Source organism: Mus musculus, chromosome 18, assembly GCF_000001635.26.
Source record: "Mus musculus strain C57BL/6J chromosome 18, GRCm38.p6 C57BL/6J".
Lineage (NCBI taxonomy): Eukaryota > Metazoa > Chordata > Mammalia > Rodentia > Muridae > Mus > Mus musculus.
The window spans coordinates 90448855-90593033 of record NC_000084.6 but is presented as its reverse complement, the minus strand read 5'-3'; the positions used below and the strand labels follow the sequence as shown (position 1 = coordinate 90593033).

Sequence of the window (144179 nt, the reverse complement as noted above, 5' to 3'; positions counted from 1 at the left end):
CCTAAACCCCAACGCTAATCCCTAACCTTAACCCTCCTAAACTCTAATCCCTATACCCTTACTCCCCAACCATAACCCTCTAACCCTAAACCTTACCCCTAACCCCCAATCCTAACTCCATAACCTTTAACCTCCAACACCTAACCCTAACCTAACCTTTTAACCCAAACAGCTTGATTACAGTAATTCTTGGCATTTACTTTGACCAGGTGTTTGTATTGTTATGGATCTTTGCAGATTTTAAAACAGACTTTATCACATTGAGGTTCATAAGGCTTTTCTCCAGTATGTGTTATTTTCTACATTCAGTGATAACTGTGAAGGACAAAGGCTGTACATTACTTCCATTAACAGGGTTTCAGTGAATGGAAGTTTGAATACTTCTGTTGCAATAAGAACTATTCAACACATTCACAGGGTTTCTCTTCAGCGTGTTATCTTTTATGCCCTTTGTCTTAGTCTGGGTTTTATTGCTGTGAAAAAGATACTATGACCAAGACAACACTTATAAAGGACAACATTTATTTGAAGGTTCTGTACAGATTCAGAGGTTCAGTCTATTATCATCAAGGTGGAAAGAATAGCAGTGTCCAGCAGACATGGTGCTGGAGGAGCTGAGAGTTTTACATCTTGATTAGAAGGCACCCAGAAAACTCTTCTGCCCTGGGAGGGGCTTACGCATAGGATCTCAAAGCCCACTGCCATAGTGATCCACTTCCTCAAAGAAGGCCACAACTCCTAATAGTGCCACTTGCCATGGGCCAAGCATATTCAAACTTCCATACCTTTGAAGATCACTGTGACCTGTAAAGGCTCTATCACATTGGTTACAGTCATAGTATGTGTTCTTTTATGTCTTTGGAGATGACTGTGTCGTGAATAGGCTTTATCACATCCATTACATTTGTAGGGTTTCTCTCCAGTGTGAATTATTTCATGACTTTGAAGTTGGCCATGAGAGGCAAAGGATTTACTACATTGCTTACATTCATAAGGCTTCTCTCCAGTATGTGTTGCTTTATGTATTTGGAGACTAGTGTTACTCACAAAGGCTTTACCACATTCATTACATATGTAAGGTTTCTCACCAGTATGAATTTTTTCATGTCTTTTAAGAACATTCTGACCTGCAAAGGCTTTACCACATTGATTGCATTCATACGGTTTCTCTCCAGTATGTGTTCTTTTATGTACTTGGAGATAACCAGGATATGCAAAAGCTTTATCACATTGACTGCATTCATAGGGTTTCTCTCCAGTATGTGTTCTTTTATGTACTTGGAGATAACTATGAGATGCAAAGGCTTTACCACATTGATTACATTCATAGGGTTTCTCTCCAGTATGTGTTCTTTTATGTACTTGGAGATAACGATGGGCTGCAAAGGTTTTACCACAGTGATTACATTCATAGGGTTTCTCTCCAGTATGTGTTCTTTTATGTATTTGAAGATGATCATGATATACAAAGGCTTTACCACATTGATTACATTCATGGGGTTTCTCTCCAGTATGTGTACTTTTATGTACTTGGAGATAACGATGAGATGCAAAGGCTTTACCACATAGATTACATTTGTAAGGTTTCTCTCCAGTGTGTGTTGTTTTATGTCTTTGAAGATAACCATAATATACAAAGGCTTTACCACATTGATTACATTTATAGGACTTCTCTCCAGTATGTGTACTTTTATGTATTTGGAGATTACAGTGTTGTGAATAGGCTTTATCACATTGATTGCATTTGTAGGGCTTCTCTCCAGTATGTATTATTTTATGCACTCGAAGATTGCAATGATGTGCAAAGGCTTTACCACATTGATTACATTTGTAGGGTTTCTCTCCAGTATGAATTCTTTCATGACTCTGAAGTTCAGAATGGTATGCAAAGGCTTTGCCACATTGCTTACATTCATAAGGTTTCTCTCCAGTGTGTTTTCTTTTATGTCTTTGGAGATGACTATGTTGTGAATAGGCTTTATCACATTGATCGCATTTGTAGGGTTTCTCTTTAGGATGTGTTCTTTTATGTGTTTGGAGATTACTGTGATGTACCAAGGCTTCATCATATTGAACACCTTCATAGGATTTCTCTCTAGTATGAATTCTTTCATGCCTTTGAGGATAAGTGTGACATGCAAAGGCTTTACCACATTGAGTGTTGAATACAGAGGGTTTCTCTCCAGTATGACTTCTTTCATGCCTGCAAAGATAATTGGCATATGTGAAAGAGGAATCACATCTTAAGGTTTTATCACTTTGTTTGCATTCATGGTTTCCCCTTCATTATGGGTTGTTTTGCATCTTTGGGGTTACCTGTAATGGTAAGAGTGTAATTACATGGCCCACATTTGTAGCATCTGTTTTCTCTATGAGATTTTTCACATATTTGAAGAAAAATGGAAGAGCTCAGAGCTTTACCACACTGAGTACATTCATAATTTTTCTCATATTGTGAAGTACACATTTGCATACTACATTGGCAAAGTAAACCAGGACAAACAGAAAAGAATTTCCACATTTCTAGGACTCATAGGGATTTTCTGCAGTGAGTTATGGATATATTCTCAATGAAGTTGGAAGACCAACTAATTATAAACTTGTATCACACAGAGAAAGTCTACTCAAATGGGGACTACTACATATATTTTAATTGTTCTGGGAAGGAGACAGAGGTACATTGTTTCTTTCAATATCCCTATGTTCACATGGCTTGTATCCATTGTGACACATGATATATTTTTAAAAAGAAGAATAATGAAAGAGTTTCATATTGCATTCACACAGTTTGACTTTTTGTTCATCATAGACATGTGGTATAGGGATTAAGGTTTCTCCCAAACAACATTCTTGACTCTTATAAACTTAAACTTAGCAATGTTACTATATGAGTAATCTGCTTTACTATGTAATATTTGATTATTATTTTTAAAAAAGATTTATTTATTTATTTTATGGATATGAGTACATTGTAGCTGTACAGATGGTTGTGAGCCACCATGTGGTTGCTGGAATTTGAACTCAGGACCTCTGGAAGAGCAGTCAGTGCTCTTAACCACTGAGCCATCTCTCCAGCTCCATAATATTTGATTATTAGAAACATATACTTATAACCTATTTTCTGTCTATCTATCTACCTATCTATCAATATACTGAAATAAGTGAGTGGTATGAAACTAAATATAGATTGGCAGTTCTACAGAGTAGCTGTAATGTGGCTATGATTCAATTGATAATATCTGTTAAGGCATTGTTTCCTTGTCTTCTTTCATAGAGACAAGATTTGCAAACACAAATCAGACACCTGACATTGAGGTACATGGATTTGTGAGAATTTAATAATCATCTGGGCTGGAGAGATGGCTCAGTGGTTAAGAGCGCCGACTGCTCTTCTGAAGGTCATGAGTTCAAATCCCAGCAACCACATGATGGCTCACAACCATCTGTAATGAGATCTGATGCCTCTTCTAGGGTGTCTGACGACAGCTACAGCAAGCAAGCAGGGCCAAAGTGAGAAGAAAAAGTGTCTGAAGACAGTTACAGTATACTTACTTACATATAATAAATAAATATTTAAAAAAATAATCATTAATACACTTAAAGAAGTACTTTTTTACACTGTTGCTTTTCTTAAAACTTCCAGGACATGTTAATATTTCTTCAGAGGCAAATTCATGCCAATTTGCATATGAAAATTACCTTCTATGTCTTCTAGAACTTTGACAATGTTCTTCAATGTTATGGTATTCCCAATTGTAGCCTAAAAAATAGTACCAGAAAATATATGATATATTATTGGAAATTAGGAAAAATTTAAGTTACTATCTTTAGTGAACCTGATTTATTCACCTCATTCTTCTTCACTCTCAATTGAACTTACAGAAAAGCATCAGTAACAAGGAGACAATTGCTCCCTTATTTTAAAAAGTGAAAGAAAATTCATCATCTTACCTATAGCAGTGAGGTTCTTGTAGGTCTCCAGCATCACATCTTTGTAGAGACGCTTCTGTGAAGGATCCAGCAAAGCCCATTCTTCTCGAGTCAAGTTTACATGCACATCATCATAGGTCACTGCATCCTAAAATATTCCATACATGTGTACAATAGAAACCATGATTCCAACATCACTGTAAATACATACTTCACTGATAATATATTTTATATTTGTATGATTCTGGTGCTTTCCCCACTTATTCATTGATCCAGAAGTTCTAGTGTAATTACCAAGTCATCTTAGGAGGAAACTGAATAATAATAAGATTCACTTCTGTCATTTCTTTGCTCTTTAAATAGGATATAGCCTTGCAAGAGAAATGATAATTAAGAGAGAGAGAGAGAGAGAGAGAGAGAGAGAAGCAAACAGTACTGAGCATACATCAGAGCAATTATATGAACAAATACTAACTACAAAAAAAAGAAAAAAAGATGGGCAAGCTGGGTGTACTAGTTCATGCCTTTAATCTCAGCATGCAGGAAGCAAAGGCAGGTGTATTTCATTGAGTTTGTTGCCAGCCTGGTCTATCCAAGACAGGATATGTTAAGAGATATGTTAAGACCCTCTCTCCCCTGTAAAAAATCAAACAAACAAGAAAGACAGAAAGAACTCAGAGGTTTTTACTGAAGTTTCTACAAAGTATTACACATTTACTCCAGTTCTGTATTCATCTTACAGAATCCCAAAGTGCCCCAGTTTAAACTGTAACAGTAACAAGATCTTACTAAAATGGGATGCATCTTTAAATAGTTACAAATGGACAGATGAAAATATTGGCAATGTAAATTTTGAACCTAACTAGGACAGGAGAGATGGTTCAGTAGTGACTAGCTCTTGCTGGTCTTGCAAATAATTGGGCTCAATTGCCAGTTGCTTAACAACTATCCATTACTCCAAATTCAGGAATTATGAAGCCATCTTCTGACTACCGTGGGGACTAGGCATACATGATGTGCATATTCATGCACACAGGCAAAATATTCATATTCATTCAAAAAATCAAAACAAACACAACATGTAGAAAGAATGTTATGCACTTGCAATTCAGTGACTCAGAAAGCTCATGCAGTATTAATATCATGAATACATGTCATCCTGAAAAACAGAATATTTTCTTTGCCAACTTTCAAAATTCACAGTGTGGATGAAGATAAAACACAACAGCATATGCTTGACAGGTATCAAAACCTACATTCCAGGCTCATCAGCCAATAATATAAAAATGAATAAACAAAAAGCCAGACATGTTGGCCCACATTTAATCCCAGCACTCTGGAGCCAGAGTCAGGTGGATCTTTAAGTTTGATGCCTGCATGTTCTACACATCTACTTTCAGGATGGCCAGGGCTACACAGAGAAACTCTGTCTTCAAAAATGAAAACAACAAAATTAATAATATAAAAACACAAGGTTCACAAAGTAGCTTAGCACTAAATAACAATTGCTTCAAGTGCATTTTATGTGATTTAGGGATAGTCTATATGGTGAAGACAAGACAACATGAGAAGGAAGCTGACTGATCAGGTTCAACCATAACACAGTAGAAACACACACACACACACACACACACACACACACACATACACACACACATACACACAAGAACGAAACAGATTGAGTCTATAGACACTCAAATCTCATCCCCAAAAGGAATCCGGAAAGGTTCCTCCTACAAAAGCTTCTACTGAGAGGACTGAGTTGGCCAGAGCCAGGCTGACTCCCTGATAGGCTGTAAACTGACAATTTGAATGACTATGCCTAAGTTTCACTTTCCCAAAACACAAGAAGTCCAAAACAAGTCAATTCCAGGAAAACCACCCCTACAGGCAGCCAATCAGGAGCTGCCCCTGCCACCAGGCCTGAGCCAAGCCTGAACCAAGAATAGTTAATCATCATTGGTTCTGAAAAGTCCCCCAAATTCCTCAGAACCTTGACCAATCCCAAAGACACCCGTACACCTGGAAATTGAGCCAACCAATCAGGACAAAGGCCACCTACTCCTCCCTGGAATTCCTCTAATTGGCTTTAAATTGAGCTTGCAAACTCACATGTCTGTCTACATCCTAGTGAATGGTAGACCCCCTACATGCTAGAATTCTGCAGAATAAAATGTTCTTTGCTTTTGCATACTATTTGAGTCTGGGGGGGGTGTCTTCCTTCAGTGATTCTTGGACCCTAACATTACAAGCTCCCTCAAAGAAAGCCACAAAGGATAGACAAGTGTTCAAAGACATCACCCTTTCTGGGAGCTGTGTGACTCAATCAACAACATTCTGACCCTGGTCACTCTAGGCTCATCCATGATGAAAATGCATTTAGTTTAACTTCAATGATCCTAATCGTCTGCAGCAGGCAATATACTCTTCAAATGTCTAAAGTCTCTTCTAACACTAAAGACAATCTCTTGATTGACACATCTTGTAAAATCAGAAGGCAAGTTATATCATTCAAACACACAATGGCACAGAATGCCCCTTCCCATTCTAATAAATTGGAATGTGAACATAGGGAGGGAAGATTAAACCAAAGCAAGGCAAACACCAGATCCTGCAGCTCTGTCTCAGATACAAGGGGCCTCAGTTTCAAAAGGCTTAGATGGCCCTATCCCTGTAACTTCTCATACATCTCTTGGTTTAGTTACTTGTACTCCCTATATGCAGCTCTCCATGATAGGTGTCTCATAGCTTATGTATCTCAACTTCGTGTGGTCTCAAAATGAAACTCAGGTTTCATTCTCACAGGTTCATGCAATGCACTCTCACAGTTTCCTCCCTCACTGGGGCTCTGACTCTGACAAACAGATGACTACAATAGTGCTGAACTGAAACCACAAAGGAAGAATCCATGATCTTAAACTCTGCATCTTTCTTTTTTCCAGAACTTAGGTGTTCCTGTCAACTTTGGATTCTAAACTGGGATGGACCCTGCCACATTTGGACCACAGTTGTAGCAGGCTTTATAAGTTGTTCTTCCTGGGTCTAGGAATCATTTTGCCTACTCCTTCCATTCAGGAAGCTTAGCAGGAGGGAGTGTTTCCCTTAGAGCACCTTCTTAGGCTTTCAATCCTGAGTTAAGGACCCCCCCTCCCCCGTCTCTCCTTCTATCCCTCTCCCCTCTCTTTTCTTTCAGTTTTTGTGGTTTTATTTAAACACAAAAGTGTGCACTCAAGCCATCTATTCATATTCTTCACCTGGTGTTGGGATTAGTCACTCTGATGGCCAGCTGTGCTGTTCTCTCTACGATGGCTTTTCAGTTCTTAGAGCAAATGTGAGTGATCTCAGCTCAGTAAGATTTGTCACATATCAGCAGCACTTCCAGCTCCTTGACATTGTGGACCAGAAACTTCTGGAAACCACCGGGCAGCATGTGCTTGGTTTTCTTGTTGCTCTGGTAACCAGTGTTGGGCATAAGGACCTGCCCCTTGAATCTTCTTTGAACCATTGCCAATACCTCTGAGTTTCTGCCAGTTTTGCTTAATTTTGACATACCTATCTGACTAGTGCCTGAAGAACTTCTTGGTCCTCTTTTGGACGATCTTGTACTTCACCTGAAGGTGAAGGGCAGCCATGATGTCACAAAACAGATGGCAGGCACCTTGCAGGTAGCTCCGAGGAAGAAGAAAGGGGCCAGGACCTTCTCTTTAGTAGTGATAAATCATCTCTTGGAAATTCATGCTTCTTCACAGTTATGCTGCATATTCTCTCTTGGAGATGGACCGGTTTCTGTCTAATCAGTAACTTGTCACAATTTCCTTTCATAGAGGACACATAAGAGATTTTCTTCTACTTCTGTCATGTTTAATATTCCAAATAGATTTTTAAAACTAGTTGAGTACACATTACCTTTAGCTTCAGAAGATATCATGTATATTTCGAGACATTTAACTATTATAAATTATTTGATGACTTTAAAAAAAAAAAAGAAAGAAAATGCATGCTTCTGTCTCAGCATTTGACAGCCATCTGAAACTTCACCCTGATGTTTTTCTCTACAAGCCACAGACTTTGTATTTATTTCTGCCCCACTTATTGCTTTTTTCCACTGTAGTCTTGAATGAGTTACTAGCAATAATCATCTAACAGATTCAATATCCCATCTAACAATACAGCCAATTATTTTTTAATTCTGCCTTACTCAATTTCTCAAGGCATGAGCAGAATAGGAAAGATTTTGGGTAAAAAAATACCACACAAATGACCTCTAGCTAAACTTTTTTATGGAGTCTATTTTCCACGGAAATCCTATGACTTCTGACTACATTACTCGAAATACTCCGATCTTCCAGGTGCTACAAGAACAGCTAATTAAGCTCTGAGTACAGCTTTCTATGCTGTTTGCCATCTCAAGTCCTGATATTTCTCCACAAGAGAACATTTCCAGGTTCTGTTCAGCAACAAAATTACTTTTTCCGTTTTTCATTTGCTTGTTTTTTGGTTTTTGTTGTTGTTGTTCTAACTTGCTACTCTGCTCTTGTGATTGAATTCTCTAACCAAAGGCATCTCAGCTAATGTACAGGTTCACTTGTTTGGTTCTGTCAGATAACAATCCACCATTTTGGGAGCTTAGAATAGAAACTCAAACTTCAAGAAAATAAGGCAAAAACCATGGACAAACATTGTTTCCTAGCTTGTCCTCTTGCTTGGTCACTGTAACATGCTCAGGCAGCTTTCTTTTCCAGCCTAGGCACAACTGCTTAGGGATACTGCCACCCTCAGTAGAAAAGCCTTCCCATATCAATCATCACTAAACACAATCTCTCACTGACACATAATCCAGCCATTTTGATGAGGGCATGACCTCAAGTGAGGCTCCCTCAGATGACTGTAGGCTCTAAAATGTTGACAACTGAAACTAATTAGGACACAGAGACTATAGTATATAAGAAAGTTTAAAAAACCCTACAAATATGTTAACCATATCAATCACTTAAGTTGCAAAACCCCTAAAATTGATGATTGCAACAATTGGAAAACACAGATTTGCCAAGAAATGAGGAGAGACAAGCCTTCAGGATCAAGAAGAGGCAACTAACACAGTTTCCCAAACTATTAAAAACTCAAGAAACTCATAACATAGTAAATTTTCAGAAGACAAAAATAGGTGAAGGCCTATCATGTTCCAGAGAAACAATATAAATTATAATGAATAAAATCACACAACATAGATGGTACCACAAATAAAAGGAAACTGAAAGACAGACAGACATATAAGTCTTTAAACATGAATTACAAGACTATAATAAAAAAAAAATCAAAGAAATTTCAGGTCAACACTCATCCTGTACACTCTGTTTCTCCTCTTTGCCAATAATAGAAAAATAGGTTAAAAGTAGCAAAAACCCAGTCATTTGAACAAAGAGGCAGCCTAAGGAACGGGAAAAGATTTCTTTTTACCAAATCCACACCTTATAGAGGCCTAATATACAAAATATATAAAGACCTCAAGAAGCTAGGCTTTCCAAAGCAAAAAATTCAATTAAAAGTGAGGTCTAAACAGGTAATTCTCAACAGACAAATCTCAAAAAGCTGAGAAATAGTTAAAGAAATCATCACTATCACCAAGGAAATGCAAATCAAAACTATTTTGAGACTCTATCTTGTACCTGTCAGAATGGCTAAATCAATAATACAAGTGACAGGTCATGCTGGCAAGGATGTGAAGAAAGGGGAACAATCCTCCACTGCTTATGGGTGCATACTAATACTGTCACTATGGAAATCTATTTCCCCAGAATCGTGGTTCCTCAGAACACTGAGAATCCATCTACTTCAAAACTGAACTATATTGCTCTTGAGCATCTATTCAAAAGGTGCTCCATCTTACTACAAGAACATTTGCTCAACTATATTGATAGCATATTTATTCATACTATCCAGAAACTGGAAACAACCTAGAGGTACCTCAACTGAAGAATGGGTAAACAACAACAAAAAAGTGGTACATTTACACAATGGAGTATCTGTCACTCAGCTGTTTTTTAAAAAAAAACTGACATCATGAATCTTCAGGCAAAAGAATGCAACTAAAAAAAAAAAAAATCACCCTAATTGAGGTAATCCACACCCAGAATAACAGATAGGGTATGCTTTCACTTATAAGTGGATATTAACCTATTAGGTAAATAATAATCAAGCTGTACTCCACAAACTCAGAGAGGCTAGGTAAATAGGAAGGTTATGGTGGGGAGCATGGATCTCCTTCTAAGGGGGAAATAGAATAGTTTCTGTGAGTAGACTGGGGTTTGATGGGAAAAGGAGTGCGAAGGACAAGTTGGGAGGGAATAAGGGAGAAAGTACAGTGTAGGGAGAGACAGACAGACAGAGAGAAGTCTGCTTGCCAGGAAGAGTCAAGGTGGGTTAAGGTCTGTTGGCAGATTTCCCAGCTTGCTGAGGCATGGAATGATAAGAGGAGGTACACCTGAGGCTCAAGGGAAGGGGCTGAAAGTTCTATTGACCTTGGTGGAAGGAACAGGGAGGTGCCTCTGGATAAGAACAGATGTTCTGTGTATAATTCAGGAAATTGTTTCTGATAGCTTGTTGCTTTGCTTCCCATGATACTGTGAGGTATTAAAAGGCTATGAAAAATTAACTCAAGGCTGCTGGTTGTTGCTGGCTGCTGCTGGTTGCTGTTGCTGCAGTATTAGCCGGCAATTTTCCTAAATCTAACTCTTGGCTTTGCATCTTCTTTCTGACTTTCCTTTCTTTAATCCTTGCTTCCCCCCTCAGAGACTGTTCAACTCGTGCCGGCAGGTCCAGTACAAAGAAGGAAATTAGATTCAAGGACCTTTCTCCTCTATTCTTGCTTCTCTCTTATCTAATGATAGGGGGTGAAACTGGGGGCAGGAGGGGGAACAGGGAGGGATAAAGGGTGGGAAAAAGAAGAAATCGCAAAGTAGCAAAGACCATCTACATTGGTTAATGTGAAAAGAGAAGCAAGCCTAAGATAAATTTTGCATTCTACATATGCTGTCACGCTTTAGTCTCCTTTAGGTTCAGGTCCCAGGTTGTTCTGAGCAATTTAAATATGGACCAGAGACTGCAAGTCTACCCACGGAGACAGATGGGAAATTTACACAGAAAAGATATTCCCAAGATTATTTCTTAAGTACACCAGTGCCCTAAAACAGCAGGTTAGTGACAGTGTCCTAAGTAGAAGGTCCCAGATGATGAAAAACATAGGAAAAGGAGAAGGTAGAAAGTATAAAAGCTGGGGTGAGGAGGTCTCGCAAAGCTATTTCTTAAGCTAAGTAAGCTTCTTAAGAAGAATACCATCTTTTATACTACTTACATGAGGGAAATGGAAAGAAATGAAGTTAGCAGAAACATATGAAGAAACTATGAAGTTAGTAGAAACATCATACAGTGGAACACACTCAGGAGGAGTCTAATGAAACAGCACTGCGTAAGGCAAATTTGGTGTATCTCAAAAACATTATTCACCAAGTTTATAGTGGCCTTGGGACTGATAACCACAGTCCCATATGGTGGGATCTTGTGTTCTCAGAATCTGAAGCAACTCTTCCCAAAGGCCCTGGCCCCAGACCATTACCAGCTCTCCCAAGTATGCTTCTGGTTTTAGAGAGGGAGCTCTGTTTTATCTCTATTCCTCAGGGCCTTAGGAAAAGATCCCAAGGCCTAGGCCCTGTTACTGGCTTTGTAAGCACATCCCTGGGTTTGTAGTAGAACCAATTCATACTTTTCCTGACTAGCTTATAAATCAATGAGACTCAGATTATGGCTATTTTATTTGGCTTTGACAATTACTGGGAAGTAACCCATAATCTGCTTTTCTAATTGCTGGCCTGGCTATCTCCCAGCCATGTGCCCCAAATACTTGTCAAGTGCTCATGATACCTCTGCTATCATGGTGATTTTTCTCCTCTCTCTTCATGGGCCCTCCCTTCATCCTCTTCCTCTCCACCCCCAATCAGGTAACTCAAAACCCATCTTCCTCTAATCCCTCCAGTAACTGGCTGTAGCCAATTCTATTTAACCAATGCATTTAAATTAAGAACAAGATTTGCACAACAAAAGTTTGTAATGGTGAGAATTCACTTATAGGCGTAGACCTTCCAGTACAGAATTTAGCTTTACAATGCATAGCAACAGAACAAACCTCAACAGGGTTGCAGAAGGAACTATGTCACTCTCTATATGTAGGGACCTCTAGGAAAGCCTTGCTTGTTCAGGCCAGCACTCAACACAACACAACAGTGTTCTTTGTTTTGTTTTGTTTTCCTTTCCTTTTCAAATGGTTGTCGCCTGGTATCATCTTGCCCATGTGGCAGAACTATGCTTTTCTCAAGATGAAAACTGAACTTTTATGGCAAACAGACCATAAAGTTGATTGTGATCTTGTAATGCTCTACCAAGCAGTTTGTTAGAGGCCTGATCTTTTCTTTTCTTTTTTTTTTTTTTTTTTGAGACAGGGTTTCTCTGTTTCACCCTGGCTGTCTTGGAACTCACTCTGTAGACCAGGCTGGCCTCGAACTCAGAAATCCGCCTTCCTTTGCTACCCAAGTGCTGGGATTAAAGGCGTGTGCCACCACTGCCCGGCTTAGGCCTGCTCTTTAATATGGGGATGGGCCTAGTGGCTGGTTGTAAATCAGGGTTGTTTCTTTTGTTATGGTTTGGAGCCATATTTCTGGATAGTAGTCTTTGTGAACAAACATATCCTAACATTCTAATCTCTAACAGGCTTGGTTAGCACACTACTTATCTGTGGGGTGTTTTACAGGCAGTCCTCCCTCACTTAAATTCTACTTGGTGTGCCTTACTATCTCTTAAGCTTTATTAAATCCTTTACATCAACAATTCTACTCTTTTGCATCACAGCTTGTATTAGATTGTTACCCAACACATGAGATGCCTTTTACAACCTCCACAAAATTAACTCCAAGTGGATTGTACACCTTAATGTTAAGTGTTAAAATCAGAACTTGCTGAAACTAGGGCTCTCTGAGTTTGTCATCATGCCAAAGGCGTTTCTACACATATGCTTGAGGTTATTCAGAGGCCACCTCTGGATCCAGCGAGTGGCTAAGACAAGTGACCTCACAGGTGGCAGAATCTGGCCGCCAGTTCCCACCAAGCCCCAGGAAGCCTGCTCCTCCCGATTGTCCGCAGTGACCCTGTGCTCACCATATCACAACTTCGGAGCTTGCCTGAGCGCGCTTCACAGCATCAGCCGCCAGACAGGGAGCACGTCACACAGGACCACTCAAGCCTGATAAGCTATTAAGCGGAACCTGCAGCAAGGCACCCGGAAGAAACCGCCTCATCTTCTGATTGGAAGGTTCTCCTGAAGGCTCTGATTGGCCAGTGAGTCTTGAGTGACATGAGCACCTACCTTAGGGTTAGAGTGTGCTGAAAGGACACAGTGAAGAGGTTCTCAGGCGCCCAGTCCAGGGCCAGACCTTTTCCAGATCCGCAGGGATTTGCATTATAGTAGAACTTGTGTTTGTTCTCTAATTGGCTATCCGTCTCCCCACCCATCCCCCCGGAAGACCTACTACTCCAGCTACCACAGCTCAGCCGCTGCCTGCTCCTCCCTTTTGTGGGTAGTGACTCTGTGCTCACTAGGTCCTGACTTCAGCCTGAGATTTCACAAGTAGGCTCTTTCCCTTCTTCCTCCTGGAATCAGGGTAGATAGCTTGCATAGCCCATTACTCAATTTGCAGTGGAGTTATCAATCTGTCCTACAAGTGAAATGGTGCATAGAACATTAACAATTAAAAAGAGATTTGGGGGAATAATAATTTTGTTTTGTGGCTGTGGGGATTCAGACCTGGGACAAGCGACTGAAGTGCACATTGAACACACCAAGGCCGGCTGGACCTCCAGGTTCTCCCAACACTCCTCAGTCCCCACCTGTTACAGGGCATGGCTGGCATACTCTGCCTTATACACTGAACTTTCCAGTCCAGGGGCTGGGCTTTCCCTCCCTCAGAAGCTCTTCCTATATAATTGAGACATTTTGTGCTCTTTGTCTCTGTGTCTCTCTCCTCCCTCCCTCTCCTTCCTCCTCCACTTTCCCTGTCCCTCCCTCCCCCGCCCCTGCATTTTTCTCTTCCTGCTTGCTTCTCCCCCCCCCCCCCATTCTCTCTCTGGTCTCAAGTGATCAGTGAACCCACTAGAAAGCTGCTCCCAGTAAACTGTCAAATACTCTAATTGGCTTGGATTGAGTCCTTCATGCTGGACTTAGGTAAATTGCAGGTAGTTTTCACTGGTAGGTATGAGAACCTTGGGAGAAAAACAGGAAACAGATGACAAACCCTGTGGCGCACTATTATTACCCAGCACATCTTCCTCAGTGGTAAGTGAACACACATTCTCACACAGAGCTGTATTAGTGAAGGTTCTCTAGATGAACCAACTTCATATAATGTGGCTTTATTAGAATATTACACTGGCAACAGTCCAATTAGTCCAACAATGGCTAGTTAATATTGGTTCAGTCCATGTTTCATGTCTCAGCTGCTCTTCAGTATATACCAGAATTCTAAAGTAGAGTCTAATGCCAATAATAAAAGAACTTGCTAAGTAGAGGTAGAGCAAGCAGAAAAAAATTATATATATAACTATATATATATATATAGTTTTACATATATATTGTTTTATATATATATATTACAATGGGAAGCTGTGGCCTAGATCTTATCACCTCAAAAGAGCCAGATTAAAGAAGGGTTTTTCCATTTCAAAAGTTATAATTAAGAAAAATCTCCTACAGTACCCACCTCTTTGAATTTTAGTTAATTTCAGATATAGTCAAGAATAGCCAGGCTGGTGAGATGGCTCAGTGGGTAAGAGCACCCGACTGCTCTTCCGAAGGTCCAGAGTTCAAATCCCAGCAACCACATGGTGGCTCACAACCATCTGTAACAAGATCTGACGCCCTCTTCTGGAGTGTCTGAGGACAGCTACAGTGTACTTACATATAATAAATAAATAAATCTTTAAAAAAAAAAAAAAAAAAAAAAAGAATAGCCATCACAAATGCCAAGACAAAAGAACTGAGATTTTTTTTTTTCCTGTGGCAGGCAAGGAAAGTATGGGAGTCCTTTCCATGGCAATACTTTTCTTCAATAAAGGAAGACATTGAGATTTTACTTACAGAGTCTAGATAACATATAGGTTTGCTTACTCCTAAGCATGCTAAATTAAATTCTGAACATGGTCACAATGTCAAAGCAGAGATATATAAGGACATTCTTAATTCAAAGTCAACAGAAACATATGTAAATTATAAAAATGATAGACAGAAATGTCTCTGGAATGTTCACCTTATACTACAAGGTCTTAGCTGAGAATCAAGTAAGTATGCTCAAACATATGAATAAAACTTGCTGAGCCCATTTCTGTTGGTTGTATGTATAGATTTCAAGACTGACCACATTGCATTGGATAGCCAAATAGGGACCTCATGTTTGCCTGAGGCTAATTCTCCCACTTATAGGAGAGTTCCACTCTTTAATGAACAAGAAAATGTTGAGAACACAAAGATCTTTGTATACATACATCACTAGGAAAAACCATGGATGTTAAACACATAGGGTCCTCTTCTCAATAAAGGAGATAAAATATCTGCATTCTACCCAAAAGGCTGAGAGTGAATTTTACTAATGACCATGTGATCTCTGCTGAGGCAGACCTCACCTACCTTTTGCTATGGTGGCAGACATAACTCAAATTCTCCAGAATGATTATCCCAGACTGTTATCCATTCTTAGGGGAGATGTCACATGCACTTTATGGCCAGCTGACCTATATGCTATTGGTCAGAGATCACGTTAAATTCTAGATCTTTCAGATATTGAACCCACCCTCATAGTCACATATACTTTGTAAAAGAGTTTCTTTTTTTTTTTGAAACACATCTTTTTTTTTTTTAAAGATTTATTTATTTATTATATGTAAGTACATTGTAGCTGTCTTCAGACACTCCAGAAGAGGGAGTCAGATCTCGTTACGGATGGTTGTGAGCCACCATGTGGTTGCTGGGATTTGAACTCTGGACCTTCAGAAGAGCAGTCGGGTGCTCTAACCCACTGAGCCACCTCACCAGCCCTGTAAAAGAGTTTCTATGTAGTCACATATAAAGGTTTATTATACACCTGGAACTGGACCGATTGGACTGATTGTTGCCTGGAAATCTTTTCCAAAATTGTACTGTATTTTAAATATGCTGGAAATGAACTGCCTAGTATTAGATTCCCCCAGTCTGATCCTTCAAGTCAATCTGCACAGGGCTTTCATACTCATATTTTAGTGTGGTTTTCTTCCCTGTCCATGCAGGGATCCCCTCAGCACAAGTCTGACTCCCAAGTGACCTAGAATGCCTTGGATAAGAAACATTATCAGGAATAGAAAATTTAGAAGTGGAAAATATCTCAGAAGCTAAGAGCACTGAAATTTCTTTCAGAGCTCCCAAGTTTCATTCTCAGCACATAGGGCAGCTCACTACTATCTGTAATTCAAGTTCCAGGGGTTCTGACACCATATTCTGGTCTCTCTGGCCAACAGGCATGAATGGGGTACAAAGACACACATGCAGGTAAAACACTCATACACATAAAAAAGAACAATTAAAATTCCGCTGTGTGTGTGTAACAAACCTAAATAACATAGATCAAAAGGAACACTGGGGAACTGGGACAATACACTACCTCTTAAAGTCATATCAGATGTTTGCCACCAGTGTTCACACAATCATTTTCAAAAATAAATATTGACAAGCATGGTAGTACATGCTATTAATCCTAGCAGTTTGGAAGCAAATTCATATCTGTGAGTTTGCTATGCTGGTCTACATAGTCACTTCTATAGCATAATCCATTTCAAATAGAGCTAAAAATTTGAAGAAGAAGAAGAAGAAGAAGAAGAAGAAGAAGAAGAAGAAGAAGAAGAAGAAGAAGAAGAAGAAGAAGAAGAAGAAGAGGTGAATCAGCCTTGATTAAATGCAGGGGAGCCTAAAGACTGAACCACCAACCAAAGAGTGAGCACAGGCTGAACCTAAGTCCCCTAACCATATGTAGTAGATGTGCAGGATCCTCCCAACAACTGGAACAGAAGCTGCCCCTGAATCTGTTGCCTGACTGCCCGTGTATCCCATTCCCCTAACTGGACTATCTTGCCTGGCCTCAGTGAGAGAGAATGTTCCTAGTCCTGCAGAGACTTGATGAGTCAGAGGTGGGAGGGTAATGGGGGATATTGGTGGGATAATACCCAGAGGAGGGTTCCTGTTCTCAAAGGAGAAGGAAGAAATGGAGGAGGATATGCATGAGGGGGTACTGCGAGGAGAGGGCAGGCTGATTTTGGGATGTAAAGTGAATAAATAAATAAATTTTAGAAATAAAATAAAAGCAGGAGAGCCTTCTTATATTCAAGTTCAAAGCTGAGGTACATAGCAAATGATAAAAAAAATGGAATTTTAGTTCCATTTAGTAATTAGTTAACTACTAGCCAGTTTTCAGAACATACTATGAACAATGGAAACAATTTACTATGTGTTCATCTTAAGATTATAGAGGAAGAACAAGTCAAAACTACAATTTGACCTTTAACTTGGGACATAATTAGAGAAAACACCATAGAGAACAATACAGAAATTAATCAAATTTAACATCAGGTTTAATTATGAAAAAGAAGGAAAAAAAATGGAGTCAGCTGGCCCTTAACAAATATATTTTTGATCTGTTTCTTTGTTTGCCACAGGGTCTTATTTAAAACCCCAGCTGACCTTGATTCACAAAGTACACTGCAATTTATAATAGACATTGAATCAATAATAAATAACAGTATTTATTTAATCCTGTGCCTTTGAACTGTCATGGCAGTCTTCTATTCTATAGAAGAAGGATCTAAGAATTTATTTGATATGGGTTTGGTTAGAAGTAAAGGAAAATGTTCTCAACAGGGTTGCTTCTTCATGGAATCTTGGAATTCTCTCAATCTTGGGATCACTTCTAATCTCAAAGACAGGGGTCTGATGTTAGCTGCTCTAGAGCTAAAGTTAGAAAAAATTTCCTCCATGGATTTTATAGTTGGAAGGGGAGATTTTCTGCATTCTGATCTTCAGCAGAACACTTCTGTATAGTTATCTTTCTATTGCTATCATAAAATACACCATGGCCCAGACAAATAATTTAAAGCGTCAAATTAAGCTTATAGTTCCAAAGGGTAAGAGTCAATGATGGCAGTATAAACACATGGCAGCAGGAAGAGCTTAGAGCTCACATTTGAACCTCAGATAAGAGGTAACAAACACAATTGGCATGGTCAGAAGCTTTTCAAGCCTCAAAATACACTCATGTGACACACTTCTTTCAAAATGGTTATGCGTGTGCTCCTTCCCAAACTGCTCCACCAACTGAAAAATAAGTATTTAAACATATGACCCTATGGGAGCCATTCTCATTTAACCACCATATCTTTCTTCACTTCTTAGTGAAAAATACTTTTTATCCTACTAAACTCTATCATATCCTTAAATGAGACTGCTATGTTTTCAACATACAATGCCATAGGGAAAACAAAACAAAACAATTCTATTCTACAAAGAATCAGAGCATAGCAAAAAATGAACAGACCAAGGCAAGACCAAAGCCCAGCAGAGAAAGCATCACATCTTGTAGATCTTTGCTCAGCTACTTGAGATTATGATGAAATTGCCAGGAATCCAAAAGACTTAGGTATGCCTACTCTTCAAGCTCTGTCAGCTGCAGCACACATAGTTTCTTTTAGGTTAATCCCACTACCTGCCTGCAGCTTTTCTCAGAGCTGGTCCGAGTATCCCAAATTTCTTGTATATGATATCTATTTTATTTTGTTGAAAGTGGGTTGGCAGGGCTAGAGATCATTCAGTTAAGAGCTCTGTTAGAACCAGTTTCCTTCCTAGAACTCACATGACAGCTCATAACAGTCTGTAACTACAATTCCATAGAAACCACATATGTAAATAGTTGGGTATAAGCTGGTACCTGGCATTGACTTGGGTGATTACATAAATGATATAAAAATGTAGTTCTGTCCTACAAGGGAACATAAAAAAGTAGTTTGAGTTGCTGTCCTCTAACAGTAATCAATAACATATGAAGTAAGCAATAAAAGGTATAACCTAGCTGATAGTTCTAGAGAAATACTACATTATGGTAGGAAATATTTGGGAACAGTGTTGGGAATCTAGCTTGATAATAAGCCTGATATCAGGAATCAGAGATCAAATAGAAACTTACAATAGATTTTAAACCTTGATTACTTGACAATAATCTATTCCTCAAAGGAGGCTCTATTTCCTAAAGATTGCACAACTGTATAACAGCATTGCCAGCTTGGGATCCAGTGTTCAAACACATGAACTTGGGAGTATACTTCATTTAAAACATAAAAATTGATTCTGTAGCCAAATATCAATGACTATGACCTATTAAAACAGATTAGATTAGTACAAAGCGTATCCCCTTCTCCACATCTTTGCCAGCTGGTAAACTAACACAGCCACTATGGAAATCAATATTGTGGATGCCTCAGAAAACCAAAAAAAGCTTAGTCTATCTCAAGACCCAGCTATACCACTCTTGGGCATATATACTCAAAAGGTACTCCATCCTACCACAAGAACATTTGCTCAATTATGTTCATAGTAACTTTATTCATTGTAGTCAGAAGTTGTAAACAACCTAAATATCCCTCAACAGAAGAATGGATAAAGAGAATGTCATATATTTACACAATGGAGTATTACTCAGCTGTTAAAGAAAACGACATTGTGAAATTTACAGAAAAAAACATGCAACTAGAAAAAAAACACCCTAAGTGAGGTAACCAAGACCCAGAAACACAAATATGGTATGTATTCACTTTTAAATGGATATTAGTTATTAGGCAAATAATAGTCAAGCTATAATCCACAGACCCAGAAAGGATAGGTAAAGAGGAGGGCTACGAATCTCCATGGAAAGGGAAAATTGAATAGATTCTGAGTGGAGTCGGGGTGATTGGGGGCAAGAGTGGAAGGCATCAGTTGGGAAAGGTAGACAGAGTGCAGTGTAGAGAGAAATAGCTAGTATTAGGGGGCACTGAGGAGAAATCAAGTGCACTGATAACTTCCTGGTATCTATGAGGGTGACTATTGTGGATTGGCTTAGAGCTGTTTGTATTTTGATGCTAATTTTGCTTCCCGAAGAGGGATTGTCTCAGACAAGGAATGAATCATGTACTCAAGTAACTTTATGTGAACCTTCTCTCCATTTTAACTTGTAAAATAAAGGCTAGAGCTGGTGGAAGGGAAGCAGTGGAAGGGAAGGTGGAGCTGAAAAGTTTTAGAAAGAGAGAGAGAGAAGAGAAGGGGAGCAGAGAAAAGGAAGGAGAGGGGAAGACAAAAGGAGGTGGAAGGAAAATGGAGCAGAAGCACGTGGCCTAAAGAAACCGTAAGTTGCAAGGAACTTCATAGATAGGGAATATAGTAGAGTAGTGGTAGATCTGCCCAATCTAGGTGCATAGACTGTATTCATATTAATTGAGTTGTGTTTTTCTTGAATGAGCTTATTTGGGTTGGAGATTCATGGCAACAAGTTGACAACATATCGACTACAACTCAACTAACTTGAGATAAAAGTTAGCCCCTTAGTGAGGACTCCTAGTGAAGGTGAATACAGAGAGTCTGAACTGGCCATCCTTTATAGCCAGCCAGGGTTTCAGTGGTGGGACTGACTTACAGTCAGTTCAGTTGTTGGCAGAGGAGATCCCATGGAGATCCCTAAACAACCCAGGCTGTTGCTAGGACATAAAGTTGCTCTATGTAAACCGATAGCCTGGCAGACTTGCTGAAGACAACTTCCACATGACTCACTGAATGTAGAGAGGTAAAGCAGGTGTAAATTTGGAGACTTCACTCCTATGTTTTAGTGTCTTTGTGGTAAGATGGTACTCTACAGGCTACAGAAAGAGAAACCTTGTCATCAACCCAGCTAAAAACTTTCCATTTAAAATCTGTTCTGCCTACAAGATATGCTGGGGCATGGTGGCACCTAACTTTTTGCAGTGGTAAACCAATGTTTGGATTGATTTGAAGCCCACACCATGAGAGAAAACCCATGCATTACACCACTTTGATAGCCAGAAATCTCACAGAGTCTTAAATGACAAGCATAGGGTGTACATGGGTCTGTGTCAGCTCCTCTGCTGATATAGTATGGCTGTGTTAGCAAGTTATTTTTGTGGGGTCCCTAACAGTGGGAGCAGGTGTAGCTCTGACTCTCTCACTTGCTCTTGGGATTCTTTTCCTCCTATTGAGTTGCTTTGTTCAGACTCAATATGAGGTCTATTGCTTTGTCTTTTTGTATCTTGTTTGGTCTCCTTTGGCTGTCCTCTCTTGGAGGCCAACTCTTTTCTAAAGAGGAAGGGGAGTGGATCTATAGAAGAGGGAAAATAGGCAAGACTTAGGGAGAAAGGAGGGAGGAGAAACACTGGACAGAATATATTGTATGAGAGAAGAATCTATTTCAATTAAAAAACATTAATTCAATTTTTCTTAAATGAAAATGCAAAGAAGAAAAGCAATAATTAGCAAAAAGAAGTGAGATAGTGAAGACAGGGAAAGCATAATTTTGACAGATACAATTCTCATTCTGTGTGTGCAGAAGGTGAGCATCACACAGGAGTTTATGACGAGCTCGTTCTTGACCCTGTATAGATCTGTGAAATCAGAAGTTTTGCTCTCAGCAACGTGAAATATATATCATGCAGGAAACCAACCCTGATCATTTTCTGTTAGTTTTCACTAGTTTGGATTGTGGAATTACAGGGCTTCCTGCTTATTTAATTCCAAAAGAGTACTCTTGCTTCTCTTTAAGGAAAACTAATGCTTAAATAAATATTCAAATAATAGAAATACACACATGATGTTAAACATTTTATTAAATACACACACACACACACACACACACACACAAACTGGCATATAAAAATATTAAATATTTAAGCACAGTCTCCAAAGGAAAAATAAAAGTGTTACTATATGTACAGGCTAGTTTTGTGTCAACTTGACATAGGCTGGAGTTATCACAGAGAAAGGAGCTTCAGTTGGGGAAATGCCTCCACGAGATCCAGCTGCAAGGCATTTTTCTCAATTAGTGATCAAGTGGGGAGGTCCCCTTGTGGGTGGTGCCATCTCTGGGATGGTAGTGTTGGTTCTATAAGAGAGCAGGCTGAGCAAGCCAGGAGAAGCAAGCCAGTAAAGAACATCCCTCCATGGCCTCTACATCAGCTCCTGTTTCCTGACCTGCTTGAGTTCCAGTCCTGACTTCCTTGGTGATGAACAGCAATGTGGAAGTATAAGTTGAATAAACCCTTTTCTCCCCAACTGCTTCTTGGTCATGATGTTTGTGCAGGAATAGAAACCCTGACTGAGGGCTGGAGAGATGGCTCAGTGGTTAAGAGCACCGACTACCTTTCCAAAGGTCCTGAGTTCAAATCCCAGCAACCACATGGTGGCTCCCAACCATCTGTAATGAGATCTGACGTCTTCTTTTGGTGCATCTGAAGACAGCTACAGTATACTTAGATATAATAATAAATAAATCTTCAAAAAAAAAAAGAAACCCCAACTGAGACACTATCTAAGGTGGATTATTTGATTAGAAGAAAGCAAAGAAATGAGTCATTTGTCTAAGACTATTATATTTTTGTTGAACTATCATTTATTGTCATTCTTTAAATTCAAAGAAAACAAGTCTGTCTGTTTCTTAACTCCCATTTTTTACTTTTGTAAGGGTCCATGATTCACTGAAGAATGATACTCCAGCCTCAAAAGTATGTAAATGCAGAGTGTTTTATTCTGCAAATGTCCAGCATGCTAGGATCTCCCATTACCAAGATAGAGAGACCCCGAAGTGATCTAGCAGGCCATATTTAAAAGACATAATCCTACCATGTGGATTATGGCACAAGATGTGGAAGTTGCTCTATCTACTTACCCACCATCTCTTTCTACTCACTTTTAAAACAATAAAATTTGTCACACAAAACCTAAATGTAGAATGCAAGTTTCAAATTTTCTAGAAACTAGAACTTTAGTTTTCCAATCTGTTTTCCTCTTACAAGCCAAAAGCAATACCTATGTGTGAACACTGGATAGTGATACTATAAGCTTTCCATTGCCAGGGCTACAGAGTCCATTCCCAATCCCCTAGAGAATTCACACTCAGGAAAGGTAAGAGGCCAAGGGCCTCTACCTAGGTCACCACATGGACCAACAGAATGACAGTTTTGCCCATAGGCCACCTTAGTCCAAGCAGTTCAGACTCTCATAGCTAAGCAGACCTGCTCCTCCTGAACTCATCATGGCATGGCTTGTGGTCTCCCTTAAAGCTTCCTACAACTGCATCAGAGGAGAATCCTGTAATGAAATTATAAGCTACTACCCACCCACTGCTCCTGACTGATAGGCCTGCCCAGAGTCCCTCATTAGTTCAGACAACTCAACTGGACCTTAGGACAGTAGCAGCTCTTCTACTGGGGGAATCAGAGATCAAATGACTCAGATACCTGAGGCCTTCCCAGTTCTACCCTTCCACCCTAGGGACAGACAGAGTCCTAGTCTGGAAAATTTGTATTTTAGTAGAATTTTCTAGTCTTCCAGAGCACTTCCTGTTACTCTCCCAAGGCACAGGGTCTTTTGTGTGTGAATTCCATTACAGACTCAATATCTAGCACAGCCATCTCTATATCATAGCTGGGAAATCCTGTAGCCAAACTTCAGTCAAATCAAATGGTAACAACAATCAAAGCAAAAAGTGGCTATAAATTTGAAAGCAAGAAGTGGTCAATGGGAAGTTAGTGAAAAAAAAAAAAAGAATTGAAAAGGAAAGGACATGGCTGCTCCTAGGTATGGTGGAGTAGAATGTTTATTATAGATAAAAGGGAGAGCATAGCCAGGGACAGGGACATCCAGGAGAGTCCAGAGTGGGCATGACCCTGAGCCATGTAAGGAGAGAGATGAGAGGAGAGGAGAGAACCAGACCAAGAGGCTAGGATGGTAAGTGACAGATAAAAAAAGATCAGGTAACCAAAATGGTTGGATTACAGAAGGAAGAGCAGCTGGGAGAAGGACAGCCCAACCCCTGGGCTAGAGGGTAGGGTATGCCAGGCATACCCTGTAACAGGTAGGGACTGAGGAATGCTGGGGAAACCTAATAGACATCTCTGCTTTGATTTGTTAAATAGGCACCTCAGCTATTTGTCCCAGAGTTTTAGACTTAACAGTAGGGGAAAAATGAGAAGGTTGAAATTATTTAATTATAATCTCAAAAATTATTTTTAAAAGTCAAAACAGGCTTTATTGTCCAATATTCTTCAGGGACTAGACATATTAGAACACTCCAAGAATTATTCATATCTTTCTCTCAGACAGGAAAAAATATAATTCTTCTTACATGCAGACACACCGGTTTGTCCAGATCTTCTGTGTTGGGTGAATTAGTATAACTACAGAAATTTGGTTTCTAGAAATAAGTTCAGTTCCTCATCAAACTTCTCAACACAGATTATGAAAGCCAGAAGAGCCTGGGCAGATATCATACAGACCCTAAGATAACACACATGCCATACCCAGAAAAACTCTCAATTATCATAGATGGAGAAACCAAGGTATTCCATGACAAAACCAAATTTACACACTATCTTTCTATAAATACAGCCATACAAAGGATAATAAATGGAAAGCTTCAACACAAGAAGGGAAACTACTACTCAAAAAAAGATAGCCACACTAACATAATTCTACCTCTAACAACAAAAATAACAGGAAGCAACAATCACTTTTTCTTTTTCTTTTTTTTTTTTTGAGACAGGATTTCTCTGTGTAGCCCTGGCTGTCCTGGAACTCACTCTGTAGACCAGGCTGGCCTTGAACTAAGAAATCCACCTGCCTCTGCCTCCCAAGTGCTGGGATTAAAGGCATGCACCACCACACCCATCTACAACAATCACTTTTTCTTAATATCTATTAACACTAATGGATTCAATTCCTCAATAAAAAGGCATAGACTAACAGACTAGATGTGTAAATAGGACTCAGTACTTTTTAGGATAAGATTTTTTAGAATTATATGTTTTAGGATTTAGATGTGTAAATAGGACTCAGCATTACGGGAAACACATATCAGTGACAAAGATAGACACTACCTCTGAGTAAAAGGCAGAAACAACATTTTCCAAGCAAATAGTCCCAAGAAACAAGTTGGAGTAGCCATTCTAATATTGAATAAAATTGACTTTCAAACAAAAGTTATTTAAAAAGATAAGGAAGGACACTACATACTCATCAAAGGAAAATTTTACCAAGATAAATGTTCAATTCTTGCTCCAAATGCAAGGGTACCCACAATCATAAAAGAAACTTTACTAAAGCTCAAAGTACACATTACACCTCATACAATAATAGTGGGAGACATCAACACCCCAATGAACAGATCATGGAAACACAAACTAAACAGAGACACAGTGAAATTAACAGAGTTATGAACCAAATGGATTTATCAGATATCTTTAGAATGTTTCATCTTAAAACAAAAGAATATATCTTCTTTTCAGCACCTCATAGTACCTTCTTCAAAGCTGACCATATAATCGGTCACAAAACAGGGCTCAACAGATACAAGAAGACTGAAGTAACTCCATGCATCCTGTCAGATCTAAGGCTGGTCTTCAATAACAACAACAACAAAAAAAACCCAACAGAAAGCCCACATACACATAGAAGCTGAACAATGTTGTACTCAATGATAACTTGGTCAAGGAAGAAATAAAGAAAAAAAAATTAAAGACATTTTAGAATTTAATAAAAATGAAGGCACAACATACCCAAACTTATGGGACACAATGAAAGCAGTGCCAAGAGGAAAACTCATACCTCTGAGTGCCTCCAAAAAGAGACTGGAGAAAGCATTCACTAGCAGCTTAACAGCTCATCTGAAAGCTCTAGAATAAAAAGAAGCAAATACACCCAAGAGGAGTACACAGCAGGAAATAATCAAACTTAGGGCTGAAATTAACCAAGTAGAAACAAAAAGAACTATACAAAGAGTTCTTCTTTGAAGGTCTAGTACTAATACTCTTCAAATTATTTCACAAAATAGAAACAGAAGGAACACTATCCAATTCATTCTATTAAGCCACAATTACTCTGATACCTAAACCACACAAAGACTCAACAACAAAAAAAGAGAACTTCAGACCAACTTCCCATATTAATATTGATGCAAAAATACTCAATAAAATTCTCCCAAACTTAATCCAAGAACACATCAAAATGATCATCCATCATGATCAAGTAGGCTTCAACCAGGGGATGCAGGGATGGTTCAACATATGGAAATCTATCAACATAATCAACTATATAAACAAACTCAAAGAAAAATACCACATGATCATCTCATTAGATGCTAAGAAAACATTTGACAAAATTCAACACCTCTTCATGGTAAAAGACTTAGAAAGATCAGGAATTCAAGGCCCACGCCTAAACACAGTAAAAGCAATATACAGCAAACCAGTAGCCAACATCAAACTAAATGGAGAGAAACTTGAAGCAATCCCAATAAAATCAGGGACTAGACAAGGCTGCCCACTCTCTCCCTACTTAGCCAGAGCAATTAGATAACAAAAGGAGGTCAAGGGGATACAAATTGGAAAGGAAGAAGGCAAAATATCACTATTTGCAGATGATGTATACACAAGTGCTCCCCCCCCCCCCAAATTCCACCAGAGAACTCCTAATCCTGATAAACAACTTTAGCAAAGTAGCTGGATATTAAATTAACTCAAATCAGTGGCCTTCCTCTACTCAAAAGATAAACAGGCTGAGAAAGAGGTTAGGGAAACAACACCCTTCACAATAGTCACAAATAAAATAAAATATCTTGGTGTGACTCTAACTAAGCAAGTGAAAGATCTGTATGATAAGAACTTCAAGTCTCTGAATAAAAAAATTGAAGAAGATCTCAGAAGATGAAAAGATCTCCCATGCTCATGGAATGGCAGCATTAATATGGTAAAAATGGCCATCTTGCTGAAAGCAACCTACAGATTTGATGCAATCCCCATCAAAATTCCAACCCAGTTCTTCATAGAGTTTGAAAGAGCAAATTACAAATTCATCTGGAATAACAAAAAAATCTAGGATAGCAAAAACTATTCTCAACAATAAAAGAACTTCTGGTGGAATGACCATCCTTGATCTCAAGCTATACTACAGAGTAATAGTGATAAAAACTGAACGGTATTGGTATAGTGACAGGCAGATAGATCAGTGGAATAGAATTGAAGTCCCAGAAAAAGGAGCTAGAACCATCCAGTGTAAAAAAGACAGCATTTTCAACAAATGGTGCTGGTTTAACTGGCAGTCAACATGTAGAAGAATGCAAATTGATCCAATCTTATTTCCCTATACAAAGCTCAAATCCAAGTGGATCAAGGACCTCCGCATAAAACCAGCTACACTGAATTTAACAGAAGACAAAGTGGGAAAATGTCTCAAACACATGGGCACAGGGGAAAAGTTCCTGAACAAAACACCAATTGCTAATGCTCTAAGATCAAGAATCAACAAATAGGACCTCATAAAATTGCAAAGCTTCTGTAAGGCAAAGGACACTGTCAATAGGACAAAATGGTAACCAACAGACTGGGAAAAGATCTTTACCAACCCTACATCTGATAGAGGGTTAATATCCAATATGTACAGAGAACTTAAGAAGTTCAACTCCAGAGAACCAAATAATCCTATTAAAAATGGGGCACAGAGCTAAACAGGGAATTCTCAACTGAGGGAACTCAAAGGGCTGAGAAGCACCTAAAGAAATGTTCATCATCATTGGTCACCAGGGAAATGCAAATCAAAACCACCAGGAGATTCTACCTCACAGCAGTCAGAATGGCTAAGATGAAAAACTTAGGTGAAAGCAGATGCTGGCAGAGATAAGGAGAAAGAGGAACACTCCTCCAGTGCTGGTGGAATTGCAAGCTGGTACAACCACTCTGGAAATCAGTCTGATGGTTCCTCAGAAAATTGGACAAAGTACTACCTGAGGACCCAGCTATAACACTCCTGGGCATATACCCAGAAGATGCTTCAACATGTAATAAGGACACATGCTCCACTATGCTCATCTCATCTATATTTAAAATAACCAGAAGCTGAAGAGAACCCATATGTGGTACATTTACACAATGGAATACTACCCAGCTATTAAAAACAATGTCTTCATGAAATTCACAGGCAAATGGATGGAACTTCACAATATTATCCTGAGTGAGATAACTCAGTCACAAAAGAACAAACAAGGTATGTACTCACTGATAAGTAGATATTAGCCCAAAAGTTTGGAATATCCAAGATTCAACTCACAGACATATGAAGCCTAAGAAGAAGGAAGACCAAAATGTGGATGATTCAATGTTTTTTTTTTTTTTTTTTTTTTTTTTTTTTTTTTTTTTTTAGAAGGGTTAGCAAAATACTCACACAAGGAAATATGGAGACAAAGTGTGGAGCGGAGACTAAAGGAAAAGTCATCCATAGACTACCCCACCTGGGGATCCATTCTATATACAGCTACCAAACCCAGAAGTTATTGAGGATGCTGGGAAGTGCTTGCTGAAAGGAGCCTGATTATAGCTATCTCTTGAGAGGCTCTGCCAGAGCCTGACAAAGACAGAGGTGGAAACTGGAAGCCAACCATTGGACTGAGCTTGGGGGTCCCCAATGGAGGAGTTGGAGAAGGGACTGATGACCTGCTTCTTGATGCCACCACTGAGCAAGATTGCAGACTGGAAACTGAGAAATTACTGGCGGAATTGAGCGAGTTGGGATACAAGGAATCTGCTAAGAAAGCCCAGATTTGCCAGACAGAAGTAATCTATTTGGGTTATACTCTCAGGGGAGGGAAACGGTGGCTGACAGAAGCTCGGAAAAAGACTGACTCAAATCCCCATTCCAACAACCTTGAAGCAGGTGAGGGAATTTCTGGGCACAGCTGGGTTTTGTAGGCTCTGGATCCCAGGCTTTGCCACCCTGACAGCCCCACTCTACCCCCTTACTAAAGAGACTTGGACTTTCTCATAGACCCCCATACACCAGGAGGCCTTTAAAGAGATTAAAAAGGCCTTGCTTAGTGCACCAGTCCTAGTCCTGCCGGACCTGACTAAGCCTTTCACTCTCTATGTAGACGAAAGAGCAGGAATAGTGAGAGGGGTCCTGACCCAAGCTCTAGGGCCATAAAAACGACCTGTGGCCTATTGGTAAAAAAAATTAGACCCAGTGGCCAGTGGATGGCCATCTTGCTTAAAAGTTATTGCTGCTGTGGCACTACTTCTCAAAGATGCTGACAAACTGACTCTAGGTCAACGAACTATAGTAGTAGCTCCCCCCATGCCTTAGAAAGCATCATTAGACAACCACCTGATTTCTGGATGACTAATGCTCACATGACCCATTATCAGAGCCTCTTACTGACTGAGAGAGTGCAGTTTGCACCCTCTGCTATCCTGAATCCTGCCACCTTCCTGCCGGAAGCTGACGACTCCCCACCAGTGCACCAGTGTATGGACATCCTGGCAGAAGAAACCGGAACTAGGAAAGACCTCACTGACCAGCCATGGTCAGGCTGCCCCAACTGGTACATGGATGGTAGCAGCTTTTTGGTTAAAGGTAAGCGAAAAGCGGGGGTAACAGTAGTCAACAGAAAACAAGCTATCTGGGCCAGCAGCTTGCCTGAAGGGACGTCAACACAGAGAGCTGAGCTAATTGCACTCATCCAAGCCTTGTAGCTGGCAGAAGGGAAGAACATCAATATCTACACTGACAGCAGGTATGCTTTCGCCACTGCTCACATACATGGGACAATCTATAGACAAAGGGGGCTACTCACATCTGCTGGGAAAGATATTAAAAATAAAGAAGAAATCTTGAGCCTATTAGAAGCCCCCAAAAAAACTGGCCATCATACATTGCCCCGGTCACCAGAAAGGCCATGATGCCATAGCAAAGGGAAATCAGATGGCTGACCTGGCTGCCAAACAGGCAGCCAAGGATCCTCATAGTTAGAGAAAAAAATAAGAACTTAAGGACCATTATGAACTCAAAGATGCAGGCTTTGACTACACTCCAGAAGATCAGGAACTAATAGACAAAATACCTGAGATATGTGGGTATACTCCCCAGGGAGTGACTAAGACCCAAGATGGTCGCTCAGTCCTGCCCACCAAAGAAGGACAACAGTATGTAGCCAATCTACACCGGCTAATGCACTTGAGAACTAAGAAGCTCAAAGAAATTGTTAAGAGCTCAAACTACTGTTATAAGATTGCCCAATGTTGCCCAGGAGATTGTTAATAAATGCCAAGCCTGTGCCCTCACCGATGCTGGGCACCACAAGAATGCCCCCGGAAGGCGGCTAAGAGGTGACTGGCCAGGGGCATACTGGGAAATAGATTTTACTGAACTTAAACCAGCCAAGTATGGTAATAAATATCTATTAGTTTTTATAGACAGTTTTTCAGGGTGGGTCGAAGCCTTCTCCACTAAGAAGGAGACCGCCAATGTCGTGGCAAAGAAGATATTAGAAGAAATTTTCCCAAGATTTGGCATCCCTAAGGTACTTTCGTCAGACAATGGCCCCTTTTTTGTTGCCCAGGTAAGCCAAGGGTTAGCCAGACAATTGGGAATGGATTGGAAGTTACGTTGTGCTTATAGACCCCAGAGTTCAGGACAGGTAGAACAGATGGATAGAACATTAAAAGAAACCTTGACTAAATTGGCTTTAGAGACCGGCGGAAAAGATTGGACAGCTCTCCTTCCCTTCGCTTGCCCAGGGAAATTTAAACTTACACCCTTTGAACTCCTCCATGGGGGACCGTCCCCTTTAACAGAAGCAGGGGGAGTGTTTGACCCTGATGTTCCTTTTTCCCAACCCCTGCTAGCTCACTTGAAGGCCCTAAAACTGGTCAGAAAAGATGCCTGGGAATTGCTGAAAAAAACATATGAACCAGGAACCACTGTGGTGCCACATAAATTTCAAATAGGGGATCCTGTCCTGGTCTGGCGCCACCGTTCCGGCAACCTAGAACCCAGATGGAAAGGACCCTACCTGGTGCTTCTGCCAAGCCCTGCTGCCCCTCTGGCTCCCCCTCCCAGCCCCTCCCCACTGGCCCGGCCCTGCTCACACTCACCAGGCACAGCACAGGAACCTCCTCCCTCCCTCCTACTACTGATGAGAGACTCTTTAGTCTCATTAGAGGGGCTTCTGAGGCTCTCAATGTTACAAATCCTATAGCTGTAACCTCATGTTGGCTTTGTTTGGCAGCTGGGCCAGAGGTTTAATTTTCCTAGTTCTAAGATTAGAACTATGTACTAGAAGGAGTGGGAATGTGAGACCCCGATTTAGAGCGTTTCTCCCTGGGAGATAAAGCCCCTAAAACATTCCCCCAAGACTGTTTTCCCTGATCTCTGGGGATACAGCCAGAAAGCTCTTTGTTTTCTATAGCCAGCAAAAAGCCTTTTTGTTTCTATACCTTACAACCAGAGATGCGATAATTGTAATTTTACCAAAGACACTCGGCAGAGAAGAGCTGTGGCCCAACTCCTCCCAACTCTCCTCCCAACTCCTCCCAATTCCTCAGCTAGCTATTAAAAGCCCCCTACTATTATTGCTTAGGGAGCGGTGGAAGGTGTTTGTCCTCAGCTAGCTGATAATAAAGCCTCTTGCAGTTTGCATCAGGTGTGGTTTACTCTCAAGTCATTGGGGTGCAGGCCAGCTCATCCTGGGACTTGAGCAGAGGCCCAGCTTCGGGTGTGTGTGTGTGTGTGTGTGTGTGTCTTACACTACCATATGAGAAGTAGCTGCAATTTACCCGAACCTAAAGCCACAAAACAAAAATCTCTCTTTAATTGTTAATATTATGAGCACTCTTCCACTTGTGGGACAGATCAATAACTCCACTGCAAGTTGAGTAATGGGCTATGAAAGCTATCTACTTTGATTCCAGGAGAAAGAAAGGGAAGTGCATACTGAGTGTTGTGAGGAGAGCTCAGGGAATCTCTGAAGTCAGGACCCAGTAAGCAGAGAGTCACTGCCCATAAAGGGGAGAAGCAGGTGGCTGAGCAGTTGGAACTGTATTGATGGATCCTCTCAGTCTGGGTGGGAAGACGGGTAGGCTATTAGAGGCCAGGCACAAGTGCTACTGAAATCTCTTCAGTACTAGAAAAGGTCTGGCTCTGGACTGGAAGCCTGGTCTGAGAATCCCTACACTGTGTTTCTTCTGTATTTGCTAACCGTAAGGGAGGAGCTTGTTGGGAGCCATTAAGACAACACAATTGTCCTGATCTCTGAATTGAGCCTCTTCCCCCGAGAAGAAAAGGGGGTCAAAAGCGGGCCACAACACACCGTTTAGAGAACAACCACAGAATGTTCCAGCCCTAAGTCATTGCGGATGTCCTGACCACACCCTGATACCTCCAAGTTCCTGCTTCCCTGTGTAACTGCCTAAAGAAAGTGCAATTCTATTGCCTCACCCCTCCCACTGATAAGTACCTATACTTCCCCTTGTGCTTGTGCAGTTCTACTGCCCCATCCTTCCTGCTGAAAGGCACTTCCCCTTTTGCTTGTGCATTTAAGCCTTGGGCCTGGCTAATACATTGGGGCCTTGATGCAACTCAGAACGTTTTCGTGTCGTTATTCGCACAAGGTTCTCGTCTCTCTCTACCCCCCAATTTGGTTCTTAGGAGAAGGTTCCCTTGAGACCCTTGAATAACTGGACCTGCTGGACGGGTCAAGTGGCACCAGACGTGGGGTACGAGGTACGACTACCCTCCGGACAACGAATTTAAGGGGTACCACTCAGACAGTGAGACAGTTCCCCGCCACTTCTCTTGAGTGTTGCGGACGTCGAGAGGTAAGCCTAGGCATTCAGTTGTTGTCCCATTAACCATGGGGAATGTTCTGTTCAAAGAGACAGTTTTTAGTCAAGAGATGAAGGGGTCTCTTTAGGAGAGAGGGATAAGAGTTAAAGAAAAAGGATTTAATAAATTTTTTTGTGTACTAGAGATGTCCATGGCTGGTATTGAATGGTCCTGAAATACACCATTTAACTTGGAATAAAGTAGGCAAAGATATTAATGCTTTAATAAAACAAGGAGATGTCCCTGAGTCCTTTTTTTAGCAATTGGAGAATCATCAGAGATCTCCTTAAACAGGCAGAAGAGGGTGGAGAAGGTGCTCGCCTCCTAGCCCTTACTGAAGATTTTTAAGAAAACTCCAGATTGCTGTCTTGCAAAAGTGAAACTGAGCCCCCGGCAAATCATAAAGGAGAAAACAAAAAAAACAAAAAACAAACAAACAAAAAAAAAAACAAAAAACTTGCTATAGATGCAATCAACCTGGACATTTTGCTAGAGAATGCCCTACACAAAGACAGAGCACCCTAGTAACTGTGGTCCAGAGAAACGGCCAGAGGGCCCCATTGTGAGGCCCATCTCCCCTGATGACAACTGCAGACAACCCCCTAGCCCCCACGAGAGATTGTGCAGAGTTCCAGCAGAGAGCACAGCGAGCTTGGGAGTGTGGCCTTCTTCACCCCAGGGCCCCTCACAGCCTCGGCCCACGCCAGGTGAGCCCGAGGGGCCCGGGAGCAGCCTTGGTCCCTACCCTTCGGACGCCAGGAGCCCTCGCCCTCGAGGCAGCCACCAGCTAGGCCTGAAGGCCAAGGCTGAGCCTTCAGGGCTTCTGAGGCCTAAGGCGGCAGGTCTGAGCAAAAACACTCTGCCATCGCTGGCACGGGACAGAAGGCCCGCCCATGGCCGAAGACGCAGACCTGGATGAACCTAGGCCTCGATGGGCCTGGACGAAGGTGAGCGGGCCCCTCTCTTCCACTGATTTACTGTGGTCTATACCCTGCTTTCAGATGCTAGGCAGCTTCCTTTCGAGTCAGTTCAGCTTCTCTGGGGTAGGAAGTTGTGTGTTAGGCCCAGGCATGCTCCCGCCGTGGCCCTTGCTAGAGATTTGCAATAACACGTTTAGAATAAATAATAGAGATTATTGTGTCTTGGTTCAGCTTTTTCCAAATTTTAGTATTCATGAATCAGATGACATACTGAAGTTTTGGGATTGAGGTGCCTTATTGCCATCCCGCCACAAAAGAGAGCCTATCTCGGCGGTGACTGTTACAGTCCTTGGCCTGGGTGCTGCTGGGACTGGGACCAGAATCACAGCCCTTGTGTCATCTCAACAGAATGCGCGCAATTACCATCTGCTCAATGAGGCTATTAGCCAAGATATAGAGAATATAAAAAGGGGCCTAGATGATCTTACTGATTCCTTAGTCTCCCTTTCAGAAGTTGCCTTTCAAAATAGAAGGGGATTAGATTTGCTCTTTCTACAACAAGGAGACTTATGCACTGCACTTAAGGAAAAATGCTGCGTATATGTTGATAAAACTGGATTAGTTTAAGATAGTATTGCCAAGGTTACTGCCAGCTTAGAAAAAAGAAAAAGAGAGAGAGAACAACAAGAGTCATGGTATACAATAGACTAAAATAGGAACTATGGCAAGGGCACGAAGCCCTTGACCCTGGCTTCTAAGATTAAGCGGATCTTAGGTGGAGCTCATTATAGGACACAGCCCCCGTTATAAGAAAAACTTCAAGTTGTAGATTCTGATACTTTAGGTAAAATTAAAAGTTATGGTTAAATTATGGTTAAAGTATAAAAAGAGACTTCATAAAGGTCAAAATATAGCTCAATTCTTACTGTTACCTTATTTACAACTCCCCAATCCTACATTGTGTCAAAAAATTCACAGATTAGGTTTTATTGGAAATTAAGAAATCATTTCCTAAAACATATAATTCATTTTGTCGATGGTGTTTTTGTTGGTTGCAGAAAATAGAGAGCGTTTTTGCAGATGGCTATAAAATATTTGACTAAGTGTGGACTGATGATGGCTTCAAGAAAGATTCAGCATGGTAAACTTTTAGGCTATTTGAGACATTTAGTGTATAGAGATTGTGTGTTTTCTCAAAAATTTGCCCTCAGATTAAATAAATTAGAAGTTTTGGATGCTTGCCAGAAGCTGTTAGAACATTTTGGATTTTAATCTTGGTTTGACAAGATACCTCTTACAAGCAGGAAAGGAAAAGAAAGAATAGAGGAAAATGGACTTTAGAACTCTCCCAGGGACAGAGAGAAATCGGGGAATGCCCTGTTTTATCCTCTCTGGCCCCTACAGGAGAAGTTCTCTACCCTCTTTATATTGTCTATGTTTGGTGCACCAATCACGTGTCAATTCATGTATGTTTTTTGTTTCGTTGTCTGAATGATTGTTTCATTGTCTGAATGACTGACTGTCTTATGTTTCATGTTAAAAAGAAAAGAAAAAAAATAAATGGTTAAAACTTTACCTGCTGATTCACTCTCAGTTTGCACAACGGAGGCTGAGAGAGGCCCCTCACTTTAGCCAAAAATCAAGCACAGCAGGAGAGGTCCTGCTGAAAAACTGTTTTTAAAGAAAAGGAATCTGCAACCTCTTAGTTCTAAGGCAAATAAGCTGATAGTTGTTTTTTTTTTTCCTAAAAAATTCTCTGCAATTTTGTGATTATTGTGTTTAGCAAATGACAAAGTGTGTTTTTATCTTATAAGTATAGCTATAAAAAGTAAGATTCTTTGATTGATCTAAATTTATAAGATTCGTGTAGCTACTTCATTTGGTTTTTGATTGGTCTTAAAGATATAAATAAGATCTGTATATCTTGGTCATAGAGAATTGGCTTGTAAGTTATTTGGGTATGATTAAAAAGGTGTAACACTGGTTACAAGGTTAGCTTAAAAGTAGTAACTCAGGGCTAGAGTCATTTTCAAACAAAAGCACCTGGCATAAACCAGCCCAGAAAACTAGTCCTCTAAAGATACTTCTAAATTGAGATAAATTTTATGTAATTCTTATCCTAGAAAGTAGACTTAATAGAGATAAGATTTTAAAATAATGTCTCTTTAATGGAACATTAAAATTTGCACTGTCATGCATTCATGAATTGGCAGCCAAACTTCTTAATGTGATAGTGATGTTTCTAGTATTGATTTTAAGGAGAATAAATTGTTTAAAATTGGGTCTTGCTTTCCAAAAGTTATAGATATATTCTAATATTGCAAAGAAAACTTAAAAATTATGGTTAAAATTGGCAATGTTCCATTGACTGCAGCTTACAGTTTGATTTCAAATTTAAGATCTTTAATTCACCTGTATATTGTAATTAAGATAATTATGAGTAAATCTTATGAGAGTGCTAATACAGCTCACTTCATACAAAACTGGGACAGAGTTATCTAGATATGTTTGTCTTTGTACATAGATTAGACCCTCAGACAATCAGTTTGGCTATAGTTGCTGCCTGGCAGGAAACTGCAATATGGGCAATTTTTTCACAGCACAAAAGTTGTGAACAACGCTTTAACTGTAGGTCATATTAAGAAAGAGTATCAAAAATTAGAGACATAAACAGTTAAATTGTTCCTCTAAAATCGGGCCTTATTGCAGGAGGGCCAAGATGCTCAGATTAAAAAATATTTTACGTTTAAGTTAATGCAGGGCTCAAGACAGCCCCAGGGAAGCTTGTGGCCTTCTTTCATTTTGCAAGCAGTGCCTGAGAAAGCTTTTCCCTGTGTTCAAGGGAATTTCTTTTTAGCTTTGTTGCAGATCTATTCAGATGTTTAAAATAATGCTTAAATTCAAAGAGTTTTGCTTTCAGTAAACTGGTGATCACTAGATAATTTTACCTGTAGGTATGGCTAACATAGCTTTACAATATGTAAGAAATTTTTATTGTCTGCTTCAATACAAGAAGCAAAAAGTTTAAATCTTTCAGTATATATTGTTTTCTAAATGAAAAGTATTCTATTAGCTAATGCCTCTAAAGGGAAGTTTAAAGTTCTGGGGAGTAGTTATTGCTCCATAAGATTCAGAGACAATATATTTTTAATATTTAGGATTTTAGTTACAGAAAATCTAAGAAAGAAAAATTTATTTGCTTCAAAATTTTTATTTTCAAAACCTCCAAGAGATGTTTTGTCAACAATTTAATGTTACACGTTACTGAGATATTTTATAATTCTCAAAGACAAGATATTGTAAAACTTTAAAAACTATACCTTCTTTAAAAACAAAGAAAGGGGGAATTATATCCCTGTGCACATTATTTAAGTCACATTTTTATTTAAAAAAAAAACTAGATATAATAATGTCTAGGGCAGATAAAAAGGATCCACTTATTGGCACATGCCATGATCCTGTTCAGATACTTAATATGGGGAAAAGGGGGAATGTTTCTGTTTTTTCCACAGAATGCTACAAGAGCATGCTAGCTTCCAATGTGACAGGCTGACCTGTGACCTGTCAGTGCCCTGACAGTGGTGACCAAAAAGCTGTGTTGAATGCACAGAGGAGGAGAAAATCAGAGATCAGCCACTTACAAACAGATAAAGAAACTTCGTATCTCCGCCATGGGCTACAACAAGGAGTGCCAACCTGGTGCCAACTTAAAATAAAAACAACTAAAAAAGCTGACTCGTGAGGCAAAAAGACTGGTACAGAGAATGTACAAGATGCTTTCATCTGAGACACTGTTTTTGGCCATTCAGGCCAGCTCCTTATAGCTATAAAAGTTTGTGTACCTTACCTATATGCTTATTGTTAAATAATTTTAAGAGTCAAGATCACCAATCTTGGCAAGTCTTTTTCATATTCATTGTAATTCTTGTCAATCAATTTATCGTGTAGATCTTAATTGAGATAAGGAATCTGCTGTTATGATTTTGTTAAAGAGACCTACTTATGTTTTGCTGCCTATTAGAGTTAGGAAATGATCCTTGGTTTAATAATCTGAGAATACAAACTTTAAAAATGTATCTACCATAGCTTTAGATCAGCAGCTACATACTGCTCATTTTGTTAATGATAAGCATAGGAATATTTCCATAGCTTTTTCAGAGCAACATATTATATAGATAAAAATTTGGAGGCAAAAGATGTCTTAGAAGTAGTAGTCTTAGTAATAGGACAGGATATAACATACATTAAGGCTAGAAAGGCGGAAATTTCAAATATTAGTAAAAGTCATTTAGACACTTAGAACATTGATGAATTGGCTAGAGATTCGAAAAACAACCTAAGTGCATTGAACCCCCTGAATTGGGTTCAATATATAATCCTACTTGTTATTCTTATTGGCATTGCTTTATTAGTAATCGTTGTGTTTACCATGGGCTTGGAATTCAGGGAGAGTGTTGCCTATTCAGTGACATTCAGAATTGCCTCTGGCATTACACTATCACTTTGAATAAAAGCTAGGTCACTGCTCTACACAGGAATTTACCACCACCTAGGAAGAAGGAAGCTTAAGACCTAAAGAGGAACCAGAGTAGATACTTAGAACTATAGATAGCTGAGTTACACCCATACACGTATTTACAATGGCCTAGGGGGAAGGTGGACTACCAAAACTGGTTTTCAACCTCCCCCTGGCTTTCGACCTTGTTGCCCTCCCTTTTGGGGCCCCTATTGGGACTCCTACTATTGATTTCCTTCGGTCCTTGGGCATTTCAGAAATTGACCCGATTTGTTAAATCTCAAATTGATTAATCTCTTTCAAGCCCGTTTGTTTCAGTTCATTACCATCGGCTAGACGCTGGCGATAACAAGCGGGTTACTGGAGAAGAGACAGACGTGGATGCTGCTTCATCACCCTCTTCTCGGGGAGAGAGACTCAATTTCCATAAAATGCTTAAGTAAGATCATTCCCCTCCCCCCTAAATTCGGCCATCAGTCTCATGCCACAAATCATTTACAGATTGCCGTAGTCTGTGCTTCCGACATAGTAATATACGTTCTCGCCACATTGGAAACTAAACAGTCGTCCCAGGTTAGACACATCGTAAAATTGGAACTTGAAGCCATCGCCCATGAGAGTTGTAAGGCTAAGGCACTGCACAGAGATTAGTCTGGCAGCTGTTAGACAGTCTCTGAGAGGCATGTCTAATTGCATGAAGGTTGAGTGCCCTAGGGTCCTTCCCCCAAGAAAAACGGCTCGGGAGCAGGTCAGGGTTACTCTGGGTAAAAGTTGCCTGAGAGTCAATCCTGTACATGGCCCCTAACATTACACACTGGGGATCAGACCTCTACCTCTACCCACGGAGCTTGCTTTGTTCCTAAATCCCTTGGCTAGCCCAGGTTATACCCAACAGACTGGAACCGTTAATTCAAGCCTCATAGATGACCTGTTCTTGTGTCCTTCGTGGTTTTAGAGAACCACCCAGTGAGCAAACAGACATTTAGGCAGTCGTTAAAAACGTGGCTACAAATTTATTATACAATATGCCTTTATAAAAATATTAAAATGGGGGAGATGTTGGGAGCCATTAAGACAACACAATTGTCCTGATCCCTGAATTGAGCCTCTTCCCCCGAGAAGAAAAGGGGGTCAAAAGCGGGCCACAACACACCGTTTAGAGAACAACCACAGAATGTTCCAGCCCTAAGTCATTGCGGATGTCCTGACCACACCCTGATACCTCCAAGTTCCTGCTTCCCTGTGTAACTGCCTAAAGAAAGTGCAATTCTATTGCCCCACCCCTCCCACTGATAAGTACCTATACTTCCCCTTGTGCTTGTGCAGTTCTACTGCCCCATCCTTCCTGCTGAAAGGTACTTCCCCTTTTGCTTGTGCATTTAAGCCTTGGGCCTGGCTAATACATTGGGGCCTTGATGCAACTCAGAACGTTTTCGTGTCGTTATTCGCACAAGGTTCTCGTCTCTCTCTACCCCCCAATTTGGTTCTTAGGAGAAGGTTCCCTTGAGACCCTTGAATAACTGGACCTGCTGGACGGGTCAACTTAAGACTCACTGGCCAATCAGAGTGTTGAGGCAGACCTGCCAGTCAAAAGAGGAGGCAGGTTCTTCCAGGTGCTTTGAGGTAGATTGCTTTTAGTACTTGGACAGGCTTGAAAGGTTGTGCTCTGGGCCCTGCTGTTGGGTGCTGGGAGGCAAGCTCAGGCAAGTTCTGAAGGTGTGACATTGTGAGCGCAGGGGCCTGAGCAGCAGAAGCTGATGTGGGCCTTTCCCGGGGCTGGGTGGTAAATGGCGGCCAGATGCCTCGTGAGGTCCCTTGTGGACCTAGTGGAAGCCACTGAATAATTTTCCTATGGGGACTGCATCTGTGCAGAGCATTTGAAAGAGTGACTTGTGGCTAGAAACATCCTTAGCATAATGCCAAACTCGAAGAGCCCTAGTTTCTACAAGTTCTTTTTTTAAGCACTTAATGTTAAGGTGTACAATCCATTTGGAATTAATTTTGTGGAGGTTGTAAAAGTCATCTCATGTGCTGGGTAGCAATCTAATAGCAAGCTGTGATGCAAAAGAGTAGAATTAATGATATAAAGGAATTACTAATGTTTAGGATATAGTATAGTAAGTCAAACCACGTATAATTTAGCTGAGGGAGGACTGCCTGTAAAACACCCCACAGATAAGTAGTGTGCTAACCAAGTCTGTTAGGAACATCCAGTAATATGGCTCCAAACTATAACAAAGGAAACAACCCTGATTTACAACCAGCCACTAGGCCCATCCCCATATTAAAGAGCAGGCCTCTAACAAGCTGTTTGTCTTTTTCTATCTTGTTTAGTCCTGTTTGGCTGTCCTCTCTTGGAAGTGTGCTCCTTTCTGAAAAGGAAACGAGGGGGTGGGGGTTGGATCCTGGGGAGAGAAGGGTAGGAGAGGTGGGGTGTAGCTGGTAGGAGTATAGGGAGGGGATATATTATATGAGAGAAGAATCTGTCTTCAATTAAAAAATTAATTCAATATTACTTAAATGAAAGTGCAAAGAAGGGAAGCAATAATGAACAAAGAAAAGTGAAATAGTGAAGAAAGGGACAGTATGATTGTGATAGATACAGTTCTCACTCTGTTTTGGTAGACAGTGACCATCACACAGGATCTATCCCCCACCTCTCCTATCCTCTCCCCAAGATCTAATCCCCCCCCATCCCCTGCCCCGTTTTTTTTCTTCAGAAAGGAGCAGACCTCCAAGAGAGGATAGCCAAATAGAACAAAAAAAGATAGAAGCATCAGAGAAGAATATGCAAAGAATATGCAAGCTACCTCCCACTGGTGCTCTTCCTGATTGCTAGCCTGCCCAGAGCTGAAAGTTCTGCCCAGAGTCCCTCGTGTATTTTGACTACTCGGCTGGGCCTCATGACAGTAGTAGCTCCCCTATTGGAGGATTAGTGACTCAGCACAGGCCTTCCCAGCTCTGCTCTTCTACCCTAGGGGCAGACAGTGCCTCAATATGGTAAGTTTAATGACCATAAATATGGTGCCATATTTATTACCATAACTACATTTATTACCATAAATATGGTAGTATTGTATTTTATTAGAATCTTTTACTCTCCCAGGTATGGAGAGCTCTTGGTATGGATTCTAGGAAATTGGCAAGAATATTTGACATTGGGCTAGGAAAAGGAAGTAAGCTCAAGAAAAATACAGCTGAGGAATGTGTTCCTTATATCTTGATCATTGTGATTAGTCCCTGAATATAGTGACCACGGGAACATTGTTTATGTACTGCTTGTTCCTTGACTACTTTGTTTATTTCTTAGAACTGACCCTATTCTTTGTATGTACCTAGGCAGAGTCAAGGTGGGTCAGTGTCTGTTGGCAGATTTCCCAGCCTGCTGAGGCATGGAATGATAAGAGGAGGTACTGTTGTGCCTAGTCCACAGGAAACCCAGATGAGCCCAAGAATTTCGAAGTTCACTGCAACTCGAAAAAGAGTCTTTTTATTGTTTCAAGTTAGATCGCCTGCCTTGCACTCACCACATGAATGCTGGCAAGCGCTTCTGAGTCCAGAAAACACTGGGTTTATATACAGTATAGTTAGGAATAGTGAATGTTCATAGAAAAGGTGAGCAGAGGGCTGTAATCTTTGGTGGAATAGTACTGAAGCGGGAGGGCATGTTTTTTTTTTTTTTTTTTGGTTTTTCGAGACAGGGTTTCTCTGTATAGCCCTGGCTGTCCTGGAACTTACTTTGTAAACCAGGCTGGCCTCAAACTCAGAAATTCGCCTGCCTTTGCCTCCGAAGTGCTGGGATTAAAGGCGTGCGCCGCCACCACCACCTGGGGAGGGCATGTTAATGGGTTCAGGGACTAATTTTATGGTTAGTTGTAACTGTGACCTGACCTCTGATCTTCCTTGAGCTTGTTATTTCTCTAAGGTCTCAAGGACAGGCATCTGGAGAGTTCTGCTGCTTATCAGGAGGAGGGTTGATTTTTGGAGATACAAAGGGAGGATGTCTCTTGCTCTCTCCTCAGGATGTCCTCATTAAGGGGGAGTTTTATGGGTAGTGCCATTGTAACACTAGGGGAGGAGAGGCAGCCCCATGCTTGCTTCAGGAGGATGTAGCACAGAAACCAGCTGTCTATGTATTGTGCTTGTGCGTGCTGGAGGGGGGCTTCTGGTGTGTGTGTGGGAATGCAGAGGTAAACTGTACACAACACAAGTCTCTCTAGTATCAGTAATTTGGGGGTTACTACAGTACACTTGGGGCTCAAGGCGAGGGACTGAAAGTTCTATTAACCTTGGTGGAAGGAATAGGGAAGTGTCTCTGGATAAGAACAGATTTCAGGAAATTGTTTCTGTTAGTTTATGACTTTGCTTTCATGGTATTGTGGGGTATAAAAAGGCTATGAAAAATAAACTGCAGGCTGCAGCAGCAGCAGTATTAACCAGCAGTCCTCCCAAATCTAACTTTTGGCTTTGCATCTTTTTTTGTCCTTTTCTAGCTTTAATCCTCACTCCCACACCAGAGATTGTTTGGCTCATGCCATTGGGTCCAGTACAAGGAAAGAAATTAGATTCAAGGATCTCTTTCCCCTTCATCCTTGTTTCTCTCTTATCTGGTGTTAGGGGGTGAAACGGGGTGTTAGGGAGATTAAGGGTGGGGGAAAAGAAGAAACCACAAAGTAGCAAAGACCAGCTACACTGGTTAATGCTAAAAGAGGAGCCAGCCTAGGATGGATTTTGTATTTCACGTATGCTGTCACCCTTCAGTTTCTTTTAGGTTCAGGTTCTAGGATATGCTTTGAACAATTTAAATACGGACTCTCCAGAGACTGCAAGTCTAGCCAATGAGACAGATGGAAAATTTACACAGCAAAGATATTCCCAAGATTATTTCTTAAGTGCCCTAAAACAGCAGGTTAATGACAGTGTCCTAAGTGAAAGGTCCCAGATGATGAAAAACATAGGAAAAGGAGAAGATAGAAAATATAAAAGCTGAGGTAGGAAGAAGAATACCATCTTTTATACTACTTACATGGGGGAAATCAAAGGAAATGGGAAAGTCAACAGAAACATGAAGAAACTGTGATGTCAGTAGAAACATCATACAATGGGACATACTTAGGAGGAGTCTAATCAAACAGTGCTGCATAAGTGGAACTCAGTGTATCTCAAAAACATTACTGACCAAGCCTATAGTGTTCTTGGGACTGATAACCACAGTGGGAAGTTGTGTTCTCAGAATCTGAAGCAACTCTTTCCAAAGACCCTGGTCCCAGATCATTACTTTGACCCCCTAGCCTGTATTGGAGAAGCATACCTCCACCAGACAGGTGGAAGGGACTTTGGATAAGCAGACCTTGAATAATTGCCAAGATAGGCAGGATATACAGACCTTGAAGGAAATGCCTTATTGGCCTGGATAGAGACATCTGCCTTGACTGCAGTTGCAAGTTCCCATGGGAACTCAGCTGATTTGGCTGCCACGCTGACATCACTCTTCAACGTAATCCAGCTGGAGCAGGGGATGGGTTTTGTGGTTTTTCCTTTTGTATACGCTGTGCTGAATATTAAACTTTGAGCCTTGATCAGAATCTTGACTTCATGCTTTTTTCGCCCCTGCCCTTTTCATTTCCAGCCCTCAATTCAGGTGAACCCTGTTCATCCTCTAGCCTCTGGATGGCTACATATTACCAGCTCTCCCAAGCATATTTCTGGAATTAGAAAGGAGCTCAGTTTTATCTCTATACTTCGGGGCCTTAGGAAAAGATCCCAAGGCCTAGGCCTTGTTATTGGCTTTGCAAGCACATTCTTGGGTTTGTAGTAGAACCAATTCATGCTTTTCCTGACTATTTTATAAATCATCCTTGTCGTCTGTAGCTTTTAAGGTCTACATTCAGTTTGCCGGGCGCACGCCTTTAATCCCAGCACTTGGGAGGCCAAGACAGGCAGATTTCTGAGTTCAAGGCCAGCCTGGTCTACAGAGTGAGTTCCAGGACAGCCAGGGATACACAGGGATACACAGAGAAACCCTGTCTCGAAACCCCCCCCCCCCCAAAAAAAAAGTAAATCCTTTATATCATCAATTCTACTCTTTTACATCATAGCTTGATATTAGATTGCTATCCAACACATGAGACTTTTACAACCTCCACAAAATTAACTCCAAATGGATTGTACACCTTAACATTAAGTGCTTTAAAGCAGAACTTGTAGAAACTAGGGCTCTCCGAGTTTGGCATTATGCCAAGGATGTTTCTACCCACAAGCCACTCTTCCAAATGCTCTCCCACAGTGAAGTTATTCGGAAGCTACCGCTGGGTCCAGCGAGTAGCTAGGTAGGACCTCACGGGATCTCATAGGGCCACTGGTTCCCACTCAGCCCCAGAAAAGGCCCACCACACTAGCTCCTGCTGCTCAGCCCCCTGCTCCTCCCTTTGTGAGCAGTGACCCTGTGTTCTTCGGGTACTGACTTCGGCCTGAGCTCTCACAACACTCAGTAGGCTCTTTCCCTCCTTCCTCCCGGAATTAGGGTAGGTAACTTGCATAGCCCATTACTCAACTTGCAGTGGAATTATCAATCTGTCCCACAAGTGGAAGGGTGCCCAGAACATTAACAATTAGAGATTTTGGGGAACAAGATTTTTGTTTTGTGGCTGTGGGGATCAGACCTGGGACAAGTGGCTGAAGTGCACATTGCACAAACCAAAGGTGGCCAGACCTCCAGGTTCTCCCAGCACTCCTTAGTCCCCACCTGTTACAGGGCATGGCTGGCATATCCCACCTTGTACCCTGCACTTTCCAGCCCAGGCACTGGGCTTTCACCTCTCTCAGAAGCTCTTCCTATATAATTGAGATATTTTGTGCTCTTTTGTCTGTTTCTCTATGTGTCTCCCTCTCCTCCTCCCTTTCCTCCCCCACTTTCCTTCTCCCCCCCTCCCCTCTGCATTTTTCTCTCCCTGCTTGCTTTGCTTGCTCTCTTTTTCTCCTCCCACCCCCTGCCCCCCCAACTCCCTTCCCATAGCAACTTCTCTGACTTCCTTGGGACTAGTGAACCCTCTGGTTTCTAGGAATCAGTGAACCCACTAGAGAGCTGCCCCAATGAACTGGCAAATACTTTAATTTGGCTTGGGCTTAGGTAAACTGCAACAAGTTTTCACCTAGTAGGTATGAGAACCCTGGGAGACAAACAGGAAGCAGATGACAAACTGCTGTGGAGCACTATTGTTAACCAGCACATCTTCCTCAATGGGAAGATAAACACACATTCACACACTGAGCTGTCTTAGTAAAGGTTCCTAGATGAACAGATAGGATGAATCTATGTATGTAGAAAGTGGATTTATTAGAATATTTCACAGGGTCTGGTCCAACTAGTCCAACAGTGGCTAATTTAGCCTGTGTAGGAGTAGGAAAACCTACTTATCTAGACTCCCTCAGTAAAATCCCAATGCTTCCTTTCTTGAAGAAAATCATTGCTTTGGAAATGACTACTATTCTCTCTTTGCCTCCCACGGCGGTTGGGGTGGTGGTGGTGGAGAATCTTTCTCAGATCTTCTGTCATGTCTTATGTGATGGGTATTCCTAGTAGTCAAACTGACTACATTCGTAATTAACTAAAACTGAAAGAAATTGGGTACGGGGGCAGGGGTATTTTCTTATAGTTTTTTATGTGTGAAAACCCTTCTTTAATCTGGAGTTTTTGAGGTGATAAGATCCACCTTTACTCTAGGCCACAGCTTCTGGTGGCAGCCTACATAAAGGACATTGAAGATGGTAGCTTGTTCTTTTTGTCTACTTCCAAAGTAGAACTTGGCTTGCTCTCTTTTTCTTTCTTTCTTCCTTCCTTCCTTTCTTTCTTTTCTTTCATCTTCTCCTCCTCCTCCTCCTTCTCTCGCCCCGCCACCCCCCCCCCCCCAACCCCGGCATTAAAGAGTCTATTTCTTTGAAATTCTGGTATATACTGAAGACCAACTGAGACATCCAGCTTTAATTTTTCATGGGTAGACAGCTACTGTTAGACTAGTTGCATTGTGAGACATTCTAATAAGTCTACTTTCAACATATATACAGGGATTCATTCTATCAATTCTTTTCATCAAGAGAATATTTAGTAATATAACTGTGTGTGGGTTTCTGCCCCCCCCCCCCCCTTCCACCAAGGAAGATGTGCCAGCTAACAATAGTGCTCCATAGTGTTTGTCACCTGTTTCCTGCTTTTCTCCCAGGCTTGTCTCATACCTACCGGATGAGAAGTAGCTGCAGTTTACTTGAACCTAAAGCCACAAAATTCTTGTTTCCTAAAATCCCTCTTTAATTGCTAATATTCTGATTACCCTTCTACTTGTGGGACAGATTAATAACTCCAATGCAAGCTGAGTAAGGGATGCAAGCTATCTACCTTGATTCTAGGCGGAAGAAAGGGGAGTGCCTACTGAGTGTTGTGAGGAGATCTCAGGCAGTCTCTTAAGTTTCTACCTATTGAGCGTAGGGCCACTGTGCACAAAGGGAAGGGGGAACAGGCAGCTGGAGTGTTGGGTTCTCCCCTGGGCTGAGTGGGAAGACAGATAGGTAGATTATTGGAGGATAGGCACAAGTACTACTGAATTGCAAATCTCTGTAGGTATAGAAAGGGTTTGGCTCTGGACTGGAAGTATGGGCCAGGAAACACTATGCTGTGTCCCTTCAACACACTCCCACCCTAAAGGAGATGCTGAGTCACTCAAGACTCACTGGTCAATCAGAGTCTCCAGGCTGACCTGCTCGTCAGAGGAGGCTGGATCTTCCCGGTTCAATGCTTAGTAATTGAGCAGGCTTGAATGGTTCGATGGTAAGTGCTCTGAGCACCGCTGCTGGGTGTTGTGAGGGGAGCCCCAGCAGTCTTTGAGACATGGTGAGTGGGTGCAGGCTGCTAAGCAGAGGAAGCTTGAGTAGTGGGTTCTCCCAGGGACTGGGTGGGAAGACAGGTGGGCAGGCTATTTGGAGGATAGGCACAAGTAGTACTGAAATACAAATCTCTGCAGATCTGTGGACCTGGACTGGAAGCCTGGGCCAGGAACCAATATGCTGTGGTTTTCCTATTCTTAAGGGAGTTGCTAGAGTCACTTAAGACTCACTGGCCAGTCAGGGCCTCCAGGTAGACTTGCCAGTCAGACTAGGCAAGGTGTTCTTCCTGGTATGGTCAGAGGTGCCCTGAACTCTGATGGTGGGTGATGTGAGGGGAGTTCAGGAAAGCTCTGAAATCAGTAAGTGGTTAGCACAGGGTCACTGTCCACATTTTCGAAAAGCAGCTGGCTGAGCATGGGAAGCTGGTGTGTTGAGTCCTCCCTGGGGCTGGGTGGGAACCTGTGGTAAGCTGTGGCCACCTGCGAGGTCCCTTGTGGTTCTAACCACTCTCTGGAACAGGCGGTGGTCTCTGAATAACTTCACTTATGGGGACTGTGTCTGGGCATTTGGAGCAGCGGTTTGTGCGTAGAAGCATCCTTGGCAGGATACCAAATTTGGTGGGCCCTAGTTTCTCTAGTGTCTTCTACAAGTTCTAAGTTTGATATTTCAGTGTAAGATCCATTTGGAGTTAATCTGTGGAGGTTGTAAAAGGCAGTCCATGTGTTGGGTACTCCAGTATTAAGCTGTGATGTAAAAGAGTATAATCGAGGGCTGGTGAGATGGCTCAGTGGGTAAGAGCACCCGACTGCTCTTCCAAAGGTCCGAAGTTCAAATCCCAGCAACCACATGGTGGCTCACAACCACCCATAATGAGATCTGATGCCCTCTTCTGGTGTGTCTGAAGACAGCTACAGTGTACTTACATATAATAAATAAATAAATAAATAAATAAATAAATAAATAAATCTTAAAAAAAAAGTATAATCGATAATGTAAAGGATTTACCAATGTTTAGGAGGAGATTGCCTCACCAAGAATTTAGCTGAGGGAGAACTGCCTCTAAAACATCCCACAGATAAGTAGTATGCTAAGCAGGCCTGCTAGAGATTAGGATGCTAGGATACAGGACTGTTCAGAAATTTGGCTCTAAACCATGACAAAAGAGATGCCCCGTATTTACAACCAGTCCAATTTAGATTACATATTTCCTTCCACTTGGAGCAAACTATTTTCCTTCTATTCCACAAAGACAAGAAAGTATCACTTCAGCAAGTTTTCTTCTAAAGCAATCCAAATATCATGTTATATACACACAGCAAATGCCTGCACTTCAGTGTGTTAATCTGTCCTCAACCTACTTCCTCAGTTCACCTGTCCAAAGTATTCTCCCAGAGACAGAACAAGACTATCTTAGGGTTGTCATTACTGTAATGAAACAATACAACCATGTTAACTTAAAAAAAAAAAAAAAGCAGCATTTAATCGGGCTTGCTTACAGCTTCAGGAGACATCCTCATTGAGGAGCACAGAGGCCGGCAGGTAGACATAGTGTTGGAGAAGTACCTGAGAGTAACATCCTGATCCACAGCAGCTTTTGAAACCTCAGACCCTACCTCCAGTGATATACCTGCATCTAACTGCCTAAACTGCATAGAAGTTTAAATAAGATATTCACATATATTAATCAATATCTGGTTACACTTTGCATGTGATCATTTCATTTAAAAAGCATAAAGGCCAGAGACTTTCTGTATTTAATTTTAATATTAAAATATTTCCTGTCACTATATAAAATGCTAGAATTCAAAAATTTCACAGAACTTAAACATGTCAGGACTTCACATGACAATGGATTGTTCTCTTCTCCCTGAGGTCAATGATAGAATTCTAAATGAAGTGAGAAATCAGTTAAGTTTAAACTGTAAATGTCAGTTAGAGCTGTGGGTGTGTGCCAGTCATGAATTCATCTAACCTTCATAATCTAGAGATAGGTGGTATTATCCTCAAGCTATAGGTAATTCAGAAGTGGGAGAGGTTAGTTGTATAAAAGATGTTGCCAAAATAATTAAAAAGCAAATGCAAACAGTGCCTTCCACCTGGACCCCAAAGGCTTTAAATTCCCTGTTCATTAATAATGAAAGTGAGAGGTTAGAAGAGTATGGTGTCCAGGATCATAATTTATTAATACAAAACTCAAATCCACCACACTTTAAATTTTGTAGAAAAGCTGAGGTATCCTTTTAAAAATAATATTTAAAAAACATATTAGGTCTTATAAAATTAAAATTAACCAAGTGATGTTGGGGTTCTGGGTATAAGGAATTAATCTACAATTCACTTCCAAGCCTGCTTAAAATCTAAAATTGTGTTTCTGTAATTATAAATAAACTATGTCTTAATAAAAGGAAAGTACTGTGTGGAATATTATTAGTTGTAGCTTCTGATTTTGTTTAGAGATTAGTCATGTGGCAAATTTCTGAAAAACACATATTAAAGGTAGCAATTATGCAATGATGTTTTTAATTACTTTATTTTAGAAAAACAAAGGTTTCCAACTGGTGTCATAAAGCAGAGTATCACAATTAAACAAGTTAGTAGTAATAAAGTCTTTCAAAAACTTTTATAGCTTAGCCCAAACTAGAACATTATTTATTATTATTATTCTCATTCTTGGGACTTAGACTCATTCAGAAAAAATATATATTTGTAAAAATAAAATTGCAAACTCAGTCCTGTTATTTAAGTCTTAATATCTCACACTTGTTTTAACAATTTCTACATAAGAATAGCTGAGTGATCCCCCCCCCCGTTCATTTCCTCATGAAACACTGATAAAAAATGTATATATTTTTTTGTATATATTTGTCTGTAGCCCTGGCTGACCTCGAACTCACAGAGATTCACTTGTCTCTGTGTCCCCAATGCTGGAAATGATTCTTTTCTTAAAATTTAGAGCTACCTACCAAGCCAAAACATTAGAAACATCATGGGCAATAAAACTGAATAAACAGAAACAACATAAATGATCGCTTCAGCTCTTCAAGAGACCTTTCCATCACCTTTACTCATTTGGCATTTTTTACATTATTTCTAAACCAGGTTTCAGAAGTCCTTTGAGTAAAAACCTCTAGATCTAATAAACGTCAAACAATTTCCAGACAAAAGAAACTATAAAAATATTGATAAACACAACAAAGAGAGATTTCAGAACAGAGGTGCTGAGGATGTTGGGCTAAGCATGCATCCTCTGAAATACTCTTAAATATTGTTTAAAGACCTATGAGCTATGTTTTTGAATTTCAGAAATCAGAACTTGACACATTAAAAAAAAAAGGTAGAATCCCAATTTCCTGAAAGGATTCTATTGTTGGTATCTAACCAAGGGAATTAGAGGATCAATTTTTTTCTTAGATTATGAATAGAGCTAAAGTATGTTCTCCTGATAAGCAAATAGTACTCTGATAAAACATTAAAAAGAAAAGCACATGAGTGAGCAAATTTTAAGTTCTTTTTTTATGTGAGCACTCTGACAATGCAAATAAAAATATCCTCAAAAAGAAACATGTAAAAATCAAAAGTTTAATACAAAAAGAAATAAAACTATTTACTTACAAACCACTTACACATTTTCCCTAATGCACATTATAAAAGTACAAATAGAATTGAAGATCAATATAAAGTTGCTTCACAACAGAGAACCAAAGCACTCATTCAAAAAGAAAACTATTTCAGAATACAATGAATCACCTCTGTGCATATGTTTATTAATGCAAAGCTGTGCTTTACTCTTTTTTCCTATTGAGAACTTATTTACAAGGATGATTGACCAGACAAGATACATTTAACATTTGGTAGTGATAAACAATAATAAAATGTAATAGTGGTACTCCCTATTTCTTCACGTCTCTCTTCTTACCACACATTATCATTAATGAGGCATCTGTACAGACTTCAGGTTTTTTCTCCTGCAATAAGGCTTGACCATTGGGACCACTACCATGAAGCTTCCCAAAGAGTCTAAGAAGTTTATTCTATAGAGGAGTTTGTTACAGTAACTTTTAACAGTGCTTATCTCCAGTTTCCATTTGAGAATATTCTTTTATTTTCTGAACATTCCCCATGACTACATACATACACAATTATCAATAAAGTTAATGATAGGTGATTAAATATTAAAAATGGTTGCTTTTAAATATGAAAAGAACACTTGGACACAGACTATAATTAGCAATTCTCTTGCTCTACAGATATACATGCTTTAATTCATTACTATGATGCAATATTGGTTAGTATTGCATCAGAAACCAGAAGCTCCCTTGGCAATCAAAGCAAAGTCCCCAAGTAACTTCAGGGTTAGAGCTACAAACCATGTTTGTAAATGCTCAGCGGATCCTTTCAACACACTCTAAGATACTCAAAGAACAGGACCTAGACATTACCTAATAAAAATTCTGAAATTAGCTAAAATGAAGGCATCAAAATTAACAAATGATCTATAGTAAACATTATCACAAAATACCCACTCTTAGACACGACTGCATTCTGATGAAAGATGCGAGGTTGTGACTGTCATAGAGGCAAAGCTGAGTCTAGAGAAGAGAACTAGGATCTCTCCCCTTGTTCATGAAATCTGAATTTAACATGTTGATTATATCACCAACCTGTTATGGCCTCCCACAATAGAGGTGTGGTAATAAATTTTAAATAATTAGTTTATATATCATAAAAACATGGTTTATATAACTTTTGAAAGCATTCATAATTAACAGAAATATTAGAAGTTATGTCAAGCTGTAAAATAAAACCAAAACAAAATACTAGGCTGCTTTGGCTAAAATCAAGATATACTAAGAGGGCCATTTCTTCCTCCAGTGGTGGACAGTGCACTCTACTAAACAGCACAGGAAAAGGCTGAAGCCACCCAAAATACCATGGTCATTTTTAAAAGTCAATTACAAGATTCTTCACCCACTTCATAGGGTTATATGCCATTATCATAATAATGTAACAGAGTATAAGTAAAAAAGTAACATTTCTCCTTTAAAAACAACTAGTAAAATAAAATCACTATGCTATATATAAAAACACTAGTTTTAAACTTAGAACCTTAAATTTGATACACAGAAAATGTTACCAGTCCTCTTAAAATGTCTAAATTTTAAAGACTTTATTTGTTTATATAAATTTTATCCAAAATATAGGAGAATTGATATAGTAGGTGAAAGTACTATTTCTCTTTGCAAAAAACCCATCTTCCACATTAATGGTCAATTTAATATTCTGTCCAAGCTTCTTAACTTTGTCATAGAACATGCACACAGAGAAGTGTGTATATAATGGGCATCTGTAAAGTAATTGATACAATGATCTGGCTTTGTTTTGGACAAACTGTTCATCACTTTGTTCCAAACATCTTCCTACTTATGGAAGAATTATTTTAATTCATGCAGTTGTTATTAGCAAAATACAAAGAATATGTTCTCTTCTGTAAATAGATCATGATTAAATCTCTAAATTCAATAAATACTCTTTAATAACTTGACATTCTATCAAATATTTTTTATCTGTGAAGTCTCAATCTTTCTTCTTTTCTAATACATCTTTGGGCTCTTGCACAGTAGGTGCTAGAGACCCTCCACTGCTGGACTCTTGCTCTTTGCTCTCTTCTATCTGTTCCTGGTTTTCCATTTCACTTTTAGATACTTCATATCGTTCTTCTATATAGCCTCCATCTGTGTCAGCTGTATAGATTCCATAGCACATGATACTGATGACACCCAGTGGCAGCCCGAAAAGAAAGCAGCCCATAAGTGGAGAGCTCTTGAATATAGACTGTGGGTAGAGAATACAGTTGCACTTGAATAGAATCCTGACATAAAATACATGATGTAAATTTAAGACCACAACAGATTCCCCTCACTGCTATTGAACTCAGTTTCAATAAATTAATGTCAACACCCAAGCAATTCCTACCATGTTAAAGACTAAATAAAAACTCTACACTCTTACATGCACATGTGAGTGTGCAGAATTGGCGATGGGCAATAGGAAAAGTAACCAAACAGTCTGAGTACTTAATAAAGATCTGTCTTTTTTCACATTACCCATAAATACCTCTTAGATAATTACTGTTACTATGTTGAACTCTAGGAAATTGCTTGTGGGTTCTTTCTGATAAAGAGTTATATATATGTGTTCTTATGATTTTGTTTTTTTAAAAGCTTTTAATTATTTGTGTGTGTGTGTGTGTGTGTGTGTCTGGAGGCCAGAGGTGTCAGATCTCCTGTAGGTCGGAAATGAACTTGGGTTCATTTCCTGTAAAAAGGTACCAGCTCTTAACAGCCATTTACTTATAGCCCTATACATATTCTCTTCACATGACATTTTAACATGAGTCATGTTGTTGCTAGTAAAGCCACACTAACTTACTAGTTCATTTTATGTTATGTGTTATTTCCTCAGTTGTCAGAAAAATAATTTTACTGAATGAGTTTTACTGTAAGATGTATTTAATGGGTTGGGTCTTTGTCTCTGGAGGAATCCAGAAAACAAAAAGACCATTTTGGATTGATTCAGAGTAAGAGGGAAATTTAAAGATGAGTGAGAAAAAAAGCAGAGCAAGGTAACTTATGACAACTAGCCCAAGCCTTAAAAAGTCTCAACAATATTTAAAAGCCAGTAAGGAAAGTACTCAGATGGATGGGATCTTCTGATGTGTATCACAGGAAAGGGGAAAGAAAGTGCTCAGAACTGATGGCCACTGTGACACTGTGGTATGAGGAATGTACTGTAGACTGTTGAGAGGAGGTGTGGACTTAGGTGAAAATGAGGGCAGCTGGTGGACAAAATAGCAAGTGGCTAATCCATTTGGGTAGAAACAGGAAAACAAATGTGACTGCTAAACAGATGGATGCTATGTATGGATTTATTCAGATTACTCAAATTTACTCCTTATCAATAAAGAAGGCTAGCTACATTTTCATGGTTGCCTTGGTCTCAACAAATGAAAAGCAGCATGGAGCAGCTAGCAAGACAGCTGGGATGAACAAATGAAGGAAGGCACTGTTAGAGACACATTTTGATTCTACAATTTAAGCCAGCAATTTAGAGAAATAAAGTGCAAAAGAAAGAAGGCAAGTGTAAAGAGAGAGCAGATTGAAAACCCCAAATTTTTCAGCTATTGAAGATACTGTCAGAACTTACCACAATTGTAGATTTGGCATCAAATACTATTCTTTTCAATCTCTGAAAAATGCTATCACCTCCTTGGGCCTTCAATTTAATAAGAATAAAACATATTATGCACATATTAGTAGTTCATTTTTATGTTACATAACCATGTTACTGGAGGTAAGTGTTGACTTATAAAATATTACATACGTAATCCCCAAAATTCATGTTAAATAGTTAAGACCCTCTTTTGTCCTTTCCTATCTTATCATGTTAACATATTCTAAAATTCACTCTGCCTTTATTCATGATCTTTGTGGCTTGTTGAAGCTGGTCCACCCTCGCCAGGCTTGGACAAGCTTTGAGTTTCTCTGGGTTGCTTAGCCACATTGAGGCAGAAACTTTCCTAGGAACATCCTCATGCAGACAGAGCTTAACAGGGTTCCTGGGGATATCAAACCCTGGCATCTAGCTATCCCAGAAGTCTGGCCCATTCTTTGCATTGCTAAACTTTAGGACTAATGAAATCTGTTATGAAAGTCTGATCAGGTTTTACTAAATCACAAACAAAAGGGCTCACACCACTACAACTCAATTTCTTTCAATCAAAATACCATTTCTACACAATACCAATATTGCTACTTGCTATGTAACTAAGGGAGTTTCACAAATTTACTGACTTTAAACTATGACAGGTATGCAATGTTGACTTTTCAAAGTTTGTATAAAACTTAAAACAAAAATGTAAGAAAACAGTAATTAAATTATCATTGAAGCAACAAAGATCCTTCTGGATTTTTCTTCCCACTTAATTAAGATGTATGCTAATCACATCTGAGCAGGTTTTTTTGTCTGCTAATATGAGTTATAGGTAGTCTAAGAAATATTACAGTAAGAAAATTAAAATCGTATAGTCTTTATGACAATTCTTTCACATGATTATTTTTAAAACTCTTTTCTGAACCTCTGATTCTCAATACATTTCTTGATGGTTGGAAAACTGTGATTGTTCACAGCTTTTATTAGGAAATAGAAAATAATTTCTGCTAACTTATTTCAGTTGTCCTTAATTCAACTGATCCAAAAGGGTAAATTCTCTAAAATCTATTATCCCACATCACAAATTTCTTACTATCTCTAGTCCAACATTAGAGGCTTTTCCCATTACTGTGACAAGCAAAGGTGTCTCAAGTAACACTTCAAGGGACATTTGCACCTGTGAGCCTCTGTCATACAAAACCTTTCTAATAGGCTGACTGAGACAGGAGAAAGCAGTGGGATGAAGCTGATTCCCTCTAACCCTAACCCTTTCTTCTTAGGATTAAAGGTAAAGAACTGCTAGTTTCTCCTCTGCCTTCTCCCATTTATCTCTCTGAAATGGACCTGAATTACTTACTGGTACTGTACCATCCAAAATGCTATTAATGAACTGGACCATGTCGCTCGCATCCTTAATATGTCTATCTAGCAAAAAGTACTGTTGGTTTGAAGTATTCAGTACAACTATTGTTGGGACTGTTAATTCGCTAGAAAAAAGAAAAAAAAAAGAAATCAAAACTTATATTAAGCATAGCAATAACAAATATCTTACTCCTCATTTATATCTTAGGAGCTATAGTTAGAGAAGAAAAGAGATTTTTAATATCTTTACCACTGTGGTCTACAAGAACTTTTCAAAGTGTGCATAAAATCTATCATAAACTAATATTGTATGAAAATAACCTAAAAACCAACACCCGAGTAACAGTGATTAAATATAAGAATAAAATCTGTGCTATGCAAAGTATAAATTTCTGAATCGTACTGTATGCAATACTGATAACATTTAGCCCTGTTTTAGATGGTACTCAGAAACCCAGATAGGCAAGAAGATATCTCTAGACCCATACTGTTTGATTCTGGCACTTTCTCTTAACATTGCAAGATTTTAGTCCAGAAATTTAGCTTCTTACATGTAAATATTTTTTCTTGTAAAATATGGAAATTAATAATTCCTAACTTGCTACACAATTACATGAGAAAATTCAAGCTAAACATTTAGAATGGTTTTGTTTTGTTTTTTTTTTTTTTTGGTTTTTCGAGACAGGGTTTCTCTGTGTAGCCCTGGCTGTCCTGGAACTCACTTTGTAGACCAGGCTGGCCTCGAACTCAGAAATCCACCTGCCTCTGCCTCCCAAGTGCTGGGATTAAAGGCGTGCACCACCACCGCCCGGCTAGAATGATACCTTTTATATTTGAGTAAACATATACATGTTGAATAAACACTACTGTGAATTCTCTAGTCTACTGTCACTCTACCCAACAACAGGATACATATTTTTCCAATATATTTAAACATTCATCAAAGAGGATCATTCCCTAGCACAGAAAGCCCTATTGTTATGACCTGAATATAAAGTGGCCTGGACAGGCTCATGTGTGGAAGGCTCGGTCCTCAACTGGTGATATTATCTTTGTAAGCAGGGAATCTTCAACAGTTAAGCCTAGCTAGATGTGACTGGCAACATGCACTTGATGGTTTATCTTGCTTCCTTTCCTTTTCCTCTACTTTTACTTCTTGGTCACCTAAGGTGAGGAGTATCAGCCACACATTCCAGTTATCATGATACTCTGCCTTATTTAAACTGAATCCAATGGAACCCACCAACATTGTCTGAGACCTATAAACTGGAGCCAATTTACCTCCTTTAAAATGTTTCCCTCAGGTATTTGTCAGAGACAAAACAAACAAAACCAAAAAACCAAAAGACTAAAACTTATCATACCCTTCAAACTAACAACTTAAGCTATGATCTTATGACTGTAATTTGAGCTCAGATTTTCTACTATTTCACAACTGACTAAACTATGTAAACTAAGTGTTTACTGTTAGATACTATCATTTCAGATGATGTTAGTTATCGAAACAAATCTGCTGTGCAATGTTGCAAAACATTTTTTAAAATAAATCTATCTACTCACTGAAGATTTCAAAAAGGGTCTTATCAAATTCTTATCACATGTACTACAAAACTATATTTCTATTATAGGGTATTTTTTCTATAAGACTATACAGAATATCTTTTCTCTTAGGTTTATACAAGATCAACCTTACAACTTCTATAAACAATAAATGGGCAATAAGAAATATATAAATTTTTTTTACTATTTTTTTTTTGTACTAAAACTTTATTGTGATTTGGGGAACAATTGGCAAGGAGGATGAAAGGAAAAAATATAAGAGAGAATGGGGAGATGTGCAGCAAAAAGTTGACTTCTGCACATAGTAAAGCTGTTGCAAGTATGAATTTATAGCTATCTGCACAAGTTCTGCATGAGACTTAGTCTGCCAGGATTATACCATGCATGGGGGGGTGGGGTGGGGAAAGACTATGAAGTCCTATACCTTCCTGTGTGATTACTGGCAGTTAATAGCTGTTGGGTCAGAAGGTTATCATTTTCTTCACTGATGTTACAAATGTTCCAAGCAATAACCTACCATACACTCATGCAAATAACTCAAATTAAATTAAGTTGGGTCAGACATACTGGGCAGAAGTGTTTCAGAGGGAAGTGTGGGAGAAAATCGAAGGGAATGGGGGTAAAAATAACTAAAATTTATTCTACAGGTGTATCAATCTATTGATGATTTTTAAAATTGAAAAATACTAGTGTCAATTACTTCAAGTATTAATAATTACATGTGGAAGTCAGCCAACCCTCAGGAACTGGGTCTCTATATAGGGATTAAACTAAAGTTGTCAGGCTTCTGAGCAAGTGCCTATATAGTGAACAACCTTACCAGACCATAATTACCTATTAAAATTATTAAAGCTTATATTATAAAAACTACAAATGTTACACATTATAGAATGATTTGAGAACACTACGTTATAATGCCGAAGTGGGAAATTATCTTCTATACTAAAGAATGATATTAAATCTCTGGGGCTACTGAGATGGCTCAGCAGTAAAGAGCACTGGCTACTCTTCCAGATGTCCTGAGTTCAATTCCAAGCAACCACATGATGGCTCATCATGGTTATCTATAATGTGGTCAGCACCAGAAAATGACAAGTAGTTTTGGTATGCTTATTTCCAGCTAATTAAGTCACTTCCTATCTCTCAAAATTAGATATCAAAGTAGAAAAACTGCTATCAAAACCATCAACACTTTACTTACTCCATCAACAAAGTGTTTATATAGTCATTTCCATCCATATGGCCAAACTGAAAATCTCTTTGAAACACAGCAGCAACAAAGAGAAAGAAGGAAAGAGGACAATATTAGATTAAAAGAAAAGTGGAACATAGTACAAACCAGAAATTGGTAAGCATATAATAATGAACATAGAAACCCCTACGCTCTAAGACTATGTTCTATTAATAAGCAAGTACACGATCAGCAACAACAAACCCTGGACATCACCTCATTGTATACAGGTTTAAAAGGCAGAGAAGAAATGTACTGCAAGTAAAATACTAGGAAAGGTGATTTACTATGAAATAGGACCACTTAGAAAAGGTCAGCTACCATGTACCAGGAGAATTGCACAATAAGCTTTTGGTAGATTTGAAATATGAAGAAAATAATGAATCCTAGAAGTTTCTATTGCTGTTTTTGATAGCAGCAACAAACCCAAACATTTGAAATACAGCAAAAATTCTTATTCCCAAGTAAATGTTTTATTCTATTAATTTTTTCTGAAAATTTGTTATAATCATCTACCTAACATGTGACTGTTCATTTAAATTGTCTCCAAATTACAATTTTATGTCCATATTTTCCTACCATAAAACATATGTCAAACACTCTCAGGAAGCACGAATGGGATGAAATATAAATGAAGCTACTCTAACTTGAAAGATGTGGCATGCATGTATCCTTATGCTGACGGGAAGCTCCAAGTCAATCAATTCTTGATTCACCTTTCATATGGACTGTCTTATCTGAAAGCCTAGGATCAAATATGCTTGAAACTTCTGAAAATTTTCATGGTTTGGAACATTTTCACATAAATGATGAGCTCCCTAGGGCAGGAACCAAAGTGTTAATTACAGAATTCAAGTTTTCTCCATATATTCCTTATACACATATCCTGAAGGAAATTTCACACAATTGTATAAAAGTGATTTTGTGTTCTGACTACTATCATGGGAAGGCAGGTGTGGAATTTTTCGCTTAGTGTCATGTCAGAGTCCATGCATTTAGCCCTTAGAGCATCTCAGATGTAGATTTAAATTTTAAAGATTAGGGATGCAAATTTTGGTTTACCTCACTGTAATGCCAAATTCAACAAAGACAACCTTTCAAACAAAGACAACTTTTCAGAACACATGCACATACCTATGGAAGTGGTCTCTGAAATCTCTAGCAACTTCCTGAATAATTGACTTTAATCTATGGAAGAACAAATATGTAAATATTTCACCTCTTCAATTTAAAAGTTTAAATTATCTCATTACAATATCTGTTGCCTTACCTAAGAACTACAGACAAAACAAGATACTCTAAAGAGATTATACAAAGAGCTGATCTGGATGACACTTAAAGCTTAAATCCATTTCAAAGCAACCATACCTGGTATGCTCAAGTGATGTGTTTTTCTCATCAATAACTGCTATGGCCACAAGCTTTCCTGAAATTAAGAATAATACCTTTCATTTTCAATGAACTGAATATGTATAACTATTATTACACTTGTCAAATATTTCTCCTGTAAATGTGAACTATCATAAAATCTTTCTAAACTTTAACTCCAATCATCATTTATATGGTACATAAAATTAACCCAACATCTTATGGTATAATGCTTGCAGCCTGGACCAGTGAATTAGTTACTTACAAATGAAAAATTTCTTCTACCTCTAGGAGGTAAATAATAATACATTTTCTATAATTTCTCTATTAAATTTTATACAATCCACAGACTGACACAGTATTTGTGGAAAGCTATACCATAAAGAAGACATTGATTTTAAAAAGTTTACTAAAAATTGTTGCTAACCCCCCCCCCAAACAATAGTTTATAACAGGAAATGATTTTTGTGTGGTAATTTTCTGTTATAATTTCACCAGTAATGGCATATAGAATAAAATTTGAGTGACATACTGTTCCTGTAGTAGTAGTAAAACAGTAACTTATATGCCTACTGATAATGTTCAGGAGGGTAGAATAGTGTAGTAACAGAGCAGTGGTATTCTGATGGCATTGATTTGGGTTGAAGATGTTATGTTCTCAGCACGGTACCAAGCCCTGGAGGACAAAGTCAAGATCCCACTGTGTACCACCTATGTAACTGAACTTCAAGAAACTCTCATTTATCTTAGGAAAACAAGTTTTTCAGATTTATGAAGAAAGTTAAATGAAATTATATACCTAAACATACTAAAATATTTCACTTGGGGAAGGAATACAAATGTAGGGTTAAGTTAAAAAAATTAAGTGTCACTGGACATTATTTTGATGCTTTTCCTAATCTCAGTCTGCATACTACATCTCTAATACTAACTATATAATCTCAACTTACTGTTAGCTTTCTGTTGAAAACAACAGTCCATAGGATTATTTCTTGACGTATTTCATGTACTAGTTAGTGCTTAATTTTTCTTGTTTTTATTTAGTTTTCAAATATCTCTTCCCTATAACTGCATTTCCATTTCATGACCATGTAACCATGAGAGGAGACACATGTGGTAACAATAGTTGTCCCACTTAAAAAAAAAGCATTATTTTATTACAAATTAAAACAAACAAACAAATGTAACATCCTAAAAAATTTTTTTTCTGTTAATACAAATCCCTATGAAGATTTTTTTTGCTACCATAAGAAATTAAAGAAACCATTAAATATTTAGAAACATTCATCATCAAAAGCTTTAAATCTAACTGTACGTTGTAGCCCCTGAAAAAGCTACAAACTTTTTAAAAAGTATTTTCCCTACAAAGAATATCACCAGCTATAAAAAAATCTGTTCAGTTTTTATGCTGAAGCTAATGTTGAGCTGCACTTGAATTTCACATTCTTAGCAAAATAATTGCCTGAACACACACACTCCACACTTTAGGACAGCCACTTATTCTTCATCCTCCTCTTCTTCATCTTCCTCCTCTTCTTCCTCATCTCTGGTTCATTCTTCTTCTTTGAGCCTTTTGTCCTACCAGGACCCTTCTTTCCTGCTTCACTTTTGTCCTTGGCACGGTATGCAGCAATATTCTTTTTGTACTTCTCTTTTAGTTTAGCTGCTTTCTGCTCATACAGTTATCTTTGGCAGATTGCTCAGGCCACAACTCAACCAGTTTCTTCAAAGTATCTCCAATAGACAGGCCAGGGTGTTCAATTTTGATCTTTGGGTGATTTTCAGAGCAAAACAGGGAAGAAGGCAGACAGTGGTCTCTTCGGAGCATTTGGATCTTTTTTCTTTCCTTTCTTATCCCCTTTGGGAGGAACATAGTTTTTCATTTCCTTGTCATAACGAGCTTTGTTGCTCTTGGCCAAATCTTCAAACTTCGACTTTTCCTTTGCAGACATGGTCTTCCATCTCTTGGAGCATTTCTTGGAGAACTTGGCAAAGTTGACTGAAGAGTCGGGATGCTTTTTCTTGTGCTCCTCCCGGCAGGTCTGCACGAAGAAGGCGTATGAGGACATTTTGCCTCGTGGCTTGTTGGGGTCACCCTTGCCCATGATGACGGTGCGGCGTCTATCTGGCGCAAGCGCTTCCCTCAGACCTCCACAGTGAGACTTCCTACCCCAAGCTCAGGGGAGAACTGGTTTACAGCTAACGTAATCCCCAACCTCTTGTTTTGCCTAGTTCCCCCACTTTTTTTTTTTTTTTGAGACAGGGTTTCTCTATGTAGCCCTCCCTGGCTGTCCTGGAACTCACTTTGTAGACCAACCTGGCCTCGAACTCAGAAATTCGCCTGCCTCTGCCTCCCGAGTGCTGGGATTAAAGGAGTGCACCACCACGTCCGGTTCAAGTTGTTCCACTTTTAATTAGTCCAAATTTATATAATACTCTCCTAAGAAAACTTTTTATAACTTTTAAACTTTCTATGTGCTGTAAACTTTCATACTTCTATTTATTTTCTTGCTTTGTCAATTTCTACCATAGAACCTTAAGCAATGAACAATATGACCAATTCCCACTCACAAGTAACAGCAGACCTCAAAAGATGGTGAGAAGGCTTTACTTTAACCAGTAGCTTCATGATTTCTGTTGTTTTTCCCTCATTCCCTGCCTTCCTCATCACCATCAGTTGTTAGTTAGCCTTCTCTTTCGCTACACTGATCATCTTATGAGGGTACATATCCATGGTATTATAAGCCTCAATTCTTTGAAAGCAGAACTAGCAAACATAAGTCTACTTTGATTAGGAAATACAGTCTTAAAAGAACCAGTAAATACATATTCAATTAAAGAAAAATTCTATAATGAAACAGGAATGGCCATCTGCTTCTTACCTGTGTCTCCAAGTTCATACAGGAGAAAACCATCCATAGTAAGGTAGTTCTGAAACCTCTCTCTGCTGATCCATGAGGACAGATCGCCATCTTCATACTCTTGAAACAAAGCAAAAGAAATACATCAGAGTACAAGATAGTTATGTCTCAATCTAGCAAAGTGAATAAAGTATATTTTGCAATATATTAATAAAGTCCACTTATAAATTTTAAAAAATTATAATACATAGTTATTATAAACTGAACATTCATTTGAAAAGCAAAATTGAAAAGATAGTGACAAAATGATCAAATGAAAACATATATTCCTAAATGACAGCCTAGTGAAGGTGTTACCTGGTTCTTATCATTGTGGGTAATTTGTATTGTAACTTCTTTGCTCCTGCTTATTAGATTTTTATCTTATTTACAATTCTTTCTCATAACTACAACTTAAACATACACATACATTAGCTGCATTTCAACGTTAAATACTTCCTTATCTAGGCAGACAGGAAATTATATCTTGATTAAAAATATTGTTCTGAAATACTTTTGGAAACAGGACAAGGGCATGAAGAAACCATTAGAAGTAAAGGTCTTTTATCGACTACACTGTACTCATTGACTGAAAGGAGTGCTTTTACTTTCCTGTCACACTGCTAAATAAACTATCTTAAGCAACCAAATCTGTAAAATAAATTTGTAAAAACTGAAATTATTTAGGGCTGGATTTAGAAATTAGAAAACGGAACCTAAAACTACAAGTTGATTACTAGGCCAGGATCTTCATTCCATGGTAACAGTAAATTTCCTAAGGGATGTACAACATGATGAATTTGAAACTCTTCAGAAAAAACTATCCCTGTAGTAGTATCCAAATGGTTCCAGATTCATAAATAACCAGTAGTAGAATAAATGTCTGAGGTATTATGTGATCTATTGTCCACCTGAAGGCTTCAGGCAGGTTCAAAATTTGGCAACAAAGATGGACATGCACAATACCCTCTCAGGCACAAAGACATCTGAAGTAGGAAGTGAGGTGAAAGGAGACGGACTTTCTTTAGGCAGGCACAAAGACTGAGCACTTCTGCTAGCAGTTCCATAATCAAAAAGAATGTAAGTAAAGACACATATATGGGTTCTTTTCTTTCTCCTATTTTTATATGCACAAGTTCCTCTCATGTTCATTTGACTGTTTGGTGATAATTGTAAACATTCAATAACTATCCCCTGAATGAATGAGCCAGTGAACAAACTTGCTGTTCATAGATCTCCTTATCTAATGTTCAAGTGATGTATGACATTTATCTGCCATACTATCCATTGCACAAATCATTTAAAGGATAAAAATAACAATGTAATATTAAGTGTTTTTTTTACTTTACTAAGTAATAGAATACACCTAATGTATAGTAATGTATAGCATGCAGTAATGACAATTATATATCAAGAACTTAGTTCAACTAAACACAGTTAAAAAAAAATAGAGATGCTGAGTTTTCTCAGCTCAGTTATCAAAATAACATGTTCCTTGACTAAAACAATGAAAAGACTTTTTTCCTCCCCAGTGGTTCAATAACCAAGTGAGCTAAAAATATAGCCCACATTTATAAAAAAGAAGATTAATGAGACACTGACAAAATGCCATTAGGATTTGCTTTGAAATGCTTCAAAAGAGAAACAATACAACTAAAGCAACTGCAGTAAGGTCCTGTTAACCATCTATATTACTATGAGTACTAGGGTTTTATTATGTCATTCATTTTATGATGTATGAAAGATATCAAAATAAAATTTAAATGAAATGAAATATTTACTTCTAGGAAATGTTTTCTGACAGAGGGAGAGAAATACCTAAACAGGGTATAACAGTTCCATTCTGCTGAGGATGTTTTATTTATCTATGTATAATGAAAGTAAACTTACCCTCCTAAAATTAAGTCTGAACATTTAATGCTTAGAAATAGAATACAGTTCATTTCTTAAGATTTCTTAGGAAATCTTAATGATTTCTCACGCACACTCACACACACAAAATCATTGTCAGCAACTAATGATGAAAGTACATGGATTAGAAAACTACTGAAGGGTTAAAAGATCACTCTACCAAATGCAACACTGGTAGCACTTACAAAATCTTTTATAAATGCCTCCTTATAACAATGTTTTAATTATGAAAGGCTTTATACGAGTTAAAGCTTTAGAACTTACCATCATAAACAATTAGAACTTACCATCATAAACAAAATAAGTGTCATCTTTGAAAACAAGCACAGCAGGCATCTCTTTCAGCGTCACGTACTGCAGAAACACATTAGAAATTTAAGTTTTAACACTAGCAATTCAATTAGTAACCACAATTTCAAAAGCACTGAAACAAACAAGAAAAAAAAATACACACAACAACTCAAGACTAAAAAGGGTACACTTTTAGTAAGTTCAGCCAAATTTTTTTTTATTATTTTTTTAAATATTTTTTATTATTACGCATTTTCCTCAATTACATTTAGAATGCTATCCCAAAAGTCCCCCCTACCCTCCCCACCTATTCCCATTTTTTGGCCCTGACATTCCCCTGTACTGGGGCATATAAAGTTTGCAAGTCCAATGGGCCTCTCTTTCCAGTGATGGCCGACTAGGCCATCTTTTGATACATATGCAGCTAGAGTCAAGAGCTCCGGGGTACTGGTTCGTTCATAATGTTGTTGCACCTACAGGGTTGCAGATCTCTTTAGCTCCTTGGATACTTTCTCTAGCTCCTCCATTGGGGGCCCTGTGCTCCATCCAATAGCTGACTGTGAGCATCCACTTATGTGTTTGCTAGGCCCCGGCCTAGTCTCACAAGAGACAGCTATATCAGGGTCCTTTCAGCCAACGCTTGCTAGTGTATTCAGCCAAATTTTATATCTGAATGTTTTCAGATACCTCCCTGGAAGCATCATGCTTGATATAAGAAAAAGCAAGGACTACTCTTAAGAGTTTCTAAAAGACCATGAACAGCATTCTGAGTAGGAAAAGACGGAGTCGATTCTGAAGCACAGGACAGCAGGACCTAAGGATGTCACCCCACCAACTCACCAGCTATGTTATACTCAGTCACTTCATTTAGGGTCAACTGCCTCAGCCTAGAAACATAAAGCCTGTGACAGTATCTACCTCACAGGATAACTTGAATAACATTAGGTAACAAGTACTCCCCAAACTACTTCTTAAAACACAATTGTCATTCATAAGGAATCATCTAAAAGAGCCTATTTTGTAAGTATTTCAAAAGAGTAAAATTATGACAATCAGAAGACAAATAATTTGGCTAGGCAATTACCCATGAGTAAATGAAACATGAAAATAATAGTAAATAAAGGAATTCAGGTACATCTTAGCATAGAGGCAATATGATAAATGATCTTATGATAATGCTGCATTATGACAAAAATGACATGTTTTATATATATTAAAAAAACCCACACCTCAGGTAGTTAAAAAGTTTCCAACTATGACTAGATCCACCAGCTATTAGACACTCTCCCACCAAAATGATATAAAGTTTCTATTTTCAGCATGAGACTTTGATCCCTTTCAAAGGAATGCAGTGGTCATTCCTGGAAGGGCTTAAAGGAGATAATCTAGTTCCATCTCTCTTTCCTATATTCTTTGATGTCTACTATCACATTGAAGTGGGTGCTGGGTCTGTTTTCGATGTTTTCAGTTTTTTCTTTTTAAAAATAAAGTCTCATGTAGCACAGGCTGGTCTTGAGCTCCTGCCTCTCATGTCCAGGTAATTCTACAACTTCAAGAGATAGTAGTTACAAAAATTTGTGAAAAATCACATACCTGTGTGCTAAAAAGGGATTTGACTATAAATATAAAAATTAATAATTATATCTAAAAAAGGAGACATGACAAATTAAGGGTATGAACATGATCTGCTCTGAAAAATGTCTTACATCAAACTGGTAAAACTGGAGTGGATTTAGATTGACAAAAATAGAGGTTCCTCAAAAAGCTGAAATCATTTCAGAATTCCATTTATAATATAAAATCCTAGATATGTAAGAAAGCAGTGGTTCCTCACTGATAAGTGGATATTAGCTTAGAAGCTCAGAATACCCAAGATACAATTAACAAACCACATGAAGCTCAAGAAGGAAGACCAAAGTATGGATACTTCGGTTCTTCTTAGAAGGGGGAACAAAATACCCATGAGAGGAGATTCAAAGTGTGGAGCAGAGACTGAAGGAAAGACCATCCAGAGACTGCCCCACTTGGGGATCCATCCCATATATAGTCACCAAACCCCAGATACTACTGGGGATGCCAACAAGTGCTTGCTGACAGAAGCCTGAGATTGCTGTCTCCTGAGAGGCTCTGCCAGTACCTGACAAATACAGAGGTGGATGCTCTCGGCCAACCATCGGACTGAGAACAAGGTCCCCAATGGAGGAGCTAGAGAAAGGCCTGAAGGAGTTGAAGAAGCTTGCAGCCCCATAGGAGGAATAACAATAGGAACAACAATATGAACCAACCAGTATCCCCAGAGCTCCCAGGGAATAAACCACCAACCAAAGAGTACACACATGGAGGGACCCATGGCTCCACTTCATATGTAGTAGAGGATGGCTTTGTTGGACATCAATGGGAGGAGAGGCCCTTGGTCCTGAGAAGGCTTGATGCTCCAGTGTTGGGGAATGCCAGGACAGGGAAGTGGGAATGGGTAGGTTGGTGAGCAGGGGGAGGGGGGATGGGATAGGGGGTTTTCGGAGGGGAAATCAGGAAAGGGGTTAACATTTGAAATGTAAATAAAGAAAATATCTAAAAAAAAAAAAAAAAGCAGTGGTTCTCAGCCTGAGGGTTTAACCCCTTTGGGGATAAACTATTTCACAGCAGTTGTATGTCAGATATCCTGCATATCAGATATTTACATTATGATTCATAACTACCAAAATTATAGTTATGAAGTAGCAATGAAAATTTATGGTTGGTGGTCACTACAACATGAGGAACTATATTTCAGCACTGCATCATAAGGAAGGTTGAGAACCATTGTCCTAAAGGACGCTTTATTTCATAGTCTTCTGCATATTGACTCTTAAGCAACTGATCTCTGGATCTATTTTCTGTCTACTGCACTGTACTCTAAACATTTTTAAATGAACAGACTTGAGTTCCTTATGAACTTCAACTTCATTATATACACTGTGACATACACAACAGAACTGTCTTCTGCTTGCTTCTATCCCCTTCTCACAGTACTGTAGGAACACTGGCTATTGTGTTGTTTCTCAAATATGTAAGGTATGCTCTTTCCTTGGGAATGTACTTGCACTGTCTTGTACTTGTCTTGTACTTATCTCTTCCTTGTTTCTGACACATTCTATCCATAAACCTGCATGAGGCAGGTTTCAGTTCAACTATTTTCTACTCACACATACCTTCCTTTTTTCCTTTATTTTTGGATTGAAAAAATGTAGAACAGTTGTCCACCCCAACATATCCCAACTCTTACACTGTCCATTTACTTTTTGGTGGCATCTCTGGAATTCTGTTTTTGTAATATTTATTTATTTGCTGTTGGTGTGAGAAACCAGGAAAAGACTGTATTTGCAGCATATACATAACTTACTACTTTTAAGTGTTTTTGGGGTTTGATGCATATCACTGCTTACTAGTATTCTTTCAGAGAAAAAAGTCCCTAAATAATCCGACATCAATAGTAAAAAATTTTCTTTTCATACAACATTATGAATAAATCTGACATGTAAAATCAAATCATAATTCTTATGAATAAATTATTATCATTAAATCAAATATTAAATATTACCTCAGGAACCACATCTTCTGAGGCAGAAAAAAAGTATGTATATACAATTAACTCTGAAGCAGCATCTATGTATTTCTCCTATGATAACACAAACAGAAAGAGGACATCTTAAATATAAAAGATCACAATTTATTTCCCATTTAATAATTAAAGCTATCTATAAGCAGTAGGAGAATTTCCTACCATGTCACCTTTCAGTGAAAGAAGAAACTATAGCCAAACCAAATAACACTGTTGTCAAGGTAAATAATCACTGCAACTAAGTGCTCCTATTCTCCCTTTCAAAGAGAGTTAATGAATTATGAACTAAGTCAGTTTGGGTTTCTTAACAGAGATCAGCAATGATGAATAATGACGATAGTGATGGCAGTAAAGAAGGTATGTACAAACACACACCTAAGTAAACAGGCATAGTGCTTTGCTTTAAAAAGGTAACATTTGCATTGCAGTTTTCAGTCTTTCACTTAAAGGGCTAAAAAGTGATGCAAAATTAAATAATCTGGTCAGTAACATAAGAAATACTAAGGTAGGCAATATTTACCCAAATTTTTACTTACTTCACTTTCATAATCGCAAATTTAGTAAGAGAGATTGAAAGTATTTTCGTTGTGAAAAATACTTAGATGAACTAAAATATTTTACTTTAAGGTTTTGGTAAAATCACAGCTTCACAGCAAATAAATTACAACAATATGTTTGTTTATGTGGAAGAAAAAGATAATTTCATACTTTCAAGGGTGATTCTCCACCAATATAAACAAAAAATACACGGTGCCTCTTCCGTACATGGTCGAACATTTGTTGACTTGGAAGAGGCCGAATTAGAGCCCTGTGTGAAAACAAAACAAATGGGTATGAGCTAAAGGTAGTGCACATTTTATTCACATTTATGTGACAGCTGATTATATTTAATGCTTTAGCAATGTTTATCTGCACTTAAATATAGCACCAAGCCCACCCAAGTAAAATTTCAGCCTATGGTGTTTGTGTATTGCATAGTAACACTTTATGTAGTACCCAAAATTAAATCTGCCAGTTCCAAATACATCTTTTAGACATCATCAATATTAGTTTTTGATTAATGAGACACAGAATGATCATCTGCTTACAGTCTTTGGCTAAAAGCAAGACAATTCACGTGAAAATTATTTCAGTTTCAAAAGCAAATTTACAGAACCAAATCATGAAATAGTATCTCAGGAGTCTACAAGGATTAATATTTATATAATATGTGTCAGTTTAAATATTACATACTTCTTAAGTATCCTACAGAGGTCAAAGCCTTAAGCTTCCAATTATATTACTATTTTCAGAAAAATAAAATGGAAACAATAGTTACTCTATCACAAAGAGTAAACTATGCTATAAAATTTATTATAGCTATTTTAAAAGAACAAGTAAATAAATTAATTACACTAAAAGTTACTTATAAAACAGTTAAGAAATAAATAAATGCTTTCTTTTTAAAAATTTAGTATAGATTATTATACTTTCAGTCCACAAAACATACAAATAAACAGAACCTATTTTGTAAAAGTGAACACTTTTAAAACACACAATTCTTAAGGTCATTGCATCACTTTCCCTGCCTCTGTTTCAATCCTTCGTAATTAACCAGGACGTGATGCAACTCTGGAACTGAGCCATGAAATTGCCTCTACTCTAGAGGTACTTTCACATCAGGAGAATCCCTTCCTAGGGTTAAGGAAAAATGCATTCGATAACTGCCAAATACAAAGCTATCTGAAGCCATGAGAATCAAGTGCTTATTCCTGGCCCCACTTCCTTCAAATAAACTCATTTCAAAATTTATTTATTCACAGAGAAAATGAAGAGAAACATGCAATCACAATGAAAAAAATACAATTGAAATTATATGTATATGCATCACAAACTCTAATAAGGATCATTTCTAATTCTGTGCATTTACAAGTATTTTGAGGCATTATTTTACACAACAAACCTATCCTGTTTTAATCTCAAGCTATTTATTTACCAATATATTTTCTCAAGCTATTAAAGTGCCTAGAACTTCAAGGCCAATATAGATTAACTGATCTTGACAAATATTTTTCAAAAAGATACAAACATATAATTATAAACACTGATGTTCTCTACATCTGAGTAAGACATAGACATTTCGTTTAAAAAAGTAACATTCAAATCATCAGGAATCGTGAGTGGAAAAATCTACTTTTTGATAAGCAATAAGTCAAAGATCTGTAGTTCAATGCAAATGGCTCACTGGGTTTTAGCTATGTCACTTACTAAACAAAAACTGCTAGAATACATTGCAGATTAAAAAACATGTGATAGTAAGGAAAATTAACTTAGATGCAATTAAAAAAATATTTTTAGCACCACATACTAGGGATGAAATCCCAAGTCTATAAGAACAATTATATTCTGGGCTTCTCTTAAAACTCTAAAATTAGAGAACAAGAAATATAAGTTGATATACGGCAAACCAACATAATAAAAATTAAGACTCATAAAGTTAAAAAAAAAAGATTCATGAAGTTGCTAACTGATTTTCCTAATTTCATTTTCCATGTTTCCAATTACCCATTACAACTATGGTCTGAGAATACTAAGTAGAAACTTCCACAGGAAACAGTTTGTAAATTAAACTGTGCACAGTTCTGAGTAATGGGAAACCCTACTATATACTCGTTTCCCTCAAAGAGTACATAGAAAGCCAGTGAATCATCCCTATGTTCAGTATATGTTGTATACACGACCTGCCCATCTGCAATTCTACAGCCCTTTGAGTTGCCAGACTTATTTATGAAGGTATTGAAGGGTTTGTATGCAAATAATCCTTACTCTGTCAATGGACTCAAAGTGCAGAAGTTAGTAACACTGGAAATCTAGATACTAAAGAAAGGAAATCAAGTGCTTCCTTCAAGTACAAGGTATTTTGAGAAAAAGAAAAAGAGATTCATATGATCTAGTACTAGTCAGTTTCAAGCATCCCTGAGAGGGGGGTGAGGTAGGAGTTGAGGATGTCCTTTATAAATAGGATATATATTTGTAAATAAATTTATTTACATGATATAAATTTAAATATATAAATTGTATATATAATAAAAATTTGAAAATGTATTATAATTCATTGGAGAAAAATTCTAAACATAAAATGGTCTTAAACACAAAATTAACATATACTACAAATTATGATATACCTATAGAATTTCACTGCATATGCTACATAACTATAAATTTTTCATAACTGCATACAACACATTTAATATCTAAAATATGTATATCCAATGTGGTCTACTAAAATACATTTTCTTTCAAATAGTAAAATCTGCTTACCCAGACACTCTGTGAGCAAACTCAATTATATCATCTTTAGTCCGTGGTCCTCGGTAATTATATGCCAAGTCTCCCTTTAATCTTAAAAATTAAAGGTAAGAATTGGAAATTAACTGTCTTCATATTTAGTCTCAATTCCCCTCTATTAAAGCATAAACTTAAAATGTATAAAACACTGAAGATGAAGCTTTAAGAGCAGCACACTCCTGTAAAACAAAGTATGCAATTGTCTTCTGAGGAACAGCAACTTAAGATGCATATGAAGAGGCCATACTCCATGCACACAATAGGAATACATTTACTTTGTAGTATAAAATTATAATATACATCTCCTGGAAAGTGAGTAATTTGCACATTTACAATCAAGAGCTTAAATCAGAGTAACTTTAATTACTCTCCTTCAAGTGGAAAATAAAAGGACTAGGAAGTAGGATATTTTGGCAATGGCAAAACCTCCAATATGCATCTTGAATGAGGCATAAAAATAGCTTTCTTAAAACTTACACTATCTTCCACAAAACCTGTTAATGAATAAATTTGTATCTAGCCAATTGTACAAAAAAGAACAATAAGCAAAACCAGAACTCCTAATAACAAAGAGAAAGCACCATCAATACACACTGTAATAGAAAAATAACATTTTCCAAAACAAACAAACAAACAAACAAACAAACCACAAAGGAAAAATGTCAACATCCCCCACCCCCTGAAAAATTTATTTACTCAAAATTGTAAACTTCAGGGTTTTAAAATATCAGAGAAGTCAATTTACTTAAAAACAAAAAAAGCTGACACCATTGCATACACTAGCAAGATTTTGCTGAAAGGACCCAGATATAGCTCTCTCTTGTGAGACTATGCCGGGGCCTAGCAAACACAGAAGTGGAGGATCACAGTCAGCTATTGGATGGGTCACACAGCCCCCAATGGAGGAGCTAGAGAAATTACCCAAGGAGCTAAAGGGAACTGCAACCCTATAGGTGGAACAACAATATGAACTAACCATTACCCGGGAGCTCTTGTCTTTAGCTGCATATGTATCAAAAGATGGCCTAGTCGGCCATCACTGCAAAGAGAGGCCCATTGGTCATGCAAACTTTATATGCCCCAGTACAGGGGAACGCCAGGGCCAAAAAGAGGGAGTGGGTGGGTAGGGGATTGGGGGGGGTGGGTATGGGGGACCTTTGGGATAGCATTGAAAATGTAAACGAGGAAAATACCTAATTAAAACAAAAAACAAAAACAAACAAAAAAAAGCAAAAAAACCCCAAAAACAACAACAAAAAAAAAAACAACAACAAAAAAACAGAAGAAAAGAAAACAAAACCCTTTGAAAACAACTGCTTAGCTTCTCACGGTGCCAAAATACAGCTAATGAAAATAACAGGAACATGCAGCAAAATCACTGTAAAACAATCTCTTTAGAATCTCCACACCATTTTTTTCAACTTAATTTCTCTTGTAGACTTGGTCAATACCCTCAGATTAAAATGATCATCTATCATAAAATGATCATCTATCAATTTTCTTCTCTTGATTTCTTTCTTTTTTTTTTTAATGAAGTTAGTCTCTGTATACAAGAATGAAATGTGATTTGCAGTGGCAAAGCAGGCACAGATTGGGGCTCCTCAAGAGACCTTTGATAATGAATATATACCTTATTCTGTAAGTGCATGCTACACAGTAGACTCTCAGAAAACATTTACTGAATTAGATGGGTACCAAATACTTAAATATGAAGATGTATAGAAGTGTAGTCTCTCATGCACTTGGTTTAAAAACAATGGCTGAACCCAAACCTTCACCCTCCAAAGAAAGTACTAGAATAAAATGTAAGCAGAGTGGACTATTAAAAATATAGATCTAAACATGTAACACTTGACTTACAGCTTAATTGTTGGATAACCTCGAACTCCAAACTCTGAAGCAATGCCTTGATAAGAAAAAGAATAAAATATTTCTAAGTTCTTTTTAAATTGAGAAAACTAAGTAACATGAGCCTTTTACTTAGAAAAAAAGTATATTTATATAAACTTGAGTGAATGTTTTTTTAATTAATTGAGAGTACACTGTAGCAGCCTTCAGACACACCAGAAGAGGGCATCGGATTCCATTACAGATGGTTGTGAGCCACCATGTGGTTGCTGGGAACTGAACTCAGGACCTCTGGAAGAGTACTCAGTGCTTTTAACCGCTGAGCTATCTCTCCAGCCCTGAGTAAATATTTTTTTAAGTATTAAAATCTCACAAAGGGGAAAAAAAATCCCACAAAGGAAAAAAAGCATGACATTTTCTTATAATTACTTAATAACCCAACATATGAACTTTTGAAAATTTTTTTCATAATTCAACAAATTCAAAGTATTTTGTTCACATCATGGTACACGTGCTAATTATACTGAGGTGGAATAGTTATAACTGGGTTTAATAATAATTTAATAGTCTAATAATAATAATTAAGTGCACAGAAAACAGCTGGGTATGTTGGTTCATTCTTGTAACCTAGTACTTGGGATACTGAGGAAGAGGACTGACCTGAGTCCTAGGATGTCAGAGAATGTTCCAGGCCAGCCTGAACTACAAAGAAAGATCCTTTCCCATTTTTGTTTTGTTTTAAAGAGAGCAAGCACACATATTGCCATATAACATAATTCTACTTTCATAAGTAAAAGACAAGGGAACCGAACTTATTGAATACAAAGGAGTTTACATGTGTCACATCATTCAATCTTCAAAATAGCCAGTAAAAGAAATATTACAATTAAATGTTTACCAGTAAAGCCAAAGTTTAGGGTCTTTAAAAGCTTTCCCAGTATCACACACAAAAGCAATTCACAATGCCAATCTTGCTTTCTCTGAAGCCATGCTCTTCAAATTGCTATGACACCCCAAACTTCTCTAAGCTTAATTTCTTCTTTTATCATTTCCCTTAAAACCACCTAGTAAACATTTGGTTATGGGGACATGTAGTTTCTGTCACGACTCAGTTTTGACAATGGAGCATGAAAATAGTCTATATAACAGTATACAAAACAGGGAGCAGGGCAGATTTGGTTTATGTGGTGCTGTGTACTTGTCTCAGATTCATTCAGTTTCTGCACCCATTCATTAATCTTATTTTCAACTTTCCATATCTTTCTAATCTTCACTTATTTTTTTTGATCCATCTTTTAAATGCCTACTTATTGTTATCTTTTTTCCTCAGCTTACACTTACAAATTTAACTTTTCTGTAGTTGCCTCCTACATAATATATTATTTTTAATTTAATTTTGCTCAGTATTGGGATGAAAGTCTGGACTCAAGTAGGAAAACAATGGCTTGTATGTCTATGTTATGATTAAGATTAAACTCACATGGTATATTAAAATTTTAATGGCTAATTCATTTAACTCGAAGTATATAATCTTAAATCTTAAGATAGCTTTACATGACAAAACACCTCATCTACTTACCTTGAAATTGTTATAATTAAAGTATTTCCATTATCAGAACAATAAAATTATTAACTATGAGCTTACTAGAATATGAAGTAGCATCCATCTTTCCAACTTTAACTGGAGAACCAATACTTTTCATTTCAAGCCCAACTTCATTCCAAATTGGTTCCAACTTTTTACAATGGCCACACCAGGGTGCATAGAACTACACAAAAAGAAAGAAAACACACTAAAAAGCTGTATCACCATGAAGATCAAACAAAAGTTTAAAGAATCTATTTAAGCAACTTAATATTAATCTGTTTCAGACAAGATAGTTTTAAGGGGCAATATAACAAAATAAAACACATGAATCTAGATAAATAACTCAAAACTAGTATTTTTAACTTCATTTTAATTGACTATTTATTTAGAATAGAAACGGATTCAAAGTCTTTAATTCTGTGCAAATATGTCCATATTTATATAAGACGACTAAATAAACATGCATGCACTATACCATTTGCAACTTGTGTTCATGAAAAACATCTGTTCTTAGTACAAAAATTTGACAGAAGAGTTTTCTGACAGAAGGTGTGTTTGCTAAATTTTACTGTCTTCACTGGCAGGATATGGGTGATCACTGAGAGATTTGTTTGGCCCAGGGACAAGTCAGATTGATTACAATCACAGTTCTTTACATTTCAGAATCATCAGCGTTTAATTAGGTTCTTGAGTTATATGTTAACATTTATGAATTTTCATGAAATGAGGCTTATTTTTATACTCAATACTATGGAAATGTTCAAACATAAATAAAAAGAGAAAAAACAGTACATTCTCAGCTCTATCTTCTACCTTTAACAGTCACCAACCCTGCTATCTTGTTCCATTTTGTGGGTTATACTGTTTTTGTTTTTGGGTTTTTTTTTTTTTTTGATACATGTTAAAGCAAACCCCCAAATTTAATTTTGCTCAGTATTGGGATGAAAGTGTTTGGTATTATTCAACCTCTTAAAAGAATAAAGAAATGAGTTAAATCGATACTGAAAATCAACATATTCTCCTTTAGATATAATCCACAACTTCATTATAAGAAATGGTCTTGGGAGGTTCAGCCAGCAATTGACCAGTGCAGATGTGGATGCTTGGAGCTCAGGGACCCTGGTGGGGGAGCTGGCGGGAGAACTGGAGGAGCAGAGGGGAATCGCAACACCAAAGGAAGAATAACATCAGCTGGCCAGACCACCCAGTACTCCCAGGGACTAGACCATCAACCAAGGAGGCTACAGGGAGGGTTAGGGTTAGGACCCATGGCTCCAGATACATAGGCAGCTGAGGATGGCCTTGTCTGACATCAATGGGAGGGGAGGCCCTTGGTCCTGTAGAGGTTTGTTGTCCCAGCACAGGGGGATGCTGGAGGGGTGGGGCAGGATAGGGTGGGTGGGGAAGCACCCTCTTAGAGGCAAAGGGGAGGGAGGATGTGAGATGGGGAGTTTGTGGACAGGTAACAGGGAAGTGGGATATCATTTGAGATGTAATGAATGGAATGATTAATTAAAAAAAAATTGGTCCCAGCTTCTCACAGAATGACCTTACTTTCAGCATTTCATCAAAAATAAATTTCTTTGTCAAGAACTTGAAAGTTCTCTGCGTCATTTAAATATAAAAATCTAAATAGGGGTAGGAAGATGGCTGGTAAAAAGCTTGCCATATATACCCAGATGATGTCCCAACTTGTAATAAGGACACGTGCTCCACTATGTTCATAGCAGCCTTATTTATAATAGCCAGAAGCTGGAAAGAACCCAGATGTCCCTCAACAGAAGAACGGATACAGAAAATGTGGTACATTTACACAATGGAGTACTACTCAGCAATTAAAAACAATGAATTTATGAAATTCCTAGGCAAATGGATGGATCTGGAGTATATCATGCTGAGTGAGGTAACCCAATCACAAAAGAACACACATGATATGCACTCACTGATAAGTGGATTATTATCCCAGAAACTTAGACTACCCAAGATACAATTTGCAAAACACATGAAACCCAAGAAGAAGGAAGACTCAACGAGTGGATATTTTGTTCCTTCTTAGAATGGGAACAAAATACCCATGTAAGGAGTTACAGAGAGAAAGTTCAGAGCTGAGATGGAAGAAAGGACCATCCAGAGACTGCCCCACCTGGGGACCCATCCCATATACAACCAACAAACCCAGACAGTATTGCATATGCCAGCAAGATTTTGCTGACAGGACCCTGATATAACTATCTCTTGTGAGGCTATCTATGCCAATGCCTGGCAAATACAGAAGTGGATGCTCACAGTCATCTATTGGATGGAACACAGGGACCCTAATGAAGAAGCTAGAGAAAGTACCAAAGGAGCTAAAGGGGTCTGCAACACTATAGGAGGGTCAACAATATGAACTAACCAGTACCCGGCTTCTCCCCCCCTACCCCCCCGAACTATGTATCTAGTTGCATATGTAGCAGAGGACGGCCTAGTTGGCCATCAATGGGAGGAGAGGTCCTGGTCTTGCGAAGATCATATGCCCCAGTACAGGGGAATGCCAGGGCCAGGCAGTGGGAGTGGGTGGGTTGGGGAGCAGGGCGGGGGAGTGTATAGGGGACTTTAGGGATAGCATTTGAAATGTAAATGAAGAAAATATCTAATAAAAACAAAACAAACCAAAAAAACAAAAAACACCTTGCCATACTCCTCTAAGGATCCAAATTTGGGTCACTAAAACACAAGTACAACTCAGTTGGGTACATGCCACTTAGATTACGTATCTTAGTCCACAGGAGAAAGAGAAAGGGAATCCCCCGGGCAAGACACGTAACCAAAATAGAGAAAATCTTGAGATCCATCAGTGAAAGAGCTTGTCTCATGTTATACAAGATGTTGAGCAACTGAAGAAGACACAATGTCAACCACTGGCCTTCACAGACACAGACATACACTATGTACACTCACACACACAAGTGAATACACACTTGCAAATATGCACGCATATGTGCACACATACCACATCCATATACACATTTCTATGGTGTTGCAATTCTGCTCTGCTCCTCCAGTCCTTCCACTAGCTCCCCCACCAGGGTCCCTTAGCTCAGTCTGGTCCCTGAGCTTCAAGCATCCACATCTGCATTGGTCAGTTGCTGGCCGAACCTCCCAAGACTATTTCTTATAATGAAGTTGTAGATTATATCTTAAGGAGATTATGTTGATTTCAGTATTGACTTAACACATTTCTTTATTCTTTTAAGAGGTTAAGATATTACAAGTAGAAATATCTGAGAAAACAAACTGTTTTCTTTGCATAACAGAGACCAAAAATGATACTTAAATTTATATACTCACATCAACAAGCCAAATGTCATCTTTTCGATTATCTTTAAATCTAAAAAGAAAAAAAATCTGATTTTATATTTATGTTCACAAACAATATCCCTGCCTATAGTACTTATTATTGCAACTAGAATAATTTACAAATGTACAACTTACTTAATAATACTGAACTTATCAATACCGAACAATAAAAGTTTTATATAAAATTTTTACTCAGTGACTGCCAAATCTTATCCTATCCAGTAAATAGTATCTGTGAAAAGCAACAAATCCAGAATTGCTGCACTGGGATCACATGTCTGAGGTTCATTTCAGGCTACAATGAACTCATAAAATGCCATCAGCTAATTCATTCAAAACTCCAGGGCCACCATTAGATGCAAAGCTCTTAGAAAATCTGAACAAAGCATAGGATGACAAAGCACACTTAAGAGACTGGGATTCAGGTCTAGATGAACATTACAGACAACACAAGGGGTCCAACATGTTTCATCTGGTGAGAATGGCTTGACTTTGGGCTTCAGAAATCTCCCTATACAGTGTATTCAGCCTCTTCCAGGATGCAACAAATGGGACATATTTATTTCATATTGTTTTGGTGCCTTTTCACAATGGAATTCCCTTTTCATGGGCACTGTCTTCTGGATCTGAGTGGAAACATTGGCTGGCACTATCACAAGATGTATTTCAGTTTTCACATTCTGCAAACAAGCAAGATACTCTACTAAATTTTCCCAATAGCTGGGCAGTGGTGGCACATCCCAGCACTTGGGAGGCAGAGGCAGGCAGATTTCTGAGTTCAAGGCCAGCCTGGTCTACAGAGTGAGTTCCAGGATAGCTAGAGCTACACAGAGAAACGCTGTCTCGAAAAAACCCAAACCAAAAACAACAACAACAACAACAAAAACAAAACAAAACAAAACAAAACAAAACAAAACCAATGGAAAGAGCCTTTCAGGTGAGCATCATGTAGGGAGCAAAATGACTCCCAAAAGTGAAACTTCCCTCTCTTCTGGCAGAGTTACCATTATAAGAGCAGTATGAAAAGGTGGCTGATAGTGACAAACCCAATCATTGAGTGAAATAAAGCTACTCTCCTGTTATCAAAGAGTTTTCCTCAAATACATACTTTCTATAAACAATCTTCAAACACAACCTCAATGCCCATCACTATGACTAGATGTTCACACTTCTTGGTAATTATAAGAGTACTTATATTGAATTGATCACACCTTTATTTACAACAGCAATTCTACCATACAATTGGGTGCCAAGATGATTGATGGGCACAAGGAATAAGCTGAAATTGTCTGCAGAAATTGTTCAGTGAGTAAGAGAGTTTGTTGTGCAAGCAGGGTCAGGATTTAGATTCTAGCACCCTCAAAAAAAAAAAAAAAAAAAAAAAAAAAAAAAGCTAACATTATACCTGCAATCTGAGTGTTGTAAGAATAGAACCAGGAAGAGTGCTGGGGTTTGCTAGATACTGACAAGCCTCAGGTTAAGTGAAAGATCCTGTCTTAAAGATATAACAAAGAAGGGCAGGACTACCAGAGTAACCGTCTTCTGCATAAGCATGCAAAGATTGTGTTCACACATATACACACACAAACACCCCCCCCCCCACATACATAAGGAAAACTGGAAGTAACAAGTCTTGATTCATCTATTGTTAACAATGAAAAATATGAGATAAAAAGGATGGTAGTTCCTTGGTAGGTATTTTTTGTTTCCATCATGAAATAGTACCATACATGCATCAAGCAGATGCAGCAGGCAGGGAAATCGTATCACTGAGGATCACAGAAGAAAACACTTCTGCTTCTCTGCCTAAGTGGGAAAGTGACTAAGTTAAAGACCCCAATAAGAACATTTAAGTAGCAAAGTACATGAAAAAGGTGAAGCCTCCAATAAAGATACTAACAAGTACGCTAGAAGTGCTGGTAGACATGAGCTTGGTTGGCATGGGAGGCCTGAGTCCTTGACAACATGTTCCTCCAGAGACTGGTTGTATACCAAATCTTATGTGGGAAAGGAACCCGAGTGGCCTACCAAGGAAGATTGCTATCAGCTGCAGTCAATGCAAAAAGATTGACCTTAATGAACTAAATCTTTGGTGTGCACATCTCCTTTAACACGCATACATCTACTTACCACTGTTCAAGATGAACAATACTATCAGGAGACAGGAGATAGAACTTAAAATATTACATGAAAATAATGTTATTTGAGGAATGTGTGGCTTGTTAGGATTGGGAGAATTTGAAAGTAATAGAGGAAATACAAGCCAGGAAGATAGTGCATGAAAGTGCTCGAAGCTAACCCTGACAACCTGAGTTGAATCCCTGGAATACACACGGTGGAAGAAGAAAACTGACCCTAGCAAGTTATCTTCTTGTTTCCAATGTTGTGCCTTATCCCCTGACTTCCAATTATATGCCTCGGCAAGGACTGACTGCCCCCATCTTCCAATAGATGAATAAAATTAATATTTTAATTTTTAAGAAAAAATATGATTTAATAAAAAACCTAAAAAAAAAAAGATTGACCTTGATTTTTGCAATGAAGTTTGACTTCCCACCTATTATGAGCAAGGTCTTGTGAATAAACCTGCTTTACTACAGATTAAACACTGAATTCCAGCACTAACTCTGTATTATTAAACCAAAAGAAAGAAACAATATGGAAACATTTGCTGGTTTTTCATTTTAGAACTATTAGGGAAACTCTCTGGGGCACTCCTCCATTTTGCATGTAAATGGAGGCATGTTAAACAACTCCAGAAACAAAATTGGCAATGTTAATATCAGTTGCCACTGCACCTATTATTAAAAGATTAGATTCATGTGTGGACATTTTGATGGCATCTGAATTAGACAAAGTTAAATAGAATTTACTAGTATTTTACACATATATGTATACTCACGATTCATTTAGATCTTCTACAAATCCTTTACAAACAGCCAGATCAAGTAAAATAACTGGAAAGGAAAAAAATGTAGAAAATAAATGATTTATTACTTTGATTTTCACCTTAAGTCTAAATTGCCTATACAATGTTTGAACTTTTTAAAGTATCTACCAAAAAATTCACCAATGATCCATTATAAGGTTTGTAAGTGACACAAAAGCAAAAGTAGTTCATCCACTCAGTAAAAATTTACTCTTCATGCAATCATGTTTCGTAAGGCAAGCGCAGTGTAGGCGAATACACACAAGACATATTTCTACATAATTCTACATATTTCCACTTGTTTTAATTTTTCCTTTTCACCATTTTTCTGGCCTAGAGATAAAAATAACTTCCTTTTTCTCTAGTGGCATTTATCCCCTCGATACAAAGTCCAAATGTAATTCCCCAAAATAGGTACAAAAAGAAAATACTGCACTCCAGTTCTAACACTTATTCCAGGGCAGTGCCTGGTTCACAGAGGGTTCTAAATTGGTGGCTGAGTCAGGGGTGAACCACAGAAAACCCAAATACTCCCTGCTGAAAGTAAATGGCTGAGAGCTTTAAAGATGCTTGGTCTCTTCAAACCAGTCTTGGATATCTTACCAGTATCTGCCCTTGGCCATCATCCCTCTCTTAGGTTAATCAAGAAAAGTGCTTCCACTGTAACAAGACCCAGAACCTATGCCAAATTGGGGCTCAAAATCCTTGTCCTTCCATCAGTGGAGTCAAGGAACCTTCCTGATAGCAGAGAAGATAGCAGTGCCCTCTCCGCATTGGGCGGTAGATCACGCAGAGTCCCGCGGAGGAAGCCTGACCCACCAAGGAGGCAGAGTAGAAATCCTAAGTACCCCGCGGCGCGGCCCCACACGGCCCGGCTTCATTCCGGACCAACTTCCCACCCGTTCCCCACCACCCCGAGTGCTCCTCACCCGCAGCGCAGAGCCGGAGGGCTGCCCAGCTCCTCCGCCCCACTGCATTCGCCATGGAGCGCGGTGTGAATCCCGCGATGAGCGCGAGCAGAGACAAATAATGCAGGCTCCCGCCTCCCCCGAAAGGAAAGTGAGGAAGACCTGGGACGCAGCGCCCACCAGGAACGGGGCGGGGCGGGGCGGGGTAGGCCGGCCTCCTTCAGGATCCCGGTAGCCCAGCGAAGGTAGCCTGTGAGCATGCGCAAGAAGTGACGCATGCGCCCAAGCAGTGCGCACGCGCATTTGAGTTCTCGAAGAGGGTTTTTTTTTTTTTTTTTTTTTTTTTTGTAATTAAAGCTGAGAAAGAGCTCGGAAGAGCGTGGGAATCCGTGCGGGGTTCTTCCTGTGACGGCGCAAGTGTGCTGCAGGACTCTTCCCGGAATGCACGTATGGCTTGCAAGCGAGCTTAGTGCTTGAGGTGAGGTAGGGTACGATATGCACTGCAAGCCTAAGTTTTGTCACATGTTTTAAGATTGCTACTTAGTCCAGTGAACGCACTTGTACACCGGGATGGTACCCTAATAGATGGGAAATCGTGCTTTAAAATAAAAGACCGGATTGCTGAGCTCTGGACACCGTCTGTGTAAAAACCTGTTTAGAATCATATAAATTGGTCCATTACTATGATGAATGAGAGAAGTATGGACAATTAACAGTTTACTCTGGTGGTGTATGTGACATTTGCTTAAGTGATAGGTTGCCATGCTAATGCAAGCAGCAAAAATGAAACTGCATCACACACACACACACACACACGCACACGAAAGTATACGCAGGTCTTCAAGAATAGTTTCAGTATGATAAGGGGGAACGAATGTGTCTCTATATGTGTATATTAGTGATCCAAGCTCATCATAAACATATTTTAAAATGTTAAAGAATAAAAAGGATTGCTTCTTCAGAAACTTAAAAAAGGGGAAGTTAATTATAACATCTTGGTTATGTTTTTACTGTTTCCTGATTATTTGTGGACTGAAGTCCTTAGTATAAAAGTTTTGTATTGTATATCCTTCATCCTTTCTTACATTGTGACTTATAAAAATAGTGCACTTCTTATAAGTAGGTCCCTGTGGCAGTCATTGACTTAGATGAGATTTTTAAAAAATAATAATAATGAAGTGCCAGGAGATTTGGATTACATTAGGTCTTAGAATTTATGTCATGAAAACAGAGCATGCAAAGGCAGAGAAGTAGAAGGAGAAGGGAGGGAGAAAGGGGACAAGGCAATACATGAGAAGTGTCCCTCACAGGTTCATGTATTCGAGCAGCTATTCTTTAGCTGGTAGTGCTCTTTAGGGAAGTTCTAAAACCTGAACATGATGCCTACCTGGCTGAAACAGTCTTCAGATGAAGACTTCCAAATTTCACTGCACCTGGGCTCTCTGTTCTCTCACTGCCAATGCAGTGTCACCAATTGCCCTATACCTGCCTCTGCCTCAGTACCTTCCCCAGTCATGATGTACTATATCCTCTCAAACTATTTAAAAAAAATTCACTGGCTTCTTTCAAGTATTTTATCACAGTTATGAGAAAATTATCCAATACAACTATATATGCAGCAGCAGTTAATAAGATGAACAACTCTGAAAATAGGTATGTAAAAGTTTAAAGTTCAAACCTTAAAAATAGGGAAAACACATTCAAGAATAAAATTGATTTTAGAATTAGCCTTTGTCACGTCCAACTCGACCAGCAAGGAAAACGCAACAACCGGTTCCTCTTAAAGCAGTTTACTCAGGCAGCTTCTCTCTTCAAATCCCCCGCGCCTCGGGGTACAAGCGGTTTTTTTATCCACTCAAGCCACAACCACGCCTCAACCAATCACCACAGGTGACATCACCTCACCAGGCAGGCTTGCTCAGCCAATCAGGGATTAAGGGCGAGCCATCCACCAAATATGGGCTTGTTTACTGCCTGGCACAGATTTCCGTCCAGCTGGTCAGGGAGTCCAGAATGGCTTCCCACAAGCCTTCATATAAATTAATTCAGATTTGAAATAATTTCCATAAAGAAAGCAGTAGGCTCAGTAATTAAAATGTGCTGATCTATGATCTACTTTTATTTATTTATTTATTTAGGTTTTTCTTTTTTTTGCATTTTTATTAGGTATTTTCTTTATTTACATTTCCAATGCTATCCCAAAAGTCCCCCCTCCCCTCCCCCCTCCCCTTCCCACCCACTCCCACTTCTTGGCCCTGGCGTTCCCCTGTTACTGAGGCATATAAAGTTTGCAAGCAATGGGCCTCTCTTTCCACTGATGGCCGACTAGTCCATCTTCGGATACATATGCAGCTAGAGACATGAGCTCCGGGGGGTACTGGTTAGTTCATATTGTTGTTCCACCTATAGGGTTGTAGATCCCTTTAGCTCCTTGGGTACTTTCTCTAGCTCCTCCATTGGGGGCCCTGTGATCCATCCAATAGCTGACTGTGAGCATCCACTTCTCTGTTTGCTAGGCCCTGACATAGCCTCACAAGAGACAGCTATATCAGGGTCCTTTCAGCAAAATCTTGCTAGTGTATGCAATGGTGTCAGCGTTTGGAGGTTGGCTGTCCTGGAACTCACTTTGTAGACCTGGCTGGCCTCAAACTCAGAAATCTGCCTGCCTCTGCCTCCCAAGTGCCGGGATTAAAAGCTCGCGCCACCACGCCTGGCTACTACTTTTATTTTTCTTTTAAAAATCAGTTATTACTGATAATTCTCCAGAAAAAACAGTAGGGAAGGTTTTATTGGAGGTGATTCACAAGATAAATAAGACTAGTGATCTGAAGGTGTAAACCAGTGGTATAATTCTGAAGCCTAAGAACTCAGGACAGGCAATAGCAACACATGAATGTTCCAACACAGTGTGGATCCCCCACCCCCCTTGACCTTTGATTTCTATCTAAGATAAATACGCATGATGCACACCCACACTGAAGAAGACTACCTAGTTTGCTAAGTTTCTTATTCAGTCATTAAACACTTCCAGAAATGTTTTCACAGAATACACTCAGAATAACATTTTAACACCTGTCGGAAAAATCCTTTATTGCAGTAATTTGGCACATAAAAGTAGCTATCAAATTGTTGTTTCAAACTTCCCACAATAGGAGCAATAGAGAACATTGACCAGTTTATCCAACAAGGCTAGTAGAAAGTTGATACAAAACCCAGAAGAGGCAAATATGAGAAAAATAATTTACTTTAGAGAAGAATGGAAATGATATTCTTAAGGAAAGATCATAGGCTCATGCATGTGAATGTTTGATTCCCCAGTTAGTAGAATTTTGGGGGAAGGATTAGGAGTTATGGCATTGGTATGAAGGTTGGAGAGGTGTGTCACTAGAGGTAGGCTTTGAGGTTTCAAAAGCCAACACTGTTCCCAGTTATCTTTCCTCCTGGCTTCTGCCTATGGTTCAGACATAAACTCTCAGCTACTGCTCTAGCATCATGCCTGCTTACTGTCATGTTCCCAACCATTATGGTCATGGACTCACCCTCTGAAATTATAAGTCTCCATTAGAAATTTTCTTCTATAAATTATCTTGGTAATGGTGTCTGTGATGGTTTGTATATTCTTGGACCAGGGAGTGGCACCATTTGGAGGTGTGGCCTTGTTGGAATAGGTGTGACCTGGTTGGAGTAGGTGTGTCACTGTGGGTGTGGGCTTAAGACTCTCACCCTAGTTGCCTGGAAGTCAGTCTTCCACTAGCAGTCTTTGGATGAAGATGTAGAACTCTCAGCTCTACCTGCGCCATGCCTGCCTGGATACTGCCATGCTCCCACTTTGGTGATAATGGACTGAACCTCTGAATCTGTAAGCCAGCCCCAATTAAATGTTGTTTTATTAAGACTTGCCTTGGTCATGGTGTCTGTTCGCAGCAGTAAAACCCCAACTAAGACAGTGTCTCTTCATAGTGCTGTAAAAGTGACTGAGACATATAGAGACCTACAACTGATCAAGGTGCAGAGAATGAAAGACTATGAAATGCTCATCCATAAATGGGAGATTACTAACCCACCTCTTCTTCCAGTCCTCAGGGATCATTACAGAAGTGAAGGAGGAAAGATTGTAAGAGCCAAAGGTGGTAGATAACTATAAGGAGACAGTACTTCCCAAACAGGACAGGACAATATAAATATACTGTTCTTTTATTCATCAGATGCAATTGTCTCAGAGGCTTACTGCTGAATAAGCTCACACTTTTTATTTTTTTTCTGAACTCTGGGTGGTTGGTTCAACTCAACTGTTCTGGCTCAAAGCTTCTCTCCAAGATAACTGGTTCAAATAGGCTTTCTTCAGCTTTTCACTGAATTGCTTTGCTTAGAAAAACTTCCTTTGAACTCCATGAACTGAACTACACTGACTGCTCTGACTGCATGGACTGCATGAACTTAACTGAACTCAACTGAATTGTACTGCATTGTCTGAACTCAACCGACCTGCACTCATGGAACTGCCCACCCTCTTCCTGCACTGCTCTTAAGTAGTTTTCTTTTCTGTCTGTTCTCATCAGATTTGGGCATATCCTATCTCTGACTCATTCTGTCAAATCTTTCTCTGATTCATAATTTTGTCTGCCCCTCAGACATCATTGTTTGGCATTAAAGGTGTGTACTAAGGGTGTGTCTGTATTCCAGCCACAGGAAGAATTAATTCTTAAGTTAATTCTTAATACGAAGGCAGTGTATTTGTTTTCTGTTGATGAAATTTAAATAGCACCCCTTTGTGATTTACAGGTTCTACAGATAAGAAAGCCAAAGAAATAAGCTAGATCATGAGATTGAAGAACATCCTTGGGTACACAAATAGCAATCCTTGGATTTGTTTATTTAAACAAATCCAATGTTTGTTCTTTGTTTATCCCTGGGCTCCATGGGAACCTCTCAGTGGGCTGTTTGTTGCAGACTTGGAAGACCCTAGAAACTGGGAGCTATCTGCTCACTGAATGAAGGCCTAATTCTTTTGGAAGAGCCAGCCTAGAGAAGGCCTTGGCATCTGAATGTGTGTCAGATCTCCTCTGAGAGAAACTCTAAATCTCATTCTTTACATAAAGCCATCTTGAAGAGCAAATGTTCACATGGATGGGGAAAGATTGAGGAAATAGTCTGCTACTCTTGTTTGTGCCCACATCTTTCTGTCTCTCTCTTCCATTCCTCCACCATTTACTTGCTCCTCTTAATGGTGCCTGGGATCTCTGAGTGTTCAGGGTCATCTCAGGAGTAGTCTTATGCCTGCTCATTCATTATGACAACAGGTAAGGGTCATTTTGGATAAGGTCTGCTCCCCCTGCTCCCAGGCCTATGCAATACCTGACTGTTGATCATCTCAGCTTAGCTCCCTGTCTAGGCCCCATGTCACTGGTCTGGTGGTCATCTCAGACTCAATCCTCACCTGCCTGAGTGGCCCCATGAGAGGGTTGTTTATCTTGGGCTCACTCTTCCTCAGTGCCCTCAGTCCCATGCAGGGTTCTTCTATTCTCTGGCTTGCTCCCAGTCTTGGGAACTGCCAGGACTTGCATAGTGGCAGTATGAGGGTAGTCTCAGGCTAGCTCCCTGTTCAAGCCCCCTGATGCCAGAGTGGTCGTTGCTTCAGGCTCACTTTTATCAGGGAATGTCAGGGTAATAAGCATTCAGATGTACATAAGTCAGAACACTAAGTGTAGACATGGCCTCTCTCCTCTCTGTCACCTGATGCACATGTGACACAACAACCACGCCTGCAACACTTATAGGGACAGGTCTTTTGAGTAATTTAAAATACTTATTTCTAAGTCACTCTGGACCTGAAGTTGCTAATAAAAATTTGAGAGGGAGCAAATAACTTAGATTCTTATTCATAATCATGAAGAAATACTTTAAGCCTTATTATATTTTTTTCATAATTTCTACAGTAGACTGTCCCATTCATGTCTTTTTTGTCTCTATACATAGAGGATTATGCAGTTTATGCAAATTAAGTTGCATATTACTGATCAATACTACTAAAATCTTTGATTTTTTCTTATGAATGTTAAAGACTTATAAACATACAATAGGTCATATTTATGAAAGTTTAAATTCATACTGATTTCAAGATGATTACTGGTTGAAACTGTATTATTCATTTCATCTTAATGGGTGTCACAGTAATGGGGTCATGCAATGTCTTCTAAGTGATACATATAATGCTGAGTGACACTGTGTTCTTTATCAGTGGAATAAATATATGGACATACCACAGGATTGAGTAATGAAATATATCCCAGAAAATGTTCTGATCTTTTTAGCTTCTTTGATATGTATATATGTTTATGTATATGTATGCATATACATATGATATATATGTATATTTGTATGTGTATGTATATGTAACTATTTCTTGTCCATGGCCTCAGAACCATAGTAAACAATATATTTGTGTTATTCACAAACATTGCATGTGTGATGCCCATTGCACTGGTTGGCCTTGTGTGCAAATCCACACAAGCTAGAGTCATCAGAGAGAAAGGAGCCTCAGTTGAGAAAATGCCTCTATGAGATCAGAAGCAGCTGTAAGACATTTTCTTAATTAGTGAGTGACCCATGGTGGAGGACCCATTCTATTGTGGCAACCTTGGACAATATAAACCCTAACTAAGACACCTGTATTATCGTAGTCCAAGGCTTATAATTTGTTTGCCATATTCTCTTAACTTGAATCCATTAACCCTTTAAAGAAAACCTTGGCTTCTTATATAAGAACCAACACATTTTCATAGAATATTTCTTCACTGATCTGGACTCACTCATATTTCCAAAAATCTTAAATTCCTTTTCTTGGCTATCCCATGAAGGACCACTCAAAGAAACTCTTTTGGGTGAGCCCAAAGCACCAAGGGACAGAGCCCAAGCCCCAGAGAAAGTCTAGAAATCATTTTTTTGTGGGAATTCTCTGTCACTCTCCAGCCCGACTTCTCTAGAGTAAATTTCTATTTTTGTATGTATTCCTTCTCTAGACTCTATTTTTTTCTATCTTCCCCCATCCATGTGAACATTTTTCTTTTTCAAGATGGCTTTATGTAAAGAATGAGATTTAGAGTTTCTCTCAGAGGAGATCTGACACACATTCAGATGCCAAGGCCTTCTCTAGGCTGGCTCTTCCAAAAGAATTAGACCTTCATTCAGAGAGTAGATAGCTCCTAGTTTCTAGGGTCTCTCAAGTCTGCAACAGACAGCCCACTGAAGAGGTTCCCATGGAACCCAGTGATAAACAAAGTCAAACCTTGGATTTGTAGAGTCTACCCAAGGATGTACCTCCATCTCAGACCATGCTCTATCCCAGGCTATACTTCAGACAGTGCTGCAGATGGTTACCAGGGCCCAGACATGGCCTCTTTGCTAGCCAGTATGGGCAACAGGGGGTTTAGCTGTGCAAAGTCCACAGTCTAAATCCTCAACATCCCTTAGTTTCTCCCCCCAGATTCAGTAGGGCTACAAACAGCCACACAAGTGGGTATTTGACTGAGTGTTACCAGGGTTTTCTGATTTCCCACAGGAATATATTGTCTTGTCACTTCCAAGGAGGACATATAAAGATGTAAAATTATATAAACTCTGCCATTTATAATCCTAAGAAGGTTAAGAAGAGGACACAATTAAGGTTACTAAACAAATGTTTGTTGAATCCTGTCTCAAGCAGAGCTATGTTCACCCTGCTGTCTTCAGTCAATCAGAGAATCCTAGAAAGTAGATGCAGCCAGCTTGGATGCTAGGGTTTATATCAGATAGGATATGTAAGCCCTGAATCTAAGACATGAGACCTGAGAAACTTTTTCTATTTGATATTATCTTAGTTATTCAAATGTGAACATTTATAAAATGAGAAAACTAATTTTGATGTAATATACTGCTTACTAGAAGATATCTTGATCTCTATCTGTGTGCTAAACACCACAAACAGGATGTTGTGACTATCCTGCATGTTTGGGATATTTCTAGTAGTTCTATGGAGGATCCCTCAAGTGGGCCAGTAATAGTAACTATATTTTAAAATCTTATTCTCCTGAAAGAGTGGCATTTCTCAAAGGCTTTTTATCAAGTGACATTCCTATTAATTCTCATTGACCACAGATAATATGGCATCATCTTCATTCTCAAATTTTTTCTTAAGTTTCAGGATATCATGTATACATCAGTCTAGGGCTTCAACTATCTCTTAACCTGCCCCTACTCCATATTCAGAAGGATTGCAAACAGCTACCCAACTATAGCTATAAATCTGTAATTTTAATTCATCATTGCCATCTCAGTTACAAGATTACAGATTAGGGCCAGGCCAGTTGAACAACACGTGATGGCTTGGGGCTGTTCTTTCTTTTTTCTTTTCTTTTTTTAACCATAACCCCCTTACAGAATGAGTAAAAATTGTAGGAACACAAACAAGGCATTTAATTTATAAGAACTATAGAAAAAAGATGTAAACACTGAGGCAAAGAAGTACAGGGCCAGAGAGAGTTGCAGGCTCAATACACTCTGTTTATGATCCTTGTGTGACTTCCCAAGTGTTGCTAAACTTAGGTAACTCAACACGGCACCAAAGTTAGCAGGTGACCAGAAAAACACAAACTCTGTCTTTGTGCTATAGTTTAAGAATAAAGCGCAAGGAAAGTGAGTTCCAGGACAGCCAGGGCTATATAGAGAAACCCTGTCTCAAACAACAAACAAAACAAGAGAGAGAGAGAGAGGACAATTTCCCAATAGATACAAAGGACTAAGGAAGAAGCGAGAGAACACAGGATGTATTTACTACAGAAAGTGAGATGTGCTGATGAAAAAGAGAGAGTGTGGATAGTCCTGAATTAGGAACAGTTTGTACTATCCCAGACTTTCTTTGGGGGGTGGGATAGATTTGGGTTTTGTTTTGTGTTTTTTGTTTTTAAATATTTTTTATTACGTATTATCCTCAATTCCAATTCCAATGCTATCCCAAAAATCCCCCATACCCTCCCCCCAATTCCCCTACCCACCCATTCCCACTTTTTGGCCCTGGCGTTTCCCTGTACTGGGGCATATAAAGCTTGCAAGTCCAATGGGCCTCTCTTTTCAGTGATGGCCGACTAGGCCATCTTTTGATACATATGCAGCTAGAGACAAGAGCTCCGGGGTACTGGTTAGTTCATAATGTTGTTGCACCTACAGGGTTGCCAATCTCTTTAGCTCCTTGGGACTTTCTCTAGCTCCTCCAATGGGGGCCCTGTGCTCCATCCAATAGCTGACTGTGAGCATCCACTTCTGTGTTTGCTAGGCCCTGGCCTAGTCTCACAAGAGACAGCTATATCAGGGTCCTTTCAGCAAACACTTGCTAGTGTATGCAATGGTGTCATCCTTTGGAGGCTAATTATGGGATGGATCCCTGGATATGGCAGTCTCTAGATGGTCCATCCTTTTGTCTCAGCTCCAAACTTTGTCTCTGTAACTCCTTCCATGGGTGATTGTTTCCAATTCTAAGAAAGGGCAAAGTGTCCACACTTTGGTTTTCCTTCTTCTTCAGTTTCATGTGTTTTGCAAATTGTATCTTATATCTCGGGTATACTAAGTTTGTGGGCTAATATCCACTTATCAGTGAGTACATATCATTTGAGTTCTTTTGTGATTGTGTTACCTCACTCAGGATGATGCACTCCAGGTCCAACCATTTGCCTAGGAATTTCATAAATTCATTCCCTTTAATAGCTGAGTAGTACTCAATTGTGTAAATGTACCACATTTTCTGTATCCATTCCTCTGTTGAGGGGCATCTGGGTACTTTCCAGATTCTGGCTATGATAAATAAGGCTGCTATGAACATAGTGGAGCATGTGTCCTTCTTACTAGTTGGAACATCTTCTGGATATATGCCCAGGAGAGGTATTGCGGGATCCTCCAGTAGTACTATGTTCAATTTTCTGAGGAACGGCCAGACTGATTTCCAGAGTGGTTGTACAAGCTTGCAATCCTACCAACAATGGAGGAGTGTTCCCCTTTCTCCACATCCTCTCCAGCATCTGCTGTCACCTGAATTTTTGATCTTAGCCATTCTGACTGGTGTGAGATGGAATCTCAGGGATGTTTTGATTTGCATTTCCCTGATGATTAAGGATGCTGAATATTTTTTCAGGTGCTTCTCAGCCCTTCAGTATTCCTCAGGTGAGAATTCTTTGTTTAGCTCTGAGCCCCATTTTTAAATGGGGTTATTTGATTTTCTGGAGCCCACCTTCTTGAGTTCTTTATATATATTGGATGTTAGTCCCCTATCTGATTTAGGATAGGTAAAGATCCTTTCTCAATCTGTTGGTGGCATTTTTGTCTTATCGATGGCGTCTTTAGCCTTACAGAAGCTTTGCAGTTTCATGGGGTCCCATTTGTCAATTCTTGATCTTACAGCACAAGCCATGCTGTTCTATTCAGGAATTTTCCCCCTGTGCCCATATATTCGAGGATTTTCCCCACTTTCTCCTCTATAAGTTTCAGTGTCTCTGGTTTTATGTGGAGTTCCTTGATCCACTTAGATTTGAGCTTAGTACAAGGAGATAGGAATGGATCGATTCGCATTCTTATACATGATAACCACCAGTTGTGTCAGCACCATTTGTTGAAAATGCTGTCTTTCTTCCGCTGGATGGTTTTAGTTCCCTTGTCGAAGATCAAGTGACCATAGGTGTGTGTGTTCATTTCTGGGTCTTCAATTCTATTCCATTGGTCTACTTGTCTGTCATTATACCAGTACCAGGCAGTTTTTTTTTTTTTTTTTTTTTTTTTTTTTTTTATTGCTCTGTAGTACAGCTTTAGGTCAGGCATGGTGATTTCACCAGAGGTTCTTTTATCCTTGAGAAGAGTTTTTGCTATTCTAGGTTTTATGTTATTCCAGATGAATTTGCAGATTGCTCTTTCTGATTCGTTGAAGAATTGAGTTGGAATTTTGATGGGGATTGCATTGAATCTGTAGATTGCTTTTGGCAAGATAGCCATTTTTACTATATTGATCCTGCCAATCCATGAGCATGGGAGATCTTTCCATCTTCTGAGATCTTCTTTAATTTCTTTCTTCAGAGACTTGAAGTTCTTAACAAACAGATCTTTCACTTCATTAGTTAGAGTCACGCCAAGATATTTTATATTATTTGTGACTATTGAGAAGGGTGTTGTTTCCCTGATTTCTTTCTCAGCCTGTTTATTCTTTGTGTAGAGAAAATTAACTCAAAAGAAGTCAATTTGTTTGAGTTAATTTTATATCCAGCTACTTCACCGAAGCTGTTTATCAGGTTTAGAAGTTCTCTGGTGGAATTTTTAGGGTCACTTATATATACTATCATATCATCTACAAAAAGTGATATTTTGACCTCATCCTTTCCAATTTGTATCCCCTTGATCTCCTTTTCTTGTCAAATTGCTCTGGGCAGAACTTCACATACTATGTTGAATAGGTAGGGAGAAAGTGGGCAGCCTTGTCTAGTCCCTGATAGTAGTGGGATTGCTTCCAGCTTCTCACCATTTACTTTGATGTTGGCTACTGGTTTGCTGTAGATTGCTTTTATCATGTTTAGGTGAGAGCACACATTAGCAGCTTGACAACACACCTAAAAGCTCTAGAACAAAAGGAAGCAAATTCACCCAAGAGGAGTAGACTGCAGGAAATAATCAAACTCAGGGGCGAAATCAACCAAGTGGAAACAAGAAGAACTATTCAAAGAATTAACCAAAGGAGGAGTTGGTTCTTTGAGAAAATCAATAAGATAGATAAACCCTTAGCCGGACTCACTAGAGGGCACAGGGACAGCATCCTAATTAACAAAATCAGAAATGAAAAGGGACACATAACAACAGATCCTGAAGAAATCCAAAACACCATCAGATCCTTCTACAAAAGGCTATACTCAACAAAACTGGAGAACCTGGATAAAATGGACAAGTTTCTAGACAGATGCCAGGTACCAAAGTTATATCATGATCAGGTTAATGATCTAAACTGTGGGGAGCGGGTGTGGCGGCAGTCCCAAAGGCGCCAGGGACTGCAGCTAAGTCATATGACTTGCACCTGACTTCCTCATATAAGACACAAACATCTTGAGTGCTGGGCAGGTGTACCAGGATACAGGTGAATCCAGTCTGATGGAGATTTGCCCCTGCTGCCCTGATTAGCTGAAGCTGCGTGCCTGGTGAGGTGGCGTGGCCTGCTGTGCGTGGATGGGAACTGAGAGTATAAAAGAGTGAGAGGCCCAGGGTTCGGGGGAGATATAAACAGGGGAGATATAAACAGGGGAGATATAAACAGGGGAGATATAAACAAGGGAGATATAAACAAGGGAGATATATGGAGAAAGAAGAAACAGGACTGAATAAACGTGTGCAGAAGGATCCTGTAGCAGTGTCGTTCTTCCTGGCCAGTTGAGTGCGCGCAAGAAGTGGTGCCGAAACCCGGGAAAAGAAACATCTTCAGGCAAGAGCGAAGACCCCCTGCTACAGGGAGGATTCAGAACTGCATCACTGGGAAGGAGCGGTTAATAAAGTGTTCCCGTAAAACAGACTGTTGAGAAGGATCCGGTGTGGATTCAGAACTCTTCAGCTGGGGAACGGTACTGATGAAGAGAAAGAAGAAAGATGAGGACGGAATAAACTGCTGTTAGAAGGACTGGTGGTCGCGTCGTTCTTGCTGGTCGAGAGCGGGCGCGACAATTGGTGGCCCGTACGGGGAACCGACTCCCCCACCGAGTTCAGAACTTTCAGCAGTCAGTGGTTGCCGGCAGGGTAAGTTCACGGTGAGTGAAACTTGCGACCCCAGGAGTTTGGGAAGGACCTCTGATAAAATAGAGGTGAGCATAAAGTTGCCAGCAAGCAGGCACAAGGTAACGAAAGGTTCCCGGCTTTGGGACAAGTTAAGGTTCCTGGTTTGGGGACAAGTTAAGGAACTATGATAACCTCAGTGTAGTGATCAATAGATCCTCGCTGTGTAGTTATGCTTTTTTCTCCCATTGACCCTTTGTGGGTAGGTCTGATAGTTTTGGTCTTGTTTGTTCTGATATATGGACTCTGTTACTGTTTGAAACTGTGTGTAGAGGCAGTCAAGACAGGTCAGAAAATCCTTACAGAGCAACAAGAAAGTATGTCGGAAGAGGAGAAGGGCTTAAAAAGAAAAAGGAAAAAGAAAGGAGACACAGTGTTATCAGGTGGACAGAAAGGACAAAATAAAAGAGCTGAGGCGAAGGAGGAAGGCGAATTAGCTTCTGCGTCCTCTCCCTATGCCTCCTCAGCAGCCACCTGTAGGTGGACCTTCTGTCTGGAGATTTGGAGAGGATCGACCAGATCAGGTGTTGACGTGGGCGAGAGGGTCTGTTTGTGTGTTCCCACAGGACCAGACGGAACCTCTTTGGGTGCTGGAGAGATTGGTGAGACACTGCAAGAATGAGGCTCCTGATCCAGTTGCCCCTGTGGATGTGGTGGATATTCCCACAAGCACAAACAATGGAGCCGAGATGGGAGATCCTTTCGGTGTTCCAGAAGCCGATACCAGCTCGACATGATGTTCAAATTTTTCCATGCCTTTTTGATCCCTGAATTCCCCTTAAAGAGATAGCCCCGCTGGCCATCTATCCCTTGCTTCAGGGAAGATGAGCGGGGATGAGAGCCCTGGGATGTATGCTTGTTATAGTGTGTGTGTGTTTTGTGTTTGGCACATGTGTTAGGTGCAGAGTGTGCGACCCGCACTTTCGCCATGGTAGCATAGGCTTTTGCTGCAGTGGAGGCGGGACAATCTCCTCAGATTCGGTTTGCCGCTCTAAAAGAAATTATGCTGCGTTATGCCGTGGGGTGCGAGGCTAAGCACTGCACAGAGGATAGCTTGCTGTTGGCATCCTGTGGAAGGCACGTCTGATTGCATGAAGGTTCAGTGTCCTAGTTCCCTTCCCCCAGGAAAAACGACACGGGAGCTGGCCAAGACCTCTCTGGGTGATGAGCCTAAGGGATGGTTTTGTGTAGGGCCCCTATGCTTGCACACTGGGGATCAGACCCCTACCTTCACCCATGAGGCTTGCTTGCAGCAATTAAGATCTGGCCATAGATTAATCAACATCCTGGCCTTTTGATGCACCTGCCACAAGCAAAACACAATCTCCCCAGGTGTGGCTTGGCATGATAGAGAGGTAGTCAGTGATAAGACTCCCTGGGCATGTCACCAACCTAAGACAGGGATCAAACCAATGCTGTTTGTCACCCAAGGACGGGTAAGGGGCATGGCTGCTGGGGGCTATCTACAGACATTCTCTCTGCCAAAAAAGAAAAAAGGGGGAATTGTGGGGAGCGGGTGTGGCGGCAGTCCCAAAGGCGCCAGGGACTGCAGCTAAGTCATATGACTTGCACCTGACTTCCTCATATAAGACACAAACATCTTGAGTGCTGGGCAGGTGTACCAGGATACAGGTGAATCCAGTCTGATGGAGATTTGCCCCTGCTGCCCTGATTAGCTGAAGCTGCGTGCCTGGTGAGGTGGCGTGGCCTGCTGTGCGTGGATGGGAACTGAGAGTATAAAAGAGTGAGAGGCCCAGGGTTCGGGGGAGATATAAACAGGGGAGATATAAACAGGGGAGATATAAACAGGGGAGATATAAACAAGGGAGATATAAACAAGGGAGATATATGGAGAAAGAAGAAACAGGACTGAATAAACGTGTGCAGAAGGATCCTGTAGCAGCGTCGTTCTTCCTGGCCAGTTGAGTGCGCGCAAGAAGATTGTCGCGCCCGCTCTCGACCAGCAAGAACGACGCGACCACCAGTCCTTCTAACAGCAGTTTATTCCGTCCTCATCTTTCTTCTTTCTCTTCATCAGTACCGTTCCCCAGCTGAAGAGTTCTGAATCCACACCGGATCCTTCTCAACAGTCTGTTTTACGGGAACACTTTATTAACCGCTCCTTCCCAGTGATGCAGTTCTGAATCCTCCCTGTAGCAGGGGGTCTTCGCTCTTGCCTGAAGATGTTTCTTTTCCCGGGTTTCAGCACCACTTCTTGCGCGCACTCAACTGGCCAGGAAGAACGACGCTGCTACAGGATCCTTCTGCACACGTTTATTCAGTCCTGTTTCTTCTTTCTCCATATATCTCCCTTGTTTATATCTCCCTTGTTTATATCTCCCCTGTTTATATCTCCCCTGTTTATATCTCCCCTGTTTATATCTCCCCCGAACCCTGGGCCTCTCACTCTTTTATACTCTCAGTTCCCATCCACGCACAGCAGGCCACGCCACCTCACCAGGCACGCAGCTTCAGCTAATCAGGGCAGCAGGGGCAAATCTCCATCAGACTGGATTCACCTGTATCCTGGTACACCTGCCCAGCACTCAAGATGTTTGTGTCTTATATGAGGAAGTCAGGTGCAAGTCATATGACTTAGCTGCAGTCCCTGGCGCCTTTGGGACTGCCGCCACACCCGCTCCCCACACTAAACAGTCCTATATCCCCTATAGAAATAGAAGCAGTCATTAATAGTCTCCCAACCAAAAAAAGCCCAGGAGCAGTTGGGTTTGGTGCAGAGTTCTATCAGACCTTCAAAGAAGATCTAATCTCAGTTATTCACAAACTATTCCACAAAATAGAAACAGAAGGTACTCTAACCAACCCATTCTACGAAGCCACAATTACTCTGATACCGAAACCACAAAAAGACCCAACAAAGATAGAGAACTTTAGACCAATTTCCCTTATGAATTCGATGTAAATATCCTCAATAAAGTTCTTGCTAACCGAATCCAAGAACACATCAAAACAATCATCCATCCTGACCAAGTAGGTTTCATCCCAGGGATGCAGGGATGGTTCAGTATTCAGAAATCCATCAACGTAATCCAGTATATAAACAAACTCAAAGACAAAGCCCACATGATCATCTCGTTAGATGTGGAGAAAGCATTTGACAAAATCCAACACCCATTCATGATAAAAGTCTTGGAAAGATCAGGAATTCAAAGCCCATACCTAAACATAATAAAAGCAATCTACAGCAAACCAGTAGCCAACATCAAAGTAAATGGTGAGAAGCTGGAAGCAATCCCACTAAAATCAGGGATTAGACAAGGCTGTCCACTCTCTCCCAACCTATTCAACATTGTACTTGAACTCCTAGCCAGAGCAATTAGACAACAAAAGGAGATCAAGTGGATACAAATTGGAAAGGAAGAAGTCAAAATATCACTTTTTGCAGATTATATGATAGTATATATAAGTGACCCTAAAAATTTCACCAGAGAACTCCTAAACCTGATAAACAGCTTCAGTGAAGTAGCTGGATATAAAATTAACTAAAACAAGTCAAAGGCCTTTCTCTATACAAAGAATAAACAGGCTGAGAAAGAAATTAGGGAAACAACACCCTTCTCAATAGTCACAAATAATATAAAATATCTTGGCATGACTCTAACTAATGAAGTGAAAGATCTGTAGATAAGAACTTCAAGTCTCTGAAGAAAAAAATTAAAGAAGATCTCAGAAGATGGAAAGATCTCCCATGCTCATGGATTGGCAGGATCAACATTGTAAAAATGGCTATCTTGCCAAAAGCAATCTACAGATTCAATGCAATCCCCATCAAAATTCCAACTCAATTCTTCAATGAATTAGAAAGGGCAATCGGCAGATTAATCTGGAATAACATAAAACCTAGAATAGCAAAAACTCTTCTCAAGGATAAAAGAACCTCTGGTGGAATCACCATGCCTGACCTAAAGCTGTACTACAGAGCAATTGTGATAAAAACTGCTTGGTACTGGTATAGTGACAGACAAGTAGACCAATGGAATAGAATTGAAGACCCAGAAATGAACCCACACACCTATGGTCACTTCAACAATCGAGCTAAAACCATCCAGTGGAAAATGACAGCATTTTCAGCAAATGGTGCTTACACAACTGGTGGTTATCATGTATAAGAATGCGAATCGATCCATTCCTATCTCCTTGTACTAAGCTCAAATCTAAGTGGATTAAAGAACTCCACATAAAACCAGAGACACTGAAACTTAGAGGAGAAAGTAGGGAAATTCCTCGAATATATGGGCACAGGGGAAAAATTCCTGAATAGAACAGCAATGGCTTGTGCTGTAAGACCGAGAATTGATAAATGGGACCTCATAAAGTTGCAAAGTTTCTCAAGGCAAAAGACACCGTCAATAAGACAAAAAGACCACCAACTCTTTGGGAAAGGATCCTTACCTATCCTAAATCAGATAGGGGACTAATATCCAATATATATATGAAGAACTCAAGAGGGTGGATTCCAGAAAATCAAATAACCCCATTAAAAATGGGGTTCAGAGCTGAATAAAGAATTCTCACCTGAGGAGTACCGAATGGCTGAGAAGCACCTGGAAAAATGTTCAACATCTTTAATCATCAGGGAAATGCAAATCAAAACAACCCTGAGATTCCACTTCACACCAGTCAGAATGGCTAATATCAAAACTTCAGGTGACAGCAGATGCTGGAGAGGATGTGGAGAAAGAGGAACACTCCTCCATTGTGGGTGGATTGCAAGCTTGTACAACCACTCTGGAAATCAGTCTGGCGGTTCCTCAGAAAATTGGACGTAGTACTACCAGAGGATCCCACAATACCTCTCCTGGGCATATATCCAGAAGATGTTCCAACCGGTAAGAAGGATGTTTATAGCTACGTTTATAGCAGCCTTATTTATAATAGCCAGAATCTGGAAAGTACCCAGTTGCCCCTCAACAGAGGAATGGATACAGAAAATGTGGTACATCTACACAATGGAGTACTACTCAACTATTAAAAAGAGTGAATTTGTGAAATTCCTAGGCAAATGGATGGACCTGGAGGGCATCATCCTGAGTGAGGTAACCCAATCACAAAAGAACTCACACAGTATGTACTCAGTGATAAGTGGATATTAGCCCAAAAACTTAGGATTCCCAAGATATAAGATACAATTTGCTAAACGTGTGAAACTCAAGAAGAATGAAGATCAAAGTGTGGACACTTTGCCCCTTCTTAGAATTGGGAACAAAACACCCATGGAAAGAGTTACAGAGACAAAGTTTGGTGCTCTGACAAAAGGATGGACCATCTAGAGACTGCCATACCCGGGGATCCATCCCATAATCAGCTTCCAAACGCTGACACCATTGCATACACTAGCAAGCTTTTGCTGAAAGAACCCAGATAGAGCTGTCTCTTGTGAGACTATGCCGGGGCCTAGCAAACACAGAAGTGGATGCTCATAGTCAGCTATTGGATGGATCACATGGCCCCCAATGGAGGAGCTAGAGAAAGTACCCAAGGAGCTAAAGGGATCTGCAACCCTATAGGTGGAACAACATTATGAACTAACCAGTACCCCGGAGTTCTTGACTCTAGCTGCATATGTATCAAAAGATGGCCTAGTCAGCCATCACTGGAAAGAGAGGCCCATTGGACTTGCAAACTTTATATGCCCCAGTACAGGGGAATGCCAGGGCCAAAACATGGGAGTGGGTGGGTAGGGGATTGGGGGGGAGGGTATGGGGGACTTTTGGGATAGCATTCTAAATGTAAATGAGGAAAATACCTAATAAAAATATATAAAAAAATAAAGCGCTAGAATTTATAACTGTGATTCAGTAAGGAACATAGACAAAAAAGGATTGGATGAATATGAAGTACATCGTGGTTTTTTTAGGATGTCAAAATTACAGCTTTTTTTTTTTTTAAACACCCATGACAATTTTGTGTGGTCACTGGGAACTGACAGGATGTGCGGTTCTTACTGTAATATTTAGAGAAAGAAGGAGAGGACTATTTTATTTGTAGAAGTTTGAAAATGCTTTAAAAAAAACCTTTAAAAAGAGGCATGGAAACGTGATTTTGATGGAGTATAGTGTAAAAGTGCTTTTCTAGTAAAGCATTGACGATGTTTCATGGTGGAATTTATCCTACTTAAAATATTAATCACCACCAAATCTAGAGGCCCTGTTCTTAGTAGTTTGCATTGACCAAAATCCTTATATACTAGAAACAAAGAACATTTGAATAAGACACATGACATAGGTTACAAAAAAACAAAACAGAACAACAACATCATCAACAACAAAAACCTCTATAATCTCAATTGTATTGAGCTGGTAGCCCTTCTTCGTAGATGAGTAAAGTGAAATTTTGGAAATTAAAAACCACAAAAATGGTCTCAAATGAGTATTTACCACTCTTGTAAGGCATTGTATAATAATTGATCATTGAAACTAGATCAAGTGACTATACTGTGCTTACATTTTTGTGATGATTTATTGCTAAAAGCTTTCTAGAAAACTAAGTTTGAAGTCTAGAATTACCTATTTTTTTGTTAGTGACAAAAATGATGACATGTTAGAATTACATGCTTTAGCATCAAAGGTTCTAACATGCAGATTATGCCTGCACCTTTTAGGAATGGCTACAGAGACACAAGCAAAATTTGGAAATGACAGAATCTATTCTTTATTTAGAATTAAAGTTGAATTTGAACAAAGCTAAGCTCTCCCAAATCAAGATTTTTGCAAACAAAATCACTCTAAGTTTAAAAAGTCAGAGAAAGTAGTTAGCTGTGTTTGCTATGGTAGCTTATGTAAACCTGTCCTCTGGGAAGAACAGAGAGAATAGTCACCTGCCTCAAGAGATGCTGTTTTTAGGGCTCATTAAGAGACAGATGTGACAGGAGAGAACTACCTTTGAAGAGCCAATTGGCTGTAAGAAAGCTAGTCCGAATGGCAGGATACATGTCTGTCTGTCTGTCTATCTATCTGTCTGTCTGTCTCTAATATAAACTGCATTTTCTAGTCAGCATGATACAGAATGTTTTGAATGCCACAGTAAGAGAATACCAAGGGAATATTGCTAAATCATCACTTTGCCTCAGGATATATGCCATATATATTTATTTTATATACCATATATATTTAAACCACAAATAGAAATCAAAAAATGCCACAGGGTTGAGTCTGTTTCAGATTTAAAGCAGGGCTTTCTAATTCAGCATTTAGAAAAATGAGTACCTTATTCATCCCTCTCATAGTTTGATAATTATCAAAGGCTTTCAACATTTTATCAGACTAAAGATTACAGCCGTTTAGCTACAATTTTTGAAAGAACACTTGATAATTTCAGCCATGATTTGCCAAACATTTTTCATTGTATTTTTTGGCAATTTAGCAGAAATAGAGGCAGTATGTATGTATGAATATATCTTTTATCTTTTTCTTAAACCTACTGATATTTTTCTAAAATTTCAGACTGAGTTTTTATAGTCTTTCTTTTTAATTTCTCCAACATTTTGATTTTAGAACACAAAAACTCTATGATGTCATTTGACTGACTACTTCTTATGTGTCTTGGAATAAGTAATTTTTATTTATTTCATATTTAGAAAATACTTTTTTATTTAGGGCCTTTCTGATATTATATTATAGAGAAGTATATATCTATATCTCTATATCTATATATCTCTATATATGTAATTTTAAAAGGACATTTCTCTTGAGATTCAATTTTATGTTTAACACCCTTTTCTAAAACAATCAAAATATTCTTCTTTTTTTACATCCATCTGTTAGTTTTGATGTCCTTCTAATATTTGTTTCTTTGTACGTGATCTGTCTTACTAACAGCTTTATAATGTCTGGGTCTTTGATGTATCTAAATTTCACCCTAGCATTTCCAGGCATGGAGTTTTCTTTGTCCATCTTGTTTGATAGAAAGGGAACTCTGGCAAGGAAAACCAAGTGCATATCCACTGTGATATTCCTGAGCTAGTCATAGGACTTACCAAGTAGTCTCATAGAACTAAATAGTGATTCATTTTTATGTGATCTCTTAGGAATTTTAGAAAATTGTATACCGGACTGGAGAGATGGCTCAGTGATTGAGAGCACTGACTGCTCTTCCAGAGGTCCTGAGTTCAAATCCCAGCAACCACATGGTGGCTCACAACCATCTGTAATGGGATCCAATGCCTGCACATATATATAAAATAAATAACATCTTTAAAAAAAAGAAAATTGTTTACCAAACAAATATAGTAAGTAAATTCAAAAGGCTGCTTTAGGACACAGACTAATCAAAAATACAAAATTGTTTAGTGTGTGACATTTTATAGAATGACTTGAATGTAATATCATGCAACATTTGAATCACAATAACATATGCAATGAGTAATCTTTTAGAAAACACACAAATTTTTATTTGTTTCTCAAAAGAAGTGATGATATTCTTATATACTGAGCTCCTAAATAGCTCTTGAAAAAAAAATTCTCTAACTGGACAGTGCTTTATTGTTAACTGAACTAATATAAAACTTCTATGTACTTTTGCTTTACTTTTTAGAATAGAGTATTATGTAGTTCAGGCTGGCCTTGAATTTGCTTTGTAGACACAGATGACTTTGGCAACTAATTCCTCTACCTCCACTTCTTGATAATACCATTATGCTTGATATTATGTGGTGCTACATATCAAACACAAGGCTTTGTTCAAGGTAGGTGTGATAGTTTGTATATGCTCAGCCCAGGGAGTGGCACTATTAGAAGGTGTGGTCTTGTTGGAGTAGGTGTGTCACTGTGGGTGTGGGCTTTTTTTTAAGACCCTCATCCTAGATGCCTGGAAGCCAGTATTCTGCTAGCAGCATTCAGATGAAGATGCAGAACTCTCAGCATTTCCTGTTCACTCTCATTCCTCTCCTGTAGCCAATATTTTATAGCTCAGGTTCTACTAGCAAGATAGTAGTAATAGTAATGCCTGCCTGGATGCTGCCATGTTCCCACCTTGATGATAATGGACTGAACCTCTGAACCTGTAAGCCAGCCCCAATTAAATGTTGTTCTTGGTCATGGTTGGTCAAGAGTTGCCTTGGTCATGGTGTCTGTTCACAGCAGTAAAACCATAACTAAGACAGTAGACAAGTACTGAACTCATGGAGCTATAACCTCTACCAAAGATTGATATGTTACCCTTTTTAACCTTCATGGTCAAACTCATTATTGTCTCTGTGCTGTGTGCATCCCTCTATCACTGAGTCCCAATTCAGTGAGTTAGACATTTTTTTTGTTAGACTCTTTTAATTATGCAACAATGTAGATCATTGTGTTATGCTTATGATATATTTTTCTTTTCATGATTTATATATTCTAGCCAATATCTGAAGTCCTCACTTAGAAAATGTGAAATATCTTAGTCATGATGGAGATAGAGTTCTTGTGAAAGTGGTTTAGTGAGTGAGGGACTCTTCTCAGGAGAAAAGCAATGGGGAATGAGGACGAGACAAGGAGATTTACCCTAACAAGGATGTGCATTGTGGCATGGGGTGGTGGTGGTGCAGCTGTTGAGCTTCAAACCTGGGATCTCTAACCCTAACCATGTTAATATACAGGCCATTCCACTGGCTACTCTCAGGGACCTAGCAACTGCTTACTTCATCACCTGGTGCTGGCAGGTGTGTCAGGTGTGTGCTTTGGATAAAATGATTAATTCTTTCCCAGCAGCTTGAGAAGTACTGAGTACTTCATTCACATTCAGGGCCCATTGAATTCCCTGCAAAGTTGAGGCTTGCCCAGGGCAAGTCTGCCTTAGAACAAAGGCAGACTTATTCTGGGGGGCTTTTGTATTCAGAGACATCTGGTCCCACGACTTGACCCCAGGCTGTAACGTGGGATGTTGCTTCATAGTCTTTGGTGTCCAATACAGGCTGAAAAAATGGGGAGCACTGGGTTTAAACCAGATTCTCTGATGCCTCTGACTGTCTCCTGAAATTTATTCAAATTGTGACTGTCCTATACCTTGTACCCCAAATGCCTGTTTTTTTTTTTTTTTTTTTTTTTTTGTTCTGTGGCCTAGCCTCAGTAATTAGAGGGCTATTTTGCATCCTTTGTGATCCTGAAAATTCCTGCTGGTATACAGGCAATTGGTCTGAACTCCCTCATGTCCAGTTTTTTTTTTAACTTCACTTTCATTCCTTCCCTGTAGCCAATATTCTACAGCTCAAGTCCTACTGGCAAGATAGTCATGCCTGCAGATGCCCCGAGCCTGCTGGTACAACAGTCCTCTGAGGAGGTTGGGGTGAGGATGATTATAGGAAAGACAGAAAGAAGACTCAGGGAACAAAGTTAGAATTGGGAGGACTGCAGGACAATATCATGCCAGCTTCCAGTTTACTTCTCTTAGCCTTTTTATACTTTTAGTGTTGTGGGAAACAAAATCACAAGCTATCAGAGACAATGGCTGACATATACATAGGATATCTGTTTCCGTCTGGAGACCTCCCTGTTTTTTCTACCAAGGTTAATAGAATATTCAGCCCCTCTCCTTGAGCCTCAAGTATATCATCTCTTATTGTTTCATGTATCAACAGACCAGGAAATCTGCCAGCAAGTCCCTGACCTGCCTTGACTCTGCCTGCCAGGCAGACTTTCACAGAGGCAGGCAAAATGGCTCCTGACAGGCAGACACTTGCCTCTAAGGACTCAGACCACAAACTTGAGTTCTCTTCTCTTCTCTTCTCTTCTCTTCTCTTCTCTTCTCTTCTCTTCTCTTCTCGTCTCGTCTCGTCTCGTCTCGTCTCGTCTCGTCTCCCCTTCCCTCCGTTTCTTCCTTCCTTCCTCCCTCCCTCCCTCCCTCCCTCCCTCCCTCCCTCCCTCCCTCCCTCTCTCCCTTCCTTCCTTTTAAAAACAGATTTATTTTATGTATATGGGTACACTGTAGCTGTCTTCAGACACACCAGAAGAGGGCATCAGATCCCATTACAGATGGTTGTGGACCACCATGTGGTTGCTGGGAATTGAACTCAGGACCTCTGGAGGAGTAGTCAGTGCTCTTAATCTCTGAGCCATCGCTCTAACCCGAGTCTCCTTTCTTGACTGAACCCTGCCTTACCCTTTTCCTTCTTCACTGTAACACACACACCTGTTCCTATTGCATTGGAATATGTATGGATCAGTTGTCTGTGAATTTGATTCTAAATTCTAGAGTCTGAATTTTTAGCCTGCTGTGCCTTTTACATGATGCAGGCTCTCACAACCTGTACAGATGGACCATGACAGTGGCTTTCTGCAGCTAGCTCACACTGAAAAAGTAAAACATAAAAACAAAATTCTAGGCCTTTAGGCCCAGGCTTGAGAATGTGACCTCTGTGACTCAATGCTCCAAGGTATGCTAATCATAAAACAGATAGTAACATTTCTCCACCCACCTGCTTCCTGGGTTCAAGGAGTGTCCATTCAAAGAAAGTCACCCTGACCCACCCTGTCCATTGCTGGAACCCACTATGCAAATGTGCTATTGTTAGGGGCTCTTAGAAACTGTCTTGAGAAATAACCCACACAATTACCAGGTATTCTTTGTGACTCTTGTAACTTTGCACTTCCTTGTGACTCTTAACTGGTATTTTTGGTATTTTCCAACAACGCCCTCCTCACCTCCTTGAGTTGTGGTTTCTTCCTTTAAATACCCCCTTACCCAGCTACTCAGGGTGGCACGGTCCTCAACCCCTTCGTGGTGTATGACCGTGGGCCCGAGAGCGCTCTTGAATAAAATTCCTCTTGCAGTTTGCAGCAAGATCGTTTCTTGTGGGTGATTTTGGGGTGTCACATCTCCTGAGTCAGAACGTGGGGGAGTCCTCACGTTGTGGGTCTTTCAACACTAAGCTATGTGTGCCCTCTCTCTTCCTTCACAGACTCAGATTTTATTACAACTTGACCTCATTCAATGGCCAGAAATAGGCACATCAATTTCCAGGTATACTGTATATGAAGATAAAAAAAAGTTATAAAGTGAGAGAGCCCCAACTTGGAACTTCCCACTGGGCCTTAGGAAAGGTCCCTGGGCCCCCCTCCCTGTCCAGCCAATTAATATAAAGGTCACCAGGACCACCAATCATTACATACCTAGTTGCTGTTGCTATATTCTGCCCTCAAAAATTTGTATAAAAAGCTTATGAAGAAAAGAGAAGGGGTCGCCTCTTCTCTGGGTGCAGGACAACTCCAGCACACTGGAACAATAAACCTCTTGTTTTTGCATCCAACTCCATTCTTGAGTCCCATTTAGGGTTCTCCTGTTAGCTAAGGCTCACTTTGAGTCTTACAAAAGGCCTATTTAAATTAACAAGAGCTAATTTAAGACATATGTCTACTTATATCCTTGCTAACTGCTCAACACAATGCTGCTAGAAAATAAGTAGCAACATAAGCTTGATGAATAAGGTATATTTAATATTTAAGATCTATAAACTCCTAAGGCCTAATGAGGTTCACAATAATGTGTATATAGCTTCTTTGTCTTTTAAGCCTTAGCTATTTGGATAATCTAAACGTACAAAAAAAAAAAAAAAAACAAAACTGCAATATTCTATAATGGTGTGTCTGGTTCCCCAAGAAAGTCTTTTTCCCAAGATCAGACATTTAGACAAATTTTCCATTAGGAACTTGAAAAAAGTTCCTGCTTGCTAAAATGGGAGTCATTTTCCTTATCTCTAGCAAGAGAAACTGGCCATTTCATTAACATAGGAATGTGGTGCCTATTAACCTGTCAGGGTCAGTGCTGGCAGCTAGGATCTCTCAGTCCCTGCTCACAGGCCCAACTCCAGTGCATAAGCCCTCTTTCTCCCAGACAGCCTTGATAATTTGGAATGAAAATTTCCCATGGGATGGCTGGCTTTCTTTCTCTCTCTCTCTTTCTTTCTTTCTTTCTTTCTTTCTTTCTTTCTTTCTTTCTTTCTTTCTTTCTTTCTTTCTTTCTTTCTTTTTTGAGACAGGCTTTCTCTGTGTAGCTCTGGCTGTCCTGGAACTCACTCTGTAGACCAGGCTGGCCTCGAACTCAGAAATCCACCTGCCTCTGCCTCCCAAGAGCTGGGATTAAAGGCACGTGCCACCACTGCCTGGCTTGTTTTGGTTTCTTTATTGTGCCCATTTTCAGGATCAGTAAAGTTGCCAGTCTCCCCAATGAACCTTATCTATGATTAAAAGTGTTATTTTGATACTAAAGGTGCTTCAGTTAAAAAATTATTTATCCAACTAAAGGGGGATAAAGCTACAAAGTCCTAATCTTATATAAGCTATTAACTGTTAAAGATAATTAAGAGATGCAAGTTAATTGTCACCTTATAAGTGACCAAATTCTTTTTTTATTAGGTATTTTCCTCGTTTACATTTTCAATGCTATCCCAAAGGTCCCCCATACCCACCCCCCAATCCCCTACCCACCCACTCCCCCTTTTTGGCCCTGGCGTTCCCCTGTACTGGGGCATATAAAGTTTGCAAGTTCAATGGGCCTCTCTTTGTAGTGATGGCCGACTAGACCATCTTTTGATACATATGCAGCTAAAGACAAGAGCTCCGGGGTACTGGTTAGTTCATATTGTTGTTCCACATATAGGGTTGCAGTTCCCTTTAGCTCCTTGGGTAATTTCTCTAGCTCCTCCATTGGGGGCCGTGTGACCCATCCAATAGCTGACTGTGATCATCCACTTCTGTGTTTGCTAGGCCCCGGCATAGTCTCACAAGAGAGAGCTATATCTGGGTTCTTTCAGCAAAATCTTGCTAGTGTATGCAATGGTGTAAGCATTTGGAAGCTGATTATGGGATGGATCCCTGGATATGGCAATCACTAGATGGTCCAAATTCTTTAATGTGTTCAGAATTATATTTGTAGTCATGCTAAATACTAATGTAATTAATTACAGGAATAAGTCTTATTTAGCCTCCTGTATACATTTTCAAGGCTATGCCTAGGACAGGTAACTAGAAGCAAGCAAATTTTGCCTATATAGATATACCTTAGATAGATAAGTAGTTTACAAACACTTCAGAGATATGAAGAATATGACATTAAAATGTTTAATATAATAAAGGATTTTCTTTTTTGTGATAGACTTTCCAGCTCCTGAGCACCACTAATCTCCTCCAAAGAAGATGGGTGCATAAGAAACTCCACCTACGACTTGCTTTAAATGTGACAAATCTGGACACTGGGCTATACACTTGCCTTTAGCCCGAATGCTGGCAGCATGCTGTCCAAACTGTGGACAGGTAGGAGACTGGGAAATTGATTGTCCCACTTTTCCTAGACAAAGCTAAGACAATCAACCAAAATTCCTACTTCACAGGAAAGTCTGTCAAATCTTCTGAGGAACCTTGGGTGACTGTCCAGGTAGCCAGTAAGTCTCTGTCATTTTTAACAGATTTCGAACCTTCTTGGTCTGCACTTTCTGATTATTCAGTGAAATTTATCCTTCTCTGGTCTCTGATGTGCTTGAAGACTAGAGTTGTAAAAGATTCAGTTTAACAGCAGAAACCAAGGTTTCAGCAGCCTTCTCAGTCCTCTTAATGTATAAAAATCAGGCCACAGGCCTCCCTCTCCTAAAGCTGATCTACTCAGTCTAGTCACAGTCTGCCTTATTACCAGACTCAGGAAACAGGTTTCAGAGAAACTTTTTATTATCCCCTTATCTAAAGAATCTTGCTTTACAATGACTGATACCAATAATCAATCACCTGTGTCTCAAGGTGAAAATTCGATAGGAAAAAAATTGTAAGGTTTATGTAAGACCTGAGGATAGAAAAGCTTACATTGCGAGAATTTAAAAAAAGTGTTTTAGGGTCTTAGAAGGTATTTTAAGGTTGATAAATGCAAGTTATGAAGGTTGGAGGATGTGAAAGCTTAAATAGATAATAAAATGATTCAACATACATAAAATAAATGAAAAAATGGTTCAGATTTCTTCCCCTCAGTATGCTACTGTTGTATTAAGATTTCAAAGATCAGAGATTTAATATTAATCAATGGAGTTCTAGTAAACTATTAGTCTAACTCTGGTAAAGTCCTCTACTTTATGATCCACTATTATCATAACCATAAGCTCAAGATCTTAAATTTCCTTTGGTGGTCTTCTAAGTATGGATTTAAAAGTGCATCTCATTGTGCTAAATTTGTATACATCCCATTTTCTGGATAGAGAGAAGGCCCTCTTTCATGGTTTGTAGTCATACTGAAAATCCAGATCAAGTGAGCTTTTGCCCCTTCTGCTCTGCAAAAGGCTTCCGTCTTCCCTGAGCTTGCCTGAATGCTCATGCTTTTAACCAAAAACTGTTTCCCAAGCTTCTACTATGACACAAAGATGTGAGTCTATTGACTTCTCTGCTATGTGGGTTTCAGTACAGATTACAAACAATGGTAATACTAATATTTCTAAAACGTATCTCTTTTTGTAAACTTGAAAATTTTTTTGTAAGCTTCAGGGAATTTGACCTCTCATGGGTCAAATGGACTCTAGATAAGTATCCCTGTCAACCAGCAGCCTAAAGTTCCCCACCTATTGCCTATTCCAGAGGGTGGGATCCTTCTCTTTTTCTCTGGTTTTGGGATTTCTCTTCCCTAAATAACAAAGCCATGGACATAAAAGTTTTCAAATGTACATCTAAGGGGAAAAATTCCTATCTAAACTCCTTGACTTTATCTTCTGTACACACACACACACACACACACACACACACACACACACACACACGCACACACACACACATTCTGTTCTAGCATCCTGCCACTTCCAGGTATTTCCTCAAATTCTGCATTCAGGTCAGCTTCAAAGTAACTAGAGACTGTTTCAACTGAAACTGTAATTTCCTAGCCTCAGATGGTCTATAGAGCCTGGGAAGCAGCTGAACCAACCTGTTCTTCCTGGACTTGGCCAACATTCCAGCTTTTTGAGCACCCAGTAATGATGCCTCAATGTCAGCAGGGAGTAGTTCTAGATGACTATTTGTCATCACCCCTTGTTTATGTATTATCAACAAAAGACTAGGGTGTTAGGCTTCAAACCCAGGATCTGTAATCCTAACCCTGTTTATATACAGGCATTTCCACTGGTCTGTTCTCAGGGACTTAGCAACTTAAGTCATCATCTGCCATCACCAGGTGCACCAAGTGTGTGCTGCTAATAAAAGGACTCATGTGCTACCCCAGATTGCTCTCTCTGCATTACTCCTCTCTTTTGTTTTCTCTGCTCTCTCTGTTTCTCTCTCTGTTTCTCTCTGTGTGTTTCTCTGTCTCTCTCTCTCTCTCTCTCTCTCTCTCTCTCTCTCTCTCTGTGTCTCTGTCTGTCTCCCCCCCTCTCTCCCCCTCCGCTCCCCTCTCTCTCCTCCCTGTCTTCCTGTCTCCCTATCTCCCTGCAACTTATTCTTTGGTCTTGTCCCATGAGACTGGTGAAATAGACCAAGAACTGTTCCTAAATAAACCTGCTTTTATACTTTTATTTCAGCTTGAATTGGCTAACTTAATTTGTGGAGAAAACCTATTATGTGGTAGTTTCAGGTTGATCTCACCAGCAGAGCTCTGGGGCAATACTCAACTGTAGATAAAAATTGAATACCACACAGCAGAACAGTTCTAATTTTGATCTACAGTCAGAAATTTCCATGAACACCAGATGGAGCAAATACACATCTTTATCAGCATTTCCAGATGCAGAGTAGAAGGGACATATGGAAGAGGTTGAAAACCTACCAGTGGTGCTTTCCTCCTGTAATCAACCTTCTTCTGCTAAATAGCCCCTCTTCTGTTTTACATGTTGTTACATGTGGTCTGTTGCCCTGTTTTCCCTCTTTTTTAACATTTTTTTTAAATTTACTTATTTCATATATGAGTACACTGTATTGTCACTGTCTTCAGACACACCAGAGGACATCTGATCCCATTACAGATGGTTGTGAGCCACCATGTGGTTGCTGGGAATTTAACTCAGGAGCTCTGGAAGAGTTATCAGTGCTCTTAACTGCTGAGCCATCTCTTCAGCCCCCACCATCAGAAAGGGAGAGGGAGGGGGGAGGGGGAGAGAGGAAGAGAGGGAAGAGGAGGGGGGAGGATAATGGAAGGAGGGAGAGAGGGAGGAAGGGAAGAACAGTGGGGGAGGGAGGGAGGGAGGGAGGGAGAGAGGGGAAGGGAGGGAGAGAGAGAGAGAGATTTCACAGCTGGGCTTGGCATGGGCTTTTGTAACCTCAAAGCCCATCCCCAGTGATACTCCTTCAATAAAGCCTGATCTAGTACTCCAAGAAGGCCATATTTCTTAATCCTTTTCAGTTCCACTAATCAGAGACCAAGCATTCAAACATATGAGTGTATGGGGGCTATTGTCATTCAAAGTACAACAGTCCACTACTTGGCCTGCAGAAGCTTGTATTTGTGTCATAATGCAAAACACATTCAGTTCAACTTCAAAAGTCCCCATTTTCATAGTCTCAAGACTGCTTCAAAGTCAAACTCTCTTCTGAGACTCAAGGCAATCCTTAACTGTAATCCCCTTGTAAAATCAAACAAAATAAAAACATATCACATATTTCCAATACACAATGGCAGAGAATATACATTACCATTCCCAAAAGGAGGAAAGTGGGCATAGTGAAGAAATACTGGATCAAAGAATATCACAAACAAACAGCAGGGAAAGTTGAAGATTCTGCTCTATGTCCAATAGTCAAGGGTTTAGATAACTATCCCCTTCCAGCTTTGCTGACTGCTACACACTTTTCTCTATTGGGCTGGTCCCACTGAATAAAAAATGAAATAAAAGGAGGACATGATTACTCCTAAAGTGTGGAAAAGGTTTTTATTGTAGATATAAAGGAGAAAAAGCAGGCTGAGGGAAGAGTACAGGCTGAACATGATCAGCAGAGTAAATAAGATCATGAAAGTTGAGGGGAGAGTGGGTAAGAGAGGAGCTATTGATCAAGAGTCACCAGGGCCAAAGGGCCAAAGTGTCTGACTTATATAGGGATCAGGTTGGGGGAAGGGAAGCAGAAGCCTAGCTCCTGGGAGTGAAAGGTTTAGGGTAGGGAGTGGCATAAGAAGTGCTGGCAGGAGCCACAGGTACTGCTGGCGGAGATGGCCATGGGCACCCCAGTTAGCTAGTTAGCTAGTTAGCTAGTTAGCTAGTCATTTAGTCTAGGTTTCTGAGACCTAAAACCTACAATCTTTTTGGCTGATATCCCATTGCTCTAGTATCTCTAACATCTTATAGTCTCCAAGGTAACCCAAGCTTCACCTTCACAGTTTCTTGCAGTGGACTTTCTGGGACTCTATGCAGGGACTTCTCTGTAGCATAGCTGGATTTGGGGTCTTCCATTAACCCCCAAAAGAATCACAGCTTTTACTCCGGTATCCTTTTTGACTCTGAAGTAAGAACCACTTGTTTAAACCTATTTAGTTTTTCTTGTTGGGGCTGGAACCTAGTTCCCAACTTGAATTTCCATAAGCTTTGACTTGGTTTTTTTTTCACATTTCTGGATTTTTATTCCAAATATAAAAATTTATGTTCAACCAAATGCTTGTAGATAATGTTCATAATGGTTTTATCAGGGACCCCAATCTAAAATAGCTTATTCATAATCTCTTCATGAGAAATGGGTGAATACAGCTTTGTAACCCATACCATAAAACACTATTCAGCTATAAGGAAAACAAACTGCTGGTAGACATGCATAGAACTCAAGTTGCAGAAATAAAAAGAGAAAACCCAATTCAAAATGGTTTCTATCATATTATTCTTTTTTTTTTCTTCTTGAGACTTGACATTTTTAAAATATTTTTTACCCCCCCCCCACTTCCCTACCCATCCATTCCCATTTTTTGGCCCTGGCAGTCCACTGTACTGGGGCATATAAAGTTTGCAAGTCCAATGGGCCTCTCTTTTCAGTGATGGCCGACTAGGCCATCTTTTGATACATATGCAGCTAGAGTCAAGAGCTCCGGGGTACTGGTTAGTTCATAATGTTGTTACATCTACAGGGTTGCAGATCTCTTTAGCTCCTTGGATACTTTCTCTAGTTCCTCCATTGGGGGCCCTGTGCTCCATCCAATAGCTGACTGTGAGCATCCACTTATGTGTTTGCTAGGCCCCGGCCTAGTCTCACAAGAGACAGCTATATCAGGGTCCTTTGAGCAAATGCTTGCTAGTGTATGCAATGGTGTCATCCTTTGGAGGCTAATTATGGGATGGATCCCTGGATATGGCAATCTCTAGATGGTCCATTCTTTTGTCTCAGCTCCAAACTTTGTCTCTGTAACTCCTTCCATGGGTGATTGTTATCAATTCTAAGAAGGGGCAAAGTGTCCACACTTTGGTCTTCGTTCTTCTTCAGTTTCATGTGTTTTGCAAATTGTATCTTATATCTCGGGTATACTAAGTTTGTGGGCTAATATCCACTTATCAGTGAGTACATATCATTTGAGTTCTTTTGTGATTGTGTTACCTCACTCAGGATGATGCACTCCAGGTCCAACCATTTGCCTAGGAATTTCATAAATTCATTCTTTTTAATAGCTGAGTAGTACGCCATTGTGTAAATGTACCACATTTTTTTTTTTTTTTTGTATCCATTCCTCTGTTGAGGGGCATCTGGGTTCTTTCCAGCTTCTGGCTATTATAAATAAGGCTGCTATGAACATAGTGGAGCATGTGTCTTTCTTACCAGTTGGAACATCTTCTGGATATATGCCTGGGAGAGGTATTGTGGGAACCTCTGGTAGTACTATGTCCAATTTTCTGAGGAACGGCCAGACTGATTTCCAGAGTGGTTGTACAAGCTTGCAATTCCACCAGCAATAGAGGAGTGTTCCTCTTTCTCCACATCCTCGCCAGCATCTACTGTTACTTGAACTTTTGGTCTTAGCCGTTCTGACTGGTGTGAGATGGAATTTCAGGGTTGTTTTGATTTGCATTTCCCTGATGATTAAGGATGCTGAACATTTTTTCAGTTGCTTCTCAGCCATTCGGTATTCCTCAGGTGAGAATTCTTTGTTTAGCTCTGAGCCCCATTTTTAAATGGGGTTATCTCATTTTCTGGAGTTCACCTTCTTCAATTCTTTATATATATTAGATATTAGTCCTCTATCTGATTTAGGATATGTAAAGATCCTTTCGCAGTCTGTTGGTGGCCTTTTTGTCTTATTGACGGTGTCCTTTGCCTTACAGAAGCATTGCAGTTTCATGAGGTCCCATTTGTCAATTCTTGATCTTACAGCACAAGCCATTGCTGTTCTATTCAGGAATTTTTACTCTGTGCCCATATCTTCGAGGCTTTTCCCTACTTTCTCCCCTATAAGTTTCAGTGTCTCTGGTTTTATGTGAAGTTCCTTGATCCACTTATATTTGAGCTTAGTACAAGGAGATAGGAATGGATCGATTCGCATTCTTCTACATGTTAACAACCAGTTGTGTCAGCAACATTTGTTGAATATGCTGTCTTTCTTCCACTTGATGGTTTTAGTTCCCTTGTCGAAGATCAAGTGACCATAGGTGTGTGGGTTCATTTCTGGGTCTTCAATTCTATTCCATTGGTCTACTTGTCTGTCATTATACCAGTACCATGCAGTTTTTATCACAATTGCTCTGTAGTACAGCTTTAGGTCAGGCATGGTGATTCCACCAGAGGTTCTTTTATCCTTGAGAACAGTTTTTGCTATCCTAGGTTTTTTGTTATTCCAGATGAATTTGCAGATTGCTCTTTCTAATTTGTTGAAGAATTGAGTTGGAATTTTGATGGGGATTGCATTGAATCTGTAGATTGCTTTTGGCAAGATAGCCATTTTTACAATGTTGATCCTGCCAATCATGAGCATGGGAGATCTTTCCATCTTCTGAGATCTTCTTTAATTTCTTTCTTCAGAGACTTGAAGTTCTTATCTACAGATCTTTCACTTCCTTAGTTAGAGTCACGCCAAGATATTTTATATATTTTTGTGACTATTGAGAAGGGTGTTGTTTCCCTAATTTCTTTCTCAGCCTGTTTATTCTTAGTGTAGAGAAAGGCCATTGACTTGTTTGAGTTAATTTTATATCCAGCTACTTCACTGAAGCTGTTTATCAGGTTTAGGAGTTCTCTGGTGGAATTTTTAGGGTCACTTATATATACTATCATATCATTTGCAAAGAGTGATATTTTGACTTCATCTTTTTCAATTTGTATTCCCTTAATCTCCTTTTGTTGTCGAATTGCTCTGGCTAGGACTTCAAGTACTATGTTGAATAGGTAGGGAGAAAGTCGGCAGCCTTGTCTAGTCCCTGATTTTAGTGGGATTGCTTCCAGCTTCTCACCATTTACTTTGATGTTGGTTACTGGTTTGCTGTAGATTGCTTTTATCCTGTTTAGGTATGGGCCTTGAATTCCTGATCTTTCCAAGACTTTTATCATGAATGGGTGTTGGATCTTGTCGAATGCTTTCTCTGCATCTAACGAGATGATCATGTGGTTTTTGTCTTTGAGTTTGTTTATATAATGGATTACGTTGATGGATTTCCGTATATTAAACCATCCCTGCATCCCTGGAATAAAACCTACTGGTCAGGATGGATGATTGCTTTAATGTGTTCTTGGATTCAGTTATTCAGAATTTTATTGAGTATTTTTGCATCGATATTCATAAGGGAAATTGGTCTGAAGTTCTCTATCTTTGTTGGATCTTTCTGTGGTTTAGGTATCAGAGTAATTGTGGCTTCATAGAATGAATTGGGTAGAATACCTTCTACTTCTATTTTGTGGAATAGTTTGTGCAGAACTGGAATTCTTTGAAGGTCTGATAGAACTCTGCACTAAACCCATCTGGTCCTGGGCTTTTTTTTTTTTTTTTGGCTTGGAGACTATTAATGACTGCTTCTATTTCTTTAGGGGATATGGGACTGTTTAGATCGTTAACTTGATCCTGATTTAACTTTGGTACCTGATTTCTGTCTAGAATTTTGTCCATTTCATCCAGGTTTTCCAGTTTGTTGAGTATAGCCTTTTGTAGAAGGATCTGATAGTGTTTTGGATTTCTTCAGGATCTGTTGTTATGTGTCCCTTTTCATTTCTGATTTTGTTAATTAGGATGCTGTCCCTGTGCCCTTTAGTGAGTCTAGCTAAGGGTTTATAGATCTTGTTGATTTTCTCAAAGAACCAACTCCTTGTTTGGTTAATTCTTTGAATAGTTCTAGATTCCACTTGGTTGATTTCACCCTTGAGTTTGATTATTTCCTGCCTTCTACTCCCTTTGGTGAATTTTCTTCCTTTTTTTCTAGAGCTTTTAGATGTGTTGTCAAGCTGCTAGTGTGTGCTCTCTCTAGTTTCTTTTTGGAGGCACTCAGAGCTATGAGTTTCCCTCTTATAAATGCTTTCATTGTGTCCCATAGGTTTGGGTATGTTGTGGCTTCATTTTCATTAAACTCTAAAAAGTCTTTAATTTCTTTCTTTATTCCTTCCTTGACCAAGGTATCATTGAGAAGAGTGTTGTTGTTTCCACGTGAATGTTGGCTTTCCATTATTTATGTTGTTATTGAAGATCAGCCTTTGTCCATGGTGGTCTGATAGGATACATGGGATAATTTCAATATTTTTGTATCTGTTGAGGCCTGTTTTGTGACCAATTATATGGTCAATTTTGGAGAAGGTCCTGTGAGGTGCTGAGAAGAAGGTATATCCTTTTGTTTTAGGATAAAATGTTCTGTAGATATCTGTTAGATCCATTTGTTTCATAACTTCTGTTAGGTTCACTGTGCCCCTGTTTAGTTTCTGTTTCCATGATCTGTCCATTGATGAAAGTGGTGTGTTGAAGTCTCCCACTATTATTGTGTGAGGTGCAATGTGTGCTTTGAGCTTTACTAAAGTTTCTTTAATGAATGTGGCTACCCTTTCATTTGGAGCATAGATATTCAGAATTGAGAGTTCCTCTTGTAGGATTTTACCTTTGATGAGTATGAAGTGTCCCTCCTTGTCTTTTTTGATAACTTTGGGTTGGAATTCAATTTTATTCGATATTAGAATGGCTACTCCAGCTTGTTTCTTCAGACCATTTGCTTGGAAAATTGTTTTCCAGCCTTTCACTCTGAGGAAGTGTCTTTCCTTTTCCCTGAGATGGGTTTCCTGTAAGCAGCAGAATGTTGGGTCCTGTTTGTGTAGCCAGTCTGTTAGTCTATGTCTTTTTATTGGTGAATTGAGTCCATTGATATTAAGAGATATTAAGGAAAAGTAATTGTTGCTTCCTTTTATTTTTGTTGTTAGAGTTGGAATTCTGTTCTTGTGGCTGTCTTCTTTTTGGTTTGTTGAGCGATTACTTTCTTGCTTTTGCTAGGGCGTGATTTCCGTCCTTGTATTGGTTTTTTTCTGTTATTATCCTTTGAAGGGTTGGATTCATGGAAAGATAATGTGTGAATTTGGTTTTGTCATGGAATACTTTGGTTTCTCCATCTATGGTAATTGAGAGTTTGGCCGGGTATAGTAGCCTGGGCTGGCATTTGTGTTCTCTTAGTGTCTGTATCACATCTGTCCAGGCTCTCCTGGCTTTCATAGTCTCTGGTGAAAAGTCTGGTGTAATTCTGATAGGCCTGCCTTTATATGTTACTTGACCTTTCTCCCTTACTGCTTTTAATATTCTGTCTGTATTTAGTGCATTTGTTGTTCTGATTATTATGTGTCGGGAGGAATTTCTTTTCTGGTCCAGTCTATTTGGAGTTCTGTAGGCTTATTGTATGATCATGGGCATGTCTTTCTTTAGGTTTGGGAAGTTTTCTTCAATAATTTTGTTGAAGATATTTGCTGGCCCTCTAAGTTAAAAATCTTCATTTTCATCAACTCCTATTATCTGTAGGTTTGGTCTTCTCATTGTGTCCTGGATTTCCTGGATGTTTTGAGTTAGGTCCTTTTGCGTTTTGTATTTTCTTTGATTGTTGTGCCGATGTTCTCTATGGAATCTTCTGCACCTGAGATTCTCTCTTCCATCTCTTGTATTCTGTTGCTGATTCTCGCATCCATGGTTGCAGATTTCTTTCCTAGGGTTTCTATCTCCAGCGTTGCCTCACTTTGGGTTTTCTTTATTGTGTCTACTTCCCTTTTTAGGTCTAGTATGGTTTTGTTCATTTCCATCTCTTGTTTGGATGTGTTTTCTTGTTTTTCTTTAAGGACTTCTACCTGTTTGGTTGTGTTTTCCTGTTTTTCTTTAAGGACTTGTAACTCTTTAGCAGTGTTCTCCTGTATTTCTTTAAGTGAGTTATTAAAGTCCTTCTTGATGTCCTCTACCATCATCATGAGATATGCTTTTAAATCCAGGTCTAGCTTTTGTGTTGGGGTGCCCAGTACTAGGTGGGGTGGGAGTGCTGCGTTCTGAAGATGGTGAGTGGTCTTGATTTCTGTTAGTAGGATTCTTACATTTCCCTTTTGCCATCTGGTATTCTCTGGAGCTAGTTGTTATAGTGGCTAGAGCTTGTTCCTCAGGTGATTATTTTAGCCTCTATCAGCAGACCTGGGAGACTAGCTCTATCCTTAGTTTCAGTGGTCAGAGTACTCTCTGCAGGTAAGCTCTCCTCTTGCAGGGAAGGTGTCCAGATATCTAGTTTTTGAACCTGCCTCCTGGCAGAAGTTGTGTTCCACTCACCAGAGGTCTTAAGATCACATGGAGGTTCCTGTGAGGACCTTGGGGGTGTCCAGAAACTCCGTGCGCAAGGAACTCCGCTGCTGGAGTGAACCAGAAGGGACTTGTGGTGTTCCACTCGCCAGAGGTCTTAGGATCCCGTGGGGAATCCTGTGTGGTTCCTTGCGGGTGTCCGGAGACTCCACGGGCAAGGCACCCCGGTGCTGGAGTGGGCCGGAAGGGACTTGTGCCCCTGCTCAAGCTTTGACTTGTTAATGGTATTTCTGGCTAAGAAACTCCCAAAGGTTTTTCCTTTCACAGGTTTCAAGATGAGCTGAGTAGGTCTTGTCCTGAGGTTGCCTCTTCTTTAATTCTGTTTTTTGAGTCAGTATTTTCTTTTAAGTTTTTATCTCCTAAACACAGGACTTGGTTCCAAAATTACATTTTTTGGCATTCTTTTTCTCTTCAAACTGTACATTTTGTATTTCTCTTTGTCCTGCTTGCTCCTTTTCATTGTAGATGTGCATAATACTTAACATTAGGCTGTGTCGAAATCTCCTCTTCCAAATTAATAAGTGGGCTTGAATCAAAATTTTCAACTTAGACCCGCCGAATTTAGGAAATTAGTCTGAACAGGTGAGAGGGTGCGCCAGAGAACCTGACAGCCTCTGGAACAGGCAGAAGCACAGAGGGGCTGAGGCAGCACCCTGTGTGGGCCGGGGACAGCCGGCCACCTTCCGGACCGGAGGACAGGTGCCCGCCCGGCTGGGGAGGCGACCTAAGCCACAGCAGCAGAGGTCGCCATCTTGGTCCGGGACCCGCCGAACTTAGGAAATTAGTCTGAACAGGTGAGAGGGTGCGCCAGAGAACCTGACAGCTTCTGGAACAGGCGGAAGCACAGAGGCGCTGAGGCAGCACCCTTTGTGGGCCGGGGACAGCCAGCCACCGTCCGGACCGGAGGACAGGTGCCCGCCCGGCTGGGGAGGCGGCCTAAGCCACAGCAGCAGCGGTCGCCATCTTGGTCCGAGACCCGCCGAACTTAGGAAATTAGTCTGAACAGGTGAGAGGGTGCGCCAGAGAACCTGACAGCTTCTGGAACAGGCAGAAGCACAGAGGCGCTGAGGCAGCACCCTGTGTGGGCCGGGGACAGCCGGCCACCTTCCGGACCGGAGGACAGGTGCCCACCCGGCTGGGGAGGCGGCCTAAGCCACAGCAGCAGCGGTCACCATCTTGGTCCCGGGACTCCAAGGAACTTAGGAATTTAGTCTGCTTAGGTGAGAGTCTGTACCACCTGGGAACTGCCAAAGCAACACAGTGTCTGAGAAAGGTCCTGTTTTGGGCCTTCTTCTTCGGCCAGGAGGAGGTCCAAATACAAGATATCTGCGCACCTTCCCTGTAAGAGAGCTTGCCAGCAGAGAGTGCTCTGAGCACTGAAACTCAGAGGAGAGAATCTGTCTCCCAGGTCTGCTGATAGACGGTAACAGAATCACCAGAAGAACAATCTCTAAACAGAGTCAACTATAACTACTAACTCCAGAGATTACCAGATGGCGAAAGGTAAACGGAGGAATCTTACTAACAGGAACCAAGACCACTCACCATCACCAGAACCCAGCACACCCACTTCGCCCAGTCCAGGGAACCCCAACACACCTGAGAACCTAGACCTAGATTTAAAAGCATATCTCATGATGATGGTAGAGGACATCAAGAAGGACTTTAATAAATCACTTAAAGAAATACAGGAGAACACTGCTAAAGAGTTACAAGTCCTTAAAGAAAAACAGGAACAGCAGCAGCGGTCGCCATCTTGGTCCGGGACCCGCCGAACTTAGGAAATTAGTCTGAACAGGTGAGAGGGTACGCCAGAGAACCTGACAGCTTCTGGAACAGGCGGAAGCACAGAGGCGCTGAGGCAGCACCCTTTGTGGGCCGGGGACAGCCGGCCACCATCCGGACCGGAGGACAGGTGCCCGCCCGGCTGGGGAGGCGGCCTAAGCCACAGCAGCAGCGGTCGCCATCTTGGTCCGAGACCCGCCGAACTTAGGAAATTAGTCTGAACAGGTGAGAGGGTGCGCCAGAGAACCTGACAGCTTCTGGAACAGGCGGAAGCACAGAGGCGCTGAGGCAGCACCCTGTGAGGGCCGGGGACAGCCGGCCACCTTCCGGACCAGAGGACAGGTGCCCACCCGGCTGGGGAGGCGGCCTAAGCCACAGCAGCAGCGGTCGCCATCTTTGTCCGGGACCCGCCGAACTTAGGAAATTAGTCTGAACAGGTGAGAGGGTGCGCCAGAGAACCTGACAGCTTCTGGAACAGGCGGAAGCACAGAGGCACTGAGGCAGCACCCTTTGTGGGCCGGGGACAGCCAGCCACCGTCTGGACCGGAGGACAGGTGCCCGCCCGGCTGGGGAGGCGGCCTAAGCCACAGCAGCAGCGGTCGCCATCTTGGTCCGGGACCTGCCGAACTTAGGAAATTAGTCTGAACAGGTGAGAGGGTGCGCCAGAGAACCTGACAGCCTCTGGAACAGGCAGAAGCACAGAGGGGCTGAGGCAGCACCCTGTGTGGGCCGGGGACAGCCGGCCACCTTCCGGACCGGAGGACAGGTGCCCGCCCGGCTGGGGAGGCGACCTAAGCCACAGCAGCAGAGGTCGCCATCTTGGTCCGGGACCCGCCGAACTTAGGAAATTAGTCTGAACAGGTGAGAGGGTGCGCCAGAGAACCTGACAGCTTCTGGAACAGGCAGAAGCACAGAGGCGCTGAGGCAGCACCCTGTGTGGGCCGGGGACAGCCGGCCACCTTCCGGACCGGAGGACAGGTGCCCACCCGGCTGGGGAGGCGGCCTAAGCCACAGCAGCAGCGGTCACCATCTTGGTCCCGGGACTCCAAGGAACTTAGGAATTTAGTCTGCTTAGGTGAGAGTCTGTACCACCTGGGAACTGCCAAAGCAACACAGTGTCTGAGAAAGGTCCTGTTTTGGGCCTTCTTCTTCGGCCAGGAGGAGGTCCAAATACAAGATATCTGCGCACCTTCCCTGTAAGAGAGCTTGCCAGCAGAGAGTGCTCTGAGCACTGAAACTCAGAGGAGAGAATCTGTCTCCCAGGTCTGCTGATAGACGGTAACAGAATCACCAGAAGAACAATCTCTAAACAGAGTCAACTATAACTACTAACTCCAGAGATTACCAGATGGCGAAAGGTAAACGGAGGAATCTTACTAACAGGAACCAAGACCACTCACCATCACCAGAACCCAGCACACCCACTTCGCCCAGTCCAGGGAACCCCAACACACCTGAGAACCTAGACCTAGATTTAAAAGCATATCTCATGATGATGGTAGAGGACATCAAGAAGGACTTTAATAAATCACTTAAAGAAATACAGGAGAACACTGCTAAAGAGTTACAAGTCCTTAAAGAAAAACAGGAAAACACAATCAAACAGGTAGAAGTCCTTACAGAAAAAGAGGAAAAAACATACAAACAGGTGATGGAAATGAACAAAACCATACTAGACCTAAAAAGGGAAGTAGACACAATAAAGAAAACTCAAAGCGAGGCAACACTAGAGATAGAAACCCTAGGAAAGAAATCTGCAACCATGGATGCGAGAATCAGCAACAGAATACAAGAGATGGAAGAGAGAATCTCAGGTGCAGAAGATTCCATAGAGAACATCGGCACAACAATCAAAGAAAATGGAAAATGCAAAAAGATCCTAACTCAAAATATCCAGGAAATCCAGGACACAATAAGAAGACCAAACGTACGGATAATAGGAGTGGATGAGAATGAAGATTTTCAACTCAAAGGTCCAGCAAACATCTTCAACAAAATTATTGAAGAAAACTTCCCAAATCTAAAGAATGAGATGCATATGAACATACAAGAAGCCTACAGAACTCCAAATAGACTGGACCAGAAAAGAAATTCCTCCCGACACATAATAATCAGAACATCAAATGCACTAAATAAAGATAGAATACTAAAAGCAGTAAGGGAAAAAGGTCAAGTAACATATAAAGGCAAGCCTATCAGAATTACACCAGATTTTTCACCAGAGACTATGAAAGCCAGAAGAGCCTGGACAGATGTTATACAGACACTAAGAGAACACAAACTGCAGCCCAGGCTACTATACCCAGCCAAACTCTCAATTATCATAGAGGGAGAAACCAAAGTATTCCACGACAAAACCAAATTCACGCATTATCTCTCCACGAATCCAGCCCTTCAAAGGATAATAACAGAAAAAAACCAATACAAGAACGGGAACAACGCCCTAGAAAAAACAAGAAGGTAATCCCTCAACAAACCTAAAAGAAGACAGCCACAAGAACAGAATGCCACCTTTAACAACTAAAATAACAGGAAGCAACAATTACTTTTCCTTAATATCTCTTAACATCAATGGTCTCAACTCGCCAATAAAAAGACATAGACTAACAAACTGGCTACACAAACAAGACCCAACATTTTGCTGCTTACAGGAAACTCATCTCAGAGAAAAAGATAGACACTACCTCAGAATGAAAGGCTGGAAAACAATTTTCCAAGCAAATGGTATGAAGAAACAAGCAGGAGTAGCCATCCTAATATCTGATAAGATTGACTTCCAACCCAAAGTCATCAAAAAAGACAAGGAGGGACACTTCATTCTCATCAAAGGTAAAATCCTCCAAGAGGAACTCTCAATTCTGAATATCTATGCTCCAAATACAAGAGCAGCCACATTCACTAAAGAAACTTTAGTAAAGCTCAAAGCACACATTGCGCCTCACACAATAATAGTGGGAGACTTCAACACACCACTTTCACCAATGGACAGATCATGGAAACAGAAACTAAACAGGGACACACTGAAACTAACAGAAGTGATGAAACAAATGGATCTGACAGATATCTACAGAACATTTTATCCTAAAACAAAAGGATATACCTTCTTCTCAGCACCTCATGGTACCTTCTCCAAAATTGACCACATAATAGGTCACAAATCAGGCCTCAACAGATTCAAAAATATTGAAATTGTCCCATGTATCCTATCAGATCACCATGCACTAAGGCTGATCTTCAATAACAAAATAAATAACAGAAAGCCAACATTCACATGGAAACTGAACAACACTCTTCTCAATGATACCTTGGTCAAGGAAGGAATAAAGAAAGAAATTAAAGACTTTTTAGAGTTTAATGAAAATGAAGCCACAACGTACCCAAACCTTTGGGACACAATGAAAGCATTTCTAAGAGGGAAACTCATAGCTATGAGTGCCTTCAAGAAAAAACGGGAGAGAGCACATACTAGCAGCTTGACAACACATCTAAAAGCTCTAGAAAAAAAGGAAGCAAATTCACCCAAGGGGAGTAGACGGCAGGAAATAATCAAACTCAGGGGTGAAATCAACCAAGTGGAAACAAGAAGAACTATTCAAAGAATTAACCAAATGAGGAGTTGGTTCTTTGAGAAAATCAACAAGATAGATAAACCCTTAGCTAGACTCACTAAAGGGCACAGGGACAAAATCCTAATTAACAAAATCAGAAATGAAAAGGGAGACATAACAACAGATCCTGAAGAAATCCAAAACACAATCAGATCCTTCTACAAAAGGCTATACTCAACAAAACTGGAAAACCTGGACGAAATGGACAAATTTCTGGACAGATACCAGGTACCAAAGTTGAATCAGGATCAAGTTGACCTTCTAAACAGTCCCATATCCCCTAAAGAAATAGAAGCAGTTATTAATAGTCTCCCAGCCAAAAAAAGCCCAGGACCAGACGGGTTTAGTGCAGAGTTCTATCAGACCTTCAAAGAAGATCTAATTCCAGTTCTGCACAAACTTTTTCACAAGATAGAAGTAGAAGGTATTCTACCCAACTCATTTTATGAAGCCACTATTACTCTGATACCTAAACCACAGAAAGATCCAACAAAGATAGAGAACTTCAGACCAATTTCTCTTATGAACATCGATGCAAAAATTCTTAATAAAATTCTCGCTAACCGAATCCAAGAACACATTAAAGCAATCATCCATCCTGACCAAGTAGGTTTTATTCCAGGGATGCAGGGATGGTTTAATATACGAAAATCCATCAATGTAATCCATTATATAAACAAACTCAAAGACAAAAACCACATGATCATCTCGTTAGATGCAGAAAAAGCATTTGACAAGATCCAACACCCATTCATGATAAAAGTTCTGGAAAGATCAGGAATTCAAGGCCAATACCTAAACATGATAAAAGCAATCTACAGCAAACCAGTAGCCAACATCAAAGTAAATGGAGAGAAGCTGGAAGCAATCCCACTAAAATCAGGGACTAGACAAGGCTGCCCACTTTCTCCCTACCTTTTCAACATAGTACTTGAAGTATTAGCCAGAGCAATTCGACAAGAAAAGGAGATCAAGGGGATACAAATTGGAAAAGAGGAAGTCAAAATATCACTTTTTGCAGATGATATGATAGTATATATAAGTGACCCTAAAAATTCCAACAGAGAACTCCTAAACCTGATAAACAGCTTCGGTGAAGTAGCTGGATATAAAATTAACTCAAACAAGTCAATGGCCTTTCTCTACACAAAGAATAAACAGGCTGAGAAAGAAATTAGGGAAACAACACCCTTCTCAATAGCCACAAATAATATAAAATATCTCGGCGTGACTCTAACGAAGGAAGTGAAAGATCTGTATGATAAAAACTTCAAGTCCCTGAAGAAAGAAATTAAAGAAGATCTCAGAAGATGGAAAGATCTCCCATGCTCATGGATTGGCAGGACCAACATTGTAAAAATGGCTATCTTGCCAAAAGCAATCTACAGATTCAATGCAATCCCCATTAAAATTCCAACTCAATTCTTCAACGAATTAGAAGGAGCAATTTGCAAATTCATCTGGAATAACAAAAAACCTAGGATAGCAAAAACTCTTCTCAAGGATAAAAGAACCTCTGGTGGAATCACCATGCCTGACCTAAAGCTTTACTACAGAGCAATTGTGATAAAAACTGCATGGTACTGGTATAGAGACAGACAAGTGGACCAATGGAATAGAATTGAAGACCCAGAAATGAACCCACACACCTATGGTCACTTGATCTTCGACAAGGGAGCCAAAACCATCCAGTGGAAGAAAGACAGCATTTTCAACAATTGGTGCTGGCACAACTGGTTGTTATCATGTAGAAGAATGCGAATCGATCCATACTTATCTCCTTGTACTAAGGTCAAATCTAAGTGGATCAAGGAACTTCACATAAAACCAGAGACACTGAAACTTATAGAGGAGAAAGTGGGGAAAAGCCTTGAAGATATGGGCACAGGGGAAAAATTCCTGAACAGAACAGCAATGGCTTGTGCTGTAAGATCGAGAATTGACAAATGGGACCTAATGAAACTCCAAAGTTTCTGCAAGGCAAAAGACACTGTCTATAAGACAAAAAGACCACCAACAGACTGGGAAAGGATCTTTACCTATCCTAAATCAGATAGGGGACTAATATCCAACATATATAAAGAACTCAAGAAGGTGGACCTCAGAAAATCAAATAACCCCCTTAAAAAATGGGGCTCAGAACTGAACAAAGAATTCTCACCTGAGGAATACCGAATGGCAGAGAAGCACCTGAAAAAATGTTCAACATCCTTAATCATCAGGGAAATGCAAATCAAAACAACCCTGATATTCCACCTCACACCAGTGAGAATGGCTAAGATCAAAAATTCAGGTGACAGCAGATGCTGGCGAGGATGTGGAGAAAGAGGAACACTCCTCCATTGTTGGTGGGATTGCAGGCTTGTACAACCACTCTGGAAATCAGTCTGGCGGTTCCTCAGAAAATTGGACATAGTACTACCGGAGGATCCAGCAATACCTCTCCTGGGCATATATCCAGAAGAAGCCCCAACTGGTAAGAAGGACACATGCTCCACTATGTTCATAGCAGCCTTATTTATAATAGCCAGAAACTGGAAAGAACCCAGATGCCCCTCAACAGAGGAATGGATACAGAAAATGTGGTACATCTACACAATGGAGTACTACTCAGCTATTAAAAAGAATGAATTTATGAAATTCCTAGCCAAATGGATGGACCTGGAGAGCATCATCCTGAGTGAGGTAACACAATCACAAAGGAACTCACACAATATGTACTCACTGATAAGTGGATACTAGCCCAAAACCTAGTATACCCACGATATAAGATACAATTTCCTAAACACATGAAACTCAAGAAAAATGAAGACTGAAGTGTGGACACTATGCCCCTCCTTAGAAGTGGGAACAAAACACCCATGGAAGGAGTTACAGAAACAAAGTATGGAGCTGAGATGAAAGGATGGACCATGTAGAGACTGCCATATCCAGGGATCCACCCCATAATCAGCTTCCAAATGCTGACACCATTGCATACACTAGCAAGATTTTACTGAAAGGACCCAGATGTAGCTGTCTCTTGTGAGACTATGCCGGGGCCTAGCAAACACAGAAGTGGATGCTCACAGTCAGCTAATGGATGGATCACAGGGCTCCCAATGGAGGAGCTAGAGAAAGTACCCAAGGAGCTAAAGGGATCTTCAACCCTATAGGTGGAACAACATTATGAACTAACCAGTACCCCTGAGCTCTTGACTCTAGCTGCATATGTATCAAAAGATGGCCTAGTCGGCCATCACTGGAAAGAGAGGCCCATTGGACACGCAGACTTTGTGTGCCCCGGTACAGGGGAACGCCAGGGCCAAAGGGGGGGAGTGGGTGGGTAGGGGAGTGGGGGTGGGTGGGTAAGGGGGACTTTTGGTATAGCATTGGAAATGTAAATGAGCTAAATACCTAATTAAAAAAAAATTTTCAACTAGCCTCTGGCAGATTGTTTTGGATAAGGGCAGAAAGTGGCCACATTCTTTGCCCACCTTTTGAACCACATTACCCTTGGCACTCTTACCTGCAGTGTACCCACAGCATTACCAGGACACCCCATTAATTCCTGGGTTCAATAACTTTTATAGTCCAAAGTCCCAAAGTCTTCCCTATTTTTTTAAACAACACATGGTCAGACGTGTCACAGCAATAGCCCTGTCATTATCATCATGGCCGAAAGTAGAAAGGCATGGCATTGGTCCAATAGTTGAGAAGTTTTTATCTTTATCTGTTGCAAGTTGCAGACAGAGTGTGAGGCCTAAGGACAAAACTTTCCCCCCACAGTTTGATTAAAGGAAGCTGTATTTAGAAGTGCCAGGGGACTGGCCAGGTGAATACCTCCCCCAAAGTTTCAGAGAGAAGCTCCTCACTGGCTTTTAAGGTCTCTTTTATGGGGCAGGGTTAAGGCTGATAAGAAATAGCAGTAGAGATAATTGGCTGTTAGTACCTGGACAGAAGAGTATGCCACTCAGAGTTCAATGCTGCCTGTGAGGTAGATAAGTCTAAGAGTATATCAAGTGGAAGGGGAGTTGTTAAGATACTTGGGAAGACACGTTTTCTTAGGCAAAGGGGCAATCATATATCACAGGTTCAGGTGTTTAGCAAGGCAAAAAGGGTGGGTATATATCATGGGGTTACAAGTTCATCATGGGTTGAAAAACATGGTTTGCAGGATGCTTTAGGCTTAGGAAGCAGAAACTTATTCTTGTAAGGTATAGATACTTAATAACAATGTATAACAATGTGGCTCCTTACAACAATGTGTCTCCTGTTGTTTTTGTTTCACAAGAGACATACAGAGAGAAGCTTGGATTTTGGATAAGCTTTTGAAACCTCTAAGCTCCCCTCCTCAATCCTGGCCTCCCAATTGACACACCTTTTCTAACAAGGCCACACCTCTTCATCCTTCCCAAATGGTTCCATTAACTGGGAACCAAGCATTTAAACACACAAGTCTATAGGAATGACTCTCATTCAAAGCACCATATACTCTAGTGTATTAGTTAGGGTTCTCTAGAGTCACAGAACTTATGGATAGTCTCTATATAGTAAGAGAATTTATTGATGACTTATAGTCGGCAGCCCAATTCCCAACAATGGTTCAGTCGCAGCTGTGAATGGAAGACCAAGGATCTAGCAGTTACTCAGTCTCACACAGCAAGCAGGAGAAGGAGCAAGAGCAAGACTCCCTTCTTCCAATGTCCTTATATTGTCTCCAGCAGAGGGTGTAGCCAGATTAAAGGTGTGTTCCACCACACCCTTAATCTCAGATGAAAGGTGTAGCCCAGATTAAAGGTGTGTTCCACCACACCTTTAGTCCCGGATGACCTTGAACTCAGAGATTTAATCTTCTGGAATCCATAGCCACTATGCCTCAAGATCTCCATACCAAGATCCAGATCAGAATCTTCTATCTCCAAGCCTCCAGATAAGGGTCACTGGTGAGCCTTCCAATTCTGGATTGTAGTTCATTCCAAATATAGTCAAGTTGAAAACCAGGAATAGCCGCTACATTTAGCCTCCAAATTAGTTAGCTCTTCTTTGAAATTCTGAGGGCTAAATGACATAATAAAGTATAATGAATTCATCGGTTTATTAAAAAAATCTTAAAGATATTCAAGTTTATATAGGGTTACTTTTATCTTTAATTAGTAAAAGGAGAAAAATTAAAAGTTGAAGCAGACCTTTGAGTTGTTTTATTATTACAAAATAGAACATAGAAGGAAAAATAAATTTACTTTGGACAAATAATCAATTCTACTGAGGGTTGGAGAAATGAAAATACAATCTGATGCTTGTTATTACATTTATTTCTCTTTAAAAAATCAATTAATTAACATCTCAACTGTTGCCCCTATCCCTGGTCTCCCCTCAAAAATTTATCTCCTAACCCCTCTCCTTCAGCTCTGAGGGGGCAGACCCTCTGTATTCCCCCACCCTGGTATGTCACACCTTTGCAGGATTAGGTGCATCCTCTCCCACTGAGGCCAGACATGGCAGCTTTCTGCTACATATGTGTCTGGGGCCTCAGAACAGCCTGTATATCTCTTTGGATGGTTGCTCAGTCTCTAGGAGCTCCCAGGGGTCCAGGTTAGTTGACAATGTTGGTCTTCCTGTGGGGTTGCCTTCAGTCCTTTCCCTAACTCTACCACAGGATCTCCAACCTCCATCCAATATTTGTCTGTGGGTATCTGTATCCGTTTCAGTCAGCTGCTGGGTAGAGCCTCTCAGAGGGCTGCTATCCTAGACTCCTGTCTGCAAGCACAACATAGCATAAGTAATAGTGTGAAGGATTGGCACCTGCCCATGGGATGGGTATAAAAATGGGCTGGTCACTGGTTGGCCATTCCATTTCTTTTTCTTTTTTGTCTCTTAGAAAAAGAGATTTATTTATTTAATGTGAGTACACTGTTGCTACCTTCAGACCCACCAGAAGAGGGCATTGCATCTCATTACAGATGGTTGTGAGCTACCATGTGGTTGCTGGGAATTGAACTCAGGACCACTGGAAGAGCAATCAGTGCTCTTAACAGCTAAGCCATCTCTTCAGCCCATATCACTTTCTTATTTATTTATTTATTTATTTATTTATTTATTTATTTATTATTTTATTACTTTATTTATTTACATTTCAAATGTTGCTCCCCCCCTCCATGAGCCCCAGACCCCATTCCCCCCCTTGCCTCTAAAACAGGTGCTCACCCACCCACCCAGTCACCCCTCTAGCACCCCCCTTCTCTGGGACATCAAGCCTCCACATAACCAAGTCCATCCCTTCCCACTGAGGCCAGACAACACAGTCCTCTGCTACATATGTAGTGAGGGCCATATATGCTCTTTGGTTGGTGGCTTAGTTCCTGGGAGCTCTGAGGGGTCCGGTTATTTGATATTGTTGTTCTTCTGATGGGGTTATGAGCAATTCTCAACTTTGTGTGGAATAACAAAAAAACCCCGTAGGATAGCAAAACCAGTTCTCAACAATAAAAGAACTTCTGGGGAAATCACCATCCTGGACCTCAAGCTGTACTACAGAGAAGTAGTGATAAAACTTGCATGGTATTAGTACAGAGACAGACAGGTTGACCAATGGAAAATAATTGAAAACCCAGAAATAAATCTATTTCTGTAGGAAGCCAACTCTAAGATGGCACCAGGCGCCAGGTGTGCCGTTGTCATAAACATCAGCGCAGGTGTAAGTCTGAATCTGGCCCCAACCCCTCCGGAGCGGGTGCATGCAAATTAGGTGCCGGCAGACTGACCAATCCCAGGAGGACACAAAGCCTTTCCCTGTGCTGGGGTGCATATAAGCAGACCTCCCTGGGTTCCCGGGGTCCCTGTAGCAGCATCTAGGCATTCCTGCAATAAAGGCTGTTGAGAAGAATCCGACCGTGTTGTGTCTTCCTTGCCAGCTGAGGTGGGAGCAACATATTTCCTTTTTAGAAGATATTTTCTCTTGATTTTTTCCTATGACTTAAATATTCAGTAATCATTGTTTTATGTTTTTCCTTTCAGGATATTGATCCATCAAAAATAAATGAGGAAATAAAACCCTACCTACTCTGTGTAGATTCACTCAAGAATGGTGGTTTTATAATCTATGCAGTGACTCCTGAGCTGAAGCAGTGCATCTGCTTTCAGATAATGATGTAAAACTTCACCTCTATAGGAAACTTGACTGGCTTTCAAAACATCTTTAGGAATCAGAGTAAGTGTTAATCATTACCTCCCACAACTAAGCCTGAGGCTAAACTCTCTAAAAATTCTTGTCCATTATTTTTAACAATGTATTTACCTGTAGTAATTGTAAGTTTTATATATTTATAATGAGCTCTAAGATTAAAACACAGCTTAACACATCTATATTTTGAAATTAAAAATGATTCATCAGGCTTTATATCTTTTTAAATGTTTTTCTTTTCACATAGACATGTTTCCACAATCTTTGATAGAATCATAGTTGTAGTTAAATTCTTATTGTTTGTGTTTCAAAAATCCACTGTATTATTTGGCTATTGTAACATTACTGGACATCATTGATTCAATAAAGACAAAAACATGTTAAATTTATTATTATATAATAAAATTATTATTCCAGTCCATAGTTTAAAAATATTTATCATGAAAATGTGTATTTTTATGCATTATCTATTGTAGAGAAAAAAAACCACATGGCTTAATAGTAAACAGTCACTCATTTTCATTCTCACATATTCAGGTCTATTTTATTGGGTTGTGGCCTTGATCTGAAAACATAGCCACTGATGTTATGTACCTGTGATATGTTGTTCTATTATAAAATGTCCTAAATTGTACTTTGTTAAGTACCAATCACCATGAGTTCTCTTTGAATCTTGAGTCCAACTCAGCAAGAACAGCTCTTTTCCCTCATGTAGCCTGAGCTGTAGTGACCCAAGGGCTGGAGCTTAATATGGGTTTATGAAGGGGATATCTGCAGTCTCACACTTATGTATCTGGTGACTGATTTGAGTTCTCATCTTGGCTTCTGTTGAAACACTTATATTTGACCAGTATATTTTCCTTCCGTGTGTAATGACTGGATTGTAAATGACTATCTTAACTGTACACAGAGAAGTAATGCATTTTAATAACCTTGGAGGCAGTCTCTATAGAGAATACACATTATACTATTATCAAAGATACATTCTTTATAAAGGCAGTTGTAAAAAAAAGAATACAGTTGAATGGATTTGCTACTGCACATATTAACAGTTTCATCTAGATCTAGAAGTCTTAGAAAACCTTGGGCTTCTGCATTTCTATTGTTTGAAGGATTTAACTTTAAGAAGTTATTAATTTTTTCAAACTAACACACAGTGTGTAGCATTTCCTGAGATGAAACCATTTTCTATTTTAATGTTCCCTTCTCACATTTACTTTATAAATTGACAGCTATTTCATGGCTGCAATGGGTGCATTCTCAGTGGCAAGGCCCCCAGAGACTTCTTTCCAGGATTGCTTCTTGCTGCTGATAGACCTTTCCTGCCACTATTACATAGCCTAATAATCTCTAGAATGTTCTCTTGACAAGTGCACAATAGTCAGAAGAAAACTCAGGAAACCATGACAAACATTTGATGTGAATATAGCCTTTCAAAAAACTTGGATTAGTTAAACTTTCAATTTTTCACAGTTCAAAATGATCAGAATTCTCTGATATCAATGTTGGAACACCTTTAATTTAGAAACCCACTAGATATTTACATTATATTTCTAATTATTATGAGATGATAATAGATAACAAATTCTTTAAATTAGACAGAAATACCATAGTAGTGTTTCATAGAGTAAATGTTTCATAGTTTAACACTTAAACTCTAAAATTTTTATGTATTTTAGTGTTATGGTTTTTAAAGCTTATATTGCCATGTTAAAGATATTACATTGTTGTTTGGTTTTATCTTAATAAGTTTCATATTTTTAAACTTATAGCATGAAATTCACAACATCTTTTAAATTATGTATATTTTGTACCATTAATCTATGCATTTTAATTAATACATTGAGCTATAAGATTAATCAAACTTGATTACTTCTCTGAAACAGAATTTTTACAATAGTAAATATAGGATGCATAGAGTGCCCTCTGCTGCATGAAACTAGAGTTACACCATCTTTAAGGCATAACACTCAACTTTAGCGAGGATTTTGTAAAAATCTAGTACTCACTATCATTCAATAAAGTTTATAATTACTTTTCTTATAACTCCATTGACCAACCTGTAGTATTTCACATAATAAAAATAAAAATGCATCATTTTGAAGAAAACTAGTTTCATTTTCTAGTTAGGTTTATTCCAAGATTTTCTTATACTATAGGTAGAACTGTTTGCCTGATTTAGAGTATGCTTATCCTTTGTGAACATACTTTGTATGCATATCCTTTGTATCCTACTGGTATTTATGTGGTAACTTCGTATTCTGCTACTTTGAATAACATGCTTATTAACTATAGGGATTTTTCAGTTGAGTACTTAGGGACAGAATCATAATCTACAAATAAGGATACTTGACTTCCTTCTCCTCCTCAGTATTTTCTTAATTGCTTTTACTCTTTCATTGCTCTAGCAAGATTTCAAACCCTGTATTGAATGAGGATGAAGAGAGTGGAAATTTTTGTTGTTGTTGATGTTCCTGATTTTAATAGAAATATATTTTCTCTGTTAAGCATGATGTTGGTGGTTATCTTGTTGTATATTGTCTTTATTGCATTGAGATATCTCCCCTGTATTCCTAGATTCTCCAGAATTTTTATCAAAAGGAATATAGGATTTTGTTATAAGACTTTTCTGTAACTAATGTGGTTTCTGTCCTTGAGTTTATTTTTGTCATGAATTACACTTACAGACTCACCATATATGTTGAAAATCTCCACATCTCTGGGATGAAAAACTTGATCATGGTGTATAATCTTCTTCATGTGCTTTCTTGGATTTGGTTTTCAAGGTTTTTCTGAGAACTTTTATGTTTATGTTCAGAGAAATTGCCCTATAGTTTTCTTACTACAGGTTTGATCTTCATCTGGTTTCAGTATTAGAGTAAGACTGGCTTCTGAATACAGATTCTGGAGGCATTTCTTCCTTTTGTATTTTGTGGAATAATTAGAGGAGTGTTGGTGTTAGTTCTCTGCATCTGGTAGGCTTCTGTGCTGTATTTACTTGGCCCTGAGCTTTACTTAAGTTGGGAGATTTTTAATTTCTGTATCATTGGTTGTTATGGATATGCTTAAGTATTCACTTCATCTTGATTTAATTTTGTAAGATCATATGTAGAAATTCATCCATTAGATTAATTTTTTTAGAAATGAAAATATTTTGAATTTGTTGTTTAATTTTAAAGTATGTCTTTATGGTTTTCTAATTTTACTCAGTATCTGCTGTAGTATTTCTCTTTTTGATTCTCTCTCTTTCTTTTGGTTAATTTGGCTAAAGATTTCACAATCTTGTTAATGTTTTCAAAGAACCAACTCCTCATGTCACTGATTCTTTGTTTTTTATGTTTTAGTTTTCTTAATATCAGCTCTGATTTTGATTATCTCTTTTTTTATACTGTCTCAGTGGTGTTGTTTTTTCTTATTTTTCAAAGACTTTAAAGAAATATAGGTGCATCATACATTTATTTATTTGTTAGATATTTTCTTTACTTACATTTCAAATGTTATCCCATTCCTAGTTTTCCCTCGGAAAATCCCCTATCCCCTCCCCCTCCCCCTGCTCCCCAACCCACCCACTCCCATTTCTGGACCTGGCATTCCCCTATATTGGGGCAAAGGACCTTCACAGGACCAAGGTCTCTCCTCCCATTGATGACTGACTAGGCCATCCTCTGCTACAGATATAGCTAGAGCCACAAGTTCCACCATGTGTTTTCTTTGATTGGTGGTATAGTTCCAAGGAGCTCTGGGGGTACTAGTTAGTTCATATTGATGTCCCTCCTATGGGGCTTCAGTCCCCTTCAGCTCCTTGGGTACTTCTCTGGCTCCTTCACTGGGGACCTTGTGCTCTGTCCAATGGATGACTGTGAGCATCCATTTCTGTATTTGCCAGGCACTCGCAGAGCCTCGCAGGAGACAGCTATATCAGGCTCCTGTCAGCAGGCTCTTGTTGGCATTTGCCTAGTGATTGGGTTTGGTGGTTGTTTATGGGGTGGATCCCCAAGTGGGGCAGTCTCTGGATGGTTGTCCCTTCAGTCTCTGCTCTGAACTTTGACTCTGTAACTCCTTCCATGGGTATTTTGTTCCCCATTCTAAGAAGGAACGAAGTATCCACACTTTGGTTTTCCTTCTTCTTGAGTTTTATGTGTTTTTCAAATTGTATCTTGGGTATTCTAAGTTTCTGGGCTAATATACACTTATTGTGCATTTCATGTGTGTTCTTTTGTGACTGGGTTACCTCACTCAGGATGATATCTTCCAGGTTCATCCACTTGCCTAGGAATTTCATAAATTCATTGTTTTTAATTGCTGAGTAGTACTCCATTTTGTAAATGTACCACATTTTCTGTATCCATTCTTCTGTTGAGAGACTTCTAGGTTCTTTCCAGCTTCTGGCTATTATACATAAGGCTGCTATGAACATAGTGGGGCATGTGTCCTTATTACAAGTTGGAACATCTTCTGGGTATATGCCCAGGAGAGGTATTGCTGGATCCTCCGGTAGTACTAGCATCCTACATTTATAAAATGGAATCTATTAAGTTTTTTTTTTTATATATATAGTCACTTGCTGCTAGGAACTTTCTGCGTAGACTTTATAATGTCTCATAGAATTTGATATGTTGTGTTTTTCTTTTTATTCAGTTTTAGAAATTTATTTATTTTTTATTTTGCAATTATTTGAGACATTTCTACCTTCTCATCCCTCCCTTAAAACTTTCCATTTACTCACTATTCTCCTTGAAATTCCTGAACTCTTTATTTCACTAATTGTCACTGCATGATTATTCACATATTTGTATGAGCATATTCCTAAATATAACCTGTTCAGTCCATATAATGTTACTTGTATGTATGCTTTCAGGGCTGATAATTTGACACTGGAATTTTAAAATTCTTTATTGACTTCTCCCTTGTTCCAATTATGATTAAGTAATGTGTTGTTTGGTTTGCATGAATTTGTATACTTTGTCATTTCTGTTGTTTTGATAATTAGTAATTTCCCTTTAAAATTAGAATATGAAATTTCAAGTTCCGGAATTGTTGGGATTTCTTTTCTAAAGACATGTTTCTTGGAAGTGACAAGAAAGATCTATTCTCTTTTCTAACCCAATCTGTTAGTCTCTGCCTCTTTATTGTAGAACTGCTATTGTCCTGGCTAGTTTTTATGACATCTTGACACAAACTATAGTCATCTGAGAAAAGGGAACCTCAACTGAGAGAAATGAATCTGTAAGATAGGGCTGCAAGTAACACTATTGGTAATTTTCTTAATTAGTGATTGATGTGGAAGGTCCCAGTTCATTGTGGGTGGGGTCATCCCTGGGGTGATGGTCCTGGATTCTATTAAAAAAAAAGCAGGTTGAGAAAGCTAAGAAGAACAATCCACTAAGTAGCACTATTCATGGCCCCAGCATTAGCATCTGCCTTCAAGTTCCCAACCAGTTTGAGTTACTTCTGCCTGATTTCCCTCAATGGACTATGGCTCAGGATATGTAAATATCTTTCTTTTCAAGATTTTGGTCATGATGTTTCATCGCAGCAATAGAAACCATAACTCAGAGACTGTTAATATTGAGAGCCATTAAATAGGATTTTTCAACTCATTATTTTATTTTATTTTATTTAAGATTTATTTATTATTATATGTAAGTACACTGTAGCTGTCTTCAGACACACCAGAAGAGGGTGTCAGATCTTGTTACGGATGGTTGTGAGCCACCATGTGGTTGCTGGGATTTGAACTCTGGACCTTCGGAAGAGCAGTCGGGTGCTCTTACCCTCTGAGCCATCTCATCAGCCCCCTCAACTCATTATTTTATTGTTGTGTTTTTTCTTAGACCCATTTTGAAGAACTAGTATGGAATTTTTCATTCTTTATGCCTTCATTTGTATGTTTAATAATCTCTTCAGCCAGCAGTGATGGCACATGCCTTTAATCCCAGCACTTGGGAGGCAGAAGCAGGTGGATTTCTGAGTTTGAGGCTAGCCTGGTCTACAAAGTGAGTTCCAGGACAGCCAGGGCTACACAGAGAAACCCTGTCTCGAAAAACCAAAAAACCCCAAAACAACAACAAAAAACCCACCCCCACAAACAAACAAACAAACAAAACCTCTTCAAACAGAACTATTACTTCTACAATCTTCTAAAGATATTTAAATCTTAAATTGTTCTGTTTTTGCCATTGATAATTTGGTAGGTTTTCTGAGTATAACAGTGTAGGATGGCATGTATGGCTTTTCAGAACTTATAATCAGTGCAGGCCCTTCTTGTTTTTCAAGTCTTTATTGAAAAAGCAGGTGTTATTTTTACAGGTTTGCCTTAATATGAGAGGTGATTTTTTTATAATTTTATTTTATTTTGCAATAATACCTTTTTGTTGTTTTGTACATTATAGAGTTTTGATTTTTAGGTAAAATGGGAATTTATTTTCTGGTTTGTGTATTTGCCATTTTGTGTGCATCTCACATCTTGCTAGGCATTTCTTTTCTTGGATTTGGGGAATTTTCTTCTATGACTTTGTTAAAAATATTTTCTGTGTCTGATCTAAGATTCTTGTATATCTATAATTTCTAGGTTTACTCTTTCTTTAGAGTCTCAGAACTTCTGCATTTCTATATCTTTAATTCAATATTTTCTTCAACTGAGGGATCCAATTCCCCTATTTTGTCTTGAAGACCCAAATCTTTTTTTTCCAATTTTTAATTAGGTATTCTCTTCATTTACATTTCAAATGCTATCCCGAAAGTCCCCTATACCCCCCCGCCCCTGGCTCCCCTACCTTCCCACTCCCACTTCTTGGCCCTGGTGTTCCTCTGTACTGGGGCATATAAAGTTTGCAAGACCAAGAGGCCTCTCTTCCCAATGATTGCCGACTAGGCCATCTTCTGCTACATATGCAGCTAGAGACATGAGCTCTGGGGGTACTGGTTAGTTCATATTGTTGTTCCACCTATGGGGTTGCAGACACCCTTCAGCTCCTTGGGTACTTTCTCTACATTGGGGGCCCTGTGTTCCATCCACTAGATGACTGTGAGCATCCACTTCTGTGTTTGCCAGGCACTGGCATAGCCTCACAAGAGACAGCTATATCAGGGTCTTTTCAGCAAAATCTTGCTGGTGTATGCAATAGTGTCTGTGTTTGGTAGCTGATAATGGGATGGATCCCTGGGTGGGGCAGTCTCTAGATGGTCCATCCTTTAGTCTCAGCTCCAAACTTTGTCTCTGTAACTCCTTCCATGTGTGTTTTGTTCCTAATTCTAAGAAGGGGCAAAGTGTCCACACTTTGATCTTCGTTCTTCTTGAGTTTCATGTGTCCTTATAACAAGTTAGAACATCTTCTGGGTATATGCCCAGGAGAGGTATTGCTGGATCCTCCGGTAATACTATGGAAGACCCAAATCTTTCTTTGCTTCGATCTAATTTATTGGTGCAACTTTCCTTTGAGCTTTTGGTTGAGTTGCTTGAGCTTTCCATTTCAACTTTTATTTCAGTTTTGTTTTCCTTTAGAGTCTATCTTTTTATTAAATTCTATGTTAATATATTTTTTCTTATTTTATTGTGTTTGTGCTTTTGGTCTTCATTCTGTTTTTTTTTTTTCTGAGTTTCATAGTAGTCATTGACTTGTGCATTAGTTAAGTTGCTTTTTTTCAGGGATGGAAGTTCTAATTTCTAGAGGAGACACAGCTTGGATATTAATTTTGTTTTTATTTTTGCAGTGGAGCATATGCATCTAGAATTATATTTTGTTGATGTTTTTAGTATGACTATCTGGTCTCACTTTAGGTGTTTGGGTATTTTGAATTCCACTCTTTCCTGAGCTTGGCAATTTGCGGAACTATTGAATTATGTTTGGAATTCAGTCTTGGGACCTCTTTGTATTATTGTTTAAATGGGGTGTCAGAACTGGTCCCACTTTCCTTAGGAATAGATGCAACTTCTGAAACCAGGAACAATACTTCTGCTGGCTTAGAAGATTATCATTACTGGTCTTCAGAAGTTTGTGGAGGGTTTACTGGCTTCTTTCAGGTGGTCCTTTGGAGGCATGGGCTGTGGTCACATTGAGAGTAGGGCATACTTCATCAGGGAGAATGCAGGTTGATACAGTGTCTTAAGGTAGAGTTGGGTTAGGTGGGGGTCAGACTGGGTGTCCATATCTGTGGTCAGACACAGGATTCCATGGGTTCCCAAGGTGTCTTTGTTGGCAGAGTGACTGACTGGCTTTGGGGATCCCTAGGTGGGGTCATGTTCACAGAATGCTATATGTTCCCTGGACTAAGCTGGGATTGATGTGGCTGGTATGAGAGTACAGTGAGACTGGTGATCTTAACCTGGGGTTTGGGTCATAGGACTCCTTGTTGCTCCAGATTTGCATGAAGAGTGGGGTTGCTTATGGGATGGAGACATGGATGAAGACTGGTTTTGGAGTTCCCTATCTAGTATTCCAGATCATAGGAATTTATAGGATGCTATAAGTAGGGTGGCTGGTGGCCCTGTTGATGGACTGGTTCTGGAGTTCTGTACCTGAGGTTCTATATCTTAGGATTCAATATAGTCCTGCAGTGGCACAGTGGATGTGTTGTTTGTTGAGAAGATGGACTGGCTCTCAGGAGGACCTACTTGGAGTTCCAAGTTACAGTATTCTACATGGTCTCAGAGCAGCCTGGTGGATTAGGCTTATTTTACATATACACATAGGTTTAAATTATGTGTATATGTATTTGTCAGTCTGTGCATATGTGAGTGCAAATGCTAGGTGAGACCAGAAGAGGGCATCAGATTCACTGGAGCTTAAATTATTAGTAGTTGTTGCTCACCTTCTTTTCATCTCATGGGTACAGGGAACAGACCTTGGGTACTCTGCAAGAGAAGTACATGATCTTAACCACTGTGCTATCTCTCTAGTCCCAAGATTGAATTTGCTTTTGTGTGTGTGATTCAGGCTGGCCTCACATTATGATTCCATTGTCTCAACCTTCTGATTGTTTATATTACAGGCATGTGTCCCCTTGTGGGCTTAAAACACTAAATAAGAGGCATTGCATCATAGTCTGTGTCAGCTAGAGGGATTCTTCTTCACTGATAGCCACTGTAGGCAACTGGATTAAAAAGCCATGCTTAAAGAATATGGAATATTTTTGTATGTATAGAAATATATAAATGAGAGAAAGCCATGCCATATATAAGAAAAACAGGGAGAGAATCAATACAAACAATTACAAATTAAATATATTTAAGGTACTACAAAGCCAATAAAATACAAATTAAGTTTGTTTTTGTTTGCCTATTTTTTTTTTTCTGAGACAGGGTTTCACTGTATAGCCCTACTGTTCTGGAGTTCACTCTGTAGACAAGGCTGGTCTCAAATTCAGAAAGATCTTCCTGCCTCCCTCTCACCTGGGTGCAGGGATTAAAGGTGTGCACCACCACTGTCCAGCAAATCAAGTTTTAATGCTTGTATTTTTGAGTAGTTAGAAACATCTTTATATGATAAATATAAAAAGTTAGGAAAATAGAAAACAAATTTAGATGGATTCTTTAAGTTATTTAAACATTCCCTCAACGCTTCTCCTCTCCTTTCTACTCCTCTCCTCTCCTCTCCTCTCCCCTCTCCTCTCCTCTCCTCTCCTCTCCTCTCCTCTCCTCTCCTCTCCTCTCCTCTCCTCTCCTCTCCTCTCCTCTCCTCTCCTCTCCTTCTTAAATAATTTAGAATGAGTGCAACTTTGGAAAAAAAGTAGAACAATTGGAATCACCTTTGTCTCTATGGAAATATAAAAGTATGAAGAACTGAAAAAAAAATCCAAGGTACCAAATGTGAGAGCGTTGTGGGGAATGTGGTAGAAAGGAGTAGGGGAATGCAGGGTTTCTTTCTCTGGAACATAGCATAAAGGGAACAAATGTCAGGCAGTACAGACAAGAGAATGGTTAATAAAAGATCAATATTGCCTAAAGAAAAAAATCTTTGAGATCACTTACAAATAGTGAACTTAGTCAAACTCTGGAAAGGACATAGGAAACCTTGTTCTAAATTACAGCATTTTTCTGGTTTTATTTTCTGTCTCTCTTTCTCTCACTCTTTTTTCTTTTTCTTTTGGACTTTTGAGACAGGGTCTCATTCATTCTATAGCCTTCTGACCACAAAGTATTGATAAGTTTCCTGTTTTCATCTCCTGAATGACTAGGGCCAGCTATTTATTTTCTTTTAAGAATCTCCTTTAGACATTTGACACGTACAACAGATGCTTTTAGAGGCATACCAATAATGCAATATTTAGTGGCCACAAGTACATAAAATAATTAATAAGACATTCCAGCCACCTAGGAAATGGTCATCTGATTATTTTCTGCCATATATTCTAAAGTCTTTTATATTTATTTATGAAGCTGTCTAAAAGTATAAATTTATTTTAAGTGCATTTAATTATTCAGGAAAATCACCTATTTTTATATTGCTATTTTCATTATTATCAACAAAATTCTGACACTGACCTCATTATAATATAATATATAATAACACAAATATAAAAATGAAAATCTTCTTAGTTATAATAGTATGGATAGAACTAGAGATTATTATGGTAAGTGAAATAAATCAGGCACAGAAACAAAAGGAATTTGTGAATCTCAGACATAAATGAAACTAAAACAAAAAAATGTTCTCATAGAAATTAAAAATAGAATAGTGATTACTGGAAGATAGTAAGGATTGTGCGGTCAGATGTGGAGGAGTAATGAAGACTGGGAGATTCTGTATTCTCTTTACAACAGGCTGACTGCAGTGACGACAATGCAGTGGACATCCTTGCAAAGCTTCAATGTAAGATAGATTTGTTAACTTTAACTTGAAAGAAGTCCACATGCATGTATTATCTCTTGCCACTAGTGTGCAGTACAGACCTTATAATTTTGCTTTATCATCCTAAGCCCTTGTATATAGGTAACTTAACTTCTATTTAACAGTAATATTGATTAAAAAACTTGGCTTTGAGTTGGTTTACAAAACATATATACATTAAAAAAATATGTTGTGTTTTTTCTTCAAGTATAATTTTTCAGTATCAAATCTGAAAATATACTCTAAATTGCTTGACATATATGAGAAAAATAAAATAGTATTTTTACAGTATAAATTGGGTCTATAGTTGATATACATTTGTATAATATGTTAATACTTACTGATTTTACTAGTTTGTATTGTTTGCCTTTTAAAATAATGTATATATACGTATATATATATACACACACACAAATATCCCAAATTTTATTAAACATGCTGAAGCACTTGAAAATTAAAGTAATAATGCTTAGCCACACATTTTATGTATTTCTTATTTTTATAGTGTGTTATAAATATTTGTACATGTATCATAACAAAACAATTATTTTATGCTACACATAGAAGTATATTATAAAATTAGTGGAAGTAAAATACAAAGGGTCAACTGTTGATCCTGAGATTTGCAAAAGAAAACCCAGATGTACAATTTTGAGCTAAATTTGGAGCAAGCTTTAATTAAATAGTGACCAGGACAGA

At 39.5% G+C, this 144179-nt stretch overlaps 2 protein-coding genes, 1 long non-coding RNA gene and 1 other non-coding gene across 5 annotated transcripts in view; 1 reads left to right on the top strand and 3 right to left on the bottom strand.

Moving 5' to 3' along the window:
- Gm45871 (predicted gene 45871) overlaps positions 1 to 13274 on the bottom strand; it is a 13965-nt gene extending 691 nt beyond the window's left edge. The window contains exons 1-4 of one of the 2 annotated variants that reach the window (NM_001362365.1): positions 13135 to 13209; positions 3952 to 4078; positions 3700 to 3760; positions 1 to 2203 (exon numbers count right to left, since the gene is read on the bottom strand). The exon at positions 1 to 2203 is cut by the window's left edge and continues 691 nt beyond it. In NM_001362365.1, coding sequence (NP_001349294.1) covers positions 772 to 2203; positions 3700 to 3760; positions 3952 to 4078; positions 13135 to 13137 — 1623 coding nt within the window. In that variant the 5' untranslated portion in view covers positions 13138 to 13209 and the 3' untranslated portion in view covers positions 1 to 771. Of the gene's footprint in view, positions 2204 to 3699; positions 3761 to 3951; positions 4079 to 13134 lie in introns of both variants that reach the window. The other variant, XM_030250271.1, reaches the window with a different exon arrangement.
- A 36492-nt stretch (positions 13275 to 49766) lies between these two features.
- On the bottom strand, positions 49767 to 82880 carry Tmx3 (thioredoxin-related transmembrane protein 3). Its single transcript, NM_198295.2, has 16 exons — positions 82657 to 82880; positions 81701 to 81755; positions 78790 to 78829; positions 75517 to 75640; positions 73884 to 73929; positions 71997 to 72077; positions 69405 to 69504; positions 68676 to 68753; positions 65092 to 65158; positions 62876 to 62974; positions 59994 to 60051; positions 59760 to 59813; positions 58596 to 58652; positions 55830 to 55959; positions 54467 to 54535; positions 49767 to 53095 (listed from the first exon to the last, which is right to left on the bottom strand). Exons 1-16 carry the CDS (start codon positions 82709 to 82711, stop codon positions 52838 to 52840), a joined length of 1371 nt encoding a protein of 456 aa, NP_938037.2. The 5' UTR covers positions 82712 to 82880; the 3' UTR covers positions 49767 to 52837.
- A 104-nt stretch (positions 82881 to 82984) lies between these two features.
- Positions 82985 to 133040, top strand: Gm18280 (predicted gene, 18280). Its single transcript, NR_169052.1, has 3 exons — positions 82985 to 83113; positions 109543 to 109700; positions 132486 to 133040. It is a non-coding gene; the product is annotated as a predicted gene, 18280 (long non-coding RNA).
- Positions 88291 to 88419, bottom strand: Gm25418. Its single transcript, XR_003952686.1, has one exon. It is a non-coding gene; the product is annotated as a small nucleolar RNA SNORA17 (small nucleolar RNA).
- Positions 133041 to 144179: the final 11139 nt, after the last annotated feature.

What these genes read in the sequence shown, in the direction of transcription:
- Tmx3 (NM_198295.2), bottom strand. Translation starts at nt 82,711, where the DNA reads ATGGCGAATGCAGTGGGGCGGAGGAGCTGGGCAGCCCTCCGGCTCTGC. An exon ending in CAGAAGATGTGGTTCCTGAG is followed by an intron (nt 65,159 to 68,675) that starts GTAATATTTAAT and finishes GTGTTTCTGCAG; the next exon opens with TACGTGACGCTGAAAGAGAT. An exon ending in ACATCACTTGAGCATACCAG is followed by an intron (nt 59,814 to 59,993) that starts GTATGGTTGCTT and finishes GTTCTTCCATAG; the next exon opens with ATTAAAGTCAATTATTCAGG.